Genomic DNA, 144179 nt, shown 5'->3' with positions numbered 1-144179 from the left:
CTTTGCCGATATTTCCAGTAAGTCAACATCGGCCAACACCATATTCTGAAATGACTCTTGAAAAAACAAAAAGGGGGAAAATCCAGCACAATTCTGTTTGCTCTGATGAAGGTGTGATATGCAGAAGGCTCAACATAACGTGAAAGACAGCATATTTAAGTGTGTGGAGCTGTGGAGCTGTATGATGAATAAAATAAATCCTGTTTGCCCAGATGTTGGCTACACTGTAATCTAATTTCAAGCTTCAGCATCGGACACTTGTGTGCTTTTGGGAAAATATTTCAAGCTGGTGCAGGAGATGAAAGAAGGTATTCCATGTGAAGTTCTATAGGGAAGAGAGGACGCGGAGTATGCACGTGAAACTTGTGCTGTCAAGAAAGGAGAACAATTGGAAAGGACAGAAAAGGGAGCACAAGATAAGAAGCACAGAAAAAAAAACACTCCTCTGTTTGTCAGGATGCGTCACTGCAACACTCCGGTGAACTTTATCAGTTTGTCTCATGTTTCATTTCAGTGAAAAGGCGGAGGTGTTGGGGACGGGGATGGGGACATAAGGGCAAGAAAGAGCACAAAAACATCATCCTTTTTCTGTGTTGACACCGAGACGTGTCTTTTCTTACTCTTTTCATTTTGTGCAACAACCAATCCTACGACCCAAACTACTGTACAATAAACAGGATTGCCTGCTTTATTTGAGTTATAACCAAAACATTGATTTGTATTCCAACGGAGTGTGCGTGCGTGCGTGCGTGCGTGTGTGCGTGTGTGTGTGTGTGTACTGTATGTGAGTATGTGCACATAGATGCATTTTATTTTTGTCAATAAGCACTACTACTAAAAATGACTACAAATAAACCTAAACAGTTATATGAGCCTCTTGTTCTAACAATAAGCGACGATTACAATAAACATCTGAAGTATGCCTGTGCTAAAGTGTAGTGTACATGTTTTCATGCCCACTTCAGGGCCTATAACCCAACACAAGCCATGTCCACCAACAACCATCGTTAAAACCTCCAACCAAGCCCACAGGAGACCACTTGATTGAATCGAAGCAGTGATGTCAGTTTTGGTTTCAAGGGAGGATGTCTTGATTTTGTGTGGGCCAAATTGATCGTGCAGAATGGGGGGGTCAGGGTGTAGGGCAGATGGGGTCTCATGATGCATGCTAAAGTGCCAGTGAGTGGACTGGCATCTATTATTTATCTCTCCTACCCGCCATTAAGCCTGTAATGAGCTGGTTTAATTCACTGGGCAAACAGGCTTACAGCAGTCATGTATCAATAAATGTTAATTATCCCAGGCTCTCGGTCGCGTCTTAGGAGCGCCGGGCGCTGCAGTCCTAGCCTGATTGCTCCGCCATGGAATCCAATATGCTGGATGTCAATGTGGAATCAAATGAGGAATGTGGCGTGTGGTGTTTAGACAATTAGGAGGACCTGACCTGCCCTCACAGGTCTTGGGTGTATATCCCAGCAAAGGAGAACTGTACTGCTTGGGGCAAATGCTGGCTCAAATGCTGGCTCATCTGAAAAAAGGGCCAAGGCTATTGATCAGGGGACAGATCAGTGTCAAATCGCTTGTTGTGTTGGATCGCAGGTGGAGGCATCCCATACCAATAGCCAACCAGAGAAGGTTGTATTACTGAAAATGGGTTGAATATTACTCATGTTACCCAAACAATAACGCTGAGACCCGAGTTTCCCTTCACTTATTCTCAAGTAAAACCACATAGCTCAGTTTTACAAGTATAGCATATTCCGTTGTTTCCTCTCCAAAAATACTGCAATGAAACTACAAAAACAAAAGGCTGAAACATTTTGTTGTAAGGCGCGACAGGAGACACAACGTCTTGACAAGACGTGACAATACATCTTGACTGGGACCCATAAAGTCACATTACAGTAGTTGAGGCGCCCACGGAGTCTGCTGCTTCAAAACCACTCGGGTATATATAATTTGACTTTAAAAAACAACAGTCTTCTGGCATTGTGTGCTCTTTCCCAGTGAAAAAACAAAACAGCAAAACAGCCACTTTTGGAGCAGCACCAGATATACAGTATGCAAGCCTACTTTACCTCTGTCACATAGTCACCATGGGTAATGGAGAGAAGTACACAAGGAATAAAAAAGCCAAATCTTAACATCATCACAGTGTGGCTCGCCGAAAATAACAGATTTTCAAGCTAACAACCCGACGCCTCAGTTTAGGCTTAACATTACCAAACGGCAAATATATACTCTCGGACAGTATAGTCAGCAGTGAGCCTGCAACACCCCTAACACCCCCCTCCACTTCTATCTAATTTAGCTTACTCTGACGCTCATACTCATATGATTTCCTTAAGACATGCTTTGGCTCAGCAGCTCCTGCGTGTGCGTGTGCGTGTGCATGTGCATGTGCATGTGCATGTGCATGTGCATGTGCGTGTGCGTGTGTGTGTGTGTGTGTGTGTGTGCGTTTCCAGTTCATGTACAGTTCAGTCCTCTGATCCCCACTGTGCTCCCTGGGGTTTGTCCAATGAGAAACGCATGACATGATTAATGGCTGGAAGAGGTGGCTGGTGGTGGCACAGGAGGGACAGAACCACACAATGCCATTAAAGAACCTAGGGCGGCGACACTATGAATGAGGCTGAGACATTCAGTAAATTAACTACTTAAGTCCTATTTTCAAAGAATGTAAAAAAAAAAAAAAAACTGTACTGTACTTTGTTGACTGGGGTCTTTCAGGGGTCCATACTTGGCCCCCTCCTATTTTTCCCTCCACACCAAATCTCTTTGCTGACATTAGCTGATCTACAAGCTCACAACGTGTTGCACGATCTACTATCTTCATCAAATGTTCACTGAATGTTTGCCTATTATGACATGCCCATTGCCCAGGATAAGGAGACTTGGGTTCATGTCGTTTGAGGACATCTGCAGCGTATTTAAAACAGTGGTTCTGAAAGAGGCCTCAGGGGTGGGGGGGGTCTGGTACCAGGGGGTCCCCAACTAAATGAGTTAATATAGCGTAACTTTTTTTTATCACTTTAATCATATTTTATACTTTGTCTATTCACAATTAGCTGATCTACAAGCTCACAGCACGTCACACGCTGTGAGCTTGTAGATCAGCTATTTTTGACAAATCTCAGATGGGGGTCCGCGGCCAAATACATATCATTTTGGGGGTCCTTGACATGAAAAAGTTTGAGAACCACTGCCATTACTGTATTAGCTTAGAAGTGAAATAACCATAAGCCAAATACTTACCTGTGGGGTGCAGAAAAGGCAGGCGGAAGTGTGTGTGTGTGTGTGTGTGTGTGTGTGTGTGTGTGTGTGTGTGTGTGTGTGTGTGTGTGTGTGTGTGTGTGTGTGTGTGTGTGTGTGTGTGTGTGTGTGTGTGTGTGTGTGTGTGTGTGTGTGTGTGTGTGTGTGTGTGCGCGCGCGCACGCGTTTGGGCATGTGACAGAGGGAAAGAGACAGAGAGGGGAGAGAGAATGTGCCCCTCTAGCCCTTGTAATTATCTGCCAATTTTCTCTCCGTCACTTGCCTTTATCATCCCTCTCAGATCTCACCTAGGGGTCGGAGACTGTCACTCGCTGGCACCTCCATCTTTCAGCGTGTGCCGGATGAAATGTAGAAGGCCTCCCGTTGACCTCTGCCTGCCAGCTCCTGCTTCCTTCTCCCCTTGTTTGTTTCCTGGTAACAGGAGACACTGGGAGATAAGAGTAATTATCAATCAGCACTCTCAGCAGCTATTTATATGGGCGCTAAAGGAGAGGCATTGGGGGAGCGTTACTTTCTGACACCAACTCCAGATGGAAAAGATTGGTTTATTGAATTTCTTTATTTCTATAAATTATATTTCTATATATTTCCCCCATGCTGCTGTGCATACGAACATACATAATGCTTATTATAGATTTTTTTATAAAATCACAGGTTTTATGATTGAAAAAACACACACCCAAAAAAACTATCTGGCTGTTGTCGGCAAGCTTGCCAAGGTTTGGCTGCAGCTGTCATTTTTTTTAGGTTCATTTCGAAAGGGCCAAGATAGTTGGCAATGACATTTAGTGGTCAGCCCCTTGGGTTAAAGTGATGTCAATAGCCTTACACCCGTGCAGCATACAGCTTTCCCTCTGATAGGACCAGACCAAAAAGCTAATCCCCCATCTGATGTGACATTTGGGCAGCCAAAAAGACCAAAAAACATACAAGGCAGGAATTAAGGTCATTGTGTCTGGGTTGAACCGAGCGTTTTGTGACAACATGCAGGTTCAGGTCACGAGGAAGTAATCCTCCACCGTATAGGCATTTAATTATCTGGGTTCCCACATTTCAAAATGTCAAAACTTTATTGCTCGCAAAACATTCGTCAGCCAAAGGGGACAAGACATAATTGGAAAATATGTTCAAGCACAGGAAAACATAATTGAGTCGAGATACCTCTTGTGGTTTTCAACTGGCTTGTTTATGAAGTCATGTTTCAGGAACATACTGTATACCTCAATTTTTTAAACAGTTCCTTCTTTGTGCACAATGATAGCTCATCTGATGTATTTAGCATTTTCTTCTCTCACAAATGCATAAACATTTGAACCCCTTAGACTAGCCTCTGTTAAAAGAGAAATAAAGTGTTTTTCTTGGTAACAGGCATCGACATGCCAATTAGGACAGCCTCAATGCACGGTCAGCCAAATGGACCCAACTATCTCTGTTAAAAGACAAATTGATTTCTATTTTGGCTGACTAAGGGGAGTACAGAAAATGAAAGAACAATTAAGCATTTCTCCTTTTTACGGCATGGCGCCAAAGGGACCAGCTGTCTAGAACAGGGTTTGTCTGTATCACTGTATCACTGTATGTATATCTGTGTCTCTGTGCCTACAAATCACCAATCAGTGCATCTCATCCTGTACTGCGAACGACACCTCAGCTAATAATAATAATACATTTTATTTATAACGAACTTTACATTCTTGCAAATCTCAAAGTGACGCACGCTGCTATGCCAATCATAGCTCAGCAACATTAACACTCAGCTGATGCTTCTACACCACTCACAGCTCGCTCCGCAACATCAGCCTCCATTAGTCACAAAATAAGTCTGATTGTATATTAGTCTTAGTCATTCACCGGCCTATTCGGGAATGAATCGAGACCGATGCAAATTGGAAATGCATGCCCCACTCGGTAATGCAATACCCGTTGTACCAGTACCCGTCATACCCGTCAGTCTGTCTGTGTCCCTATTATGCCTATACTACATATTATGGAGATTTCTGTATCTGTCTGTCTGCGTCCCTTTTATGCCCATTAATGGGGTTCCGTGTCAGGCATGCCAGGCCAGTCTATGATGTCAATAGCACTATGACATTATATTGATGACATCAGGGTACTCCATACTGTATATGGGGATTTACGGATTTGTCGATATTTGGGGGAAATGTGTTGTTCCAACCGACTTCTCACTTTGCGCATCACTCCTCGGCTCCTCTGCAACACTAATGGGTGTATCTGTCGGAACAACTGACTTGATGCCGGTCATGGCACTCCCTTGGGTCATTGGCGACACACACGCCTAGTTTGAAGTCTGTCAGTCAGACAGTTCTCGGGATACGTGAACTACAGACGAACACTCGGACAGAGATTCCATGCATTTATAGTAGGTTGACCCTACTTCTCACATGATTTATTACTTCAGTAAACATTTTCCTAATGATTTTGTGTTCTTAATACAGCATGCTAATTTTGTAAGATATGGTTCCATTTAAAGTAATTCTATGATAAATCAGGATATATGCTTTAAGGCAGGGGTGTCAAACTCATTTTGGTGTCCGGGCAAGATTGGTCAAATGGTGACTTGAGGTGGGCAGACTGGGCACGCAGACACGGAGACACGCATGCACGCTCATGCACATTCAGTTATACATCATTGTTTTTCAGTCTGTTGTCTCAGTCACTGCTATAACTACAGCATATCACTTTAAAAAATGTTATGAAGATTATATACAAATTAATTATGAATTAATTTGTATATAATAGTGTCCCACTGGAAGGAGACCCCGGGGCAGACCAGATGGGGGGATTACATCTCCACACTGGCCTGGGAACGCCTCGGGATCTGTTGCCCCCGCGACCCGGCTCCGGATAAGCGTTTGAAGAATCGATGCATGGATTATAAAAAAAATTATAAATATTTTCAGTAAATAGCTACAGTACACAACATTATTTTTTTGAGGCCTACTATCAGCAATGCAACTCAGACAATGAACTCAGTTCAGTCGTTTTTATTGAACAATAACGACAATTCAGAAAATGTCAATGAATCAAAATAATGACACTCAATGCTTTTTTTTCGGTTTTAGAATGATGTACCTGACATCTCTTTGCTTTAACTGACCTGTCAACATCAGGGACCAGGTTCTGAGCAGTAGTAACTTTCATAATGTAATAATTACTATAAAATCTCCATGTCTCTTCAGCTCTTTATAAACAAAAAATGCATATTTATTTTTTCTATTCTTTTGTCTTTGTTTTAGCCAAAATGTATTACTTGCACTACATTTTAAGTGACCTTTTTACTTTTGGAAAATAATATTGGAAGAAACTGTTAACTGGTTAATGTGTGTACTGTCACTTTAAAAGCGCAATTTATACTTCATCGTACAACAGTGTCACGCACCAAACATGCCGATCTCCAAGCTCACACCGCGTCTGTTCGCACCACGTTGTGAGCTTGTAGATCAGCCATTTTCGGCAACGATAGACTGAGAAGACAGCGCACATTGAATATGTCACAGTCACACTAGGCGATACTAGTCATTCATTCACGTTTTTAAGAGTTTCCTAAACAGATTATTAAAATTGTCAACGGAGACAGAGGACGAGTGAAACTTTTGAGCGTTTCACTCGTAACGGCCGTTATTCCACCGCACATGTAAACACAACGACGCAACCACCCGTACAAATGGAACCAAATGGACCCTTACGGTCCCCTTAAAGAAGCGATGTTACGATGTATAGTGAGCCAATAAAATTCCTCGTCCTTGTTTCCCTGGGCAGCGCTGGTTAGCAGGGATCTATACACTTTTAGACTGACATGTTTGTGCCAGCGTGGGTGATTAGATTTATTTCTTGATCTCCTCTTGTCTTGATTGTTTAGACATGACTTGGCCATTGTTCTCACAAAACAAGTTTGGCCACTATTAGACCTTCGCAGTCAGAGGCAAGGGGGGTTGGCTCCGCCGTTTCTTTTGTCTTTTTTTTCTCTCGTTTTTTTTCCATTAGAGCTAGTATGAAAAGGTGTTTTTTCAAATCACTTCGCGGGCCGCAATGGACCTTTCCGCGGGCCGCAAAATGCCCGCGGGCCGCGAGTTTGACAAGCCTGCTTTAAGGTATAGTAAGCTACTGTATGTTGTGATTGCCAGACACCATCTACAAGCGTAGCAATGCGTATCCCCAGCTCCACACTCTTGTCCAACTATGGTTACTTCAGGCTGCAAAACACCATGATGGCGGTGGTCAAATCCAAGATGGAAATGGTCAGTTTGCCAAAGTTAAAGCTTCAAAACAGGACTCCACAAAACAATGGATGACGTCACAGTCATACAACCAAGAAGAGGGTCTGCCTGTGAGTCTGTCTGACATGTCCGGGACAAATCTCACAAACTGCCAGATCGTTCAGTGCCTTATTTCTTGTGCACACTGTCAATAGGCCAAGGAAGTGCAATAGCTCCATGCATTATTTTATTTCACAAATAATATTTTATATTTTTGTAAATATTTAATTTTAATGTTATTTTATAATGTAAGTCATTGGGGGTCGGACCAGCCTTAAACCTTGTCCAAATAGTTTTACGTACGGAGTCATACGTCACAGGTACATCATAGGTGATAAACGTCATAGACAGGACACTCGGAGATACACTCGGAGATACAGCATGCGCTCCACTGAGTGCATGAAACGCTATAGTTTGCAGTCTAGCTTCAAGATATACATGTCACTTGCCCAATGTACTGTAAAAGGATGAAGGAAAGCAATTCTCCCACTACAGTAAGTTGTGTTTTCAATCGATATTTTAAGATGTAGGCTATTACAGTATGTAGCTGGATTCGGTTATCCAAATAACTGATCATCAATTTAGCTGTCTGAAAGCCTTTTCAATTGCACAGGGAAGCTACGCCGTTATTAGACGTTTGTTTCAGATCCCAAAGACCATTTTCTGTATCAAACATCAACTCATTGCCCTGAATGTTGTCATACATTAAATCTGAAGTATAAAAATCACACTGTCAGTTCCCAACTGGATTGAAGGAGCCTTCCTTTTTACCACACTGTCTTCACATTGCTAACATACCCACTGGGCTGTGCATGTGACTGAACATTTCTAATGCCTGAGCAGACAGATTTCATTGGAGGAGGGCTATTAAAGCCCAGTGGCCTTTCGGAAAGAAATGGCTGTCCTGACATTGATTGTGGGTTCAGTGACTCGGGCCGGCAGGGGTTTGACAAGCAGGATTACCATGCGTGGGTGTAGTCCATAGGTATGTGTGTGTGCGTGCGTGCGTGCGTGCGTGCGTGCGTGCGTGCGTGCGTGCGTGCGTGCGTGCGTGCGTGCGTGCGTGCGCGCGTGCGTGCGTGTCGGGAAGCCGACAACGACGATGTATATTTGCCTGAAGGGAAGGACTTGATGGAGCACAATATCTTTTCAACATTTAGACTCAGAAAATCCCTGTAATCATTAAGGCATTATTCACGAAGGTAAATAAACCACTTAAAACTTAAAAAACTCATCTTTAGCCATCTGGACTCATGAAAAGAGCACAAAATATCTTCTTAAAGACATGACTGGGGCATTGGAGACAGATCAAGAGACGGATGGGCTATATTCTAACTGAAGTTGAAAAACAGGGCACCACAGAGTTAATGTGTACTGTACAACTGGTGTAGTTGTCTGCCTCTAACATGATGCTGTAACCTGTTCTATGGCTATGAAGACCTCTGTTGTCTATGCTTTGGCAACACAATGTTTATCTGCACCTCAGTGTCATCACCATCTGTTTCTGCATCTGGATCCTGAGTCCCCCATAGGAAAAGTGTCGAACATTATCTCATCTATATTTAGCAAGGGTAATATCAACTGGTGTTGACACTCCCTCCTCTCATTACACTGTTATCACAACCTCGCAACCTTTGAATTAATTAGCTGCCGCAAGTCAATTAGCCTCCTCCAGCAATCGCTCCATGCCTGCCAAAACACTCCGTACATAATACCTTACTCAAGCAAATGAGAAGAAGACAGGATGGGAAAACGGTGCTCAGGGCTTCATCTAGGAAATGTGAAGTTGTTTTACATTAATAGTGTAACAGTAAAACAATGAAGGACAGCCTCATATCATGGCAAATGTATAGATATAGTTACAAAAAGTAAACTTTTTAATATGATATTGTGTCAAATGAGGGCTTTTACCAAACCATTGCAAACTCAAACTACTGTGTCTAACCTTAAACTAAGCCTTAACCCCCCACCCCCACCCTCATTGAGTCGACAATGGTCCACATTTTGATTCACACAATAGGCCTGTATCATTGAAACATGTTGTAATGATACTACGAATTGCTGCAGATAGACATACCAAAGACTATGAAAATGGTCTCCAGTGCCTCCCTGCTTGGCACTCAGTATGAAGGGTTGGTTTAGTAGCTGCAACATACTATCATCATGTCCAGGGGGTGTACTTGTACAAGCTGCCTCATGCGACGGAAAGAAGAGATAGGCTCCTGACCTATGGGCCACATAACTCAGGAACTGTTGGTCCCAAAGGCTACTTAATATTTAATTCCTACGAATTGACTAAAGGTTTTGTAACTTGTACTACGAATTTGGCTTTTTGTAGTAAATATGATATGAAACCTATAAGAACATAATCTAAAACAACTCAACAAAGAGTGTTAGCACCAAGAAGAATATAGGAGAATCAATAAAAAAGAATATAGCAGAGTCAACAACTTCTATCTGAGTTAGCGGTCTTTTTTATCCTTTGCTTGTGTTGATTTTGCATTCTGTTTGTTAGCATACAGTAGATTGCTGTTTGTTGGCATAGAAATAAAAATTCTTCAGAGTCAGACCGGTCCCAGTGAATGAGAAAACACCAAATGAAGCATGAGGATTCAATACATTATTAGCTCACCGGCATAGTGCTCTATGCTGGTAGATTGTCTCCTACTTTGGTATGCGTGCAAGGGTTTCGAGGAAACCACCGCTGTGAACTGAATATCATTGTGAAGATCCTCCTGCTGTGAACCTTCACTTGGGGAATTCCATCAGAGGTGTCCAGCTGTGTCCTTAGGCTCTCATATTAAACAGTATGCAATGCAATTACCCAAATGCTCTGCAACTGATGAAAAATTCAAGTAAAAGAAGCATCATTTCTAGACCGCCAGCCTCCCAACCCCATACTTTTTGTGTGCATTTGACTTATCTGTGTCCAGCTAATTTAAAAACCCTCTTTGAACATTTCTATGAGACATGCCATCATTTATAAATAAAACTATGTCAAGGACATGTTTGCTTTGTAGGCAACTTTTTTCTACTTTGTTTTTCATACCAAAATATGGTCGCAATAACGCACGCATGTACCCTAATTGGGTCAATTGTGATGAAAGCATGGGGATGACCCTTTAACCCCGGCACTTGTACCCAATGGACTCATTGGGCTGCCAACTAATTAGAGGAGAAACAAATGTCTGTGTATGACAATTATTCTTAGGTGAAAAAAATCTTGTCTAAACTTGTAGGTGACCGCAGGACATGCAGGCAAAACCAGTAGAACATAGAAAACACAATTATAGAGGTATAAAAACCAAATAATGAACACCGAAACTAAGCAGGCTTTGTTGCTGTTCTCTTTGGGAGGCACTGAGTGGCTGTTTTGGATTTCAGGTCATGGCCACAATGGATTTCTCTGGCTGTTATAGGTCTCTGAGAACACGCCTCAACTGCCAGGAGGTGGATGAGAGATGGAGCTGTTAGTTCTGCAACAACATAAAACAACTATTTATATCAACACCACTGGTTTCATGGCTGGATTTATGATTCTTCCCAAAAGGCAGTGTTGTCTGGAGTGAGATATTGTACACAAAGAAATATTATTAATAATAATAAATGAAAATAAACACATAAATAAATGTATTTTAAATTACCTTAACTTAGATGAGATATATTTCAGAAACAAAAAGAGATATACTGCAATAGTTTATTGTCTCCGCCAGGCCGAAAGGCATGGCGAGAGTATGTTTTACCCGCTGTCCGTCCGTCCGTCCGTCCGTCATTCTGTCTGTGTACAGCTAATCTCCGGCACCGTTGGCCCGGTCGCTGCGAAACTGTGCACACACACTCCCTGGATGCCAATTCAGAACCTCTGCCCCAAACTTTTCACATGGGCCTGTTATAGCGCCACCAGGAGGCAGATTTGTGCGAAACCAATTTTTTTCTATTACTCCTAAAGATTTTATCCAAACATCACGCAAATCGATACACAGTATCTCTATAGTCATGTGATCAAGACAGATCTGTCCGATATTTCATATTCCATCCTGATTGGCTAAAGTTGGCTTCCAAAGTTTGCAGGATTGTTCCGTTTTGAACAAAATGCCTCAAATCATGAACGCAGTGTGCGATTTCCGTGAAAATTTGCACACACATTCCCACTAGGCCAAGGAAGAAATGCCACCCTTTTCACATTGCCCTGTTATAGCGCCACCAGCAGGTCTAATTTAGCAAAACAATTTTTTGCAACAAAATGCCTCAAATCATGAATGCACGCACATTCCCACTAGGCCGAGGAAGAAATGCCACCCTTTTTACATTGGCCTATTATAGCGCCACCAGGAGGCCACAATAACCTACCTGACCTGGCAGGTACCTGTGCTCCGAGGAGCACTTTTTCTAGTTTTCTTCTTTTTACATACTATATCTTTTTGGCATGGTATAATCACTCATTAAGCTTATTGTGCTTACAATGAGTGTCAGTGATACATTGTCTGTTATATTCTCATGTTTGTGATCATTGTTTTGATTAAGACAGAATTCTACTACTAACATTTGACAAAAAGACAATGCAGTTATTAGAGGAAAGGCTGTGAATACATTGCTAAGCAACACAGATATTCCTTGTGACAGCCACACAGTTTACAGTTTATAATCTCAAATCAGGCAAAATATATCTTTAGAAATATTGGTGGGGTTGGGAGACAGGTGGAGATATACACTAACCTGTAAAAGCTACTATAAATCTTAACCCACTGTCATGCAACGCTGTTTAGCTTACTAATGCCACACTCTTCTTCTGAAATTCTGTTCTGAAAATAGTGATCAGAAACCTTGAATTCAGGAAACAAATTTACATTACAGTACATTATGGCATATACTGTACAGTGCATTTAAATGTTGTATGTGCACGTGGTTTAAAGATTTGCTTGGATACGGCTCTCTACATGAGGTAGAATCACTTGCATATACGGTATGTACAGTATATTCTGGAATACAGATTGAGATTCCATACTGTCCTGGTTTTAATCTAATGCATATGCCGGCTGTGTGAGATTTGCTTCCATTCCCTTCCCACACTCTACTGGTTGCCATCTAAATGCCACCATTGTGTAAACAATCAAATCTTTATCCTGGCATATACGTAGATCAGAGCAGAGGAGCAGAGAAAATGCAAACAGTGTGCTGATGAAAAAATGACACAGGAAAAGAGATGAATCCAATCATGGATTTGAATAAGTGTATAGGGAACCGGCACAGGTTAATAACAGGGATAAATCATGGCTCTCTCACGGCTTGAGGCTGCGGCTTGTCGATCCTTTCATGTCGTTTGTCGTGCACTCTTAAAGACCTGACGAAAATACAAACGCGTGAGCAGGAGACAGAAATCTCTGGCAGCAGTTCTGACCTTGCTGCTCAGAAAATCAAATGGGCAAAGTCACAGACTCAAAGGCACACAGAACAAAAAATATTCCAACTGTATCCTCATGCAGGTTTTATGAGGAACAAAGAACATTAAAGAACATTTTTTGATTAGTTATCTCAAAGTGTGCCCGGCTCTGAGGGAAGTAACAGAACACAAACAACCAGGGTTTGGGTGTAAACAGAAGATAGTGTATATTATATATAAAACAAGAAGGGGGGGGGGGGGGATTGGTGAAGAAGAGTCTGCTGGCTGAGGGAGAGAGACAGTGAGAGGGAGAGGACTTTAAGCACTCAGGTGCAACTCTACACGTGCCTCCTCAATTAGTGTAGGCCACATCGTACCTGCAATAACACATCATGTCTGAATGTAACACCCCCAACATTAAATTACACGCCAGTGCTCCAACTGCTAAAACCGCTTACAACAAAAAGGAAGGAAAAGAAAATGTTGCACAAGGTCATCAACGCCTTTCTTGTTTGTGCGACCAGGGCCCAGCGCATCAAATGATGATGAGTGTAGTCCTACATATGGTTCAAATACACTAAGCAGGCCCGGCGCCAGGATGAAATGACTGAGGGGGCAGTTGAAAATTGTGGGGGGGCACACCGGTCGCTGCGCGCGTGTGCATGTTGCGAGACCCGTGCGCGCGAATTATTATTTTTTTTAAGCAAGATTTATTCAAATTGGGCGTTTTTTTTAAACTTTATTTAGGGTTTAGGAAATGGTTTGGGTTGGACTTCAGTGCTAAGCCTTTTTTAGAAAGGGCATCCTTTCCGAAAAAGGCAGAGCAAGGAATTTTTGCTCTCGCCATCTTGTTTTTGAAAGAAAGTCTTTTTGGGATCCCGTTACTCTTTAATTTTAAGGTCCTTGTACTTTTACATTCTGTTTACTAAGTCTTTAATCTAAATTCTAAATCTTAGCCCTAAGTTCTTTTTGGCTGTTTCGCCTTTCCTAAGAAAGGATTCCCCATTAGGGTTAACCATTTTCCCTTTCTTCAAAGTTTAGGTTTTTAGGCATGTTTACAAACTATAAATAAAATTGCCAGTGAGCTTTGTGAGGAATGTTCACTGGGGACTGTGCATGGCAGGTACGTCCAGTCATCCTGAGTCCCACCTTAGTTGGACTGCATACCAAAATTCATCCATAGTCTCATTATAAGAATGGTACAGGATTAGGACTCAATAAAGATTTAGGAAAACAAATATAGTTATGGACCCAACCGCGATGGAGGGGCGCAGTCTCAAGCGAACTTGAGCCACGAGAGGCACCACCGAGCGCGCTAAGGCGCGCGAGTTGCCGTGCCGAACGTTGCGAAGTTCGCTTTGAGCCTACTCAGCCCCGTCCGAATTATGTACCGATAGGCACAGAATAGTAAATGATGTTTGTGGGGACTGCGTTTGCCCCAACTGAACCTCCCAGTGACTACTGGTCAATTCTAGTGCGTCTTTGCTGGGACTGACACCATTCTCCATTTCTGCTACAAGGGTTAGGGTTTAGAGTAATGAGGACCTTAAAACATTTAATTTCAAGGTCCTTATTATTTCACATTTGTTCATCTAAGTCTTCCTAGGTCCATTGTTTGATTATGTGTGTCTTAACCCACTTAGTCCTTTTGAAGGTTTGAGTGGGAATTTGGGTTGAGTACCCTCACACCTATTTGGGTTTTAAGCTATGGGTCAGGAAGAAGCCCCTTGTCTTCCCTAGGGTCGTTGATGCTTCTGTGTTTGTCCTTAATCTAGTATCCCGGTCAGGTGTTACTCCTCCTTCCTCTGAGTGGGTCCTTGTTCTTTTAGTTCTCTCTGAGTACCTGGTGGTCTCTTTGTGTTTCTGTGAGTTTGTTTGATTTAATTAAGAAGGGTTGTTTTGTGTGTTTCTAGTGTTTGTCATATTAAGTCCCTCTGGAAAAATTGTACCTAATCTGTTTATCCATTGTCTTTCGTTATATTGCCTTTGTCCTAGTGTCCAATTTGGGTTATGTTCTAGGCCAGAGACTTTTAGGGAATTTATTCCATGTGTCATAAAGTGTTGAACGATTATTAAATTGGTCTTCTTGGCATTATTTATATTATATCTATGCTGGTTTAATCTGGTGGCGATTGTGTTTTGTGTTTCACCCACATATTGAAGGTTACATTTGGTGCAGGTGATTAAGTAAATACAGTTTTTAGTGTTAGCTTGTATTTTTTGTTTAATGCCAAACACCCTTTTGTTGTGTCTGTTGGTCACCATTTGGGTGCTTTTAAAGTAATGTGGTCTCCTGTTAGTTGGTCCATTCGTTCCTTTAAGAGTGCTGTGGACTAGATAATCTTTGAGATTCTTATTTTTTCTGTAGGCTGAAATGATTTTACACCCATTTAAAAGAGTGTTTCCTCTGTTCTGGAAATTCCTTTTTATCCTGGTGTTAGCCAATTTGCTTTGTGAGGAGTATGTAGTTACCAGAGCCAGCTGTGGGCCCTGGTATTTTTCCTTTACTTCCAGAAAGGTGTCTTGGGCCTTTCGTAGGAAGGTCCTTGTGTACCCTCTTTTTCGTAGGGCGCAGAATAAGATCTTGCAGGCTGTCTTAAAATCTTGTTCTTGTGTGCAAATTCTGTGGAATCTTAGTAGCTGTGATTTAACAATCCCTGTGTAACAGTGTGGTGGGTGGAATGACGTTTTATGTAAGAGAGCGTGGGTGTCAGTTTCCTTAAAGTAGACTTTGAAATCTAATTTTCCACTGGTGTTAAACAGTGGTCCTTTGAAAATGGTTACATCCAGAAAATCAATTTTGTCTGTGTCTGTTACAAATTTTATAGTGATGGATCGGTGATGTGTGTTTAGAACTTCAATAAAATCTTCAAATTCCTCCTTGGAGTGCTCCCAGATCCCAAAAATATCATCCAAGAATCTAAAATAGTGGGTTGGTTTTAGAATACATTTTTTTAATGCTGTTTCCTCCCACATTGCCATGTAAATATTAGCATACGAAGGAGCAAACCGTTTTCCCATTGCTGTCCCCTTTGTTTGTAAATAAAACTTATTGTTAAATTCAAAATCGTTCTTGGTCAGATTAAGGCTTAACAATTCTAATAATTCAGCATCTGGCCTTCCCCTATCCGGATATTTGTTGAAAATTTCTTTCACTGCCTTCAACCCTGCCTCCGTCTCAATGTTGGTGTATAGGCTGTCAATATCAATTGAGAATAACAAGGCCGTTTGTGGCATTGTTATTTTCTTGATTTTTTCAACAAAGTCATAAGTGTCTTTCACATAGCTCGGATGTTGGGTTGAGAGAGGTTTCAGGAAATATTCAACAAATTCTGCTGTCTGATAGGTTTCGCTGCCACAGTCAGAAACTATTGGTCGGCCCGGTGGGATTTCAAAGGGTACGGTCCATGTGGCCGGGTCTTTATGTATTTTTGGCAATAGATAGAAAACTCTTGGTCGCGGTGTATCCTGACCCGAGAGGTAGGCCTCTTGTTTGCTACTTATTAATTTCTTCTCTTTCAATTGTTTTATAATCCTCTTAGCTTCAATTGCTGTGTTTTTGTAGATTGGTTCCCTCAATTCTTTGTAATGGTTTTTATTACTAAGTTGTCTCTCTGCTTCAAAAATGTATTGGTATCGGTCCATTATTACTATGCAGGATCCTTTGTCAGCAGGTTTGATTATAATGTCTTTATTCTTTGCTAGTTGTCTAAGTGCTCTTACCTGTGGAGTTGTCATGTTGTCTGTTTCTTTCAAGTGTCCTGGGATCCTGCTCAATATCTTACTGTCTTCTCTCAGTAGTAATTTAAGGCTGTCTGGGAGGGAGCCGTCTGTTGGTTCCCAGGTGGAGCTCGTCTGGAACGGTGTTATTTCTCCCCTCTGTCCCATTCCAAAATGAGTGGCTAACTTTATCCTTCTATGATAATCTGATACATCTTTTTCCAGTCGCTTGGTCTGTTGTTTGTAGATGTCCAGTGTGGGAACAAATGATAATCCTTTCTCCAGAACGTCTCTTTGAGCTTGGTCTGGTTTGAAATAGTGTGATAAGTTAATTATGTTTGATTTTTGCCCCGTCTGCATTAGCCTTGTAGGGCATTCCAGTTTAAACTAGTAATCCAATTCTCTAGCATTGCTTTGGCTGTTTCTGGTACCCAGTGTATTTTGTCCCCTTCGGTTTTGAAATCCCTGTCTGCCAATTTGGGGGTGTGTTTTATCTGTGAGATGGACCTGTTTAGGTTGTCTAGTCTCCTCTGTTCTGGTACCCTGAGTTTGTCTGAGTAGTTAATCAAAGCTATGTGTATGTTGGCACAAGGAAATTTTTTAGTTGCCCAGTGAAGGGTTTGTAGCATCTTTTTATGTCCTGTTTGGTCTGTTTTGTTTTGTTTGTGGTTGATACCTACTGAAATGAGGCAGTGCGCTACCTTGTTGTTTTCCATGGTGTGGTCTTTCAGTAGGTCCACGCAGGATTGGAAGTCCATCCCTGGGAAGCTTTCGATCTGGATGTCACTTCTGGCAAAAGGTGGGATCCTTGCCAGGTTTGAGTCACCGAAAATCAGAATCTTCTTCTCTGGGTTAAGTCTCCAATTCTTCTTGTATCTGGACCCTGGGTGCCTGTGTGGTTTTGTCAGGGGACCTTCTCTCCCGTCTGTTTCGTTGGTGTCCTCCTGTTGTGGTTCTGATCCCTCCTGGATGGCTTCTTGTGGTGTGGTGTCTGGGTTGGTTTGTGTCTCCGTGGTTTGGCTTGGTGCTGGGGAGATTTGGTTTGGGTCCTCCTGTGTTCCTTTGGGCTTCCTTCTCTTCCTCTGTTTCTTTGGTGATGTGGTCTTCCTTTGTGATGTTGCTAGGTCTGGATAGTTTTCCTGTGTCAGGTGTAGTGCTGAGGGTCCCATCTCCCGGATTACCTGTGCTTGGACTACGATGGTGTTTCTTGGTGGAGTGCTGGGTCCTGGTGTGGGTATTCTTCTGGTGTCCCTTTCCGGTGGATCTGTGGATTGGGGGGGATGGGTTGGGGGAGGGGTGGTTTGGATTGATGGGGTAGGGGTGGGGACCCGAGGGTGGGGGGAGGTTGGATGGGAGGAGATGAAGGGTGGGGGTGTGTCTGGTCTTAGCTCAGCGATCGCTGTCAGGGCCTGATCTAAGTCTGTTTGTTTTAATCTTTTGCCTAAATTTTTTCTTGCCCATTTGGTTGCTATGGAAAAAGGGTTTTTCCATTCCTCTGTTAGGCAGTCGGAGAGCTCTTGTTTAATTGTTGTCAAGTGTGTCATGTAGTGGTCTTTAAGAATCAATATTGTAGTGTGTTCCCAATTCCTTGCATTTCCCTCCAGCATGAGAGTGGTGTTTTGACTTGGCTGTGCCGGTTTAATCAAGGTCATTAATTTGTGTGTTTTTTTGGCTATGCTGGCTGGTGCCTTTTCAGAACGGGTTATGTTCTGGAGGTGGTGTGTGCAAACTATAAATTTGTTTAATAATCTAATTGTTTTAAGGAATTGGTCCCTTTCAAAGGGATCTGTGTGTGTGTGTGTGTGTGTGTTCTGCTCCTCTGTACCTGTCTGGTTTCTGGTCACTCTGGCTCCTGCTCCGTGGTTGTGACCGGAGCGAGGGTGTTCAGGTCTCTGCTCCTGGTGGACTCTACGCTGTTGATTCCAATCCCATTGGGGCCAGTGGTTCTGCTGTTTCCAGCGATCTCCTTGGTCCCAATGGTTCTGGTGGCGTCCTCCGTGGTGCCAGGTCTCCCCATCTCTCATTCCCGGTCTGTGGTTGTTTCCTTGGAGTTGATGGTTCGGTCTGTTCCAAGTTCCAGGTCTCCCCTGGTTTCTCATTCCGTGGTGTCTCTGCGCTCCTAGTTGATTCATACTTTGCAACGTTTCGGACTCTGTTTGTCCTTCGTCAGGCAATTGTGATTCTCCTTGTGAGAATGATTCAATGGTCCTCCTACTCCTGTATTTATGCATTGGGAGGTGGGCGTGGCTTTTTTCTGCTTTAGCCTATCAATTTGTTTGGAGGTGTGGCTGGATGGCCTTTGTTTCTTCCTTTGTCCAATCAGTGTATCTATGGGTGTGGCTTATTTTCCTCATTTTCACTCTGTGTCTATGGGTTTAGGGTTAGGGTTAGGGTTAGGTTAGGCTTATGTTATTTAATTCTTATTTTTGCCTGATTTTACCGATTTTTTTATCAAACAAATTAATTATATATATATATATATATATTTATTTTTTCTTAATAAACTGAGGGGGCACAATTTGAAACTGCCCCCCCGTGGCGCCGGGCCTGACACTAAGGGGTTGTGGTCGGTGTACACAACAACCGGCAGAGGTTTAGGACCGATTAAAACTTTTAAAATGCTGAGGGGCCCACTATAGCACAAGGGTCTCCTTTTCTATTGTACTATTATTTCCCTGAGCAGCAAGAAACTTTAGGAGAAAAAGCACACAGTGTGATTCCAGAACTTGCAGGAGGGTAACCGGAAGGCTCGCCCCAAAACACACTCGCCCCCCAGCGGTTCTTGTATTTACGGGGCCAGAGCTCAGCTCTGGACCTGTTTTAATATTGCCTGTATTCTTCTGTTTCTGCCACTTTTCGCAGTTCTGGCTGAACCGTGCTGTCGCTTTTTACGAAACTTTGCCATATGGTAGATGGTCATGAAAAACTATCAAGAAATAAATCTCACAATCTTTCGTCAAAAGGTGGTGCTATAGCACTCAATTGAAAATGCCAACTTTGAACAGGTACAACTCATGCCCTGTTTGACCTACAGCCATGAAACTTGGATACACATATGCGTCTCTTCATGCTGAACAACTTTCACCCTCTGACTTTTGACCTCTGACCTTTAGATCTCCCACCATTTTGAATTATATGAAAAACAGTTAAAACCTATCTCCTCCTGGGATTTTTGAGTAATCTGCACGAAACGTTTTACACATGAACTTTGGACCTATGCCGACAAACCTGTGCAAAAGATTTTCCATAAGTGAAAAAATGAAGCTTTAATGAGCCAATGAATATTGCAGTTTTATGACAATTATTCATCTGCCCCTAACACATACATGCAGACTCACATTTCTTTGCGTTAATGTTGAGGGTCATTCCAAATATTACTGAAACCAATCTTACTCCAATTGGTCAAAGGGGGGCGCTATAGCGATTTTTTGAAAGTGCAAACTTTAAACAGGCAAAAGTCATGCCTCGTTTGGCCGACAGCCATTAAACCTGCTTACACATGTGCCTTGACTCATGAGGAACACATGTATCACGTTGACCAGTAAGCTCCACCCTTAGATTGTCTGCAATTTTGAGCAGTTTGAAAAACACTTAAACCCAGGATTTTTCAGCTATTTGCGTGAAACTGTATCATCTGTGTGATCTCCTTTTTCACAGGTTCTTGTCTGTTGGTCCAATGGCTTCTCCCTTAAACGTGTGCCTCACAACCTGAAGGTTGCCAGTTCAAGCCTCACTTGATGCGGACTTCATTAAAGTTGCATTGCACACAACATGATTGTGTCAATTAATACATGTGCAATTGTTAAACATAACCTGAAATACTTATTTGAGAGGGTATGTTTTTGCAATGTATGACATACTTCATTCTGAAAATAGCCGATCTACAATCTCAAAACTTTTCAGATAGCAACGTGTTTCTGAGCTTGTAGATCGGTTGCTTTCACTGGTTCACTTTTATCTTCAACAGACAACCTCAGCCTGGACAAAGTTATAGCACAATAGGTAGTGTTGCAGCCTGTCAATCCAAAGGTTGAGGGTTCGATTCCTGTTAATGGCAATAGGTTGATACGTCCAATCAATCCATTCTGCTTCCATCTTTCTCTCTCTTCAATCTATTGTTTCCATGTCTCTCTCTCTTCAATCTATTCCGTTTCCATGTCTCTCTCTCCGCCCTTAGATTGTCCGCAATTTCGAGCAGTTTGAAAAACACTTAAACCCAGGATTTTTCAGTTATTTGCGTGAAATGGTATCATCTGTCTGACCTCCATTTTCACTGGATCAGGTCTGTTGGTCCAATGGCTTCCCGCTTAAGTGAATGTTTCATAACATCAAGGTTGCCGGTTCAAGCTTCACTTGGTGGAGACTTCATTTAAAGTGCGTTGCAAACAACAAGACTGTATTAATGAATACATATGCAATTGATAAAGATAACATTAAATGCTTATCTGAGAAGGTATGTTTTTGCAATCTATGACATACTTCATTCTGAAAATAGCCGATCTACAATCTCAAAACTTTTCAGATAGCAACGTGTTTCTGAGCTTGTAGATCGGCTGCTTTCACTGGTTCAGTTTTATCTTCAACAGACAACCTCAGCCTGGTCAAAGCTATAGCACTATAGGTAGTGTTGCAGCCTGTCAATCCGAAAGTTGAGGGTTCGATTCCTGTTAATGGCAATAGGTTGAGATGTCCAATCAATCCATTCTGCTTCCATCTCTCTCTCTCTTCAATCTATTATGTTTCCATGTCTCTCTCTCTCAATTAATGCATGTGCAACTGTTAAAGGTAACATTAAATGCTTCTTGGAGAGAGTATGTTTTTGCAATGTATGACAAACTTCATTGTGAAAATAGCCGATCTACAATCTCACAACTTTTCAGATAGCAACGTTTTGTGAGCTTGTAGATCGGCTACTTTCACTAGTTTTCATTCCGAGGAGACACAAAAATGCCTTTATTGGTTTGTGAACCAGTGATCTAGAGTAGTTCGGGACACAGAGGCTTGGTTCATAATGGACGGAAATACTTATAAATATCAACAGACACTACCAGTAATTGTGTCAATTAATACATATGCAATTGATAAAGATAACCTGAAATGCTTATTTGAGAGGGTATGAAGTATGTATGACATACTTCATTCTGAAAATAGCCGATCTACAATCTCAAAACCTTTCAGATAGCAACGTTCTTTCTGAGCTTGTAGATCGGCTGCTTTCACTGGTTCACTTTTATCTTCAACAGACAACCTCAATCTGTACAAAGCTATAGCACTATAGGTAGTGTTGCAGCCTGTCAATCCGAAGGTTGAGGGTTCGATTCCTGTTAATGGCAATAGGTTGAGATTTCCATTTAATCCGTTCTGCTTCCATCTCTCTCTCTCTTCAGTCTATTATGTTTCCATGTCTCTCTCTCTCTCTTCAATCTATTCCGTTTCCATGTCTCTCTCGCTCTCTCTCTCTTCAATCTATTCCGTTTCCATGTCTCTCTCTCTCTCTTCAATCTATTCCGTTTCCATGTCTCTCTCGCTCTCTCTCTCTTCAATCTATTCCGTTTCCAAGTCTCTCTCTCTCTTTCTCTTCAATCTATTCAGTTTCTCTCTCTCTCTCTTTCTCTTCAATCTATTCCGTTTCTCTCTCTCTCTCTCTCTCTTTCTCTTCAATCTATTCCGTTTATCTCTCTCTCTCTTCAATCTATTCCGTCTCTCTCTCTCTCTCTTCAATCTATTCCGTCTCTCTCTCTCTCTCTCTCTCTCTCTCTCTCTCTCTCTCTCTCTCTCTCTCTCTCTCTCTCTCTCTCTCTCTCTCTTTCTCATAATTATGTTCTTTTAGAAAGTGAGCAACAGCAACAGTCCACCTGGCCTATTCCCATGGATTGGATCTACCCACCTCACCTGCTGTCATTCCCTCTCAATCCATAATCACACCTGCCCTCACTCACTCCTCATTAGTCTCTCTCTCTCTCTCTCTCTCTCTCTCTCTCTCTCTCTCTCTCTCTCTCTCTCTCTCTCTCTCTCTCTCTCTCTATTCCCTGGCCCCGCTTATCGCTGCTTGCAGCTATATTCTTGTATTTGTTTTACTGAGGTTAGGAATAAGGTTAGGGTTAGGCATAATTTTACTGAAGTTACGTTTTCGGAACTACCGTACCACTGACATGAGTGTTAATGTACTTCTGACCATGATATCATGTACATAAAGCATAACCACCTCCACCTAGAATATTGTCTCGACTCATATGTGCCTTAATGATTGCTGATTGATCAGAATTCCACGACAAACGCCAGTGGAACAACTCGGCATCACAGACACATAATGATATGTTTCAGGCGGATGACAATAATATTTTACAGACTCATAGGCTGTGTCTAAAATCATATATTACTGTATACAAAACTATAAAATCAGCCTAGTGTTTCTTGCCCCTTTTGTAAGAGGTTTCGTCGTTGTATGCCATCTGTTCTCTTGTTGCTGCTGTCACTAATGCATTGCATTGTGGGATATTCATGCCCGAGTAGAGTCCAGTGCTTGCATACTGTAATGTTTCCCAGAAAAATCTAAAATAAAAATGATAGTTTCAGTTATGACCATTGTAGCCGTTTTGTATAAGAATGTATCTAGTCCATCAGAACTGGCAGACTTTTTTTGGGGGTCAAATCCTTATAAGGCACCCAACACATCTAAAACTTAAAAAGCATCAAGTTGAAAGCTTGAAAATGGAGAGAGGGGCCTATGTAGCAAATCACCTCTCCCTTGAGTTATTAGGTGGAAGGTCTGCATTGCTCCTCCGAAGTATGCTCTGCATGGTCTCTAAAAGTGGTGGTTTAAAAACATGTCGGTTTTGTCAATAATGGGAATATTTATCGTTTGTAATGATAATACAGTTTTCAAAAATGTTGTGCCAGGTAATAATTGCATTTGGATGTTCTGATTGTGGATGTACACGCCTGTTCCTCTGCTTTCTAGAAAGATGCCAGTCTACTTCACTTCTAGACTTACTGGTCAGAGCGCCCATGCACTGTTTATATCTTGCATGAATAAGTTCAGCTAGAACTTTATTAAACCAGAAATTGTATTTATTTATTTTATTCATTATGAGGTTCATACATTTCAAATCGCTCCTGACTCATACTTTCAAAATTTGTCTCGATCTCTGCTGTTACTTGCCATTTACAAGTTTGGCTATGGGTTGCACCTGCAGACTACCTGCACCGATCTGCACGTGAGCAGCATAGGGATCACCACTTTAATTATATATATATATATTTTTTAATAATTACTTTCCCCTCTCACTACAGGGCCATGCAAAAGGCCCTAAGGATGGCCCTGAACAGAAATCTTAGATCTCTGTGTCAAGCTTACATGCTCAAAGTGGTGTTCAGTGATAGCGGCTCATGTTGAGACAAATAAATACATTTAGATGAAGATAAACCTCAACCTAAACCTAAACTTTGGGAGGGTGCCAAGGGTGCCAATTGGAAGGGAGAGGGAATGTGTGTCTGTGTGCGTGTGCGTGTGCATGTGCATGTGCGCGCACGTGTGTGTGTGTGTGTGTGTGTGTGTGTGTGTGTGTGTGTGTGTGTGTGTGTGTGTGTGTGTGTGTGTGTGTGTGTGTGTGTGTGTGTGCGCGCACACACACGCGCGCGACATTTCAATTGCAGTAATCATTTCAATTGCAGTAATTAACTAGGAAGTAGTAAGTAGGTCGAAGAGGCTAACTGTGACCAGCTTGTCCACAAGCTGAACAAAGAAACGACACAACATAGGACAGCTCCATGAGCAATTAGCTTTAAAGTCCAGCTGCAATGGCATTTTTTGGCGACGTTTATTGTGAAATGTCCTAGTAAAATGGAAGGCTGGTTGTGTCTCTGCCAATCACAGTCTCTCAGCCGGTCGTCCTGTCCCGTTCCCTCGGCCTATGGGATCTAAAGGCAACTCTGCCTTGGGTCGGCACTTGCACTCTTCAGTGGTGGAAGAAGTACTCACATTTGTTACTTAAGTAAAAGTATCAATGCTATAATGTAGAAATACTCTGTTACAAGTTAAAGTATAAAAGTATTGGCATCAAAACATATGTAAAGTAAGGGCGCCAACTGGCCTATCTCAAAATTGTACTAAAGTACAGTACTTGAGTAAATGTACTTAGTTACTTTACACCACTTGCGCTCCTTGAGACAGAGAGAAAGAGGCAGTGCCAAAGCACATTTATGTTACTGCATTCAAGGTTGAAGGCTCAAGGTTGAAGGCTGTATTTATTATTATCTTGTTCACTACAGGTGCATAAAAGTAAAACCTATTTTTGTTTGGCTTCCTTCAGACAATGTAGCAGCATAGGTCCTAATAATAGTATAATAAAAAAGACAGAAAGTGAGAAAAACAAGAGCAAAAAAGTCAGTAGTTTTATACTAACGGGATAATAAAAATAGATCAGCGTATGTACAATATGTGAATAAGCTTGGCATATTATATATACCATCAGCATTTATCAGTAGCTGCTACGGTACCATAAACAACTTCACAGTACCATCTCTATACAACTATTTAGGTAGGAACAGGCAAGCATATTGTGGTGCAAAAAAGATGGGAGAGGTAGGAGGTGTGTGGGGGGGGGGGGTGTAGTGTTTTCTTCTGGACAGATTTATTTTTATAATTTAATATTTAATATTTAAATTGTTCATGTGCCTGATTGTACGGGGGAAGAAGCTTTTTAGACGCCTGCTGCCAGTGGCCCAGAGACTGCATAGCCATTTTCCATGCAGAATCTTTGTGAAACAGTCCATATGGTTGGGGTGGCTTGGGTCCTTGATGATTCCACAAGCTTTGCTGACGCAGCGTTCGTTTTATAGAGCTTTAGATGGGGGGAGGTCACATCCACCGATGCGCTCGTCTGTACCTCTGTAGAAAGCTCTTAGGACTTTGGGGTCCATGCTAGCCTTCTTTAGTTGTCTGAGAAAGTAGAGGCGTTGCTGTGCCTTCTTCACTACCCGCTCTGTCTGCACGTCCCAGGTACTGTAGGTGAGGTCCTCTGTGATGTGCGCCCCCAGGAATTTGAACTCTCTGACCCTCTCTACTGCAGCTAGCACCGCCCATTTCATTGCCTATTTCCCACCTCAAATGAAATTACTGATGTAATCACACATTACTTTTGTTTGACAGGAAGTAGTTAAGATTGGACTTTTTATTTTTATTTTGTCATCTATTGTTAGTCATATCTCAATTATGACCACAGATATGCTCTAAGTGTGAAAAACATATTTCATTTCTGCTTATCTTTGTTGCTAGAAATCCATGGCAAACAGCCAGAAAACAAACAGTCACTGAGTGACTTTAACTGATTCACTGCCAATCACGTAGATCTACGCGAACCTATTTAAAGCCGCCACGTGCGCGTAGATCTACGTGAACTAAAAAAAAAAAAGACCAAATACCCAAAGACCAAGGATATATGATTTTTCGAAGATCTAGACTCCCATCCACTTCCTTGTTAACTTAAAACTTAAAAATCCTGTATCTCGGCTCCTGAGTACTTTTTCTTTTTCAATGAAAAATCTCTGGCACTGGCTAAAAAAAATATGAAAATACCTCTGGCAGTTACAGGATTTCAAACACATGAAAATAAACAATCAACACTGTGTGACCCTAACAAAGTTTTAAACGCGTGAAAGTAGGCTCAAAGCCAGAGCGTGGTCTTGTGTGTGGATCTGGCGCTGGACCAAGCCTCACTACATCAGAGAGCACACGGATTAGGTCCTAGCACCTGACGTAATTACCCAATGCGCTGCTGGTGCCCCTGTGAGTTGGCAGAGCCAGTCCTGTCCCCCCTACCTAGATCACACCCCCCTGCCACTCTAATGTGCCTGTGCTTGCTGCTCACTTCTGTTTCTCCTCTCGTGCTCTGATTTGCTCACACTAAACAGTCAAACAGTGCCCTCTCCTCACCTAACCTCGTGTCACCAGGCTTTCTGCAGTACCCGTGGAAAGCCTGGTTTCCGTTCCATTCCATAGAGCATCCATCCAGTCTACAGCCCACCTACTCCACACACACACACATACCGTACAGTGCGTATACGACATGCATACAGTACACACAGACAGACCGTTTCTGTATTAATTATATGCAAACTGGTAAAGCGAAGTGATCCCAGTCTACTCCTCACCGCCACTGATTCAACATGCTTAATCAATCAGATGTAAACTAGCTTAAAATAATGGAAAAGATTGTAGAGTGGAGACAACACGCGTGTGTGTGTGTGTGTGTGTGTGTGTGTGTGTGTGTGTGTGCGTGTGCGTGTGCGTGTGTGTGTGCGTGTGTGTGTGTGTGTGTGTGCGTGAGTGTGAGTTGGCAATAGAAACAAGCAACAAGCTGGTAATAGCCAGAGCTAATTAACCAAAGGTCACCCCACTGTATTAAATTGTGGTGCAGCTAAGTATGAAATATCAGGTATCAGTATTGTTGCTCAAGTGTGTGTGTAACTAAAAATAAGTGTATATACAACTTAATTTCGCCTGCAGAGCAAATTATACACCGGATTTAGAATCAATCTGCGCTGTAACTGTGCTTGGTTGTTTACCACTTAACAATACGCATGCAATGTACCGGCATGACCCAGAGGAGATAAGATAGATATGCACATTTCTACTAGCCTATTAAAAATGGCAAAAAAATAAATGTCAGGCATGTTGATTGGAAGTGAGAAAAAAGAACAGAGATCAGACAGTGAAGAAGCCAGAAACTTTTAACAAGCAAGAAGGGTGATAAGATGCCGTTCTGGAATGCTGTTTGGGCCATTGTGCCTGCAAGACAGTCCTTCAGTCACACACTGATATTCACAGTTTCCATGGCAACGGGTCTTTGATTTTCATGGTCAAATCTTACTTTTTTGTAAGATGTAAAAGAAGGAAGAAAAAAAGACTACTAATCCTCCATTCATTCTAAAATGATAAAAAGGGGTAAGTTGACCGTGCAACCTACGCTTACCTTTTTTAGATGTCAGAAAAGTATGCGATAAATCGCTGAAAAGATGGCATGCCATGAAGTTCAAGTTCCTCACTTATGACTTTGGCGGGTGTCTTTTTGCTCTTTATTTCTCCCAGATTCAGTTTCTCCTTCTGTTAGAAACATTCTGTAGGGTTCCTCTTGCACTGCAGTACACACGCACACACACACACACACACACACACACACACACACACACACACACACACACACACACACACACACACACACACACACACACACACACACACACACACACACACACACACATATGAGAGAGAGAGAAATATACATATACTGTATAGATAGATCTGCTGCATCACATTCAAAGATCCTCACCCAGTTATAAAGTTAGAGTTTGTGTCGACACTCGTGTGCACACATTCATTAGGCCCTGCAGGTTGCCTTGTTACTGTCTTGTCAGGCGTTCCTCCTTCCTGCCAATCAACTAATATCTCTCCGACTCCAAACCACACAAACTACACAAACTAGACATGCAACACATTTATAAGCACAGAGTGGCTTCACAAATCAAATCCAAGGCACAGTTCTGAATGGGGGAAAAAGGTTAATTTCCATAGAGTATTTTTTCACAATGAGCTTTTCTCTATCGTCACATGGTAGGCAGACCAGCCTCTCATTTTAAAGGTAGTGAACGTAATATTTTTTGGGTTAAAAAGTTAAAAAGTTAGTTAAAAGAATTGGCGCTCGGGTGGCGCAGTGGTAAAGTCACTGCCCACCACAACGGAGGTTGTGGGTTCAAATCCACCGTGGTGCATCCGGCTCTGTCGAGCATCTACACGAACACATTTGGCACGTGTTCGGGGGAGGGAAGCCGGACGGGGAGGGTGATGTCGGTCATTGCACGTGCTCCTACGGGCTGGGATGGCACCTGTCAGCAGGGAGTGTTGGGCGGGAGGAGTTGGACGGAGGCTCTACGTACTCCTGGTGGGGGCTCCTCACTGGCAGGTGAGTCAGTAGAATACGACAGCAGTGACAACACAGAAATGTGTGTGGGTAGGAATCAATTGGCATAACGACTAAATAGAGAAAAAGGGGTAAAACAAATCATTGGCTACTCTAAATAACTTTTTATTTTATTTTTAAGAATATAGTTTATTTATAAAGAAATTACTTTATTTATATTGTATACTTACCCCATGACGTCCTCAATACAAGGACAATTTGTATATTCCTTTACGGTGAAAGAATATTCCACCAAAAGAAGAAAATACTTGATGAATTAAAGTAAAACGGAGGCCAAGATGAATGCTCAATTCACACATGAAAGCGTGGCGCAAAAGCATGTGCACATTTTAAAATGTAAAATAGCAGCTGTAGAGCTACATTACCTATTTATCGCTTAAATTAATACATGTATTATCTTAATGGTAAGCTTAAACCAACTGCTTCTAAAGAACAATGTTGGTGTAGAGATTCGATAGGGAATCTATATTTTATATCACAGATTAATAAGTAAAAAGAAAAGTGGGGAGGGGAGCACACATGGATTCCTGTCCAGCCACTGACTCACCTGGTTCCTGTACACCTGCCTTCAATCAGCTCAACACCTCCCACGTGATCAACTCCACCTTCTTAAACCTCACCTTATCCCCTGTGTCTGTATGTGTTTTGCGTTTGGGTTCACTCTGAACTGAATAACACAAGACTGAATACAAATCCACAAACAGAAAGCTAGTTCTTTTCCAAAGCTGCTATTTTCACCTCATGAATGTCAATGAGGAAGTGGTAGGGGGTTATTTATAGTTGAAGGCTGGATGCAGGGTCTATCCCTGAGTCTGATAATGCCCCCCCTGTTTGTCTTCATGTGGAGATGGAGAGATGTTTACGCTCACAGCTACCTAGCATCACACCCAGCGCCCTACACACAAACAGGGGAGAATGACGAAAGAGCAAGGCTGAAAGAGAGAGATGGAGAAAGAGTAGGACACATATCTTGGGGTATATTTTCCAGAGAGCACCTTTAGCAGGGACATAGACACACAGACACATGCACATACTGTGTGTAGTATGCAGTCTTTCACACACACATGCACACGCGCACATACACACAAAAGCATCACAGTTTATGTGATGGCCGTAGTGTGTGGGCCATGCCAATGTTGTGATGCTGCTTGCTCTGTGGACACAGCATGCAGGCGTCATCGCTGGCTGCCACAGGTAATCATCATAATGAATGTAAGGGCCCAGACAAGCAGACAGTCTGCTGCAAAAAAACAGCTCCCAAGCATAGGACAACACAAAAACATTGCCTTAATCTGTCCTCTTAAAATAAACATTTGACGAGCTGCGTATTTAAGAAGGCATTTAAAAATTTGCTCCAAAAGTCTCACTAATACTGCTGCTTTATCGGTCATAAAAGTTCATTGTTGGGCTATAGACATTTTGTCTATTATTCATGGTTAATGGCTCAGGCTAATGGCACTGGAAATGTCGTGGAGTATAAAATATACGGCATGTTCAAAATTTTACAAAAGTTTGGTCCCCTTCCAAATGCTGAGCCATTACCTTTGGGCCCTGTAGGACATGGCTTGTGATTGCCCTGCCACTGCTTCTCAAGTATAAATAACCTTGGACCTTCACACATCTTACAGCGCTGTTGAATAATGCATGGCTAAAATTGCAGTCGCTCTGATAGTTGCCGCTGTTGTATCAGAGTGTCCTCCTACAATTGATCACAGCCCATAATTCCCTCAGCCTAAAATGTGGCATGGCACAGGCAACTATCCAATAAGAGATCCTGCGTTGTCACCTTTAAATGCTTGGGGAAAACAAGGCATTCCTGCTCCTGTTGTGAGGGAAAATGGCCCACTATACCCATGCAATTCTATGAGGCTGTCAACTGACAGCTTTAGGAAAACATTGACATAACCACATGTCTCAGGATATATAAGTGCACACCCTAAAGCCATCTGGTCTTAACTGCAGGGTATTTCTGCTCTATTTAACCAACCACATTTTCCTTGTTTACTCATATATCAACCAGAGAATTCACAGAAAATGTATGCAGAAACAAAAGAAAAGGCTTGCATGACAGAAACAGCAGAATTCATGATCTCAGATCCACCCTCCTCCTCCTTTTATTAAAAAGGAGCATGTAGCAAATTGTGCTTATTTTACAGATTCAAAGGCAACATTTATCCAGTAAAATTAGCTTTCTAGACATCACTGCATGAATAATTCCATTCCCCAGCACTATCCTTTGCAAACTACAGTTATGCTCATAATATAATTATAATGAATTCCTTTCCAAACACACCAGTCTTGGAAAGGTTTCTCTAGTCGAGATTGTCAAACAAGCCAAGATCATAGTTCAAGACAGCCGACATTCTGTTATAACAAGAATATGACAATCAGCTCTTTACAGTATGTGGAGTACTGCGTGTAGTGCTGTGGCTAGCATTGTATCCCCGGTATGAAATAAGCCTTCTTGTCAAAAGTAATAATGGAATACTTCACAAAGCACATCACCTTCATTGCTCATCAACTCACACTTGTACATTCCCTCAGACACATGTCTTATACCGTTTGCGAGCAGCCTCCCTGTTTGCCCAAGGGTGGCCATTATAAATACAACTGCTACCTGCTGCCACAGGTACGGTATAAAGTCATGGGCCTTGGGCTTCCTTCTGCTACTCTATGGCACTGTTTTTGTATTAGTTCCATGCATTCGTATTTGTCACATTAATTGCAGGATTTCTGGCAAATTCATATTTTGCACAGTTGGCCTCTGCAACCATGCCACCCAACCTGCCCCTAGCCAGCTGTTCAAACTCCACAGTAGTCTCTACAAGCATGTACACTATATATGGCACCCCAGTGGCATGACTAGTGATTAAGAACCGTAATTGTTTTGAGTGCACTGGAAACTTTTCCTCTACTCTGCAGAACAGAAGACTATACAAAACAAATGCCCCCTGTGACAGCGGTGTGGTTTTATGACCTGCTGTGTTGTTTTCTGATTACACTCTACTCAGTGGCATGGACACCATCCAAAAACGGTATATACCACTGGGCTACCTACTGTCTGGGGAGAGGGAAACACATGGTCCTTCAATAAAAGATAATAGAAATGACAATAAGATTTACCATCTTCATTCATCTTCTTCATTACCATCTCGTAAGACACTGGGAGCTATGCCAGCACCCTATACAAGCCTACCAGGTCCAGCTAAAAAGTCTGGTTATGCAAGGAAGCCGGTAATTCATTATATTTAATAGTGAGGCATGGCACTGTGTACACTGGTTCTATTCAAGGTACTTGGTGCTTATTCAGTCCTTGATAGGAGTTATAAAATCAACACCTTATGAGTAACTTTGTACGAAATTCAGAGAAAAACAGAAGATTTCTGAGGAGCTATATTTACAAACTGGCACTTCTATTAGGAGTATATACTGTACTATACTTTTTTAAATAAATCTAAATAAAATGTATCCGTACACATAGCTAATTGAGCTGCTCTTCTATTCGTGGGAATGTCACCACATTGACCACAAATAGATGTTGCTTTTTTTTCTACGACACTCAACTGCAGACAGAGAGAGAGAGAAAATATAGGACAAACTGTCATAACTGTCAAACTGTATGTAACAGCCAGTGTAGAGTTGATAACTACATTCACTTACTGAATGCATGACCCTGTATAGATGGTAGTACAAACTGCTGCGAGTGCACTCTCGAACAGCTTTAACTCATGTCTTTCCACCATTCCAAAACCTGGACATGCTCCAACCATCCAGGAATCTCCATAAATTAATTATTATACCGAGTGGATGTAAAAATTAAAGCTCGGCTACGGTGACCAGAGGGGCTGACAAACAATTCCCTAACATGTGCCCTGCTTTTTCGTTCATTTGGACACCATGCTGTCTTGCATTAGGTATGTTGACTAAACAGAGTGCTTTATATACTTTATACGTTTAGTCCATTGGGGATACTGAGTATGTTCTATAACAGCACTATCCTCATTAAATGTTTATACACATGCATAATTCTGATTCAAGACTCTCCCCCTGTACAACAACTGTCCAGTCCTCTTCGCCGTGGATTAAAGCGGCAAATAAAAAGGCCTGACTGAAAATTACCATCTCCAAATAACTTGGTTGTTGGCCAAATCCTAACATATACAGAGTGGCATATAGAGAAGGGTGAATTTCACACTCTGCCTTCTATGTAGCAGAATGAGCCTCCATCACAGCTGAGTAAGTATAATGGGAAAGGACAGTGAGAAGCTTTCTAGTAATCACGCATGTCGGAGGAGATTTCTCACAGCACAGGGGAAAAAATGGAGGAAAGAAGGATGCTGGTGCGCGGTAAAACGAGGCAGGCACGGTGTGATGAATCCTGGTGCAGGATGATTGACCATTAATTGAGGAAGTGGCACCCCTGTTGTGTCTCGCTGCTCGTCCCAGCCGAGACAATGGGGACAAAATGAGGCTCCATGTAGTCATGCGAGAGATATAAGAAGTGATGGAGTATAATAGAAGAAAATGAAATGAGGTGATTTAGATGGAGAGATTCACCGGAGGACATGACTCCGTAGGGGCAAATTAGGCCTACAACCATTGGAGTTGTAACTTAGAAGAAACTTAAATTTTGAGCCTGTACAAGTCAAACTCAGTCAAAGTCTTCAGATTTTGTGCATAGGTGATGTTGATTCCCATATTGCTGGACCAGTACTATACAGTTTGACATAGAACCCAGTTCCACTCACTTCACACTTACCCACCCATAAGCACATCCACATGTGTACGTTTATGTGTGTGTACTGCAGTGGTTCTCAAACTTTTTGGGCTCAAGACACCCCTACACATAATCTATTCATACACGACATGTTGTGTAATTTTTCGCTCTACCACTGTATATGTATGGTCTGTAATACTTGACATTTAGCATAACTGTAACAATCTCACAACGCAAGGCATTGTGAGCTTGTGAGATTTGCTATAAAAATGTTATATAAAATGTTATGCTATAAAATGTTTGTGCTTAAGTGGTTAAGTGGTTAATGGACTGTTTATCAATACCGCATAAAAATGCAGTATAAGAATATCACAAACATGACATCCTGGTGTGAGGTGATGAGGCAATGTTTGCACGTTGTAGCCGAGGACTAAACAATTATGGTATTCAATTTGTGGCAAGTGAACTCGAAAAGGCCAAATTAGATGTCCTTTTGTATCGTGCCGGGATTGGTTAGACTGTTGTGTCATCGTAAGGAAATGATCTATGGACAGATGATGTATTTTGCACCTGTCGTTTTGATCTGTTAGGTCATCTTGGCTTTCCACAGCAATTACTGTAAATGGAGGTATCAAAAATGAAAACATTATGGGCAGGTGGGGGATGAAATGTGAGTCACAAAGCACATCAGGGATTAGCTGGGATTGTAAAGATGCTTATGCAGGGAAGAGCCAGAGATGCACAGTATGAGGAAGAATAATGGGTATCATGGGCAAACTAGCAAATAGTGAGCCCTGCATCGTAAGAGTTTTAGAATTACACAGCATTAGTCTCACTGGAACAATGTACTACATGGTCGCCAAACCTCCTAGATTAACCTCATCTTCCCATCTGAGGCAAATACACTTACTTTGTGTGTGTGTGTGTGTGTGTGTGTGTGTGTGTGTGTGTGTGTGTGTGTGTGTGTGTGTGTGTGTGTGTGTGTGTGTGTGTGTGTGTGTGTGTGTGTGTGTGTGGGGGGGGGGGGGGCATGCATCTGTCACATCTGGCTGTGTCACCTCACCTTATACAGTGTCTCCGTATGAGCATGCATGTATGTATGTATGTCTGACTGAACTGGTATGAGAGAGTAAATCTAGAGGGGTGGATATTTTGGAAATGCAACTAAAATGCTGTACATTGTATAATGTCAAATGTTGGGATTGTTGATAAGAAAGCAATACCAAACAGTGCTGATATGCTGAGTGTCCAAATTCACAACCTGTATAACTTTTCTAGCATACGGCATTCATTTCTTCAAGTGGGTTATTGCACCAAAGGAGTCCATTCTGACCTACTTTCATTTCCTCATGAGTTTTCATTCCAATTTTTGAAAATTGTATGGTCTGTTATCTGTTTTATTTTAATCTTTTCATGTCCTGCGCTCTGTGCCTTCTTTGCCTGTCCAGCTCTGTGTTAAATTATTTGACATCTAAAACAGGATCAAAAGCCCTATGTCCTATACTGCTCTTTGCGCTATGCAAATGGAGGTGTTTTTAATGAAGGCATAACATGAATAATTCATGGGTGGTGGTGTACCATGGGTTGCACTGCAGGAACAAATTCATGGAAAAAGAATGATTTTGAAAATTGACATTGGGGATATCTTTCCTTTCTGTTTGATATCCTGTGCTTTTTATCAGTTCCTCATTAACATAACGTCATTTGATTACTTACTGTGAAATATTGTTACATGACCCTAATGCCCACCTGCAGACTGAATTCTCTTTCTTGCAGATGCAAGTTGCAACATGAACAAAGACTCTCATTAGGGCATGTGCCTCAGTTTGCCACATGCATTGCAATGGTGGAAGTACTCAAAATTGTTTTTGTAAAAGTACCAAAATCACAATATAAAAATACTCTGTTTCAAGTAAAAGTAACTAGTAACTAAAGCTGTCAAATAATTATAGTAGAGTAAAAGTACAATATGTAGTGGAGATGTAGTGGAGTAGAAGTAAAGTATCAATCAAGTAAAGTAAAAGTACCTCAAATGTGTACTTGAGTAAACATAATTAGTCACTTTTCACCACTGCTGGGTAGCAAACTATTACACACTTGTCTGTGCTTTGTATTGCTGCTTTTTGCACATACTGTACAGCAGATCAGACTGATGTAATCATCATCGCAAACAAACATTTTGATGTGCTACAAAGAGCATCACGGCAGGTGATCAAACTTCAGCAAACACAGCAAAAAGATAATTAGAGACACGATTTTTCTGTGTGAGAAATTGTGTACAATACATCTTTCTTCCAGTGACCTCTTCTGCAGGGACTGCAAAGTGTTACTGTCACAAGTTTTGTGTACGGATTGTGTCAGCTCTTTGCTTTCTCAGCCCCAAGGCTCAGGCAGGAAGGTGAGAATTATTCACCACCCACACAGCACTTACACGTCTCTTATCTAGTCCTCTAGCAGCAGTCTAAATGTACTCATTTGGTGGAGCTCGGACCACTTTGACCCGACTGTGCCAAAACAGCATTCCTCAACAAGAGCCATGTCTAAATTGTTAGGTTAGATTAGATTAGATCAGATCAGATCAGATTAGATGTCCTTTATTGTGCACAAAGGAAATTCATTTTGCTGTGGTCGGTAAAGACAAGACGATAAATACATACATTAAATAGGTAAACACCTCAGTTAAAAGACAGTAAAGACACCAGAGTAAACAGTCTCACCCCCTTAGCGCTCCTCTGGTGTTTTTGTTATTTAGATTTATTTTAGTTTTTTTCTTGACCACAATGTTAAGAATGTAATTTAGATACAGAACATGTTTGGACAGATACATGCAATGTTCTGAGTGTACTCTACTTATGTGACTATTTACCCTGATGTTTTTAATAGGGTGCATGCTTACACATAATGTCACATTCATTATCACTCCCTGATACGTTTTTTTGTTTGGTTTATTTTTGTCTATTCCCTGTTTGCTTGTTTGCAATATGGATTTGACACCCTGTAAAGTCAGACATGTCCACTATGTTGGCTGATTATTATCAGTAATCTTGTCATGGATAATCGGGTATAACCAGGTATTTCAATTATGTTGTAGATTTTTTTTTTTATACTGCAATCATGTTATACATATAGAGGCCTCATATAAGCCCTTTGGGCTTCTTGCCTCCTCCTGGCACTTTTCTTTTTATATTTTGTGTACAGTGTGTCTCCACCAGGCCGAAGGCGTGGCAGAGATGTTTTGCACCCTGTCCGTCCGTCCTTGAGTGCGTGTCCAAAACTGTGTCTGTCTGTGAGCAGCTAATCTCCGGCACCGTGGGGCCGATCGCAGCGAAACTGTGCACACACACTCCCTGGATGCCAGAGCAGAACCTCTGAACCGAAATTTTTCAGATCGGCCTGTTATAGCGCCACCAGGAGGTACATTTTTGCAAAACTTTTTTTTTTGTATTACTCCTCTAGATTTTGTCCAAACATCACGCAAATTGGTACACAGTATTCCATCCTGATTGGCTAAGATTGACATCTAAAGCTTTTCAGGAGTGGCCCGTTTTGAACAAAATGCCTCAAATCATGAACGCAGCGTCCGATTGTGGTGAAACTTAGCAGGCACATTCGCACTACATTGAGGAACAAATCTTTTTTCACCTTTTCACCCTTTTGCCCTATTATAGCGCCACCAAGAGGCCGATTTTTGCACAATTTTTTTTTTTATTACTCCTGCAGATTTTGTCCAAACATCACGCAAATTGGTACACATCCGAGGAGCACTTTTTCTCTTTTTTTTGTATTGCTTTTACATTTTGTGCTAAATAAATCAAATCAAATCAAATTCTCCTAATCGCTCTGGATAAATGCCTAATTTGTACATTTTGACAATAAAAGTTAACTTTTATAATTCGTCATACAGTGAGCTCTATTTTGTGGGTTTCTTTTCTCTGTCTTTTCTTGTTGGTGAAAGTACAACTTCCCTAGTCTGTGCATTGTCATCATCTTACAAAAACTCACACTTAACATACAGTTTTAAATTGAATGCTGATGGATGAAATACAGTAGGAAATACCAGTCTGTACCTTGGCTTGTGCAGATGTCTCTACCAACGTCTCCCTGTCTGTTGACATGGCCAGGATGACTTTGTAATCATATTACCAATGCATGTCTCATTAGTTTCTGCCATGGCTGAGTGTCTCTGCTGCCTCCTGTTCCACACATACACACGCGTGTGCACGCCACACACGCACGCGCGTGCACACACACACATGCATGCACAGACGTTCAATTGCTGGCTGGCATTTGAGAGTGTCTGGGCTTGCATCTAAAGCAGTTTACCAGGGAAATAATAGCTCCTCTAAAAGGCTTCTCTGTATGCAGAATCATCCCGTTCCATTTGCATTCTACTGAGACAAATTAAATTTCAGCAGGAGGTGAGAGCAGCGCCATGTTGAGATGACAAAGGAACGAGTGGAAACAGGGAAGTAAGCACACCTGGGATGCTGGTGCTAGGTGGGGCGGGGAGTGGGTATCTTTATTTTATTTTTATTTTTATTATTACAAAAAATATATATATTTTTTATTGTGACAGGTTTCTATACAAATCTACTGGTCTGAAGCATTTATATTCATGGGGGTTTAAAAAAAAATCAATGATGCCATAAAGTCAGAAAATCCTGCTGCCTGGTGCAAAATCTCACGTCGGAGACAGACCAGAACATATTTCAAGCTTTTTCAGCAAGGATACCTCTATAATAGCTCTATAATAGTTCGGCATGGGGGCCCAAGATCCTACGGGCTGACACAGAGGCACCACTGTGAGCATCCAGACCAGATGGGAACTGCACTGCCCTCACCCACTAAGCACCACACAGGGTCGTGCAGACAGACAGGCCCAGCACATCAGTGGATGTGAGCTTCCTTCCATCCAGGATATCGTCGGGTAGAAACCTTGTATGTCCGTATTTCAAACTTTTAATGTTTTTTTTCTTCGTAATAAGGCCCTACTTTGTTGTACAATAGTGTCACGCAAGAGAAGTAAAAATAGCAGATCTACAAGCTCACAACGTGTCACATTGTGACGCGGCGTGAGCTTGTAGATCTGCTATTTTGGCTATTTTTGAAAATGTTTGAAAGTGAACAAAGTGAAAGTGTTTCAGTGTGTCGTGTTTTATAAATATGTTGAACCAATGAAAAGTATTAACAAGAACTTGTGTCTAAATAATAACTACATTGGATCCATTGAAACAGGTTGTTTTTTCCATTTCCTGAAAAGTTTATGTTTTTGGACATACAAGGTTTCCACCTAACAGCGAGGATACATACACCAACTGATGTGTCAGTTGCTACCATCTGTGGTACCACAGCCTACAGGCCTGGGCCAGAAGACTCCACCACAGCTATTTTATTAACTCTAGACACTAGATGCTTGGTGCTGTCTGTCTGCCTACTAGTACTAGTACTACTACTACTACTACTACTACTACTACTACTACCACTAGTACTACTGTTACTACTACTATTACTACTACTACTACTACTACTACCATTACTACCATTACTACTATTACTACTAGTACTAGTACTACTACCACTACTACTACTACCACTACTACTACTAGTAGTAGTAGTAGTAGTAGTAGTACAGCAATACCAAACAGTGAAAACACAGTTACACCTAGGACTTTGATTGATTTAATATTTTATTGACACATTCTAAAAAGCACCGGAGTACAAGTCAAAAAGATGCCAAATAATGAGACACAAAAAAAGCCAAAGGCTTGTTTCCATCGTGGTCCATTAAACATTCAACACTCAAACAACTGGACAAAACAGTGCGGCAGACAACTATAAAAAATACACAATATACAGTTTTAAACAATTCATAGGAGAGTGCCACTCACAGGAGACATAGTAAACACGCTGTAGTAGCCACATTGTATATGTTTAGACTAAATGTCTAAACAACACACACACCTGTTATATTTATTAAGGCAGGATCTACATTACACACACACAGCACACCACACACACATGCACCTACGTTATATTATAAAATATAAGACCTTTATTGATCCCGCAAGGGAAATTCAGATTGGGGTGGGAGGGAGAGAGAGAGAGGTAAAAGAGAGGTTATTTCACCAATAACGTGACCAATCCAGGGTACCGAAACCTGAACATGTTGATCGACACGACATTCCCGACGTGTTGTCAGCACAATAACCCCAGCAATTCCGGCAAGCTGATAACACCGAGTGAAGCGCAGGTACTGCTGCTTGTATAAAGTTCAAGTTGTCTGTGGCTGGCAGGCAGGTGGGCGGAATGTGCTCAAATATGAACATATACCCAAGCACTATGTCGGTGCAAATCGGCATTGTTAGACAACGGGAGGGAGAGGTAGAGCAGGAGGGAGGTTGTGTGTGACGTAAGACCAGAGCTTGATCAGTGAGAGAGAGAATAAGAGCGAGGAAGAGGGAGAGAGAGAGAGAGGGAGATGGGAGAGGGAGAGAGAGAGAGAGTGAGATGGTAGAGGGAGAGTGAGATGGGAGAGAGGGAGAGGGAGACAGTGACGTGGGAGAGAGGGAGAGAGTGAGACATGGAGAGAGAGAGAGCCTATTTCAACCACGCAGCACATGCTGATTGCTGAATATGCATGCAAGCAGATTTTTCGCTGTATTTGCTGCTTGTGTGTGTGTGTGTGTGTGTGTGTGTGTGTGTGTGTGTGTGTGTGTGTGTGTGTGTGTGTGTGTGTGTGTGTGTGTGTGTGTGTGTGTGTGTGTGTGTGTGTGTGGGGGGGGGGGGGGGGGGGGGTGTGTGTGTGTGCGCGTGCACGTGCACATGTATGTATGTGTATATATTTTTTTATCATAAGTAGGACCCATCCATATACCATGCACCTCAGAGTGTGCTGGGATTATTGTTAGCCATTTTTATCTTGTTACTTTGTTTTGCTATTTTTATTTTTATTGTTGCTACAATGTCAAGGAGCCGAAACTAAAAAAGAATATTCTTGTGTCTCAGTATGTGACAAATAAAAATCGACAAAATCTTGAATAAGACCTGAGGACAATGGTTGCTGGATTGCTTTAATTTTCTCCACTTAGGGCACAGATGGCCGAGTTAAGGTGCGTACCATATAGGCTCTATGCAGCCTGTTCCCGAGCCTGGCAGACCTTTCCTGCGTGTCACTACCCGACTATTTCCCCGCTTCCTATCAATCTCCGCTGTACTATCACATAAAGGCAGAAAAGCCAATACTTCAACAGAAACAATTATTCTTTACTTGTTACGTTGCCATGTACAGTATTTTACATTTTGCCGTTTGAGGCACTCTCACTGCCTGGGAAATATTGAGGAAAAGAATGAATGGGTTATGGGTGTGGGCCATGAGAGGAGCATTGGAAACTAAACCACATCTATTACGTATTGAGGTCATGGTCCACGCCTTTCTTAGCTCCTTTTCTTTATCTAGAATGTTGCTGAAGCAGCTTTCAATAAAACATGCAGTGGGATAACCTTCAACCCTGCTCCCCCCTTAACCCCATTCTCCACAAAAGTGCTCACGACTTGTCCTTGAAAGCGTTTGTGTGCATCCCGATAAAAACAGTGTAGGCCCCGACGCGTCTGACTTTTCTTAAAAGGCCGACCTGTTGTTGCTGTAGGTTTGACTCTGCCAGTGTGGAGGCTTCTGTCGGTGTTGCTGCAGCTGAAGATGGTTCTCCTTAAGTGCATCCCCTGAAACACCTGTCATATTTCCCCTCTCAGTGAACCCAACACAGGTTATTCATTATTGATGAAGTGTTCACAGCCAGCTTTGGGGTATCAGGAGAACTGGGCCTGGGTGTCGGTGGGAGAAAAACAAGGCAGGCGCACTGGAAGAAGCGGGCTTGAACCATAGAGGCTTGAACCCTGTGAGGTGCACCTGAGCAAGGTGACGGTTGAGCGAGGGCCCACACTTAGTGGTGTGAGTTGCATACTGATAGGGTGGAAATCAGTTATAATCTACCGTATTCTTAAATTGCACATAGTGCACAATGCTTAAGACAAAGATACATACAGGTTTATAAATAGTTCACACATATGGCCCAATTCTCTCACATTCCGGCATGCCACCTACTGCCCGAACTAAACAATAGCACCATGACAGGAAATATGCCTCAAATTGTCCTTGCAGCCTACTACAGTTTTGTACAATGTCCTGTCCTCGAAATACCTCGGGCGCTTTAAGAAATGATGCAACGATTAGCGGTTTAGCCCACAGGCATTGGGCAGGCCCCTCGGCATGTGTGAGCATGCTATCGATTTCCTTCCACAAGGCAATTTCCAGGGTACTTAGCCTAAATATCAGTTCTCATCAAATCGACTGAAAGCAAGTGATCCCCTTTGAGCTTATCACTGCATGTGCGTGTGTATGTGCACGCTATATCAAGGGCAAAGCTCCTTATGATGACCTGTGTCTCACTTTATATTGTAGCGTATGGATCCAGGTCATACTGGCATGAGTTGGAATGCTAATGTTCAAACCTGTACTCCTTACAAAATAGGGCTATTATGGCTTTTGAAAGGGTCACTAGTACATGTCAAAATGGATTTAGTGGCGCAAAGAAAAGCCTCCTGTGTGACACTGTAGCCTAGGCTGTTGCAAGGCGCTTTGACTGGAATAATCTTTTGTTGTTGTTTAGTGGTTTCAGCGTTCCAGCAAGAAAGCAATTCTAAAAGGGATAAGGGCGTAATCCCCTACAATGTGCGGATTATCTCTTTAAATGACCTTTATCTAGCCACAAGGCATTGGAGTGCTTTCTGACTGCACTATCCCATGTCTTGTTTTATTATGGCTACAATGCATGTTTAAAATCGCCAGGCCATGGGTAGTAGGCAATGCAACTAGAATAGAATTGGATGCTGTGTATTCAGAACCAGAGATAAGAAGCCACATGGTGCAGCAGAGATATACCAGAAAGCCAGTGCAGTAGATGGCAGGATGTAAACAAGGCGGCAAGGATGTTTTTTTTTTGTTTGTTTTTTTAGTTCTTCTTAGTGACTGTGAAAACAGTGTAACCACATACTAGGTGGCTATCCTTTCTCATTTTAATTGAAGATGTTTTCCTTTGAGTCTAAATTTAAAGCTGCAGTAGCCTACGTTATTTGGGAAGAGGTGTTAAGTGTATGTCAGCATTTAACAGCTAAGTGCATCTGTGAATTAATATATTAAAAGGAACTTGTCAAAAGCCTGACTGGTGAAGCTTTCACCTCAGGGCCTGCTTGGCTTTTAAGTGGGAGTTTGGAAACTAAAGCAATTTGTCATAGTCCTATTTATAAGCTGTTTGACTTGTTTTTTATTTAGTTTTTTACCGTACTTGCCATTTGCCCAGCTCCCTGCTGAGTATCTTGGGAGTGAATCACTCAACGTCCCTGTGAGATTTCTGGAAGGATTCGGTCATTTGTTGTCTTGACATTGTTAATGCTTGTTGATTCATTTTCAGTGTAATTATATTATAATTTTATTAGATTTTTTTTTACAATATAATAAAGCAAAACTAAACCATTATCGCACACACATACAGAGTAAAATCCTGAGTGTTCATGTAACTATGAGCGCGAACAAATGGAACCAAATGAACTCTTACAGGTCAATTTGGTTGCATTTGTACAATGAGCACTCGGGAGTTTACAGTGTAGTCAAATGGCAAGCTCAGTTCAGCGCAAGCAAAGTCAAGGTATCCTTCAACTCAAAGGATCTGCAGCTAGGAATGCCCTGTAAGCAGAATTCCTATGCAGCTCTTAACTGCAGTTTCCACAGCAAATTCTGCTGGTGAATTATGTACAAAGCTATATGCTCAGATGCTGTAAACATGGCAGAATTAAGCCCAATATTCACAAAGGTCAAATACATTGTGATGCCTCCAAATATTTTGCTGTTATCTCTGCTGCACATGCAGCAAAGTCATGCATGCATAATGCATAGCGCTAAAATATTCATCTGGGATAAAAACGCAAATAAAGTTAAGATTTGACCTATTCAACAATTCTACTTAAACCGAGGTAATAAAACTGCATATTAGATGGGTTTCTAGTGGGAAGTACATTTTTCATTGGTCATGGATTTATTTTTTTAAATGTTAAAGGCTGCTCTGTGTACCAATGTCCACATTAAAAAGGAGAGTAACCTTGAGAACCAATTTATATCGAGTACAACAAATTGCAGTTTTCTGAAGAAATTAGAGGACGTGTGGTCTACAAAAATACTGTACAAGGTCCCTCCCAGAATACAGAAACTAACGTAAGACAAAAACTTGCCACACATAGTAAACAATAAGAAAAGAAGAAAAAAGAAGAAAGAAAATAAAAACTGACCAAAAAATGTAATAAATAGTTCCACTTCAACACAAAAAGAACAGAAATGGTCATATGGTAGAAAGTTTAGTAATGGAATATAGTCAACATTTCGCTCAACCTCTTTCTCTTTACTGTACTAGTCCCCTGGCTCCAATTATCCCAACCAAAGCAGTCCTCCCTCTCCCCTACACTTACAGAAGGGAAAATAGCACCTTTGATGAGGCAGAAATCCCAGCAAACAAAGATGGGAGATAATCGACATGTTCTCCGTTTGGTTAAAGACTATTCGCGTTCCACTAAAGCAGCCTCATACCCTACTCAATTATTTTGTGTTTTTGCGAGATGACTGGGAATTCCAAGGGAAATATTTTCCCCCGTAGTAATAGAAAATATAACTTTTTGCTTCAACAATCCCATGATAACATAACTGCCAGAGAGTTTGTGAAACAATTTCAATATATCCATTTGCGTTTAATATCTTGGACATCATGATACAAAATCACATTTAGACATTAGCAGTCATCATAAAACAGGACAACGTTCACACTGGTCCATCAAACATCAAAACAATTCTCTACAGTACATACAGTATATACAGAAATTATACAAAAGTAGGCACACACGTATGATGATTATGCCTAAAAATGTATTCCTTTTTATGAGATTGATATACAACTTTAATATACATGTGCTAATGAAATGCAGCTTTATTGCATTGATTTATAACCTTTATATATCAGAAAGGGTGCAAAGATAGTGTAATGCTGTGCATGCATACCTAGTGTATTTGTTTTTCATCCACTGTAAAAAGTATACCGGTAACTACATACTGGAACGGTGGCAAGTTTTTTTTTTGTCGTAGTAGTGGTGGTAAAGATCATTCTTAAATCCATCACATTGTGTCGAGGTACAAAAATCAATATGCATTGTGGGGACTTGTGACTGATCGGTAGAAAACACTACTTATTAGAATCATGCATCTCTCAAATGATACCATTCATTCTCTCACACACACTGCCTCCCACTGCTCCCTCAGTGAAGTCCATTGTGGATGTATTAGTCCATGTATGGTAAGCCCTTGGGCAGAATGGAACCTGAAATCAAATTTAATTATTTGCTTTGCGTGCCTCTTGACACACCGGTAGGGCAGGCTTCTGCATATTTGAGACAATTTCATTCATCCAACTCCAATATCGGGTAATTAATAATGTCTGTTAACCACATTTTACCCGACCTGAGTCTATAGCTGCTTTTTTATGCAGTCACTGTGCCGGGTCCATTGGGCTCACCCAAAGAGCCTCGGTGCTTGCGTCCGGAATATTCTCCGATGAATGAGCCGTCCTCATTGAATTCTCCTCCCCCGTCGGCGTAATCCACCAGGCTGTCTCTGCTGATGCTGTCCCCTCCCACGTTTGTGCCGTTCAGGGAACACAAACTGCCCCCCTTCAGTGGCTTCTCGTCACTGTCACTGCCATCCAACAACAAGAGAGGGATTGGGGATGGATGAGTGCTGAGTGGTACAGAGGCAAACACAAACATATTGTACAGCGCAGCAGGCAGATGTCCATAAGCACATACCAGCAGGCAAACTACACATACTGTACCCGCTGCGGTGAGGGGGGCCACACACACACACACACACACACACACACACACACACACACACACACACACACACACACACACACACACACACACACACACACACACACACACACACACACGCACGCACACAAATCGTCAAACATGTCAATACACACACAGAAATGCACACAAAAATACACTTGCACACAAACACTTAAATACATGTACTCCCAGACACATACTGTACTATTAAATGCTCGGCTGCACCTACAGATACCCGTACACACGCAAAAATGAGCTTGCGTGGCTCCAATACATCACTATGAGCGGTAGCTGGAAATGGATGCAGTGGCCTCACAGCAGGGGACAGGAGCAAAAGGGGGGCGGGGGGTGGCCTGCTACAATCACTTCACTAATTGCTAATTGCCAAGGCTTCAGGACTGAAGGCAATTTCAAATCTCTTTAGAGCCTGCGATGGAAATTGCCTGAGTGCAGCTCATTCCGAACCGTGAGAGAAGAGGGGGTGTTGGAGGTGGGGGCGCCGAGAGCCTGGGAGAGAGAGAGAGAGAGAGATCGAGGAAGAGGAATGGAGGAAGAGAGAGAGAGAGAAGGGAGAGCGAGGGGAGCCGTATGCAATCCCAGACAAACAGCCTGTCGTTACCAGTATTCCCAAGAGGCCCCACACACGGGGCCAGGGAGATTATGCCAATTTAAGACTGGGCACCCGGCCAACGCACAGGTGTCGTCTCGGTACAAGATGCAGGGTCACCTCAAAAACACCATGGACCCCTCCCCCTGAATTCGTCCTCCTGTTCTAATAGCCAACCTTGACTATGTTTGATAATACGCTTCTTTCCCCACTTAAGTTTAATATTCAAAACATGCAGAGTCTGTGTGTGTGTGTGTGTGTGTGTGTGTGTGTGTGTGTGTGTGTGTGTGTGTGTGTGTGTGTGTGTGTGTGTGTGTGTGTGTGTGTGTGTGTGTGTGTGTGTGTGTGTGTGTGTGTGTGCGCACGCACGTGTGTGCACGTGTGTGCATGCATGTGACAGAGCGTTTCACAGCATAGGTAGCATAGGTGATCAATGTGTTACATATGAGCGCCACATTTTTAAGTAGGCTTTCCAGCACAGCGATACGGTTAGAACTCATAGATCACGGCATCTGGCTCTTTGTGGATTTCCTTTTAATAACCGATATTATCGTTCCCCATTTCATAGACCCTCTTTGCCATGCAAGCCACATAAGGTCCCCATTTCAAGCGTTATCAAACTCTTTCTCTCTCTGACGAGTGACGACCCTAGAGCGGCAGAGAGATAAGTGGCCCTTATCTTAGTGCCGCTGAATGGCACAATGCCTGCCCCCCCCACCGCCCCCGCTGCCCCCTCCCAAGACCCCTCTACTGTGTGTGACTTGGAACGCGGTGATAAAATGGAGGCTGAGTGCTTTAGAGACCCGGCGCATTTGAGGCCTTGATCAGAACCCAGTGTGTCTCAGCCCTTCAGCCACAACTGCTCTGGCTCTGAGCTGGTGCAGAGGGCTGGGCTCTCCCTCAGTTGAGCGAAGGATGCGAGTGAGGGAGACGCATCACTGGGCAGGAGGTAATTACATTTGTCTTGGCTTTGACCCGTGCTGGCTCCATTTTGGGACTGCTGCACGGAAAATGGCCAGCTAAAGAGGCAAAGAGTTATTTTTTGCTTTTTTACTACCGGCACCACCTGGAGTTTTATTTTATTATTTTTAAGTGTCCCTGAGAAAATTCAGCTTGTGTCCCATCTACCCTGCCACCTCTCTAAATCCCGCTAAAATAAATTAAAAAGTTAGGAGGAAATAAAAATGAAAGTAAAGCAGGGAAATTAATTGAGAATATTCCTCAGTGTCGTGGTCCTCGCCTTAGAGGGCAGTTTGAGACAATGCCCTCTGGGCATCATTTTACAGTGCCTGAACTCAACAGTAAAAAAGCCAAGGGCCCATTTATCCGCACTGCTGTTAGATTGCTTAACTTGCACAAGGAATGATGTAGTAGCTCATGCGTGTATGAGAACTTTGTATATTGCACTGATGAGAAACTTTCTTCAACTACCTTGCATTCCTTTTCATCTGTTTGTTTACCTGCATGGTATAAAGTGTGGTGATTTGTTATGTTTCTATCATAGACACTGTCTGCACACCACATTCTCTATGGGGCAATAACGATATGAAGTTACCGAATTGCACAAAGTTGCACCACTTGCCAAGAGCCAAGTTGGGATATTTGCCATTCTCTTCAGAGTAGACCGTAGGAGCAGGGTAGCAGAAAGTAATCCCCAAACTATCTATCTAATTTCAATTCATAACATTATTTTTGCAAGTTTAAAGGTTCTATGACATTCATTTTCACTTTTTTAATTTTTTATGTTTTTTGGGGGTTTTATGACCTCAATTACACCCAAAAAAAATCTGAACTTTGAACATTCAGTGGATTTTCTGTGGTCTGGGGTTTTCTGAATAATTAGGCTGAAAAGTAATCTGAGCTTGGCCCTTCGGCAGTGAGGTCACAGCCGATTAATCCCGCCCACTCTCCTCCTCGCCCCTCCCCTCGCCTATCCTTTCCTTTGGAGGAGGCGGAGCAGAGGCGATGATTGACAGGCAAAATCCCTCACCAGCGACACCCGCAGGCAAAGATTTCTTTTTTCATTACAGTTGAAAAGGCTTTAGAAATGTGAGAGAAAAACACCTGCCATGGATCAATGGAGTAGAATTTTTTGTTAAAACTTTCCAAACCAGTTTGAAGGACCATGACAAAGACTTTTAATGTGTGGTAAAACTGAACGTCATGAAACCTTTAACGACTTTTAATCCGGCATCCCTATTTTGGACAGTTTCAAAAGTTCTATTTTTTTTTCTTTTTTCAGGAAATGGCAAAAATAGCTAATTTACATACTCGATGTGATGTGTTGAGACCCTGTAGATCAGCTTTTTTCCACGGCTATTTGGGGACCCTTGGCATGGAAAAGTTTGGGAACCCCTGCCCTAAAACCCACACTAAAGCCAGGGGAAATCACCCTGGGGGAACAATACAGTCAACACAGCCTCATGTAACTGACCATCCTATACAGACAGAGGCAGACAAAAATCTGCAACGGTAGCACAGATTTGTACTGACAGCTACTGTAGTACTGTGGGCACAACTTAAATGCATTCTCGCTAGACTGCTATTGCACTTTTAGTCCCCAAGATGAGCTCTTCTCTTCACGTTTCAGCCACTGCAACAGTGTGCAAATTCACGGTTTAAACGTATAATTCTTTATTTGATTTACAGTACACTAAAACATCCAAGAATAAACTGAATTACTAATGTAGGACGGAGACAGAGCTGAGATTTAAAGTGTAATAATTTGTACTGTGTGCGGCGCTAGTGCAAGATACTGTAGTTGCCGGATTAATATTCATGTAATTGCAGGATAAATGTATGAAAGGGCACCTTTACACTGCAATGACTAGCAGTGTAGTGCCACAATTTGATCTGCGTGAAGACTGTGCTCTGAGAATGAACATTCTACATCTACTGTATGTTAAGCCCCACAGAGACACAGAGTCTAATGCTGCGTTCACACAGGCGGATGAGCCAGTGACATGAAGATACAAAGCAACATCCGATGTTTGTAGCTGCTACAAAAGATACAAAGATACAAATTCAAGTTGAGCTGGGTTCAACTTCCAGATACAAAGATAGATACAAAACTACAACTATAGCTCCGATGACACAGTGCTTTGATGACGTCAACGACCGCGTTGAGCAACACAGATACAAAGCGACAGAGTGACAAATATGCTGTGTATATCTTTGTATCTGCCCGTGTGAACGCTTAAGCTCGCATTCTTCTTCGTTGAACCGAGGTTCCCCAGGGCTCTATATTGGTCCCCTCCTTTTTTTCCTTCTGCACCTAATCTCTTCACCGAAAATGGTCGATCTACAAGCTCACAACGCGACACGTTGTGAGCTTGTAGATGTGCCTTTTTCACCTACTGCAAGTGGTTACGTTATTTTTAGGGGGCATTTAAGACTTTATTTGACAGAGACAGTAAACACGGGGCAGAGAGTACGGCAGAAACCTATTTCCATATTTTTGTTTTTTTCGGAAATGAATGCCCTACTTCATCATGCAAGAGTGTAGCACAACAGTGCATCACGACCCGTTGAGCTTGTAGATCTGCTATTTTCACTATTTAAAAATAGTTTTTTAATATAATAATAATAATAATAATAATAATAATAATAATAATAATAATAAAGGAACAGTTTTGGACATTATAGGTTTCCACCCGACAGCATCAAAATGGTCCTGCCAGCCAGGAATCGAACCAGATCCCCTAAAGCTCACATTTATATGTAAATACTGTTCACACAAAAGCCTGCATGCATTCATGCAGAAGCTGACACACACATGCACACACCCAATCTATTTGGGTCTATCAATCTATTTACAGTTGGTTAGTCCTACTTGTGGAGCCCTTTCTAGCATAATCTTTTCGCTATAATGTATATTAAGTTTATTATTATTGCTAGTGTTAGTAGTATTACTATAGCCACTTTTGGTTACAAGGGCTGGTGGATGTTCCAACCACAACACATTTTACTGTTCAAACAGAATTATAGCCTCGGTAACAACCCAAGAAATTGGATTAATATTAATGCTCCAAATAAAAGGATGATGGGAGAGCAGACAGAATGGGCTATTTTAGGGTGATTTTCGCTGCATGTCTGGACAAACAAACGCTTCATTGTTAGGCAGCTGTGGAAGTGTAATGTTAAAGAGGATTCAGTCAATTTCTCTAAACTGTCAACAGAGCTGCGCAACAATGCCAACAATGGAAGTCTGTTATTTCTAGATGAGATCGATCTACTTTTGGCTTAGGAGTACAGTTTTTTACACCTCATTTTGATCATTATTAGTATGAAACCTTGTATCTCCATAATTTAAAAAAATGTATCCCCTACTTCATCATACAAGAGTGTTGCACAAAAGTAGTGAAAATAGCAAATCTAAAAGCTCACAATGCATTACATCTGAAAGGAACGGTTTTGGACATGCAAGGTTTTCACCCGACAGCGACGATATTTTAAAAACTACTGGCTGGATTGCCATGGGATTTGATGATTTTGGTGACCCTATTCCTTTTCCTCTATGGTCACCCTTAGGTTAAAATCTACAATTGCACACAAGCTATCTCAAAATCTAATGGGAAGCTTGCCATGCAACTTATTATTGTCGTATTATTGTTCTTTATTTGGATACTCATTAGCTGCCACTAAACCAGCAGCTACTCTTCTTGTACTCCACACACAGCAAAAACATAACATTATAACAAGACATAAACAAGCCTCAATAAAAACAACATAATAAAATCTAGTAAAAGAAATGTATTAACATAGGGTTATTTTAATACATTTTTGGGTAGTTTCTTTTAATTAGTTAGCGACTTGTTCCACATTGTGATGGCCCTATTACATTACAGATCTGCACACTGCATTTCTTCTGGGTTTTGTTTTAACCACATTAACCCTAGCGCGCCTGTTCTGTGATGCTGGGTACTGGGTCATAACAGGTGAACATTTTGTTGAACGTTTGGCTAAAATATGCAAATGCATTGCGATCTTGTAGCTGTGTTGTTTTCCCTTTTGACAACAAAGTCTATACTGTAGGTTTTAAGTGGTTAATTACTGTATATAACCCCTAGTAGCCTTCCTGGTAGTGTGATTATTTTGATCTCTCACATAATTAATACAGTACAGATACATTTTGGTTGTTTACTATAACAGATATTCCTAAGAAAACCCATTGAATTGTATGCCAACTTCTCCTCTATTGTGAGCAATGAGAGACTGGCATGCATTCTGTCTGTTCTCCACCTCACACCTAACGGACACAACTAACAGAAAGGGCAGTGTGAGCCTTGCAGCTTTATTGTGAGCTATTTGGAGCTTGGACAGATCTTTTTTGTCTGCACCCGACCAGACTGCTGAACAGTAATCAAGGTGAGATCAAACTATTGTCTGTGCCACTAGCACTCTAGAGGCAGGGATAAAAAAAGAGGAACATCTTCTGATGCATGATATTCCACTACCAGGTAGAGGAATATCATGCATCAGAAGATGTACAGGTAGAGTGTTAACTATACAAAAAAAAAACATTTTGAAAATAGGCGGTAATGCCTCAACTCAACAGTGCTTGTCAGGGTGGGGGGTCCCCAGTTCAATATGATTATTTTGGGTGGTCCCGGCCTGAAAAAAGTTGAGAACCACTGCAATATCCTAACCATTGAGTTATAGGCACAGGCTGAACATCACGCCTTTGGTCTATTCTCGCTTATCCAGTTAATAGTTGCACTTCAGATTGAAGTATGTTCCTTAACTCAGTTATGTTATTTGATGCAAAATATATAGTTGTATCATCTGCAAATAGAGTAGCACTGAACTTATCCAAAACATGCAAGGCATCTCTTAAGAGTTGCAGCCCAAGGCAGCTCCTCTGGGGAACAACACACTGTAGGCATTTAGGGGAGGAAAGATTACCATCAAAAACATCACTATTCATCCTTGAACTAAACCCATAAGCAGGTAGATTCATTAATAATAACCTAGCTACAGTCCACTCTGCACAATATCAAATACTGCACCTTAAGTTAAGTAGTACAGACCAGTTCCAACCATCTTTTTACTGTCAGTATAAGATAACCATTTGTCAATCATCTCTGTCGGTGCTGTGCATGTAGAGTGATCTGCCTTATAGGCATGCTGTTTAATTCATGAAGTGAAAAATAGTTTAGTATCTGTTCAAGAACAACTTTTTCCATTAGCTTGCTCAACACTGGAAGAATACTAATGGATCTGTTATTGGCAGCCGAGAAAATCTCTCATTTGTTTTCGGGAATTATTACAACCTTGACAGATTTCCAAACCTGGGGGAATAACTCCTCCTTCAGACTCATTTAAAATATAATAAAATGAAATTATATTCGAAACAACTTTAATTAACGTCCATCCAGATTATCCATACCGGTTGATGTATTATTCTTTAGCCCAGCAAGTAGTTTCTCCACAGTTCCAGGTTGAAACTCAAAAACACAATTGTCCTCATTCACAAAGCTCTAAATAAGGTCTACTATATTTTAGGTTTGATCCTAAGTAAAGACAAACATTGAACATTTTATGAAAGGGTGTACTGTAGGTTTGATTTTTGCATATCTCAGGTTTATCCGATGATGAATTCCACCTGTCATTAAATCAAATGTGCATTCATGTCTGCATCATTTGCATTGTTCCACACCCCATTTAACACCATAAAAGGCAACCGGGTGAATATCCAACGTGAAACCAACTTCACCGCAGTGAAAGCACTCCATAGTCCAACTGCGCCGCTTGTCAAAATCAACAGATCTACACACTTACAATGCTTCGCATTGCAATGCCATCACAGCTTGTAGATATTTGGCAACCGAGTCCCTCGTGCATTTGACATCAGCATTTTGGTCCTGCTAACCTCTCATTCAGACAGAACCCTAGCCATTTAAGTGACCCCAGGACCGTTTCAAATCTGTCTCAGAACCTGTGATGCATTTCTTACTTCATGTGTGCCCATATTGGTTTCTTGACTGTCCTACATAAATAAAGCATAGGCTACGTAAGCACGGCAACAACAAAACAAAACAATCAATATCCCCCGACCCCCAAGCTCAAAAAATATTTGGGCAATGTTTCAGCTTGAGCAGAACCCCATTGATTTCCAATATAAAACAAAAGTTAAATATTTCAAAAAAGTTTCAAAAGGTGAGTGGAGGTATAGTAGCCTACTTGCACAAGAAATGTGGTGCTGATCGGTCCAGCGATTTGCGATATTAGCTCTGGAAACACAGACACACAAACAGACCAACCCTGTACGGCTAGCCTCTTGCAGAGTCAAGCTGTACAAAATATTTAGAATAATTAGACTCAATTGGTATTTTTGTATTATCATAATTAATGTACTCTCACAAATGTGTTATTTTAATATTGATATTTTTATTTTTTTTAATTAATAGTTGGCTCTTTATTTGTAACAAGCTAATGGCATTTGGTTATTGGACCAATTCATTAGTTATGGTGACCATATTATGAGAATTATGTTCCATCCACGTTACCCCGGGATGTACGTTACATCAAGACAAGCTAAAAAGTCCACACGCAAGGGTGACTGTAGCAGTTGCGACTGTGTCTGTGTCTTTTAGGGAGTCTTTTGGCCTACATCTGTCCACTAAAATCACATCACATACACAAGACAAGCTGCAAAAACAAAAGTCAAGGCTCTTTCTTTAGACATAGACATGGCTATGTTTAAAGGCTCCTGGGCATGCGTGCGCCCACACACACACACACACACACACACACACACACACACACACACACACACACACACACACACACACACACACACACACACACACACACACACACACACACACACACACACACACACATACACACACACACACACACACACATGCTTGCAGGCAGGAGCTGACAGACTCATTTGAATACACACTTGCACGCAGCCATAATCCTTAATTGAATCAAACACAACTAAGGAGGAACAAAGCGGAACAGCATCTAAGGACAAAAAAAAATACACGGTATCACAGCTAAGGAGGAACAAAGCACAGCACCACATTGACTACACTGTTACGGCGATTGTATATGTTTACCTAGACCATTAAGAGTTCAGAACACTGGCTTCTGGGCTCATCCCGGCCAAGTGCATGCATACAAGGCTTGCTTTTGGAACAAAAACAAATACGTGAATGAACAGCATTTACTATGACAAATGACTCTATACACCGTGAAACATTTAACATATGGTTGTTAGAACTTAATTTAGTTATGTCAAAAAAATTGCTTTAAGCTACAATTGCCGGAAAACCAACCATCAACCAAAACCCTACGGTGTGGATTTTCATCACACTTTGGCACGCCAGCCTGTCCTTGAGGAGCCAGTGAACAGTATGTCTCACCTGTATTCACAGAAGGTGTCATCATTCATACCCTGAGACTCCTCGTCAGGGTGCAGATCCTCCTTCTCCTTCACTGCAGAGGAGGTAGAGCGTAAACAGGTATTAAAGCGCCAGTGCTTCAATGCACTATTTGTTATATTACTTGTCGTGCCACATGGACACCAACTAATAACAGTTCCAATCAGTGTTCCTTTTGTTGACTAAGACTGAGACTAAAATACTAAGATTTTGATATTAGTCGACTAAGACTAGACTAAGCCTAAAGAAATTAAGATGACTAAAATGGGACTAAAACTAAATGGTGTGTTATTCAAAAGAGACTAAATCAGAATTTGCTGTGAAAATTAACACTGGTTCCAATTCAAATGATCATTAAAATGAACACCCACCTAGTCTTTGTAACATAATTCAAAGTAGAAGTTTTTGATGTATACAAGTAATTTGACTACTAGTGTACATTTGGAAATCTTTTCTAAAATCCTGCTTCTTGAAATAGCCATTATAAGAAAGTTCTTAAAGGTTAGTTCACCCAACAAATGACTTATTTTCTATCAATTACACATCGCCTGAAGCCTTGAGTTAATGGGGGAATTTTTTTTCTCACATTCCTGAGCCAATATTTTGATGACCGGCGGAAAGATGCTAATGTCTCCGGTCATCAAATTATCTATCTGTGGCACCACAAAATGGCCACCACTGCTATGCCCTATACAGTGTGTAAGCAGAAAATAGCTCTTTAGTAAGCAGAAAATACATTTCAGGTTGGGATACCAATGTTATCCTATCAGAAGAGAGAACTCATTCAAGATACAGGATAAAAAAGTGAAATTGGAAGTGATGACAAAAATGAATAAATAAATTGTGACAAAATTGGAACTGAATTGAAGCCGATGAATGATCTTTGGTTCTCTGTGGGGAAAAAAATGGTATCCCGATCAGAAAATACATTTTCTGTTTACTTAAGAGCTGGAGAGATTGGGGAGGCCCTGTTAATGGAGAAACACTCTATATAGCAATGATTACTATCAGGATAGAGCTTTAACTTTTTTAACAAAAAGAATCACTTTCACCCCCTTTAACAGAGTCATACAGCCCTTATTCCTTAGGACCTGTATTGCTGTCGCTGGTAGAAATATTACAGCATCTCCCACTCCCTCTAAGGAGCTAAATCAAAATGTTTTGTTCTACTTCCGCACAGTAACAGGTGTTTCCTTTGGAGAATATCAGAACAAAAGCGAGGCTTATTCTGAGTGGGTGTGTGGTACACATTAGATTAAAACTTTTACAACACCTCTGTGTTTGTGTGTGTCACAGTTGAAAGCAAAAGTTGCAGCCATATAATAGCATCTGAACTCTTAACAAACATCTTGGCTTGTCCATAGTGTAGGCCTCCCTTTTGTTTGTCTGCACAAAGTGCTACCCAACAGCTCCTTGTGTAAATATGCTTTAAATAAAATAACAGTTGGCTTGCGTGGGAGACAAAAGAGGGGTTTCATGAAAAGCGTCGGATGGGCAGGGAGGGGGTAGGGGGGTGGGGTTCTCAGAAGGGGCTGATGAAATATTCAGTGCTTCATGTCAAAAGCTACTGCAGGCGAAGAAGTGAAGCGGCGGGGATGAGAAGAAAGGAGCAGCGCAAGAGAAAAAGAAAAGCAAGTGAGGAGACACGAGGAAGCCTAGGCACCTTTGTGCGCCCTGAGACAGGCTGTGATACGAGGTAGCGAGCACAAAGGCACCGGGGCCCCGCGCACATGAGGGCGGTGGAGGGGGGGGGAACCGGGGACCCTGTGCACACTGCACATGAGGGACAGAGAGGTGTGGAACAAAGCCATCTTGATTCCCGCTCGTCTGGCTTGACAAGCCATGTAATCAGAGGAACAGAGCGGAACACAAGAAGGGCCACAGAGCAATGAGAGTCACGAGGATGGAAAACTAGGCCAAAATGTATAGGTCGTGACAGTTCATTTTGGGCAAATTAATTTGGGTGTGACGGGTTGGCCATGCAGGCGCATTCCCACATAATACATGCACAGTGCATTTCCAAGCGGGGTGCTGCTTGTGCTGGGTTGGGGGTCCATCCCCAGTTTCACTTTTCTGGAAGTGAACCAAAGTGTCATGAATATGCCATACAGTCAATTGATCTTACGTTAATCAATGCACTATGCATATTGCCCCTCAGCATGGTCAAATTTGACCGTGATATTCTACATCTAAAATCCATATGAACCTACATCTACAATTCATGAACTGAACAGTTGGTTCACTTTCTGTTGGTGAAACGGTACATAGAGGCGTCCCAACCCTGGTCAAAAGCCGACTGACCTTGATCGATGGAAGACATGTCTGGTCGCTGGGTTGGCGGCGGCGTACCTGCGTATTTACCACCTTTGTTTCTCCGCACGAAGCAGGCGATGAGCGCGACGAGGGTGAGGAGCGCCACGGTGCACATGGTTCCGATGAACCAGCCCTGAGTCGATAAACTGCTCTGCAAACCGGCCACACCTATGAATCACATATAACCCAGACTCAGTTTGAGATTCTACCCCCAAGCACTCCTCACATACAGTGAATTCATATTTGACAGCAGTGGTGGGAAAAGTACCCAAATGTTTTACTTAAGTAGAAGTATCAAATACTGCAATGTAGAAATACTCTGTTACAAGTAAAAGTCCGGAATTCAAAATTTACTCGAGTTAAAGTGCAAAAGTATTGGTATCAAAATGTACTTAAAGTACCAAAGGTAGAAAGTACTCACTATGCAGAATGTCCCATTTCACAAGTTTTCAAATGTATAAAAATCCTTTGAAAATAGCAGATCTACGCATTGTGAGTTTGTAGATCGGCTATTTTTAAATGGCTGAAGTGGTCAATGTATGTTTTGTAATAATAATCAAAATCTACAAAGTAACTAGTAACTAAAGTTTTCAATAAATAATAAGTACAGAAAATTGGAAATACTCCAGTAAAGTAAAAAATACCTCAAAATTGTGCTTAAGTACAGTACTTGAGTAAATGTACAGAGTTACTTTACACCAATGTTTGACAGATCATCACAAGAATCGACATTGAAATGTTATTCCTATGTTATTCTGTTTTTCTTCAAATCCTGTCTTCATAATTATTAGATGGTAAAGAAGCAAACATAGACGATGGAGGAAACACACAAACAAACAAAAGCACAGATGGTATGGTACCACAGACATTGACAGTTCATCAATAGCACTGTACTAGTGCTGCGGTGGGAGGCAGACGTTGATGGATTACTAGCACACTAATGACCACAGCGGCGCACTCTCCTCTCACCTTTGACTCTGGTCTGGATAACATCTTCAAAAATGCTAGTGTTACTGAGCAACCCCTTGGCCATGAGGCGCACTGTGTACACCGATCCAGGTTCAAGCCCGTCAATGATGTGGAAACTTTGTGAAGTGTTTACAGCCTCTGAAATCCTCCAGTTACCCTCGCCTATACAGCACAGCACAAGAGGTGCACCTTGAAGGTTAAAATCCATACTAACAGAGAAGCTTCAAGGAGTATAGTTCAACCCCAAAAAATACTTGTTTTCAATCAATTTCACACCTCATGAAGTTTTTGAATTCATGGATTTTTTTGTTTGTTTTTGGCACATTCCTAAGCCAATAAGACGGAGACTGGTCATCAAATGATTGGCTCAGGAATGCGACAAAAAGAAAAACATCTCCATGAAAATATGGCATTATTGGGGTGAACTACTCATCTAAAACGTTGGCCTACTTTGTAAATTGTGACATTCCCTGTTTGTTGTCACGCATGTTGTTGACATTTCTATGGCAACCGTAACTATGATATGAAATATCCATACAGACTTTAATGTCTATGTGGGTTTATCATGAATTTCAACATTATCATAAAACCTTCCCACTGGCACTTAAGCATGATGCCACCACTTTTTGAAATTCTTATCAATGCTAAGCAAGGCAGGGGAAGGGTGAAGTAGCTTACGGTTATTCATATAAGCCACATAAAGCTGCGAATCTTGTTGCTCCTCTCTGGCAGCCCAGCTGATTTTGGCAAAGGTGTCACTCACATAAGAGCTTATGTTCAACAGGGCTGGAACTGATAAAGAAAGAAGAAAGGGGAGGGAGGGAGGACAGGAAAAGACAGACAGGCAGAGAGGGGTAAAGGGAGTGGGAAATGGCGAGAAAAGAGGATTAGCACAGGCAAATAGGATCCCCCCGCAGCCCAAGAGAAGAGCGCAGCTTGCAGACACCCTTCAAGAAGACAGTTCAAAAGCCAGCGCCAGGGCCGAGCCTTAATTGAGTGAAGTTGGATTTGGATTATAGAGAGGATAGTGGATAGATAAAAAAGATGGTGGGTGGGAGTCGCATCCAAGCTTCCCCTTCTTCTAAAATAAATCTGGCATTTTATGACACCCACCACGCGTGGAAATCAGAAATAAATTGAACCACGCGTCTAGAATCCAATTGTTCTCTGAGACTTCGGATGCATGGAGATAAGATGGCATGGCTCTCATCTACGACGGTATATGCATGTGTGTGTGTGAGTGTGTGCTGGACCTAAATGAGCCTACGGTGTTACTATATTGTCTACGCTAGTACTCTAGTGTTTGCAGAATTTCAGTACTACAGACCATCTGCTTTGCTTTGACCTTGTTAGCACTGAAAGTGATGCTGTTGTTGGACCAAAAACAACTCTAACTGTGCAGCTGGTGTGTTCAGTTGTAACCAAAACATCCTCTAATGCTGAGCTGGGGTCAATATGAATGAATCCAGGAATGTCCAGGATTAATTATGAATTAAAAAAAAGATTTCCCTAAGTCAGCATATAGGACCTACTACAATGGCACAGCTACGTACAACTTGCTACAACAATTATAGACCAGACCTCCTATAGTTCTAGTATCACTATACCTCTCTAGTTGTGTGCATTCAGGTTCTAAAGGCTGCATTAACTGTGGTGATACTGTACTGTACATACTGCTGGAGTTGGGGACAGATCTTGCAAGGGGGAAAAAAGGAATTGAAATGAAGCAGAAGATTACAGATATAAGAAAAGCCTACCTCAAGGCGCGCGCGCACACACACACACACACACACACACACACACACACACACACACACACACACACACACACACACACACACACACACACACACACACACACACACACACACACACACACACACACACACACATCTGACATCATCAGCCATGCTGCCAAATATAGGGATGCATGCATGCGTAAACAATTATTCATATGATTAATTGTTTATTAATGCCGTTGGCTTAATTTGTCCTTTTTCATACAGTTTAAGCCATTAAGAAATAAGTTGGGAGTAAGAACTTGGGTGTTCACAGCGTTGAACAAGAGAGTCAATAATTTAATCTCTGGAGGAGGCGGTTATTTTTCTGTGTGACTTTTTGGCGGGATATGTTCCTTTATGCTTTTTTGTCTAGTTTGCAGCGCGCTTTATCTCCGCTGCTTTGTTATCTCCTGAGACCTGCTGGAGAAAAATAGATGGTTTTTCGGTGCCTGGCACATTGTTCTGCCATGGCTGTTGCTAGTTTTTCCCCTTCTCTCTCTCTCTCTCTAACTGATGTTCCCTTTCTCTCTCCCTCTCTTTCTGTCTCTGTCTCCCCACTCCACACCCGCTGCCTTTGCTTTACTATCTATCCAAGCAATGCACGTGCACACTGGCACGCACACAGTTTACTGTCTGCTGACAAACCTATGGCAGGCATCTGTCATTGCCTTTCAGTCAGTGGAATTTGTCAAAGTCAATTTCCAATAGAGCCAATAGAACATTATTTATCTATCTAACTGAGAAGTTAGGCTGATGAAGCATAAAAAATCCCAAAAACCTGAGCTTTGAAAGGCTTTGAAATGAATAACAACAACAACCACATACACTTAGCCCTTTCAATTAGCCACTTACTGTAGTGTAAGTCATACACTAATAGCAAACATTGCCAATTTAAGCTCTTAACGGGCCACACTGCGGCGTGCTGTAGCTTGTAGATCTTCTATATTCACAAAAAAAAGTTTTGACATTTTCGGAACATTTCCCCCGGAATGACATGCCAAAAATAGGGATGCTCGGTTGAAAGTGGTTAACATCTAAAAGTAGCAGCTCTTTTTACATCGCCATCTCTATCTCCCGGCTGATCTGAACCTGTGACCTGCATATGCATTTAGCTTTTCTTCCTCCATTGTCACTCCATCAGTCCCCATTAATGTCTCTCCATACCCATGGCATTCCAGTTCCCTGTTATTTGGGTTCATAAATCCAATAGGCTGCATTGTGACTAACATGCCTCGCAGGCAAAGCTTCATAATAGGTCCATTTCATCTCTACACCAAGCCTTGTACTCGACCACATTCACAAACAGTACTTTTAATGGCCATACAAGAATCATCTACAAGACGTAGAGTTTCCCAGAGGAAATATAAAGGACTGAAGCCATAGATTTTATTAAGACGCACAAGAGATGGTCTTCACTTCCTCAATCGATGAGGGAATCTGCGCTGTTAAATGTTTTGTTTCGCAGTAGGGGAAAAATCTTTATAGATGTTTTCATGCCAACAGCTGCATTTATATAGTTGATCTACAACCATGAAAATCAATCACTACTTTCCATGTGTTGTATATTGTAAATCATTAACGCAAGCTCTCTACGTATGAATTATTACTACTCAAATATTAATACCTGCAATGAAGCCAGGCCACAGCTAATACAACAAATAGGCCTGTCACAATTATTACATAACTACAGTACCTATTCGCAATTATTTGAGATAATCGCAATTATCTTGCATCGTCATTAACGTTTCCATGTTGAAAAATGTTATACAGTAAAAAAAAATACAAGCTCGCAGTGGGACATGTTGTGACTATTTCCACTATTTTTACATTTTGAGTATACAAATGGAAATATGGCCTATTTTTGCCACAGTACATTCTTTATTTTTGATTATTTGTGTTCGTCTCATTTGACCTGTGCAATATTTGTCTACCCCTAAAAGGAAAACAGAAATATAATTGTATTGGTTCCAATGTTCAATGCCATTTGTAGGTGTGCAAAAGGCTTGCTTTCCAATGTTCAATGCTAAAAACACAAACAAATCGTTAATCACAATTCAAGGTTTCTAACTAAAAAAGCCAATTCCAAACTCAAATAGATACTTCCCATAAAGTATTTTACCACAAACACCATCTCTGACAAAAACCCACAACCCACCCCAAAGGTCGTGGTACCCCACATCTCTTCCACTTACGTGGGTTGACCTCTGTGCTGCCTTCTTGTACCCGTGGGGGTCCGCAGCCCGCCCTGGTGCAGGCGCTGAGGTGGAAGCGGTAGAGGCTGCCCTCCCCGAGGCCACGGAGCAGCCACTGGGTGGTGTCGGCCCCACTGATGTTCACCTCCCGGGGATAACCCACCTCCTCCTTGGAGGTCTCATTAACTATGGAGCAAGGAAGTAAAAGATGTCATGTCAGTTTAGCTCAGTTCAATGTGGTGGCATGATATGGATTATGGAGGGGAGTGGATGGCGCCACAGGTCAGTGGCGGGGGGGGGGGGCGTGAGGAGGAAGAGAGAGGAGGAGGACGAGGAGGTGCAGGTGGACGCGTACATCTTTTTGCCTCATGTTACTTAGACTAAAGCAGTGATTCTCAACTCTTTTCATTTCAAGTGCCCCCAGTTTGATCATGCATGAGCCCACGGTCTGCCATTTGAATTTTGTATTATTATTATTATTATTATTATAAACTTATGTTGCTATATCAGTGGTTCTCAAAAGCTTTTCATGTCAAGGACCCCCAAAATGATATGTATTTGGCCGCGGACCCCCATCTCATAATACATAGTTCCAGGGACCCCCCCTCCCCCCACCCCCAGAAGGAAAGATTTAAGTTACAAATGTCTGCTTTCAAAAATATAAGACTTTTCACGATTTTTCAAAAAATAGCTGATCTGCTATTTTTGAATAGCCAAACAAATCAAAAAATGACACTTAATGGGTTAAATTAACTCAAGAGTGTACAAATGGGACCAGATGGACCCATAAAGGTCCATTTGGTTCCTAACTATCATTTAGCTGGGGACCCCTTGGAACACCCTCCAGGACCCCTGGGGGTCCCTGAACCCCACATTGAGAACCATGGTGACTCAAGAGTACCAGCACAGTAACAGCAAGAAAATGTCCTGAAGGCTGAGGAGAGTGGAGGAAGATGGAGAGGGGTCATGTCACGCAGACGATCAATATGGTGGACACATGTCAGGACAGGTGATAGAGGGAGGGTTTCATTCCGGGGAAAGAAAACATCACAAAGCAGTGCTAGGCAAGGCCACTCTACGGCCTCAGAGTGATGTACAGTACGCCAAGTCTCCGGCATGCTCATTAAAGGAACGCCTTTCAACCTTATCTATCGCTATAATTGGTCTTCACTAATGCTGATGATTATAAGGCACAATTTTCAGCCACTCGCTCAGAGGTGGGCTGTGGACGGTTCAGAAACGTGCCAACCAACGGCATCATCGGCTAATTAGAAACCTTTCTCTTCCTGGAAAGTATAAGCATGCTGAAATAGAAGCTATCTAAATAAATAAAAAATAAAAATGTTTGAAATCTTGTTTGAAATGACCATGATATTGGAGGACACGTTTTCAAATCATCCACAGTGCACCTCTAACCATTTCAATGGATTTAGTACAAAGGACCCCAATGGAAACAAGCCATAGTGCTTTCTTGGGTTTGAACAATGACCTGCAACAAAGCACTTCCCTGTGCTTGTCTTTGCAAACTGTTAATAAAGTATTCAATCCATCAAACGGAGCGTGTAGACAGAATTGGCACTGTCCCACAGTGAGCATTAGTGAGGACTCATATGGAGATAAAGGCAAATTGTTCCTATAAGTGTGAGTGCAAAAAAGTTTTTCCTCACGCTTTTATAGTAACAGAAAGTGTAGTCTGTAGTGTAGTATGTAGTTAGTCATATGCTACTGTACAGAAGGTCGACATGGCCAATACAATACTGCTTGTGATAATATGGACCGGAGGTGGAGGGTGAGAATGTCTCTCTTTCCGTCGGTGGCATGTTAATGGCAAGTGAACATGCAGACAAGACTGTGGAGGAATGGAGAGGTACGTGTAGGTGTTGAGATGTCATGCTGCTCCGCGCAGCGCACGAATGCCATGGACACCTAATCGTGACAGGTAAGTGGAGGAGGACGCCATTATAAGCAAGCAGAATGACCGCCAGAGTGCTAGAGGAAGAGGAAGGGCAAAAGAGCAAAGAGCAGGAGGGGAGTGAGGAGCAGCAAGAGAAGGAGAGGAAGAAGTAGGGGGCAAAGAAGAAGTAGAAGAGAGATGAGGAGGAGGAATTAAAAGGAAGGGAAAGGGGAGAGAAGAGTGAGGTGAAGCAAGAAGGAATATAGGCATGGAGGAAATATGAGAAACAACATGCAGCGTAATGCAACACACCACACTGTACCTATCCCAGCATGAGAGCAGTCTGTTCAAAGCAACACTTTCTTTCGTTCTTTCTTTCTTTCTTTCTTGTTTTTAACCCATTCAATCCGGGAACGCATCTCTGTCATTTTAGATTTCTTTGGCTATTCAAAAATAGCAGACATACAAGCTCATAGCACGGCACCAAGTGCCGCGCTATGAGCTTGTAGATCTGCTACTTTTGAAAAAATCGTGAAAATGTGTGAAATCTATTAACATAATTTTTTTTGTATTTGTAAAATATTTTGTCCCAGGGATCCCCAGAAGCAAAGATTTGAGTTACAAATGTTCGCTTAAAAAATATATATGTATTCAAAGATTTGCACACATTTTCAAGATAAAAAAAAAATAGCAGATCTACAACCGTATATATGCAATTTTTTAATAGCCAAAGAAATCTAAAATGACAGAGATGCGTTCCTGGATTGAATGGGTTAAGCATTCCATCCCTGGAGGTGTCATTGCCATGCCCGTGGTTAGTACCAGGTGGCAGAATAAGGCTAATACCTATTGCACCAAATCACAGGACTGGTTATGATAAGGTGTTATTTGTTTCATGGCATATAGCACATTGGTGTTCCATGCAGGTGAGAAAGATCTGAGCACTCTCAACAACTAATCCTACAGTAAATCCACAACAAAGGCAGCTTTTTTTCTTATATATATATTTTTTACAACCACATGGTGTGGTGTGGACTTTGCCACATTCATAGGAATGATCTTATTAATATTTCTCTATAGCAGGTCACATTAAACCGACGAGACGCCGTTATAATCCTCTTGCAGCTCCACCCACAGCTGAATAGTGTAGTAATATCAATGAATAGGGCTTACATGTGAGGTATGAAAAAGCAAGAGAGAGGAAAAATAGGCTTTATAGAGCTGGGCAGACTCAGCTCAGTGCGTGCTTGTGAAGACGACGGGGAGTGTCTTTTCCCTTCACATTTCACATTTCACACAAAAGACTTCAGAAATGTCAGCCATAAAGAGCAGGGGCTATGAAAATTGTAGTAAACGTAATGAAAGCCTCCTCTCTCTCACACTCACTCACTCTTTCACCCTAACTGTTCTCCGCATAAAAGAGGTTTCCAGCACTGAGAAGAATGGAAATGCTTGCCTGCCAAAATATATTTTGTTGTCAAGTATGGGTACAAACAGAACAGCATGCGTTATCTTTTTGTTTGCAAGAGAACTTATCCAAGAGGCCAGAAGATAAGACTCACTAATGCTAGTTGGCGTCAAACTGCTGGTCTACAGTGCAACACATAGACTAACAGTGGATCATGCTGAGGCTTTCAGAATTGCACAGTGCCACCTAGTGCCTGCAAGCAAAATGTGTGAGACATCAGACATAATGATGTCGTTGCTCTACAATTCCGAAATAAGCAATGTAAAGCAGTGGTTTTCAACCTTTTTCATATCAAGGTCCATTATCTATTCTGCATTTGAGCCGCGGACCACCATTTGATGATATTTAGGCACTCAGACCCAAGACTTAAAATATTTTGTTGTCGTTGGATAATATTTTGTCCACAATTCCATGCTTTATTGATGTTGGTACCATAGGAGTGATAACAGGCAAACGTTGATCAAAAATAACAATTCTTTAATTAAAGGTAGGGTAAGTGATAGTTTTTTTTTTTTTTTTTTTTTTTTGTTAAAAAGGTTAAACTACTATATTCTGATAGTAATCATTGCTACAGAGAGTTTGTTCGGTCACAGGGGTCTCTCCAGTAGGTGACAACATTTAAGCCAATCAGGAGAGAGCACTGAAAATGCATTTTCTGTTTATTAAAGAGCTGGAGACACATGGGAGACTCCTTTTACTGAACAAACACTCTATAGCAATGAGTACTATCAGAATATAGAGCTATTGAACACTTATGTTAACCAAAGTAAATCACTTACCCTACCTTTAAGTAATGCAGATGTTTAACAATAATTTAACTCTCGAGAGCGTAAAATTAAACCAAATGGAACCTTACGGGTGCATTTAGTTTCATTTTACACTCTCAAGAGTTAAAGATCTATAAGGGTCCATTTGGTTTCATTTTACACTCTCAAGAGTTAAAGATCTATAAGGGTCCATTTGGTTACCAACTCTCCATCATTTAGCTGGGGACCACCTGGAACCCCCTAAAGGACCACTGATGGTCCCCGGACCAGTGGTTGAGATCCACTGATGTAAAGTATTGGCTCATTGGCATGTTGAACAAGTAATGGGTATGTGCAAAAATAGTTCTGGTTATACAGTAGTACATGCACAATGGCATGTGTACAATGCTATGTGTACACATTTGAATGTGTGTCTCTTTATAGTAACTGTAACTGTAGATACAGTGGGTAGATACTGACAGACATAGGAACCTGACATAACTGTTGCATGTGATGATAGAGCAGGAGTCTTCAACGTTTTTCAGCCCATGGACCCCTTAGCTGAGAGAGAGATGAAGCAGGGATCCCCACTACGTATTGTATAAAATTGTGTTGCAGATTCAACTTTTTCATAGATCTCATAGATAGCTTCATAGACTTGTTTGACAGCACTATCATCAGTGTTGTGTGAATTGATGTTTGTTTGTTTGTTTGTTTGTTTGTTTGCTTGCTTAAACATTATCTTGGTATCTTGGATTCATGTTAATGTGTATTTTCAGACATTTAACCACTTAACCCTCTAAATACTGTACTTGCTCTGCTCTTTCTTCCCTCTAGTCTACACCTAACCTTTTTGCTGAAAATAGCAGATCTATAAGCTTGTAGATCTGCTATTGTTGGCTAAAGTTCTCCCCAGAATAGGGATGCTGGTTAATGCAAAAAAACAAAAAAAGTCCTGTCACACAAAGATTTGGTGGCCCCCTGTAGTAACCCTGAGGACCCCCTAGGGATCCCGGACCCCCTGTTGAAGACCCCTGTGATAGATACTCTATGAGCTTGGCCTTTGTCTGTTGAAGGGGTGTAGGTCAGAGAGGGTCACTCCAATTATCCAGTCAGCAGCTCTCATCCAAGGTTAATAGGTCAACTAATACTTGGGTGTGAAAGAACCTTTTAGATATAATAAAAACTAGACTTTAGGGGGAATGAACTGAAACTATATTGTGTACTTACAGTACAAAACGAACAATAAAATGAAAATATGCAGAATATCGTTGAATCTTCAACACAACATGGATGAGGAGGCATTGGTGCATATGCTTATTGTGACTGGGATGTCTACATGACCGTGAGTGAATTGCCTGCCTTCGCAAAGTGTTGTTTGTGTTGTAATACCTATTCTGAACTTCTTAAATCTTAACCAAATTGAACAGAAGTTAAAGGTAGGGTAAGTGATATATATATATATATATTTTTTTGTTAAAGACGGGGTGCCGTGATTTTCAGTGATTTCCCCCCCCCCTAAAACATAATCATCAGGTATTATGGTTATACTAGGAGGAAGATTCTTTTCAAAAAAGTGTACAGAAATTGTTAAAATTATGTTTTTATGTGGACACGCCTCCAGTTCATTAAGTATACCTGGTTCTCACCTTAGCACCTCCTCCACCACCTTAGCACCACCCACCTGTCCTAGACCCTCCTCCTCCTCATGCCCACACCTGTTGTGTTATGATAATGAGGGGGAGGGTATGTTTTTACTATGTCACTAAAGTGCTGTTTCTCTATTGGCACGTTTGACCCTCAAGGTTTCAGCCTCCAGGTAGAAACTCAAAATAGTCAGAGAAGACATAAAACACCATAAAAACACCACCAGGGGGCTTAATGAAGTTCTATCAACCTCATAGACACATGAAAAACAGAAAAAGTGCAAAACCATGGCACCACCTCTTTAAAAAGGTTCAAGTACTATATTCTGATAGTAATCATTGCTACAGAGCGTTTGTTTGGTCACAGGGGTCTCTCCAGCTCTTCAGTAAACAGAATATAGTACATTTTCAGGTAGGTGACACATTATAATCCAATCAGGAGAGAGCACTGAAAATGCATTTTCTGTTTAATAAAGAGCTGGAGAGACATTGGAGACTCCTTATATGGACAGGACACTCTATGGTAACGAGCACTATCAGAACATAGACCCATTTTGCAATTATTTGAATAATTGCAAATCACTTACCCTACCTTTAAGCATGAAGGAAATATACAAAACTATAATAACTCAACTCTCGTCACAGATGTGATGTGACTCAAATCACCTCCCAAGGTGTTGACAGTAAGTCCTGGTGTCCCAGAACCATCCTCCTCCTCCACAGCCTCTGTCAGCGTTTGACAGGCTTGCGCAGGTGACAGACTCACCTGCACTACACCTACACTACACTGACATGCTTTACTCTGAACCCACAACATCTCACTCACATGACAACCGAGCGAGACTCTAACCCCAGGGCTACATTGAAATGCATGAATTTTTACAAAATAATTTACTACATGCACGAAACACATCTGGAAAGATCCAGCTGTGGTCACTGGTGCCTGTACTGTACATGCTACACCAATCATGTGCATATGTGTGCAGACGTGAGAGCCTTGCGTGCGTATATTGTGAAATAGGATCGTATTTGTACATGCTTACACACCCAAACATGGCCTTTGGAATAGTTATTTCCATTTCTTGGTGGGCTACACAAACATGAATGACGGTATATTTTATGAATGCAAAAGCACTTCTTCAGGGTTGTGCAGTTTGGTATAACATAAGCTGCACAGTATAAATCCTCAGAGTTAGTTTATCCATTTGTAACTCAGAGAGTGTACTAATGGAACTGGTTTGTACAATTTCAGAATGTATTTATCACTCAGGATGTCATAGTGAGGAGGTGATGATCAGGTGATGTTAAGGCATAACATAAGTAACAAATTACAAAATGTTACTTTCACAAGTTTTGTTTTAAGCTTCTAATGACATTGACTTTTGCACTTCATTTGAATGATTATACAATAATATAACATAACACATTACTTGGCACAGAAAGTAATGTGTTCTGTAATATATTCAAGGCTTGACTCACACTCCAGTATCTGTACAATATCTTATAACTATACTTAATCACTCTTAATGTTGCGTAGGCATAGAGATCGCCATGTTCCCTACTTTGCATAAGGCCTGTTAATGCTAGAGTACAACTCATCTGCTTGTTAGACTTAGAACATAATGTTTATTCATATCCCTCTGCTTACCTCCATCAGTCATGACTCATATCTTATGACCTCTGCGAATTATTCTATTTCCGTGTTTAATAAACTTCAGAACACGGCGTTTGACAATACGTGTTGTCATCTTATTGTTCTCTGCGCTCATGCTTGCTTACAGAAGTGCACTTCAACTGAATGACCGGTGGAATTGAACTGGGAAAGAATTTAACTTACTCTTTTACATCAGTGTGACAATATACTTGAAGGTGAAGCCCCACCGGGAGGGCCTTTTGGATCACCACAGAGGTCTACCTAACCACATCAACCCTGGCATTTTGGGCATGGCATTATAGGCGGACATTTTAAAAACAAATTTCAAACACATAAAAGAAACGTTGTAATTCGGATTCTCTTTTTTGGTGAAGTATAAAATAGTGCTTAAGTGGTTAATTCACGACAATATTGTAAGTTATTACTTTTAATTAAAAGTCATGACTGCACACTGATGACATGTAACTTTACCAAGCAGTGTCATTCACACTGGGACGCACCAATATGCTTGCTGTCACAATTACAATGAGAATGAATGAATGAGCGAATGAATACTTCAGTTATTAATTTTAAAGTTAAGTTGAGTAAATCCATAATCAGCCGTTAGACCCTAGTGTCATTGTGTGTGTGTGTGTGTGTGTGTGTGTGTGTGTGTGTGTGTGTGTGTGTGTGTGTGTGTGTGTGTGTGTGTGTGTGTGTGTGTGTGTGTGTGTGTGTGTGTGTGTGTGTGTGTGTGTGTGTGTGTGTGTGTGTGTACGTGCGTACTTATTTGATATTGAAGAAGATATCCAGTGTGAATGCCGTTTGCTTCCAGGGGAGGGCCCCATACAAGTGAAATGGAGTCTTTCTGTGCATTGGATGCAGTCAGGATGGGGACTTGTTCAGGAACTGTGAAAACAACATCATCGTTAGTACAATTCTGGATACAGTGTTGTCTTTCAGCGTGTACTTTATCCAAGGGGAAATAGAGAGTTTACACAGCCACATTGATTCTGTGAGAATAAATAGAAAAGCCATAGCCTGAGGAGTGCTAGTAATTGAAGGCGTAGACAAAGTCAGTTATTCAGCCAGTCAGTCAGACAGACAGACAGACAGTTGATTGGTTATGTTCTTGCAGCAACAACTCAAGGCCTCATGTCCTTTCTGATCCCTGGTCTCAATTGTGGGAGAATAGAGTACACTTGTGGGAGTGTATTATGGCGAGGAAACCAAGTAAGATGAGAGAAAGAGAGAGAGTGCGTGTGGCGATCGTGCGCGCATGTGTATAGTGCGTGCATGCATGTGTATAGCGCGTGCATGTGTATAGTGCGTGCGTGCGTGTGTGAGTGACTGAGCGAGAAAGAGAAAGTACTAACTTTGGTCTTGCCGAAAGAAAGATTATTTTGACACATACATACTGTACATACTCTCAAGATACGTACTGTACATACATACTGTACATATTGCAGGTTACTCTAGGTATTCTCTCTGTCATGTACTGTAGGTGTTATTACTGTATAAACGTTGCAGGTTATGTATCATGCAGTTCTGTATGTTGTACTGTATGTGCAGAGCTGTGCTGTGTTGGAGGTTTTGTTTTAAGTTTCTGTCATCTGCTAGAACTGTTGAGCAGTGGGAGAGGTGAAGAATTTCAACATTTAGGAATGAATCAATCAAGTTGTGAAGTTCATTGTATCTCCATATTTAATGTTTTTATGTTTTTCATAAATTAATGCCCTGTTTTATACTTCATTGTATAACAGTGTCACGCAAAAGTAGTAAGAATAGCTGAGCTGCAAACTCACAAGGCATCGCAATGTGACACGTTGACATGCCTAAAATATGATTAAGTCTGTTGTTTTTAACCAATGAAACATATTAGCAAGAGTTTGTGATTTAATACGTTATTTTTTCCGTATTTTTTTCCATTTCCTAAAAAGTAATGGTTTGACACATACAAGGTGTCTGCCCGACAGCAAAGATATACACCTTTGTTTTATTGTTAGGGTTAGTGCTGTATATACCTAGATAGGGCACTTGGTAAAATAAGATTATTCATGAATTAATGCATAAATATGGCATGAAGTGCTGTGTCGTTAGGCGTCTTAACCCTTTAAGACCTGAGGCGATTCTTTAAAAAAAATCTAAATCCTAACAGTTTTTTGAAAAAAAATCAACAAAAAAAAAATCACGATTTTTCAAAAATAGCAGATATACAAGCTCATAGCGCGGCACTCGGTGCCGCGCTATGAGCTTGTATATCTGCTATTTTTGAATAGCCAAAGACATCTAAAGTGACACAGATGCGTTCCAGGTATCAATGGGTTAAGTCATCAGATGAGTAATTAAACAGCAGCTTTGATTCAGAATAAACCAAACAAACAGTAACCCTAACCCTTCAAACAAGTGATAATTATAATCTAAATGTTTCTAAACGCAGGGGTTGATATATGAACAATATTGTTCATCTTTAAACTGTCTGCCTGTGAACTACTGTAAATTACTCAAGAACAGGAAGGTGGATTTTCACAAAACTTGGTGGGAATGATCAGTAGGCTACCCTGACAAGAAAATTCATTTTCAGATCGAAAAGGTCAGGGTCACAATCAAGGTCACGCTCAGCATTACATAATGTAATCCTGTAATCCTGTGCCATCCATCATGTCACAGTGTGCCGTCAAATGAGGTCAAAAAGTAAAAGTTTTCAATATAAATGTCAAGCTGCCATTCTAAAGGCCATAACTCAAATATAACATCAAAATGACATAATCGATCATGTCTCAGGAACAAAAAAAAAGATCAGTCAACAATCAACCACGGTGTTGAATAGCAAGAGATGTTGCCATGGGCAGGGTTTAAAGGTGTTGTGTTTTTGTGAGCTCTATATTCTGATAGTAGTCATTGCTATAGAGTGTTTGTTCAATAACAGGGGTCTCCCCTCTCCAGCTCTTGAAAACCTGACCTGAAAATACATTTTCAGATCAGGATATCAATTTGATCCAATCAGGAGAGAGAACTCACACAAGATAAACAAGTGAAATTGGTGACGCACCTGAAAATGTATTTTCTGTTTATTAAAAAAGCTGGAGCAACGTGGAGAACCCGGTTACTGAACAAACACTCTATAGCAATGATTACTACCAGAATACAGAGCTTTAGCTTAACAAAATACATTTCGTTGTAACCAAATATAACAATTTTGTATTTTAAAACAAAATGCCAGACGCCAGAGTTGTGTTAATTTAGTGTTCATTATCCATTTCTAACTCTGAGAATGTGTGGTATCTGTGCATACATTTGCACACCCTCTGAGTTGAATTAACAGTTAGGATTTTACAGTGTATGTATTGATTTAGGGGTTAACCAAGGTCTGCGGGGCCTTAAACCCCATTACATTCTCCCCTCACCTCCCTCGGGTGTTTCAAAGGTGACAGGGTCACTGTTGGGTCCATTGCCCTTCCTGTTGTAGACGTTGACATAGAGTGTGTACTCTGTGTATGGTTTGAGGCCTGGCATCATGGCGGAGCTTCCGTTGCCAGGGAATGACATGGACTGGCGTATATCCTTGACCTTGTTATGAGTTAATAAACTGCGAGTCCGCAACCAGTGCACCTGTTGTGAGACAAGGGTTGGGGTGGAACAGTTAATTGAAATAATCAATTTAATAGACTTGATTGATTTCCCCATAAATCTTCCAAAATAGCTAAAATACCAGATCTACGAACTTGCAACGTATTGCAATGCAAAACGTTGTTAGCTAGTATAGTGGCTATTTCATGCTATTTTTGTACGACACCATTGTAAAGCGAAGTATAAAATAGGGCTTAAGTGGTTAATCAAAATAATCAATGTAGTCAATTATTTAAAAAATCGAATTGTTTTGCGTCGATTCATTGATATATTGAAAAAAAAGTGCTTCAAGATTATTCTATCAAAAAGTAATCAACAGAATAATCAAAAGGAAAATAATCAATAGTTGCAGCCCTAGTTGAAATTGAACACAAAAAAGAGATGTGCAAGGGAACAGTTTGAAAGGACCACAAATAGTGTGCGTGCATGCTTGCGTACGTGTGTGTGCGCGTGCGAGTGTGTGTGCATCTGGCAACTGCTCCAGCATCCCAAAGTCTGTTTGCCGGGCGCCAGTATACAAATTAAGTATAAAGTCTGATTTATGTGCTGACGTACGGCCACATTGCTTAGAAATAACATTTTTTCAAGCTTTTCACTTGATAATCGGTTATTTTTGTTGAGTGCCATGGTCATACAACAAGAACAAAGAATACATTTGAATTAAGACTGATCAAGAGCTATGTCAGCTTACTTTGTAGCCTCCCAAATGGCCTTGTACAGTGGCTGGGGGGACCAGAGTCCAGCTGACCCTCAGAAGGGTGGTGTTCATCACCTCCACTGCTACATCACTTGGTGCTGCAGTAGGAACTGGAGATCAGGTGGTGGGGTGGGAGGTTAGTAAAAAATCTGACACACATATTCACTTGCATGCACACACGCAAACTCGCGCGCACACACACTCACACACGCACGCATGCACGCACACACAAACACACACGGGTGACAAATTAAAGGCAAAACCAACATAAACTATTAGGCCTACCACGAGCCGTCAGAACAGCTACGCCTTGGCAAAGATTCAAGTCTCTGGGAATCTACTGTAGGGATGGAACAACATTTCCCTCATTTGGTGTTTAAATGGTTGGGGTGGGGATCGAGCGCTGTCTAACACGCTGGTCCAAATCTCCTATACTGTAGGTTTTCATCTGGGTTGAGATCTGGTAATTGTGAAGGTCATAGCATATGATTCATAACGTTTTCATTCTCATCAAATCATTCAGTGAACTCTGTGGATGGTAGAAATGTCATCCTGGAAGAGATGACTGCCATCATCAGGATAGAAATGTTTCTTGAGGATAATGGTGATCATTCACGATTAAGAATTGATTTGCAGTGATGCTTCCCTCTAAGGGAACTATTAGCACTATTAGTAATGTACTTAGATGTTATACATGCCACAAAGCGTAGTAGGATGCTAATTGCCCCATTACTGTATATCATGCAGTACACCTGTAAGGAAGCATCTGCAGTTGTTATGTTTCTCCATTTGTTTAGGCAGGTCTTTCCTTCAATTTATCACCCGTCAGTATGTTACATTCTGAAAAGCTTGCCAATGAAGGTATAGGAAAAAGACAACAACACCCTCACTTTCACTCCTTTGCACATGACTTTCTAGTGGTATACTACTGGTTGGAGAGGCAGAAGCGAGGCACAGCCAACACTACAGTGAAACAGAAACAATATGTCTCAGAAGGCCTACAGCGCAGAGTGTGTCACAATCTGTCAAACTTCCCACTGGTTCTGAGACGGAAGTGGAAAGTTGTTCTCCCTCCTCACTACAAAGGTTATCTGCCACCTGCTCCCCTCAGAGGAGGTCTAACAACGTCACTACTGCACACACACATTAGTACACCTACACAGGGGTTAACTCCATGTAGCACACCTACACAGGGGTTAACTCCTTGAAGTACACCTACACAGGGGCTAACTCCCTGTAGCACACCTACAGTACTGTACACAGGGTATAACTCCATATTGTACACCTACACATAGGTAACTCAATGGGAGAAAAGGAAGAAAACAAAAGCAAGGACAAACCTAACCTGACACATTTTCCCACAGACAATGCCAAATGATAACTGTAGGAAGGCAAAGATATAAAATAAAGAATCGCAGTGAGTTACAGTGGAAACGGAGCCTACAATACTGTACAACAGTACATGTTTTAATTCAGGTTAAATGTATGTTACCAGAAATGGCACAACTTCATGCATGGTTGTGCATAAAAATAAATTAACAGGCGTTCTTAAGAGGAAATACTGAATGTTAAAGTGCATTTCAGTTCATTGTTGGTGAAGATGTTTATCAGATGTTATTAAAGCATTAGAATCACACATTGCAGTTTAACCACTTAAACCCCAGCATCGGTATTGTGGGGAAAGCTTTCGCTCACAATGCAACGCGTTGCGTCGCATTGAGAGCTTGTCGATCGCTATTTTCAGCGAAAGCTTTCCCCACAATAACAGAAAACAGAAAATACACTAGTATTGAGCCCTGAGGGACTCCGGTTACCCATACGGGATTTAAGTGGTTAAGGTCCAGGACTCACCATCTTCCCCGGAGTAGCCTGTGACAACTTTGGGCTCTGGTCCCCAACCATGGCTGTTCCTACTCTGAATCTTCATCTCATAGGGGACAAACGTAGGCGTGTTCTTCACCACAAAGGAGTGTCTTTTGACCAGGTGCTCTTTCCATTCGTCTTCAACGCCCAGTCTCCTATAGCTCAACTTGTACTCCAAGCCGGGGCCATTGTGCTCAATTGGCAACAGAGGCTAAAACAGGAGGTGCAGACATTAAACATGAATTTATACTGTATGATTGATTTCTTTAATTGGGTTGAAACATATTTTTTCCACCTCACCTCCCAGCTAATGTCCATTTGATGAGGAAGATGGCCCTGGATTTTGATGTTGTCTGGGTTCCTATCGGGAGCTTTGGAGAAATTTGTTATAAATATTGAATGATTTTCCTCGCAATCATAACTCTAGCATGGCATTAAAACATTCTGTGAATAGTCTTATTTCTCAGATAAAATAAGCTATAAACTGGGTAGGGCCCATAGCTCATGGGCTTTGATGCCTCACACTGAGTCCCCTGTTCGACTTCTGGGCTACTCTCAATAAAGGCAGAAAAAGACTGGAAAAAATAGCAAAAAATAAATAGACTGTAAACAATTATGAACAACTCATGCAACTAATAAGTACAGTACTATTACTAACAGTGGCATTAATCTAATCCCTACCCTGGTGCAAATCTTCAACCAGGACCCCAATGGAGGGGACTTTTTTGGTGTTATCCTTTTATCCTTCGTGCATTTTTGTCTAATAAAATATTAAATGTATAACTGTATAACTTATCAATTGTGCAAGTCATAACAAAAAGTAACGTGAACATTTTACATACGCTCACAATAGCTGACCACAATGGACAAAAAAGGGGAATGATAACAGGGAATGAGTCCCACCAGCAGGGATGGTTTTATATCTCTCTGTAGGCTCGCTGGGGGGCCCTGTTCCAACGCCGTTGACAGCATACACTCTGAACTGGTAGTTGAGATGTCCGTGCAGCAGCAGCTCTGCTGTTGCCTGGTTACCGGGCACTTTCTTCAGCTCCCTCCATCTGCCGGGCTCCCACTGGTCCTCTTCATACTCCACTACGAAGTCTACACAGTCAAATAATGAAGGTGAGCCAATGTAACTCTGAGCGTGTACAAACGTAACCAAATGGACCCTTCCGGGTCCATTTGGTTACATTTGTACACGCTCAGAGTTGCAAATGGCGTGCATCTGTGCTCATCAAAATAGTGCACATCATTTTCACTGAGCCAAGAGGGGATATTTCAGAGAGGCAATCAGGTTATGGCAGCTTGAGAATAAATTAATATGAAGAGATACTTCAGAGAATCATAATGATATTTGAAAATAGTTATGTACCATTATGTTATGTTGTGGAATAGAAAAAAAACATTAAATTAGACCACTAACCAACACTTGCACAATACTCACAGGAGCTTGGAAATATATTTCATATTCTCACAAAAATAAATTGTGCCTTTGCGTGAATATGAGCATCTCATAATTTTTATCTAATCACCAATATTAAAAACCACTGAATTATTGATAAACATGATAATAAGCTGATATAGTATTATTTATCAGTGTAACTTTTCCCATATTAGTGGCATTGAAATTCAAAGTTATTATAAACTGAATAGCAAGGAAGTAAATGTGACAGATTTGAATGATTTGACAAATACGTTCCGCTATATCTAAAACAACTTAGGTTTAAAATATGCCTGTGATATCTAGTACAGTTTCTGCTCAGCCACCCTTCCATAATAAATAATCGAAAATAACACAAGATTATAATTATAGCAATTACTATTGCCAGCACACCATTAATAGGCATTCAGAAAATATTACTCAAACTGTCTCTCCAAATGGGCCCCAAAAAAACTGTTTAATGTTTTTGAAAAAAAGAATCAAAGTATAAAAAAAATGTTTTACTGCAACTGTCAGAAGCATTATCTTAAAAAACAATGATAACGTTCTTGAGGAAGCCATAACGTTTCTCTCTGTGATTCCACTTAATAAACTCTCGTCCAAAATATTGTGCATAATTAAGCAACATTTTGACTGTAAGCAAAACCACATTTGCTTATTTAGAAAGTTCAACTTGAACGTGAATATAGAAACAGGTTTTAAATTAAATGTTGACACTATCCAAATGGGCTTCAACGTAGGTATGTACATTAACCCATTCAAACCGGGAAAGTATCTGTGTCATTTTAGATTTTAGATATATATAGCGTATAAATACGTTTTTCATAAAAACTCTTAGGATTTAGAACAGTGGTTCTCAAAAATAGCAGATATACAAGCTCACAGCCGAGCTTTGTACATCTGCTATTTTTTTTTTAGCTGCTGCCAGGGTTTTTTCGATGTAAATTTTCTCTTCTAGGGCTCTCCCTGGTACAAAACATCTTCAGATGGGGGCCCACGGACAAATATATATCAATTTGGGGCTCCATTGGCACGAAAAGGCTTGAGAACTACTGATTTAGAACGCACTTGTAGAATCGGCCTCAGGTCTTGATGGGTTAAACAACAAAAGGGAAAGCTACATCAGATTAGGTGTGTTGTTGTATCATTTTGTTTTGAGCATATCCAATTCAACAATTTCAATCACTTCTCTGAGAGGTGCAACTGATACTTGTAGCTCTTTACCTGCTACAGAACTGTTGTGGTCTCTGCCAGGTACCCAGGACAAATGAACGCTCCGCAACTTCTGTTCAGACAACTTCAACTTCCTTGGTGCATCGGGCACATCTGAGGCACACAATACACAGCAAAATTTGAATATCGTTAGTTGCTACCAGTCAATTACATGTAACATCTGGGGAGAATCTAAACATGGCGTTGAACAACAATTCTACACAGATATAAGCAAGAGAGTGGCTTTTGAATTATCAATGTTATTGTCTACATTGGACTCCATTCCAAGGATGTGTTAACAATATGCCATGAATATCATGCATTATGTAGTGGCCTCTCTTACCGAGCACTGTGAGGACTGCTGAGGCAGCGTCTTCATCTAGGTTAGTCCTGGCAAAACATGTGTATGTTCCCTGGTCGCTTTGGCTGACATTCATGATCTGCAGCATGTCGTCATTCGCAAAGTGTCTACATATGAAAACGGATGAAAGCACATTCAGTCAAGTTATTATACAACTTATTGACATACCGTTATGAACTATTCAGCCAGCCAACCAACCAACAATATCCTATATTAAAGTTGGCTTCAGGGAGGACCGGCCGGCTGGCCGGCCAGCAGACGGGGACTCAGCCATAACCATAACCATAATATGGTTGGTTTATGCTGCTATAAAGCACCAGCACATTATGAAAACCTAAATTTAATTTGTAAATCCAAAAGTTTGCCCCATGTGAGGCTCGAACTCACAACCTTCAGCTTATTAGACTGACGCGCAAACCAATTGCGCCAACGGGGCTCTGACCACAAAAATGGTTATGGCTCCTTATATTATAAGGAGTTCCCAATGCAGACGCCCAAATATGGAGTGTGTTGTCTAACCTCAATGTGTCTTCGTGGCATCAGGAGCAAACAAATCATTCAACAAAAAGGGGGCATACCCATATATGGGCATATACTGATGACATCAGGGATATATATATATATATATACAGTATATGTATGGGCATAAAAGGGACATGGACTGACAGATACAGAGATCTCAATGTGCAATGTAGGTGTGAGGGCTGCTTAGCGGCCCGAACTCTAGTACAGTATATAGTATATAGTATATACATATGTGTGTGTATATCTATCTTCTATCTAATTTATATATATATAATTTGTATTTTACATCAAATCTATAAAGCTGACAGGAAATGTGAGGCAGACTGCACCTGGAATGTTCTGGGGAGCCTAGAGGGATGTCCTCCCCGTCCTTAGTCCATAAAACCTGAAAGCTGGTCCCCAGGGTCTTGTCATAATCAGCACTGCATTTCAGCTGGGCTGTGGTTCCACTGACAATACGCAAGTCCTGGGGTGGATCCACAATTCTAGTGGAATCTGTAAACAAAACAACCAACAGGCAAGAAATAGAAAGACAGAAAGAAGCAGATAAATACAACATTTTCTTTGACTGGAGCATATGAGGAGCATCACAGAGTTTGTATATGCTTTTTCTCATTTGTTTATGTCTATATCAGTTTTTGGTGAAGTATCTACTTTCCATGTGATGTGAATATAACTTAGAAAGTCCTTCCTAGTTTGCAAAATAATTAAAAAGAGATTCCTTGATGAATGCAATTTTACGGATAATTTGCACTTATTATGCAATATTCTAAAGTATATTATAATTGCTTTCCATAAGATTATATTTGAAAAGACTAGATTCAAAATGTAGAGTTTAGATGCAAAACAAGCTACTGGCTATTGCCTATTTAGGGGTTCAATCCCAAAGGTCTGAGACCCCCGTTTTTATTCACATTTTCTTCTCCTGCTGCAGTTTTGCAATTCCTGTGAGAAGGTAAATGCTAGAGACATAAACTTTTCACCAATGATTGTAAGTTGTGTGCATTACATGCACATCACAAATTACCTCAATCAGCCTGAAGGGGGTGTAATAATTAAAGTTTAAAGCTGCACTATGTAACATATCATGTTCAACCCTGTATTTGAATCTGGGTCTCCTTCAGGTCAAAATTCGGGTCAAACCAGAAACAGGATCTTGTCAAAGGTCATGTCCAACCTACACACAGGATCTAAATGTCTCAATAGAAGAGCAGGGAGACCAAATACAACCACCCCAATTGTATAAATGCTATTGTATTAACATACTCTACTATTCAGATTGGACAAAATAACATTTTATTCACTAAAAAAGTGATGTAGGAAAAACTTCCTACATACGCATATGTATACTCAAATTGGCCAAAGAAAATCTACTACTCTGGATGACTAGATTCAACTTGTTAATATCACATTTAGTTTTGAAGACATTGACTATAGAACTTCAAAAGTGCATGGCTCAGCAGATAAATAGCCCAAAGTTAACAACTGTTGGGCCAATCATCACAAAACGTGCAGGATACTGTATGTCTACATAAGTACCTAAAAGATACAATCATTACGAAACTCACAGGGATATGTTTCATAACACTGCAGAAGTTGTGTGTCCAAATAACACCAAACTAGGTGGATCTGTTGAAACATGTCCCTAAAATGTTTTTGAATTGAACAGTAGAGGATGACAGCATTGCAAAAAACGAGGATGTGGCCTGGCACAGATATGGCCATAAATAAATGAATGTCTGTTTGACTGCCATAAAACCTGTTAGTTATCTTTAATACAGGTGTAGGAAACTGTCAAAGGTCTAGACCAGGGGTGTCGAACTCATTTTGGTGTCCGGGCAAGATTGGTCAAATGGTGACTTGAGGTGGGCAGGAACCAGTTGCGGACGCACATGCGCGCTCACACGCATTCAGTTATACAGCATTGTTTTTCAATCTGTTGTCTTGTCTCAGAAAACAAACAATGCAATTTGTAACAATAATAATAATAATAATAATAATAATAATAATAATATTAATAATATTAATTATTATTATTATTATTATTACCCTTATTATTATAAACCATTTTAAGTAGAATAATTTGAAGTTAAACAATACCTGGTAATGTGTGTGGGTGGTTAAATAATTACATTTATAGAACAGTGGTGTAAAGTAACTAATTACATTTACTCAAGTACTGTACCTAAGTAAAGATTTGACGTAGTTTTACTTTACTAGAGTATTTCCAATTTCCAGAACTTTCTACTCCACTACATCTCAGTCACTGCTATAACTACAGTATATCACTTTAAAAAATGTTTTATGAAGATTAGCTACTTTAATTATTTACATTTACAAAAATAGCAGATCTACAAGCTCATAGTGTGGCACTCAGTGCCGCACTATGAGCTTGTATATCTGCTAGATGCTTTCCCAGATTGAATGTTAAATACGCTCTGAGTTCAATTAATACTGAGGATTTCACTGGGCAAGCTCCTGAGAAATAAAAGAAGCAGCTTTGATACATTTATACGTTTTTAACACATATATGATTAATGCTTCTAACTACCTATTACCATTATTATATTTTCAAAAATGGCAAATTTACATGGTGTAGCCAGCATGAAATTTCATCTAAATCACTTGCTGCTCCCAGACACCTGACATCTCTTTGCTTTAACAAACTTAATGTCAGGGAGCAGTTATTTTCATAACACTGCACTACGTGTGTGTGTGTGTGTGTGTGTGTGTGTGTGTGTGTGTGTGTGTGTGTGTGTGTGTGTGTGTGTGTGTGTGTGTGTGTGTGTGTGTGTGAGACAGACAGACAGACAGACAGACAGACAGACAGACAGACAGACAGACAGACAGAGAGAGAGAGAGAGAGAGAGAGAGAGAGAGAGAGAGAGAGAGAGAGAGAGAGAGAGAGAGAGAGAGAGAGAGAGAGAGAGAGAGAGAGAGAGAGAGAGAGAGAGAGAGAGAGAGAGTACATGTCCGTGCTGGGCTGACTCCTGTGTGACGATCAAAGAGACTAGTTGAATAGACTGTTAACGAGCCAATCAGCCAGAACATTCCGCAGCTGGTTAGACAATGCCTGGGCGATCAGAGGTACTCAGTCAAGTAGCAGCGAGTGGGGGAGGGGCGAGGGGCGAGCTGCTTGGCAGCACAGCAATGCAAACTGCGACTTTATGTCTGTTAGATGTAGTGTCAATTTACTATTTTTCAAAGTATTTCGCGGGCCGCTATGGACCTTTCCGCGGGCCGCAAAACGCCCGCGGGCCGCGAGTTTGACAGGCCTGGTCTAGACCCTTCTTTGCAGCTTTCAACTTTCACAGTCCGTGTTGGCTTGAAACCCTGAATCACTACTTCGTGACTATATTTCTTATTTCTTATTCTTATCGACTTTTAAAGCCATTAACAGATTTTAAAACCAGGGCCACCTCAATTATCTATGAATAAATTAAAACGCTATTATCTCTATACATGGTTAAAGGTAGTGTAAGTGCTATTTTTTCGTTAAAACAAAAGTTTTCAAAACTTTATATTCTGATAGTAATCATTGATAGTGTTTGCTCCGTAAAAGGAGTCTCCCCGTTTCTCCAGTTCTTTAATAAACAGAAAATATATTTTCATTATGATAAAGCAAAGTGTAAATAAAAAATACTTTTAACAGTCAGTGATGCTCCAGCACCTCATTCCCTTTATCTACATGTTCAGGTGGGTTGCCAATTTCAGCCAATCAGGAGAGAGTACCCATTTATCAGCTTCAATTTTATAGTGTTCCAGTTCCAGTTCCAATTTTGTCTGCTCATTTCTTTGTGTCATCACTTCCAATTTCGCTGGTTTATCCTGTACTGTATGAGTTCTCTCTGTTCTCGACCTGTAAATGCATTTTCTGTTTGCTAAAGAGATGGAGAGACGGGTAGACTCCTGTTCATGAACAAACACCCTATAGTAGTGTTGAAATACCTTTCACGTCTAGCAAAGCGGTGACTTTTGACTCCCCCTCTGAGTTCTTGGCTAAACAGACGTACTCTCCACTGTCCTCTCTTGCTGCTCCAGATATTTGTAAAGACCCATTTGGGTAATGGGTGAATCTTTCCCCCTCAACAGTTTTTTGGGACCTAGGGAGAAAAAGAACATACATGCAGTTAATCCATTAAGTCCGGGAACACATCTGTGTCATTTTAAGATTTCTTTGGCTATTCAAAAATAGCAGATATACAAGCTCATAGCGTGGCACTGAGTGCCGCGCTATGAGCTTGTAGATCTGCTATTTTTGAAAAACTGTGAAAAAGTTTGAGAACCACTGATATTATAGCAACATAAGTAATAAAAAAACTACTTTTTCATGTCAAGGACCCCCAAAATGATATGTATTTGGCCGCGGACCCCCATCTGAAAATATTTTTGTTCCAGTGACCCCCCAGAAGCAAAGATTTGAGTTACAAATGTTCGCTTTAAAAATATATATAATCAAAGATTTGCACAAATCTTCCACGATTTTTCAAAAAATTGCAGATCTACAAGTTCATAGCGCGGCACTCGGCAGAGGAAACAATGCAAGGCACCAACCTGCTCATCGGGAGCAGTTAGAAGTTCAGTCTCTTGCTCAAGGACACCGGGCGGGGATCGAACCGCTGTTCCTCCTGAGCCATAATAAAGTAGATAGTGGGTCTACTCAAAACACACACATCCTGGTGCTATCATATATCACCTATATCAGTAGTTCTCAGACGTGCCAAGGACCCCCAAATTGATATATATTTGACCGTGGACCCCCATCTGAAAATGTTTTATTCCAGGGACCCCGAGAAGAGAAGATTTATGTTTGTTTCTTTAAGTCAATATTTTTCAATAATTCTAAAAAATAACAGATGTAAAGCAAGTGAGCTTGTAGATCTGCTATTTTTGAATAGCCAACATATAAATGGATAAAGTGGTTAAAGTTATTGTGATGCTGTTTTAACAAATTTTACTGGGGACCCCCTGGAACCTCCCCAAGGACCCCTGGGGGTCCCCGGACCCCACTTTTGAGAACCAATGACCTATAAGTCGGGATGTTTAGAATTTCTCACAAGCAGTGTTTGAACGTTTGTGTCAAGTCAGGCTTAGGCCTAATTTACACTTCACTGTACGACTGTGTGGCTCGCTGAAAATAACCTCAATTAGTCACGATTTAAACTTGAAAATCAGTATAAGCTAGGCTTTAGGCCATGTTTATGCTTATAGTTATTTCATTTCCAGTTCAATCAATTTGGAGTGGATTTTGCTGCAATATTTGAAAAATAAAATGCATTGCTAACATAACGTGGTTTTCCTATCTGATTTATGAGTTAATTGCTCTGATAAAATGATGAATCCATGATAAGAACGTTGCTTTACTTAAACAATGTAGATATTGGAACTTAATGGAACTTTAATTAAAGAGATTTTATCCCAGCCCTTAAGAAAAGGGAGATGAGATAAGGTAAGTGGTAAGTACATTGGTTCAAAACATATCTGACTAAGCCAACGCTATCATGATAATAATAGAATTGAACAAGATCTAGCAGATAGAGAGCTGGTATCCCTACATGTCTGGGGCAAAATCTGAGAAACGTTGAATAGCAAATGTCTGAATAGCAAATCTCATCTCTCCTTTTTGGAGCTGTTGCCGGGATTAAATAAGGGCAGTTCTGCTCCAAAAGAAGATGATTATCTCTTCAAAGACCAGTGTCAACATAACACCACGGCACGCAAACATGATGAATAGGTTTGAAATTAATAGAATGACTAGATGAGAGTCTGATTGTGTGGGCTGAAAGCAATTCTGTGCACTACTGCACATTTTACTTTACAGAACGACAGACAACAGGGTGGTGAAAAACAGGACAGAACTAGATGATGTGAAACGAGTGCAAATTCAGATGTGGTCATAATAAACTACAGGGCTATATGTATGAAGGGTGTGTACTGTGTATTCGTGAAATTGATGCTGACCACAAATCTATGCAAAGATTGGAATTCATGAAAAGCAAACGTGAGAAGGTGCGTACCACTCCACATACTCTGCAGGTCCTGTACGCAGATATGTGTTTTGGCACCGATGAGAGATTATGCAGTAACGATGTGTTTTGCTGTTCTTAAACTCGGTGTAATAGTCTGTATTATGAGTCCAATAATATTTCATAGCAACATTAACATTTGTGCGCTCATGGTGTATTCATCTCAAGAACTGATAAGAATGATTTCCCATTATATTTAGATGAAATTTTAATGTCTCTGGTTCAGTGCACTTTTACCCAGCTGGGATAAATCATTAATCATTGGGCAATAAAATTCTCAACAACAAAACAAAGTCTGGCCATCGCTGTGTGGACATGGGTGACGATGCCACTGACAGTTATCTGGTCGAGGACACCAGCCATGCCAGTTTGCTTTTAGTCTTTTCTTTGAAGTCCCACCACTTGTTATTTCTCCCACAATGCACTGCTCTGAACCAATGCAGTAAGCATAAATATATTTATTGCAGAAGCCAATTTCTCCCACTCTCTTTTAATTTGTGTTCTACTAGGCCTACTAGGAACGTTCATATGGCCTCAGGTGTAAACTATGAGAAGGAAGGTGCAAGATGCAGGAAAACACATCAGATAATATGAGGATAAAAGCTCCCGTTGTTTTGCTCTCCCTGTGTGCTGTGTGTATGGTGCAAGAGGTTATTTTCTGTGCACTAAACTCAGCAACACATACAATATACCTGTGCGCAGTGTACATTTTAACCACTACTGTATATCCATAGTTGACGCAACACAATGCGTTGTGGGCTTGTAGATATTTTGCTGAATGTTTGCCCCAGAAGAGGGGAGCTAGGTTTCCAAGTAGTTAAAGTGCTCTAAGACCTCACCATTTGAAGTGTGGTGGTGGAGAGCTGAAGGCACTACAGTTCATCATCACAGCTTGTCCCTGCACCACAGAATACATGTAGTTGTCCCTGGTCAGCATTAGAGGAGCCATATCTATTGGCAGAGAGAAGAAGAATCAGCAACCTACACTCTAACTAAAAAGGATTCAGTATGTAACTGTAACAAGGTTTTATAGCTGGCTTGATCTTAGGACACTAAATCCTAATATGGTTCTGTAAAAAATAACCCTATGTGGCACTCTTTTACAGAACTGAACGGTCCAATAAAGAATCTAAAACGGTTCTATATGGCCCCTGACATGGAGCCACATAAACCATATTAAGTGGTTCAATCTAGAACCATTATAGGGGCCATATTGTATACAAGGCAGGCAAACTATCTACCCTTTTTAGTTCCAAACATAGAACTACACTCTGTACTCTTATCTGCAATAAGAATTAGTACGTCACTATGGGTGTATTTTGGATTTTGGCAAATTGGGGTGCAGCAATCTGGTCAACAGTACAATATGTGAATGCTGTATCTAACAAGGAATTCACAGGGTTGTTTTTTTAGCTGGTAAAGCACACAGAACACTCTGTGCTGTGAGAAAAAGACATGAACTGCCATCATAAAACAGGTGGTGTTTTGTAAACTTTCATGAGTTACAGTATGTCATGCACAGAGTAGTGTTTGCTTGAAGTTAGTCCAAGAACATCTGCCGGACATGGAATATGTACCAACTGTCAGTGAGGAGAATGGCAGTGAAAAGTGCAAAGGAAATGCTTGAGGCTCTGCAATGCTGTGAACCGTCTTACTACATGAAAGACCCTAGTCTTCTAGCTCAAAGAGTCTGTGTGTATGTGTGTGTGTGTGGGGGGTGTGTGATACCACAGCTATGAAGATAGACAGTATTTTTTTTGCATTGTCTGTCACACATCAAACAACAATCACCCACTTCCTACTTCCTACTTTTATTTTCTCAAGACTTGATAGTCTATAAAAGGAGTATGTAATGTAGAAGCTATAGTACTGACTCATGATCATGATCATAACATTGGCCAGGAGGCTGCCATGTCTGTTGGAAGCTTCACATTGATAGACAGCGCTGTCCTCTGGCCTGGCATTGTGCAGCACCAGGGTGTCGTCCAACACACGCAGGTCACTTGAAGTGTCATCTGAAAAGAAAAGAAAAAAACACTTGGAAATTATGCAGAGTACACTGAACCATGGGGGATCATGTTGTGGTCAGATACGGCTGAGAATGCACACATGCTGATTCTAAAGTGTGTTTCATGTTGTTGATGGGTTTAATTTGTGTTTTTTTAAATACAGTTTTGCTATATCCAACTAACAAACTCAACCGAACAGAAGGTTCTTTTTCTTTTCTTCTTTTAAAATTAATACGATTTAAGAATTTTGCAGTTCACAACTCACTTTCTATTTCTCAACTGCTGTCTACAGTTATTACAGTAAAGTTAGTGAAGTTTCACTCTTTTATACGGAGCCCGAATTACTTTCACATTTAATGTGATGCATTCCTTTTCATCAAATATTTCCTATGGAGAAGTCAAGCCTTTCTCCCTGAGCTACATGTATAAAGGCAGCCACCAGAGGGCCACATGATGCTTCCACCAGCCCCCTATTGTTCTTTCAAATTTGTTCTTTATTAATCCCCACAGGGATTTTTTTTTTCTCCACTCAGTTTTACACACAAATAAGCCTGAAATACAGACATACACACACAGGGCCTATAGTCATGCATGTGGATAAATGGCAGAGTGATGGGCTGCCACATAGTGGCACTGAGGAGCAGTGCCTAGGAGGTGAACTGACACCTCTCCAGCTACCAGTCCACACTCCATGCTGTACTCCAGTTCCAAAGTCAGTTACTGCCATCCACCTTTATTCAAATCTTAGGATAACATTGAGGGAGAGCCCCTCATTTTCAGAGCCACAGAGTGCTTTTCTAGTTTAATCAAATAGTAAGCAAGAGAGACTGATGGGTATAATGGGTGATATATAGGTCTTACACGCAACATAGATTCAAACCTGTGACTATGAAAGGACATGGTATTCACTTTAGCCTGCTGAGCAACCCAGAAGCCCCGTCCAAATGATGACTGCCGCATTGAACCAGTCGGCCTAATGTGGTTTTATGGGGTCATAAATGAAGCTGGCTAAACCTTTTCAGTTCCATTTAGAAACCTTTTAGTGAATAGTGTACTACAGTATATCATCTGTGGTATCTGGGAACAGATCCACCCCATCCTATTGGCAATGGACATCAACATGGGAATATTTTGCAGGCAAGCAGACTTTGTGGCAAATTGTCTGATAACAGTGTACAATAACTGCACCCAAAAAAACAAAAAAGGAAAGGGTTTTCTAAGTAAATTAAGCACAGAAAAAAAATCTAATTAGGGGAAAAGACAGAATGAGTGGGGTGAGGGGCCATTACCGTTTAAAATCTGTCCATTCCTCCTCCATGTGATCTCCACCCGTGGTTTCCCGACAACTGCACACTTGATGTGAACATCTGTCTTGATCAGAGCCAGCTGGTCCTGAGGAGGCTCTGTCAACCATTTTGGGGGCTCTAGAACATGTTGATGAAAAAAGGTGTTTATGTGATGTTAGGCAGCTGTGAATGCCGCACTTAATTTCAATGAACTCCTGTTTGAAAAGATAAGTCAAAATGCAGGGACCAAACATATCACCTTAAATAATTTCTTAAAACCGTCTTCTATACACTTACTGTGTCTATATATGTATATATGTATCAATTAATTGTATTTTCATCATAATACAATCTATTAATTGATATATAATATCTGTTGTACCCCTACCATTTGTGTTGACTTACCTTCCACGATTACATCAAAGTAGTGGACAACTTCCCCAACAGAGTTCTTGGCCTTACACATGTACTTTCCATGGTCCCTCTCGTTTACATTAGATATGGTCAATAGCTTCCCGAAGTTTTTTATGTTTGTGCGTCCAGGGAGTTTCTCTCCCATTTTGATCCAGTCCATCTTAGGAGTCGGGCTGCATAACACAATGGCAAAGTATTAAGCCAAGGTTGCTGGTAAATACTGACTGATGATAGATCATAGTACAATGGGAATATAATTGATCCTCAGATGATAATTAGAAACGTACAATCCCTCTGCTATGCACTCCAACTTCACTTCCTCTCCCTTCACCAGCACTACCTCTGTCTGAACACCAGAGGGCACCAAGAGGCTAGGTCTTCTCTCTGGGGTGTCACTGGCTGCAACAGAATAGCTTGGTCACTTGGATGTATTTCTTAATCAATGCACATTCCATCAACACAGGAGTTTATGGCTGTTAAACATATTTTAAGCATGCAGACTGTTATATCTTTTGAACAAACATTACATCAAAAAGCTTGGTCTGTTATCTCTGTTATGAAGGCTTGCATGAAATCTGAACATTCATATTTGACGTTATCCACTTTGCTATCAGGTTTAAGGTTCAAGTCAAATTAAGCAGGATCAATACTGATCTAACAAGGGGCTTGTGTTCATTGCCATATACTGTATGCCTAAACTACTGCCATAACAGACTGACTGCACATGAAAATAAACTTAAGCATGACAAGGCATGCCCCACTCCTTGGTATGTGGTATTTGCAAGGGACGTTTTCAGTCTATGACAAAACATAGCAATCTTCTTGATCTGCTAATTTGAGAAAAGAGTAAGTGGCTCAAACAAATCACCTGCGGTCTACTCACTTATAGCTTATCTTTTGGATAAAGCAGTATTGAGAACATACAACTACAGTAGGTGTGCTATTACACTGTTACAGGGTACGGTAGTTTTCACTGAGTCATCATGAAGAAGTGGTAATGTTGCCAATATGCAAAGAGTCACGATGAGCTCCATGTAAGCAGAAAAGTTGGGACCCAGCCCATTTACTATGAATCACTCTCGTGTTTATTAACAGTAGTTTCTGTTGAGATCTTAATTTTTTTTTGTTAAAGAATTCGAGCACATTTATTAGATAAAGCAACATGGACTATTTCTGTGAACCTACAGTTGTTGACCACCACAGCCATGGGGCTCTTCTGGACGATGGTTCGTATCTTGGCGAAATGGGCGAAGCAGCAATAGTCTCGACGACTGTCCATCTCTAAGGCATTGGAAAAGTATAGGTTGCCATCGTTGCCCATGGATACCCTCTCATCCTGCTCAATGTGCTCAAGGCCTAGTAGATAGAGGACATTAGTCACATCAGTTACAAAGAAATGTAAACAGGGGTAACTGCATGAGTAAGGAAGCTGAGGAAAATAACTCTTGTCCAGTGGTGTAAAGTAACTAAGTACATTTAATCAAGAACTGTACTTAAAGGGATATTTCACTTTCAAAAAAACTTTGGGTCATTTTATCGTCTACTCAGGCTTTTGTGAGCCCCCCAGACCGTTTTTAAGTTGCTTGATTCCTTATTTAGATATTTGATATTAATTTTATCAGACACGCCCCCTTCCTATACAAACCCAATATAACTTCAAACTCCATTTTTAACATGTTAGATTCATCAAAAACACCCGTCCTTGGTTCTGGTGACTCACCCTGCCCTCCTAAAACGTGAGGGGGCCGTGTTTTTTCGATTACCTTTTTCGTTTATTTAATTTAAATTTTTTATTTAATTTATTTTTTTAAATTAAATGAAAAAAGTTATTGAAAAAACACGGCCCCTAGCGTATTAGGAGGGCAGGGTGAGTCACCAGAACCAAGGACGGGTGTTTTTGATTAATCTAACATGCTAAAAATGGAGTTTGAAGTTATAATGGGTTTGTATAGGAAGGGGGCGTGTCTGATAAAATGAATATCAAATATCTAAATAATGAATCAAGCAACTTAAAAACGTTCTGGGGGGCTCACAAAAGCCTGAGTAGACGATAAAATGACCCAAAGTTTTTTTGAAAGTGAAATATCCCTTTAGGGCGCGCTCCCACCAAGAGTTGGCTGGCCGCTGTTAAACGCAGGTTGTGCGCAGCCACAGTTTTTTGCAGCCAGCGGATTCAAGAAAACGCTGTGACGCACCTGTCACTCACGCGATATATGTAAGTGCACAGTGTTAGACCATCCCCGTAGCCCGCACGGCCTGCTGCCTAGAGCACCATGGTGCTTCCTGAATCTTGGGACGGTCCGCCTTCAACTCACCCGATTGGACAGAGGGGGAAAATCAGCTCCTGCCTCCAGCAGTTTTCTGCTTCCAATGGACAAGTCGTGTAGAGCAGATAAACGCAAGGTCTGCGCGACAGGCGGAAAAATCTGCTCTCGCGTGAATCCACGCATTTACATTGACAATGCATTGGCAGATTCTGCCCCAGAGGTAAAATAAAAGTGCGGTGGGAGCGCGCCCTTAAGTACAATTTTGAGTTATTTTTACTTTACTGGAGTATTTCCAATCTTCAGTACTTTTACTTCTACTCCACTACATCTCAGAGGCAAATATTGTGCTTTTACTCGCGACGCATTGTGAGCTTGTAGATCTGCTATTTTCAAATTATTTTTTTACATTTTAAACATTTGAAAACTTTTGAAATGGGAAATTCTGCAAAAGTTTTGTACTTTAAGTACATTTTGATACCAATACTTTTGTACTTTTACTCAAGTAAATTTTGAATTCCGGACTTTTACTTGTAACAGAGTATCTTTACATTGCATGTATTAATACTTTTACTTAAGTAAAAAAATGTAGTACTTTTTCCACCACTGCTCTTGTCCCTCAAGTATAGTTGTACAGAAGCAACAGAGAAATAATGACAACATACTGTTTGATTTCTCATTAGGGTACAATGTTTGATGGTATGGAATCTAATCCCTAGTTGTGACCTCTGGACCTTTAAAATACACTCAAAGGAGTCATGGACGCTCTTCAAGGGTAAAATCAATAGCTTCTCTGTGATGAATTGATTGTATATGACACCAAATGAAAGCCCACCTGATACGCCAACATGACAAGACACATTAATTGTATTTCAATGACAGTTGACAGTCAGGAGGTGGGTGGCACTCAGGTCAATTTACATGACATCAGTATTCCAATTCAGCTTAGTTTCATATAGAGAGGACACAAATGGATGTGCCCTTGAGAGGTTTCCTTTATAGATCCAATGGCAGTGTATTCAGCTGTATAGAGCCATATTCAGTTGGATAGAGCCATTATGCAAGTCTCGGGTCACTGACTGTGCCATCCATTCATCGGATAAACCATCGCCAGTATTTAACATCCTGTTTTGAGAAAATGGTATTTTACTCATTGGTTGTTTCCCTTGCATTCAAGGAAGAATCCTGAATTGTGTTAAATATCATCACTGTCAGGCGGAAACCTTGTACTGTATGTCTAAAGGGTTACTTTTCAGGAAATGGACCTACCCTGGGGAAACAGATAGTTATTTTGACAAGTAATATTTGTTTCTAAGTAAGTAGTTGTGTTTCTAAAATGTGCATGAGGATGCACAAATCCATCACAAGCTCAGAGCAGAGGTGGCCTGAATGAGCATGTTAGCATGTTGCTGCATGCCGTTGCACTTTCATTGACTGTCTGGAATCGAACAAGCTAATTACAAGTCATTCAAACAAGGGGGATATTTCAACTATGCCAAGCCAGGAAATGGATGCCAATAACATAACTGCAAAAACAACTCTTAAAATGGAATTTGTAAAGGTCTTGTGAGGTAGAAATTTATTTTGGGTAAAATTAGAATGAAAACAAATCAAGCTGTACCTAGGGATGGGTCCTTCATACATCTTTAATGATGTTGTAGTGATTCCCATTTTACTGGGAAATTGTCTTTTAAATATTACATCTGAGTGACATCTTCAAAATCCCCCTAGGAATCTAGATGTGTTATGCATCTGAAAATGTTCTCTAAAGTAGAAAAAGAAAATCTACTTGAAATAAAAAATCGTGGGTGACGATGGCTGAGTGGTTAAGGAGCACACCACATAGGCTCTGACACCTGACGGCAAGTCTGAAGGTTCCCGGCAGACCCTTAGCATGTCACTCCCTGACTCTCTCTCCCTGTTTCCTGTCTCTCTTCACTGTGGACTATCAATAAAGGCAAAAAAAAGGCCCAAAATAGTCTTGGGCACAAGAGATATTCCACTCAATGCTTGTTCTGTAGGAATAACTCCAGAACTGCTATACACACTGGCTTATGCTTGAAAGAAGCCAGTGTCCTTGAGGTATCACCAGTGCGTTTAGGCTGGCAGCAAAACTCCCGAGGGCCTAGCGAGAGGTCTCAATTCCTATTGAAACGCCTCTTCAGACAGAGTTAAGATGGCCATTAACACGAAAAAAACATTTCCTCTGTTGGTGGAAGGAAACACAGAGAGTATAATGTGGAGATAATACTCCCACTTGACACACTTGGCCAAACCATCAAGTGTGTGTATTTGTATATCTAATCTAAAAGAACGCCAAGCTAAAAAAAAGCCCCCAACATTGATGCTACAAACTTGATTATGATTCTCAGTAGAGTCTCAGTTGACTTACCGATATTCATCCAGTAGATCAGGCGTGGGGGCACGCCCTCTGGTGGATTACACCGTAGTATGATTGGTTGGCCCTCGTCAACAACAATAGGCTTAGACTTCTCCTTTGGAAACTTGGGGACCCCTGTGAAAAAAGGACATAGTATATAGTCTAATAGACTTTTTTCTTTCCTATTAACTCATCCAGTGCCATTGCCGTCGCCGACCTCCAAATTTTCATAAGCCCAGAGCGCCATTGATGTTGTTGACGTTTTTGAAAAGAAAATTGAACAACCGGAATACGAACAAACAACGTATGGAAAGCCAATAAGAAAGAGGTTCCCCCACCCGCCTCGCTGCCTGTCATGTCGTGTCCAACTACATACACAAACACACACACACACACACACACACACACGCACACATGCACTTTTGTCTCACTGTAGAAACAGCAGTCTTTCATGTATTCCGTGACAGTACAATCTTTGTCTAAGTAGATTAGTAGCCTACATGAATGACACCAATCACATCGTCATGAATGGAATACGTTTGAATATTCATTTAATCTATTATCGACGTTCACAGTGCGCTTTCGAGTTACACTAAAATAAAGCAATCGTGTATTCCCCGTGAGTCACGTTAATGAGAGGTAGCCTGGCAAGGCAGTCATAATCTGAACGTTTATGAAGTGATTGATGAACGAATGCATAAACATTAATGGATGAAGGGTGGTGTGTGCTGGATGGTTATATCTCCGATCTCCCGGTGGCCCAAATGTTTTAAGGTTTGAAGCGTCGTGTTTCTAACCCTAACCCAGGTTGCACCTAGCTCCATAGGACACGCTACTGTATATAAGTTTGGAAACCTCACTATCCATGAAAAGATTACAGTGGCGCCGGTCCTGACTACCAAAAATGCTCTCGCATAAGCGCTTGTATATTTTGAAAATGGCAGATCTACTGTACAAGCTCATAATGCGACGCGTTATGCTATTTTCAAATAGCCAATGCAGCCAGATCTGCAATCTTATCTGAATGACAGTTAAAGCAGTTTGTTTAAATGAGTGAATGATTAAGCACCTAATTTGTAACATTGCAAATAGGCTAACATAGGATGTTAGATTTTAATTGCTTGTCATTGTCACTTGGAAATAGTTGTGTGTCCATGTATGCCTTCATAAAATGTTATATTTTCACAGGGATTATTTATTAGTGTGTTAGATATACATTTTGGAGTGGATACATGTGTCCAGATGCCTGTCAGATGGTCAGACAATGCTGCTCCGCATGTCTACGATGGAACAAACTGGTGTAGCCAAAGTCTACACGGCCTCAGACTAGACGTGAGATCTGAGCGGGCCGTACGTTGAAGTCAAAGTCACGATAGATTGATAAATGCAGACAATTGAGGTGATCTCGCCCTACGCCCATTTTTTGGTCTACACCACTTTGATAAATGAGGATCATTATGTCCAGAAATGTCTATAGGCTTTTTTCTATCTTGGGTTCGAGCCCAATTGCGGCCGTTCTGAGTTGAGTTTGCATGTAGTCCCTGTGTTCACAGTTGCACCAGTTTCTTCCCACCAAAAGACATTAATGTTAGGAACATTCTCCTGCCAAGCACTGGCCTTAGAACTAAGGCTGTTACCCGGGCGCTGCTCAGTAGCCTAATAGTTGGGGCAAAAGAGGACGTATTTCCCCACACAGAATATTAAAGATCACAAATCAAGCTTAAAATCTAACTTCAACTTAAAACACATTGAACTCAATAAACTGTTACTCACTGGGAACAATAACTGCAATCTCCTGTGTCATTGCTGTTCCGAGTTTGTTTGAGGCGTAGCATCGATATTTCCCCTGGAACTCAGAGAGGCGGCTGTTGTTCAGCCTAAAACTGCCCTTGTTGTGCTCGGCCTCCATCGCCGAGTTGTGGGGAATGATAAAGTCTTTGCCATCCCTTGTCCACCTATATCTGTTGGAAGCAATTATTCATCAAAAATATTTGAATAAATGTCAGTTTATAACAAGCCATGATGATGTTATAGATGCTACATAGCTTTGAGCAATATTTGAAGGCTGCCATATGGGAACAAGTCACTGAGATTCTTTGGTATATTATTTCAAATTTGTACATCAATGTTGGCCAGGATTTCTCCGAAAACCAGTGAGGAGAGTAAACGGAGACAGAGCACAGTAGATGGATTTCACTTACTCTGGAGGAGGGTTGCCTTGGGCTTTACACTGCATAGTAATGCTGTCATCAAGGGGGAGGGCGATAACAGGACTGGATGTGTGAGACAGTATGGTGGGAGGCTGCTCCACTGTACGATGAACACCCACAAGCACATGCAAATGTTACAACAACAAACAACAACAAAAAACGTTGTCACATGCATAACGACCTATACAGCACGTTGTCTTCAAACTACTAAAACCATTACCACAGCATCTAAAGCATCACACTTCAAACGACTTGACAGCGTTCAGCCGTGGTAAGCGAAACGGGAGAAAACACAACCGCCATGAGTTTCTCTCCTCTAATGTCTTGGATGACGGCCATGTCAGCAACATGGCAGAATTGCAGACAGCAATGTCATAACAAATGACAAGCTTTAGAGTAGACGTGATAGTAAAATACAATAACAAGACATACTGTACTAGGATTTTGTTTCATAGACCACAAACCCTGAGCAAAGCAACCACGGTACGCTACCGTTTCTTTGGCTATTCAAAAATAGCAGATATACGCTATGAGCTTGTAGATCTGCTATTAAAAAAAATATTGATTTTTCTTGCAGATATTTCAATACATATTCTTTTAAAGCAAACATTTTAACCAAAATCTTTGCTTCTGGGGGGGAGGGTCCCTGGAACAAAATATTTTGAGATGGGGGTCCGCGGCCAAATACAAATACAAATAAATTCATTGTTGTTGTTTGGTTGCTATATATCAGTGGCCCTCCAATGGGTGGGGGGTCAAATATGATTATTTTGGGGGGTCGATCATGGCCTGAAAGGTTTGGGAACCAGTGGACTAGAAAATGCAGCATTTTTGTTGATGAGCAAGAGCATAATATACGTGTCGTATAGCATACAAAAATGTATGGATTATCTTCATCGCCACCATCATCGCCGTAAAACTTTATCCTCACAGTAGCACATAGCTGCAAAGTGGATAAATGGAAGTGGACTTCACACGACTCATTCTAGAATTAAGATATCAAGGCTAGGACAGTGATGTCACAATCAGTCGGAACCTGTACTTTCACAGGGCCCTGTTCGGGTCATACGGCCAAAGTATAAATTTGTCTTAATCACTTCAGTCCTATACACTTTTGTTGTACCATGAATAGCAAAAAAGGCGATCTACAAGCTCACAATGTGTTGCGAGCTTGCCTTGTAGATCTGCTATTTGGGAAATTTGGGAAATATATTCAATTTGAGAAAGGTTTTTGAAAAGGTTGTCCTTTAATGACATGCCCAAAAATAAGGACACCAGAATTCATGTGTTTATTTGAAAACAAAGCAGGTCAGTTCAAGGGCCCCATTATAATTTTTGTATTGATGTTTATTTGATTTTCACTCACAGTTGCTGTTTTTTCCTTATGGCTGTATTGTGTTTTGCTATTGTAAAGCACTTCGCAACTCTGTTTTGAAAAGCACTTTATAAAATACAGTATAGTATCATTATTAGTCTTTCTCAACCTTTTTAATTTGAAGGACCCCCAGTTTGATATGCATTGGGCCACAGACCCCCTTATCTCAGAGTGTACAAATGGAACCAAAGTGGAACTCCCTCAAGGACCCCTGGAGGTCCCCGGACCCTACTTTGAGAACCACTGCGCTAGATGATAGTTCCAGTAGTTATGACATCACAGACAAATCCATGGTATCTCTTCATTTTAGGATGAATAAAGCAATACCTTCCAAGGGAATGTTCAGGGTTGAGAGTCCTGAGGTCAGCATGAGGGCGAGGCCTAGTGTCCACAATGACATCATGACCCCTCCTCTGGTGAATGGAGACAGTAGAGAGAAGAATACTGTCCTGGTGGGCTTGTGGCTTTAGGTGCTTCTGATCAGCTTGTGTCACGTAGGCCTTTCAAGGCACAGAGCATCTGAGAAAGACAAACATAGAACAAAAAGAGTCTTTCATTCATCTTGAAAAAGAAAAATCAGATAGATTTTTATCACATTTTTAACTATATACTTCATTGACCGGGGTCCCCCAGGGGTCTGTACTTGGCCCCCTCCTTTCTTCCCTCTACAGTCTACACCTGAAAATAGCCGATCTACAAGCTCACAACATGTCGTGTTGTCAGCTTACAGATCTGCTATTTTCGCCGAATTCCTCTATTACAACTATCTGATCTAAAACATTTAAAATAAAAGAAGCAAAGAAAAGATAACACACTATAGACAGATTTGGTGTTTTCTCTCTTGCTTTTTTTGTTCTTTTTTACATCTGATTTTATACACCAGGACCCGAGCACCACATTTTGTCCCCGTCATGTACCTACATGTCTGAAATGACAACGATTGCCGAATCCTTGAACCCTTGAAGTCTGTCATATGTTTACGTGCGTTTAGGCTTTTGTGCTTTTTCATTAGAGCTTGGTTTTACGTTGTCAACTGTGTATGTAATAGCTTTTTGACTTTTGTTTAGTTCTTCCCCCTTTGTGTGTAGACTGTGTCCTTAGATGGTAGAAAAGCCCTCATTCAGACAAGCCAATCCATCCTCTGGCGGTGGCTGTCCACTCATTGTTCTGGTCTTGTATTACAACACAGCAGAGACCCTGTCTGGGGATTTCCTTGTGAACAGTATAGGTCGGCAGTTGCTGCCATCAAATGGCATGCTCGCAGTATAAACCCTCGTTGGCACAACAGCTAAGCTGCTGGCGGTGGTGATTTCTAGTCCTGTGATGGTTGGTCTGCGGTGGTAAGCCATGTTGGTATTCACACAGCTTAGTTCTCCCAGTTTGCCCATACTGAGGCAGTAGTGCTAGCAGTGCCAAATGGGCTTGCCCCTCCATGCTAATCCTGCTACCAAGAGAATGGGGGGTGTTAAACCAATCACATTCCACCATCACAATGACATGATACTATACAGGGTTCCTCTGAGGCACTGTGTTGTCCCACCGTAGTAATAGAGGTTAATATGCTAATTGTCTTACACTAGATTTGGGATTAAGCTACTCGAAATCAGAGTAAATGAAAACATTTTTTTTTCTCTCTCTCAATGAGGATTTATGTGATTATCTTTCGGTGGTCTGAATCTCCAGCCAAGCTGGTTAGATAGTGGACTGAGTCCAAACTGAAGTATGTTTATAGATTACACATTTGTATTTATGAATTACAGAGCTGCTTTACCTCTAATCACTGCTGTGATGGTCTATATATTTTAAGTCATAGCACGATCTCTGACACACACACACACACACACACACACACACACACACACACACACACACACACACACACACACACACACACACACACACACACACACACACACACACACACACACACACATGCACACACATGCACACACAACCAAACAATTACAAAGTGGCCAACACACTGTGTAATCAACTGCTTCAAACTCAAAATATGTTTGGTGACACACGTGTGCACGCACGCACGCATGCACGCACGCACGCATACACACACACACACACACACACACACACACACACACACACACACACACACACACACACACACACACACACACACACACACACACACACACACACACACACACACACACACACACACACACACACACACAGAAGAGACACTAGAGAGCACTTTGGACAATCATTCTACCATTGTAACAAAAGGGGGCTAATGATAGAAGAGTGCTGTGATTTAAATCAACATTCTCTGAATGCAGAAAACCACTTTAACCCAGGAAAGCCAACAGAGTCAAGCACGAGGGAGTGTACTCTACTGCTGACAGAAGCGGGGCCTTTTATCCAGATCTGAGTTTATCCTTACAAGTGGGAGACAACATATGGCCGGATTGAACCCTACAAAAGTCTTATCGGTGCACAGCCCCGCAGAACCTTGTGGATTAGGCAACTTATTGCCTTACACGTGTGTTGACATGCAACCTCTGTGGCTTTTATGTTACTTCAAACAATCACAGTTGACATAACATGCTGTAAATCATTCAGATTATACCTGGAAAGTAAAATCCTTTGAGTGTAAAACTGGGTGTATTGCCAGTGTAAACAGAAAACACTTGTTTGGGGAAATCAAAGGATGTATTACCTGAACACATGGTAGGGCATACCCATAAATCCCAAGGGATTGTGTCTGCTGAGCCGATAGTTGGCCAGCACATGCACTGTCTGTCTACTAACTACGCCACTAATCCTTGCCAGGATACACTGTATACATTACAGCTCCACCCCCACAGACTGAGCATGTGTGATTGCACGGGTGCAGCTGAATGCACTGAAATATACCCAAATGTCCCACACGTGCGACATCTACGTGTGCTTGGCACGCAAGTCATGCTGACACATGCACACACAGTCACTCGCATAATACACACACGTGCACAGACACACAGCTCCCCTGGGGCTAACAAGAACACTTATTTATGAAATATACAATACTTACTGGCATCTGAGTCATTCTAAATCTTTAGTCCACCTCTAGCACAAGCAAGCACACTGCAAATCCATTAAAAAAACATACAGGACAGAAGTGGCTGGGCAACATTCCAACAAACTCTTTCTGACGGACATCCCTGACTTCTTGGGACTGTCTTTCAACCCCCAGAGAGCTCACATTGCGCCTCTCCTCTGGTACAGGGAAACGCCTCTCCGACCGCCCCTCCACTCAAGTGACTAACGGAGCGATGGGAGATTCACTGAAGTGACATATGTCGCCATAGATTCTCGCTTGGCAGAGGAGGGTCCTCTAAGCTTGTGACAATGTCCAGGGACAAAGCCTTAACCACGCCGCGGGGCTATTCAGGGAACATTAGAGAAACGGAGGAAGTACAGGCCTGCCTTTCTCCCTCATACTCTTTTTTTCACTCCGTCACCCACTTTTCCACCATCCCTCCATCCTTCCCCTCCTCCACTAAATATGCACACCCATTTACGCGCTGTTACATCTGAATGACTTCAATGCAATGTCTGTTGGCCCCATTGAAAACGGAAGGGAGTCATCACTCTTTCACAAGACCATGGTGGTACAATGTCATTGCCCACCCTCACCCCCACCATAATGTACGGTGCTTGAGGGTACTGATACATGTTCAGAGTTAAGTTAACACCCTGGATTTCACTGTGCAGTGTAAGAATGGAGAAGCAGATGCCGAAAATAGACATGATCTCTCTAAGTGAATAATACTTAGGCCACATATTATTTATTTTCCTGCTTTTTGTGCCAAACACTGAGATGTGTTTGTGAACATTTCAGTGCCTGCCTTTAGGCCTAAACAGCACTGTCTACCTAGAAGACTAAACTTAATTAGGGCGTCTATTTAAGAGAGGACATCTGTCACCACTCCAAATGGATCGTGTCCATGGCTAAGGAAGAGTCACATTTAAAAACCCATGGAAAAAGGCTCAAAGGTGAAGACTACGCACACATACCTAAGCAAATGAGCACTTATATATTCACACAAAGGTTGACAGGCTGTGTAGACCATATGTACACAAAACTAAAACTAAACACAAAAGGATGACAGCTGTAAGGCACATTTCAACAACAAGATCAATCATAGTGCATTACACAAAAACATTTAACAGCATTAAAGTGCAATAGAAACACATCATAAAAACCTTTAAATACAATGAAAATAAAATAAAAGCTAAAATAGAGTATGAATATGAGAATAAAAGCCTCAGATATGATTTAATAAAGACAACGGAAAACAGAAAATCTGTCAGCCTTGATTTAAAAGGGTTGTAGACCTGCAATTTGATGGGATTTTGACCCAGATATGTGGTGCATATAACTGAAGGCTGCTTCTCCATGTTTAGTTTTGAGTCTGAGGACAGAAAGCAGACCGTCCCAAATGAACTGTGATGTCTGGATGGTTCATAGCAGAAGTTCAGAAATGTTTTTTGGTATTACACTATTCAGTGCTTTATAAGCTAACCGTAGTATTTTTTAAATCAAATCTTTGACAGACAGGAAGCCAATGTAAAGATCTGAGAACTGGAGTGATTTTTTTTTAAATTAATGAGCTGAGAGATTTTGGGGGAAAACAACAGTGTTCTGAATTCGTATTACCGGTAATACGAATTCAGAACACTGTTGTTTTCCCCAAAAATGTATTTACCCTAGACTAGACAATGTATGTTATACAATATTGTATAACATACATTACAATACAATATTGTATAACATACATTGTCTAGTCTAGGGTAAATACATATATGATGTCACCTGCATTTATTGTTGTGGGTGTTGGGATGTGTGATGTTTCTATAAAATCACAGTTTCACTATTAATCTTTAGAAAGCATAGGCAAGAAAGACTACTTTGTTTTGTTACCAATAGTAACCATTGCTAGGTTACAATTACAAACTAGAAAAAGTGCTCCTCGGAGCACAGGTCTCCGCCAGGTCAGGTAGGTTATTGTGGCCTCCTGGTGGCGCTATAATAGGCCAATGTGAAAAGGGTGCCATTTGTTCTTAGGCCTTGCACGGCAATCGGACACTGCATTCATGATTTGAGGCATTTTGTTCCAAAAATGTGTTTTGCTAAATAAGACCTGCTGGTGGCGCTATAATAGGCCAATGTTAAAAAGGTGGCATTTGCTCCTCAACATAGTGTGAATGTGCGTGGAAAGTTTGACCGCAATCGGATGCTGCGTTCATGATTTGCAGCATTTTGTTCAAAACAAGCCACTACTGCAAACTTCAGATGTCAATCTTAGCCAATCAGGATGGAATATGAAAAAGCAAACACATCCGTCTTGATGACATGACTATAGAGATCATGTGTACCGATTTGCGTGAAATTTGGATAAAATCGGAAGGAGTAATATAAAAACAATTGTTTTACATAAGTCGGCCTCCTGGTGGCGCTATAAAAGGCAGATGTGAAAAATGCAGGGCAAGGGTTTTTCTTTGACCTCTAGGGAGTGCGCTTACACATTTTTACACCGATCAGTGCAGTTATAGGTAAAAACGCGAATCGGCCTGTTATAGCGCCACCATGAGGCTGATTTGAAAATTTTCAAGTGGCATTTCTTCCTCGGCATAGTGGAAATACGCGTGCAAAATTTCAAGGGAATTGTATGCTGTGTTCATAAATTGAGGCATTTTGTTCAAAACGGAGCACTCCTGCAAACTTTGGAAGCCATTTTTAGCCAATCAGGATGGAATATGAAAAATCTGAAAGACTAGTTTCGTTTAATGACTATAGAGATACTGTGTACCGATTCGTGGGATTTTCGGACAAAATCAAATCGGCCTCCTGGTGGCGCTATAAAAGGCCCATGTGAAAAATTTGGGGCAGAGGTTCTGCTGTGGCATCCAGGGAGTGTGTGTGCACAGTTTCGCTGCGAGCAAGCCAAAGGTGCCGGAGATTAGCTGTACACAGACAGATTGACGGACACACGGACGGACACACGGACGGACGGACAGGGGGCAAAACATACTCTCTCGCTATGCCTTTCGGCCTGGCGGAGACAAAAATGGGTTTCGCACAAATCGGCCTCCTTGTGGCGCTATAACAGGCCCATGTGAAAAGTTTGGGGCAGAGGTTCTGAATTGGCATCCAGGGAGTGTGTGTGCACAGTTTCGCAGCGACCGGGCCAACGGTGCCGGAGATTAGCTGTACACAGACAGAATGACGGACGGACGTACGGACACACGGACGGACGGACAGGGGGTAAAACATACTCTCGCCATGCCTTTCGGCCTGGCGGAGACAATTAAGTAAATGAGGTGGATTAGCCAATCACAATACAGTATATAGACCCTCATATACATATAGTATGTAAAGTATATATAGACTCAGACAATGTGTGTGTTGGTTTGTTTGTTTGTTTGTTTAACTAAAATAAAGAAATGAAACAGAACAGTAATAGAACAGAATACATCATAATCTTTAAGAGTAGTTGCTGACATGCATGCTACGACACACCTGGTCTTCAACCTCCCAGAATTTTCACACTTCTTCCCTCTTTTGCGTTCCCTTCACTAACTTCCGGTTACTGTCACACCGAGTACAAAACACTGGTGATGGCCTGCAAAGCAGTCAAGGGCATGGCATCCCCTTACCTTCAGGACATGATCCAACCCCTTACCACTCACTTAGCTAATACATGGAAGTATGTTCGTCCCTTCCCTAAAACACCCTGGTCAACGCTTTGGCATTCTAGACTCTTCTTCCTCCTGGCTTCCAAGTAAGCACTGTCAATAAAGTATAGCCTTGTGAACCAACGATTCCCAAGGCCTTGTGGCCAATAGTTCAAGCCTATCTTCTGTTTCCTTAGCATGAGGCAGCTTGATGTACAAAGTACACCTGCTGGACATGACGCTAGCGTGTCGCATTGACTTACCCCCAATCCAACCCTTTATGGTGAGAGCCAAGCAGGGAGGCAATGGGAAGCATTTTTTATAGTCTCTGGTAGACAAGGCCAGGAATTGAACCTTGACCTCACAGACTCAGGGCGGACACTCTAACCACAAGGCCACTGAGCTGGTATCCCTGGCTTCCAAGCTATGGAATAACACCCCCCCCCCCCCACTCCCCCGACTCGCTCCCGATTTTCCGTCACAGTCTGAGAACTCACCTCTTCAGACTCTACTTCAACCCTTAGTATTCTCATGTCCTTGTATCTGTTCTTGTGGCATGTGTTGATATATGCTAGTTATACTATGTAGATGATTAGGTTACCTGTTCACATAATTATGTTTGTTTATCCCTGCCGGGAGGCCCGGAACGGCCGAAGGCGAGCGATTATGTTTTCGCTCCTGTGAATCTGTTTACCGGTAGTTATTTTCTTGCTTGACCACAAATGCTAAGAATCTTAAAAATAATGTTGTTCAGATAGATTTGATGTTTACCTGGTAAGCTAGTTTCTTTGAAGCGCTAAATTGTTTTCTTTGCACTCTACTTATGTGACTCTGTTTGTTGACTAGGGTTAGTCATTTACTTGGATCTCACACTTGTAAGCCACTCTGGATACTGCCTTGTAAATTGTAATTGTAATTCTATTCTATGCTTATGATAACTGTTTACCATCATTATGCCATGCAGCAAGAAACTCACTAAATGAATTCAGAGAGGTTACGCTGGCTTGTGACTGTATTTTCTGAGTCAGAGCTCATGATCCGGCCGGAACATTGGTCCTTGTTAGTTCAAGCACCTCCGGAACCAGTGCTGTTCATCAGGGTGAATTCCTGTTTGATGCCTCATCAACATCTTGACACGCTGTAATAACTAAATAACAACCCTTGTCCTTTCCCATATGCCTTTGCTATGATGCATTTCCTCCATAACCACAGTTGTTGCCTTTGGCATTTTCTGGTAATTGCTAGGCTGTTACCTTTGACTTTGAGCAAAGGTCACGCACTACACAATTACAAAATGCATGCACCCATCAGATCAAACCTGTTAACAAACAACTTGATATGCTGCAACGTAGGATCACAGAGATTAAAAAGCAGTAAATTGTAGACAATTAATATAATGAAAGAAAGGCAAGAGAGACAGCAAGGCAGGTTACATCTAGTGTAATGATGATGGCTATTGTCATCAAACTATGTGTAGAGCTATGACAGGGATGATTTACTAAATGTTTTCAGAGGGGGAAAAAAGTACATTGTCAACATAGTTAATGCAACAATGATAGGAGGAGTAGGTTTCGTAGTTCCTCAAACATGTCACTGCTGACAGAGATGAAGACAGCCAACAAACACAATCGAATCTTGAACAAACATGACTGGATCTTCTCAAACACTTTCTCCTTCCTAGGTTGCTTTATAAGAAGTACAGGAGCCATGTCGCTGTGTCAAATAAGTTCAACTACTTAATAATTCTGTAAAACTTAAAGGAAAATGTGATGAGAAGGAATATATAATTAAGCCAATTCTTGGTGTGTTCTAGAAAAGCTCTTAAGCATTAAGAGCTTGCTGAGATATGCTGGGCAGGTTTTTACAACTAGTTCCTAATCCCACCGCCATGAATTTCAAAGGGTTTTTTGTTTGGTCGACTGAGTCAGGTGAAGAAGTGCTCATCAAAACCAGTCATGGATCTCTATTGTATGTCTTGCTCTCTCGTGCATGTGTGTGTGCGTGTGTGCATAAGTGTGTCTATATTTAGTCAGTGACCCCCCATAACTGGTAAAAAATGTAGGCCATATGCATACATGGCAAGCAGTACTACTGTAATGAATAGTCGATTTCACAATGCAAAATTCTATTATTATTCTATTGATTTCTTTTTAGATAATGAAATAGTCCAGAAGAACATTTGTATTTTTACTTTTTATACAGTATATCAACGAATCAACAGGAACAAATTCAACTTTTTTATAACAGACTAAATCGATTAGTCTCATGATCAACCAAAAATAATTTAAAGAATACAGATCTACATGCTCACAATGCGTTGCAACGCAATGATCAAAATCTTTTTATTTATAGTAGATTAAATCGAGTAGTTAAATTAAGTGTTGCACCCCTATAACCCACCTCATGGTTGAGAAACTGTTCTAGAGGAAACATTAGCGTATGGGTGTTTCGCATGAATGTAGTTAGGTGTGGGTATGTATGTGTATGTGTTTGTGTGTGCATGCCTGTCTAGTTGTTGCCTGTAAATGTAGTTGAGTATCTCAAAGTAAACACAAATCAATGTTTAAGGAAAAGAACAGAATCTGTGAATCAGCAGTGATCAGTATCATGACTGATCACTGTATGCAATGTAGATATGTTAACTGATTGCCTTTTGCACTGCACATAACATCCACCCCATATTCCACCCCTTTTTTTTTAAACTACACAGTAAAATCCTCAGTGATAATTTAACTCAGAGTACAAGTGTAACCAAGTGGGTTACAAGTGTAACCAAATGGACACATAGTGGTCCATTTGGGTAGATACATTAGTACACTCTCAGAGTTACAAATGGATCAATTAACACTGATAATTTTTTAGGTGTATTTGACTGACTGATGAAGAAAAATTGTGACTGCCTTTCATATTAAACGATCTCTGCCTGTATAGTGTAGCATGCCAAATAAATGTGCAACTGCCTTTCATATTAAACGATCTCTGCCTGTATAGTGTAGCATGCCAAATAAATGTGCAACTGCCTTTCTTATTAAACGATCTCTGCCTGTAGTGTAGCATGCCAAATTCCTGTAGCCTTTATTATACTACCAAATCCCTGATTAAAATAAAAACAAAATATATATATTTTTAAATCAGGGACTCAGTACAGTGCATTTCCTGGGTGGAAACACCTCCTTCACCTTAACAAGTAGCATGCCAAGTTGTGCAGTAGTGCAATCCCTATATTTAATTTCATTTGTTATTAGAAAGTGAGGAAAGTGAGGAAATGGCAGAAGCCCAAACATCCTTAATATCCAGCAGTTGTGCTGACTTCCTACAGTTTCAGAAGCAAGACCAGGTAAGGTCGTAAAACAAGCCCTCTCCTTACCTTCAAGACCGTGTTTCATGGCTCGTCAGTCACAGCTGTAACATGTCAACTTGTTGTTGTGTATGAGGCTGCCTGAGCACCCTTCAGAACGTAGTAATCATCTGGGGCAGGGATCCACACAAACAGCCAGCCCACACATCGAATGCATCACACTTCAAACCTGTACTTCCAGTATTATGTAAAATAAAAAAAAGACATGGGTGACTTGGCTGCAAGTTCGGGGGAACGAAGCATTTTTGAAAAACCATTGAAGGGCTCCAGCAAAAGCATTGCAAAGTAGTTGCAAGGAAAGTCATGGCTAAAGATATTCAAACTATTCATTTCCCCATGCATTTGGCCAGGTTCCAGGGGTTGACTTGACCTGCGGTTGATGAAAGTATTGATTCGCTTGAAGTTGGTGCATGTGGCCATTCTTCACAGCTGATTGGTTTTGGCAACTCGATAAGAATGCACCACAGCATGAAAGATTCTGGGGTCATCAAACCCAGTGACTGTTCACCCGATTCCCTATATACTATGCTGAAAACTATGCCATAGTGGGAATTGGCTGAATTTCACAGGCCTTCACTGCTTTAATCTGACCCTCGACATAAATGTTATTGTTGTCGACTGCACGTAGGGCAGAATCTATTTTGCAGAGGAGTGTCATTCATTAGAGTGCAGGCAAGCTTGCTCAGTCAAGGGTTAAGTGGTTAGAGCTTTGGCACACACGCTGTGTGAGGACCTGTGAAGAAGCAGGCCTCTAAATAAGAGCAAGTCTGGCACGCAAAACAGTTGGCAAGCCATTACATTTTACTACCTCAAATTCCCTACCATACTAAAACACAGTCCCTGAGGATTAGGTATTTCCTGGGCAAAGGAAATATCCGCCACCAACCGCTCATTAACCTCTCAATTTCCTGTTCATAGAAACATGGCACTAATTGCAGTATGCCCTACTGAACTGCAGCCACACCAAAGATTCTCATAATGTCAATACATCAAAAATCAAACCCTGTCGCCTGCAACAACTTAACAGACTGGCTCACAGCTACAGAAACAACATGCCTGTTCCTCGGTGGGTCTGTATAAAAGCACATGCTTTGGCACCACTTAAGAGGGACAATGAGTGGCATTCAGGAGCTAAATCAGTGTGCCACAGCTTAGCAAAGGGACATCATGGAGGGAAACAGACAACTCCCCGCTTCCTCTCTTGGAAGCGTTGAGGCCACCAGCAGGCCTAGTCTTCACGCCTTAGTTGACCCTGACACATACTTCATCGTTGGTGTTGCAGAAAGAGACAGATACGGTTGTCACTGTGACTTCAGCAGCAATACTGCAGCTTATAGTCCATAAGCTGGTAATTAATTATATTATGGGATGAGCTTGAAGATCTAAAGTGGTATTAGCTCTGAGATATCTTTTATAAAACCTCCATCAAATGTTTATTCAACCAAAGTGATTGTCAGACAAATCTTTAATTATGGTTTCATGTGATATTGTGATATATATTCATTTAGATATTTTTTTTTTTTTAAATCTTTCATTGATTAAGCTAATTGGCCTAAATGAGCTCTTATTTTGAGCTCTTATCCTTGTTCACATATTTTTGTTATTTAGATTCGTTTTGCTTTGATAATTTTTAAATAGCATGTTTAGTTTAGACAGATGCTAGGTTTGATTGTTATCTGGTAGGCCTAATCGTTTCTTTGAAGCACTACATTGCACATTGCACAGTTATGTGTCTATTTACCCTGTTGTTTGTTAACTAGGGCACATGCCATTCATACCACGTTCACACTAGTGACGACCAAAGCTGTAAAACAACCAAGCGTGGCCAGCTACAGTACACTGCTGCTGAGTGGCCATTGAAGTCTTGCTCAAGCCACACTAAATGAAATGGTATAGGGTTACATAGCACAGAATGAGTTTTTTCTCATTCCTGCTCCAGAACGGAGCAGGAATTTGTGGAAAAAGAGAAGGGAGTGGAAATGGTGAAACACAAACATCTGATTGATTGACGCTTCACTGCGTCATTGGAGCATTATGTATTTTCGTAGCACGTAACAACCGTGACGCAGCAACAAGTGTCAGGCGTCATGCTGCATTCACACTACCAAGTTTGACCAGCTACATTGATGCAGAGTCGCTGTTGAGATGTTGCTCAAGCCACACTGCGTAATTGAAAAGGGTAGGGTTAAATAGCACAGGGAACTGGTTAACGGCAAGAATGAGTTCTTCTTCCATTTACAGAATGGAGCATGAATTGTGGGGAGAGGCAAGGTGAGTGGAAATGGTGAATCAAAAACATGATTTCTTTATGCTTCACTGCGTCATTGGAGCGCTAAAAAAAGGTTGAAGCCAGCTCAACTCACACAGCGACAAGTGACAGGCATCAGCTTTCCATTGAAAATGACTGGCCTGTTGCTTTGTCACACTAGTGTGAAGACAGCATTAGTGCATGATTACACATGTGCTTTTCTGAAACAGATGCGTTGGAGAGCTTTTGACCGTATCAACCAATAGGAAACAAGCGTGTGGTTGACCCTACTTGTCAGGCTTTTGGCTTGTAGTTTTCTTTCTGTGAGCCCACCACTCCAATGTAAGTCAAACAAACTACACACCAACAAATTGATTTCCATGCACTTCATCTCCGGCACTGCAAGACAACATGGGTAATTGACACATTCGATGCCTTGGCATGCGTTGGCCACTCCCATTGCATTATGATGAGTATGTGTGACCGCACCTTTACTCTGATTTAGCGCTTGTAAGTCGCTCTGTGGATAAAAGAGCATCTGCTAAATGACTAAATGTCAGGTTAAATCATACATTGTGCTGCTGGATGAACTATAAACATGAAGCGTGAAAAGTGTGAATACAATAACAAAGAATGTGTTAGTTTGCTTATAAAAAGTATAGCAATATCTAAAATGTCAAATGTACAGATGTTGTTTGTTTTCTCTGTTCAACAGAGAAACGTTGGAAGGGGGAGGGGGGGGGGCGGTGAGTGCCGCTTGCCATGAATACACCTGTTGACACACTGACAGCACCTGCTTTCGTCTGCTCTCATCTACTGTAGCTCTTGTGGGTGGGAAAGAAAGAGATGATAGATATCCACTGCAATGTTTCAGAGAAGTCCAGGCATTTTTTTGTGACAAGTTGTGGCAGACTGCATTTGAGGTGTAGAATCAGTATCTGCTCTACCTACCCTTATCGCGTGGATTCAAATTCACCACTAAAGGCCTTAAGCCCGATTTATACTCATGGAAGCGACCTGATGTTAGCTTGTAGATCTGCTATTTTCGGTGCGTGACACAGTTGTACAACAGAGCATAAATTAGGCAATTTGAAAAGACAAGCCTGTCTATGGAGTGAGACTTGTCTAGTCTTGTGGCATATGCAAACACTGTGCTTTCACTCTAACCCCTCCACGTGTTCGCTCCACCCCCCTGTTTACACGGCAGAGTCTTGCTCTGGAGTTGACATTCATCAAAATTAAGGCGGACTAAAAGGAAAAAGGGAAAAGAATGGAGCGATCTTCCTGTCATCCTGAAAAGACACGCTGGTTTCTCTCTTCAAAAGGGACACACCTGGAGCCTTGCTTTCTTCTCAAACATGACATAAATTATACTTTGCAAAGAGTATTCTTGCAACTTTAACAATTGTTCGCCTTCATGAAAATAGCCTAAGCCATAAGCCACAATCCCATAAATGTTTTTGACATAAAGCACTATCATGCATAATTTGTGCAGATAAAAAAAAAGGAGCACAACGTTTTGTAATCACAATAACCACTTTCCTCTACAAGCTCACAACACATCATGATTACTACATGAGCATGTAGATGGGCTATTTTCCCTATTTGTCATTCGACTAAGTATATCTTAAGTGGTTAAATGGTTGACATATGGGACAGCGGTGAAAGATCCTGAGCATTACATATGCAGTGCTTTATAATACTGTACATCAGTGTTTTATACACAATAAAAATAAATGGTGAACATTACATTATACACTCCTCCCAATGCTCCTCCAACATTAATAGAGATTTTAGGTGGAAAGAAAGTGAGGGAAAACAATTTACCTGGCAGCCAGCGCACCCTTGTAAAATTGTTACAAATTGCCCACCGGTCCTATAACTCATTTGGAATTCATCAGAAATGGATGACACCTTCCCCTCCCCATAAGTCGCTGAGAGGCACTGAGTTTCAAACCATCTGCTGTAACAACTTGAGAGAATAAGGCTTATGAGTCATCCCCACTTTAAAGTGTACCTCACACACATTCCTCAAATATCATTAAATCTTATGCAAGCTGTGACAAGGGCTGTCTGAAAAACTCGCACTAAAACAAATAAGGCCTCTACAAGGCCTCTACTGGCCTTCGTGACTGTGATATGCAACACAATCAAGCAACTATTGACACACAAGGCGTTGGTAGTAATAATGTAAGTCACTTTGGTGAGTCAATTTATCAGCCTACCATTAAAAAAGTCAAACACCACCTTCCTCCTGAAACAAGGTGACTGATGGTGTATAAAATATGATGTGACATTGCTAAAGGTAGCTTGGCACTTTATCGAGTCAGTATTTTCCTCCAGTCTTATAAATTCACTATATTTTCCTTTCACTATCGGGTCACTTTAACCCGGTACGCCCTTATCACATACTGTATTAACATTAATGCGATGGAGCAGGTCGGTGCCAATAACGATTGAGGAGACTGCACCTAAGGGCATGGAAGGCTTCTGGGTCTTGGGACAATTATTTGTGTGTCCTTTGCAAACGATGGCCTCCCTGGTGTCTTACACCCATGACAGGAGTACCCCTTTAAAAAGTGTCAGAGGCTTGCTGCATTTGCATTTTGGAACACCATGAATGAACGTGTTTGTTCTGCGTGCCCAGTTCAAAGAGTCCATTAAGGAGTGTTTTACGGGTTCTATAGTGTGGAGTCGGAAGTTTGGGGGAGTTGATGGGTGAGGCAGTGACACTGCAAAGAAAGTGGTTGTAAAGAACTCCACCGTCCCATATCATCACGCTGATATACAGCCGTCACCCTACTCGGCGGTTTTCAACCTGCGAGCAGGTGCATCAAATTAAAAGTGACAAGATAAAACAGGGGTTAATGAATGTTATAACAGAGACATGAAACACTGTGGCAGGTTGTATTTAAACTGCCATAGGCTGGTTCCGTATTCAGAGCCAAGTATTAACTCCCAGCCTGTTTACCCTCAGTGAGATTACTACATCCCCTATGGCAACTTACTTTGCTGACTGCCAATTATCACTCAAACACCCTGTCTACTCTTTTCTGAAGACCACCAGTTGTGAAGATTGTTTTTGCACAATTATTACATTTAAAATGTAACAATGGCCTTAAAAATGGCCTTTCAAGTGGTTCTCAACCTTTTCAGGCTGCGACCCACCAAAATAATCATATTTGAACTGGGGACCCCCCACCCTGACAAGCACTTGGAACTGTAGGAGTTGAGGCAATACATTTTGTTTCACTCGGTTCCACAGATGCAAATTGTGAAAATAGCAGATTCTGGGCCAATGTTTGACCGGTTTGACGCAGTAATGGTTATATTTTTTATTTTTGTCTTAAAGGTCCTTAAATCGTAACTTTAGAAATGTGCAGATACACTTATACTGTATGTTGGTTTATTTACTGTTTAAGTGAGAAAACAATGTTGCACATTAAGCAAATCATCTGGGGACCCACCCAAAATAATTTGGGGACCCCGGCCCACAGGTTGAGAACCACTGCCCTAAAGGACATATGGGGTGGGTACTTATGACAATGACATAGTAATTATGGGATACATAGGAATTGTTACAAGCTTATCTGTTCAAGTGACAACATGTTGTGGAAAAAATGAAATTGCTGTCATTACTAAGAACTGGTCTTCCTAAGAACAGTGAAATCCTTAAGTCTGGCACGTCCATTTGGGTAATATTTTACACTCTTAAGAGTTATATTATTAACACTTAGCATTTTATTGTGCATAGAGACATAGAGATTTTTTGCAATAAAAAGAAGGCTGCCCACAGAAGGCTATGAGGTGTTCTCAAAGAGAATTCAGTAAATCAACAGACACGCCTATTCAAGTTGCTACTGCGCTAAATTGCGGGTTGCGGTTTCAACTGCTGTGACATCCAAGAAGGTTTATTTGTACCTCACTCATACAAGTATGTGCAGTGAAATGCTTGTGTGCCATGCTTCACAGACTGTGCTAACAATATATAATGAAAAGAGTGTGGTTGCGCCGACGCCGGTCGCGGGCAGCCGCCGGGACGCAAGGATTACGCCGGGAGGATTACCGCCGGAGGCCGCGCGACGTGCGATTCGAATTCGGTGCCGATCGGATCCCGCGTGCCGTTTTGATTTGAGGAAATAGGCCCCTCCCACTAAAGAAACAGGCCCCTCCCACAAATGTAGCTGGCCAATGACATCTTCATGTCACTCCTGAGATCACTTGCTTTTCTTTTTGAGAGAACTGATCCCCCCAAAAATCATGTTTTTGTGTCAAATGGTTACATTTTGCGCATTTGTGGCGCCCCCTCAAAGTGGAAATGTTTTTGGGGATTTGTTGAGTAAACCATCCTCAACATGTGATTTAAATTTGGGATTGACTGGACGTTTCGTTCGCGTTTTTAGGCATTTTTTGTAAAACGGGCCCTTCCCGCTAACTTTGGAATCCAATTACGGCCGAACGGTATAGACTATCAAAATTCCGCTTGGATATGTTTATCGCATGGGTCCATAGATCATGTGTACTGATTTTTGTGAGATTTGGACAAAATCTGTAGGAGGAGGAGATAAAAGTGTGTTTTGAAGAAAATTCAAAATGGCGTAAAATCTATCCAGACGGAAATGGGCGTGGCCTATATGGGGAGTTGCGTCATGACCCAAGGAATCCAGGGGATTCTACGACCTACGGTTCAAGAGTTATAGGCCAAAAGGTAAAGTGGGCTGTTATAGCGCCACCATGTGGCCGACTGGTGTGATTCTTTTTTTAATAATTTTGCAATAAACTATTAACCTCCCCTCCAAGTCTTGTAACTGTAGCCCTTACGGTTTCGAGAAAAAATACTTCAATGGGAGTTTTTTCATTTTCCCATTAAAGTGGATGGGGACATTTAATGCACTAATAAATCAATATCAATTAAACTATACAACCTATCTCTTAGCAAAGTACAAGCCCTGGATTCCCGATGAAGCCGGTGATTTTGATATATAGCACGAAATTGGGAAAAAAAAACTGTGGGAGAAATAGCGCAATGAAATAAAGTTTATCTAGAAATAAAGTTTTATAGAGTACTATACAGTAGTCTGGTTGTAGGGCAACCACACTAACTAGAAAAAGTGCTCCTCGGAGCACAGGTCTCCGCCAGGCCAGGTAGGTTATTGTGGGCCAGCAATGTTCGGAATTCAGTCATTATAGAGGTGAGTGGAATCGCTGCCTTCATGATTTGAGGAATTTTGTTTAACTAGAGGACCGGTTCCCTACTTCGCAGCGCCAATCCGACTGATATGCCCATATCTATGCCCATGGAGATCTTTGTATCAGTCAGTCCGTGTCTCCTTTAGGAGACACTCCTTTGGTTGTGTCAGCTGCCATTATTCTGCCATTATCCCATTTTATGATGACCTTCTAGCCTATTTTATGTGGTGATAGCAGGGTTGTGTTTAACCACTTTCAACCTGGTGTCCCTATTTTGGGATTTTTTCAAATTTTCACGTGAAAATGTTGGATAGACCTCCTAACTGGAAAAGCTCACAGTCTCGGCTCACAAAGCTGCACATTACGTGTGAAGGGACCATCGAGGACGATGGCTACGGAATGCTCCAGGTGGATTTCGCCAACCAGTTTGTGGGAGGGGGTGTGACGGCTTCCGGGCTGGTCCAGGAGGAGATCCGTTTCCTGATCAACCCGGAGCTCATCGCGTCCCGCCTCTTCACCGAAGCCCTGGGCCACAACGAGTGCCTCATCATCACAGGCACTCAGCAGTACAGTAAATACACAGGCTACGCACAAAGCTACAAATGGGCCGGCAGGCATGACGACGCAACGCCAAGGGACGACTGGCAGAGAAAATACACTGAAATTGTGGCAATCGATGCACTGCCGTTCCACAGCTTTCTGGAACAATTTCACCCTGCCAGGATCAACAGAGAAATGAATAAGGCCTACTGTGGCTTTGCTCGCCCCGGGGAAAGAGGAGAGAATCTCTCTGCGGTGGCCACAGGGAACTGGGGCTGCGGTGCAATCGGGGGAGACACTGGACTCAAAGCTCTGCTCCAGATGCTAGCAGCTGCTGAGGCAGGACGAGATGTGGCCTATTTCACTTTCACTTTGGTGACAGCAAACTCATGACAGAAGTTGCACTCGTTCCTCACCCAGAGGTGCATCAGCGTCGGGGATGTTTATGATCTCCTGGGGCGGTACTACAGCTCCGTGTGTAAGAGCTGCCTCGGCCGGCGCCCATCTACCAGGAGGTCAGCTCCTCCTCCCCGGCGTCCCGCGGCTCAGACGGGGGCTCAGCCAAACTGTAATGTCCCCGCTGACCGCCATTAAGGTCAGGTTGCCTGTAGCCTCGATGAGTCACTGTGCCTGACCTTCCCGAAGACATACAGCACTGTAACAGATAAATGCACATTTAAGTGCGTATAACTCAGGCTTAATGTGGCAAAAGCATTCTCTTTCTGCCTTCCAATAAAATCAAGATAAAGGAAAAAACCAAACCAATAGAATCTCCATATAGGGAGTTCCGGGAGGGATTCTCTGATGTCAGAACTAGGTATGCCCGGGTATCTCCATATATAGCCGTCTAGGATATTCAATGATGTCAGACTTGGGGAGGTTGGTTGTCTCCATCTATGGGGATCTCCATATATGGGAAGGTGGGGATCGACTGGGTCACTAAAGGTCGGGACTGAATGAGTCATTCATCCCCTTATATAGGTTTCTGGGCGTCCTGCCATGATTCCCTTACGGTGTTATCCATCTATGGCTAATGCTGGGAAATATGCCCGGAATGTTCTTTACAGCTGCCCCACGGATTTCCGGTGGAAATACGTAAATAAAATTAGGTTTCTTTACAGAGGTTGAATTATATATTCTTGATAGTGCTTTCCATATTCTAAATGACGCTTTGCACGGGGTCGGCCGTCGCCCCATGAAGCTCTGACGTTCTCATATCCACGTGTCTAACTGTGGGCTTTTGTACCAGAAGGAGGAGCAGCAGTGGGCTCAGTAGGTGGAGCAGCAGGTGGCCTCAGTAGGTGGAGCACCGCACTTCTTGAAAGCCACTTTCAAGAAGTGCTTCCAGAATTGGTTAGCAAGGACTTAGCTATGTCTCCCTCTTCGTCTGGCCAGCATTTCTGACTCGTCATACAGTACTACCGGTAGTGATGCATCCCGCCGCCCCATGAGGAGGATGTTTGGTGTCAAGGGTCTCCACCTTCGGTCGTTTCCCAAACCGCGAGTGATCATTTCCTCCGTGGTTCTGTCCCTGTTTAATTTTTTTCCCAAGGTTGCATGCCACGAAGCACGTCCAGATGCACACAGCCACAGTGTGCACATTTCTTCCGCAGATCGCAGTCCCTGGCCTTATGAGATCGCCCACACTTCAAGCACATACCTTCCGTCATGATCCAGCGTTCTCTCTGAACCATGGTTAGCTGTTTGAAGCTATCGCAGTAGTCCAGTGTATGCTTAGTGTTGTTACAGTATGGGCAATACCTTCTGACGTCTTCCCCTCCCTTCTGTCCCTTGGACTGCACAGGATTCAGATTCGTAGTGTTTAGCATTACGTTCACCGGTCTCCTATTTCGATGGGCAGCTCTCCGTGGACTATGGACCCCGGGCGGCTGAGCAGCCCTGCGTGGGTTGGGGAGACGCATTGTCCGGTGCAGAGCCCGCATTGGGCTCCGTCCCCGAGAGCTCCTCCGTGCCTCGGTCGGCCGCAGTTCCATCTCAAATCCTAGCTATTTTACCAAATCTGGAAGAGATGGGATCAGGATGTGTTCAGTGTGGGCAAACCTGCGGAACATCACCCCTACGTCAGATGAAAGTCTGTCCAGGAGCTGAGTAACGTAGTTTCCGCAGGCCAGCTCCACTCTTCCTGCCCTCCCTGCCTTGGAGAGCAAGCCCAACGATGCCGAACCTTCAGAGCGAATGTTCGGAATGCCTCGTATCTTCCTTGCTGATGCGCGGACCCCGTATAAGGTCAGAGATGCCCTGCAGGGCCACATGATGAGGCTGACCAAACTGCTTTGCCAGGGCCGTCATAGTTCTCCAGTAGGGACGAGATGATATAGAACTTCTCAGGGGTGTTGGGAGGGAAGGCATCCTCCAAAGCTCCACTTAATTGCTTGAATACCCTAGGGTCTGGGGAGTCGAGAACCCGTATGCTGGGTACCAGATATGTCATCTCCCCTAGATGGCTATGTCGCCGGTCGACTGGTGCCTCGTTGCTGTCCGATGGGACTGTTGAGATCGCTGTCGGTGCCTCCAGGCCGTCTGGCGGGACCGCTGCCTGGGCCTAGAGTATCCTCTCCTGCCGGATGGATCCCGGTCTGATGAAGAAGAACTATGTCTGGAACGGTCACGTCGCCGGCCAGCGTTCCGTTCTGGAGAGTAACTCAGACCTCTGAGGGGCTCGTGAGCCCGTCTTCGGCCCATCGGGGATCTCTCAGAGGAGCTACTGGTCTCGGTAGAGGGAGGACTGTATCTGACATGCCTGGAACGATGACATCGACCAGAGCGTTGTGATTCCCATGCGTGTCCCTGTTGCAACAAGCAACTACTTGCAACCATTATCCCAAATAACAGTTGCAAGGAGTTGCATTGGTGTGGACTGGCCTTAAAACTGTTGGTAGCACTTTACAATAATGACCCGTTATAAAGCATTTATAAACGTTTATAAGCAGTTTGTAGACTAATAACAAATCATTAACAACCTGTTTGTTGACATTTGTAAATGATTACTAAAACCTTTATAACTACAGTTACAAATCATTTATAAGGTATTAGTAAGTAGTGAACTATTCATGAATAAGCCATTTATATACATCTGTAAATGATTATTAAATCATTTGTAACTGATGTTATAATATATACAAGCTATTTGCAGATAAAAAACTAATCATAGACAAACTATTTATATACATTGGTTAATGATTATGAAATCATTTATAATAACATTGTAGAACATTTAAGAATTATTTAAACATTATTTAAAACACATTAAAACATTATTTTTATATTTTGCTCATCATTAAATAATGTAATTTAAATTGTAGGAAATCATTTGGAAATGATTCATATAGTGGTATAAATTGAGTTTTTTAGGGAGTTTTTTTTTCATGTTTAGCAAATGATGCGTAAGACATTCGTAAAGAGTATGTAAACCATTTGCAGACGTTATCATGGGCCTGAGCCTAGTTGCTTCTTTTGGGCTTGTTTTCATAGACCTGGCCGCTTGTTTCTTTTGCAAAATCTGGCAACACATTGATTACCTGCATTACACCTGCAGTAGCCTACTAGGGAGGAAGTGAACAGTGATGCAGTTGCAGACTGGACAGAAATATGTCTAATTCATGTTTTATGTGTTTTGACTGTCTTGTTGCAGGTGATCGAGGTAACATAAAATGGCTAATTGTACACACATGAAGTAGCATTATGACCATGGGGTATTTTGATGGTGGCCGTTTGTATCCACAATGTTTGTTTTGATGTGTAGGCTAGTAATGTCCTCCATGCTTAGCAGTTTAGCTTAGCAGCTAAAGCTAACTTGCACTGGGAGGTGGTGACTGCAGAGGCTCCTGCTACTCTGTGATTCTGTTGTGATGAATTTCTTTGTTTAAATGTCAGTGTGTGTGCTGTGGCCAAGAGTTGCTACATTTTATATCTTAATAAATTGTTTTATACTTTTATACTCTATAACGTTACTTCTGCCACTTTTTGATCTCACATGTTTTACTGATCATTGTTAAACATGAAATAATAATGCATAGTCTTCACTTTACAACAAGGCCCATGATAACGTTTGCAAATGGTCTACATACTCTTTACGAGTGTCTTACGAATCATTTATTAAACATGAAAGATAATTCTAGTAATTGTTTGGTTTCATTCATGAAAGCCAGGAAGTTTGCAACAGGTAAGGAGAAAGTCACATTAATAGACAGTTGTAAATGATGAACTGTCTTCACTTTACTATAGGGCACATAATAACATGTAATAAGGATTTATAGATATTTTAGGAATGTTTTACAAAGCATATGTTAGACATGAACAAACACATTAACAGACAGTTGTAAATGATGAACTGTCTTCACTTTACTATAGGGCACATAATAACATGTACTAAGGATTTATAGATTTTTGTCTCCACCAGGCCGAAGGCATGGCGAGAGAGTATGTTTTACCCCCTGTCCGTCCGTCCGTCCGTCCGTCCGTCCGTCCGTCCGTCCGTGTGTCCGTCCGTCCTTCTGTCTGTGACCAGCTAATCTCCGCCACCGTTGGCCCGGTCGCTGTGAAACTGCACACACACTCCCTGGATGCCACAGCAGAACCTCTGCCCCACATTTTTCAGATCAGCCTGTCATAGCGCCACCATGAGGCAGACTTTTGCAAAACACATTTTTGGATATTACTCCTACAGATTTTATCCAAAAAACACGCAAATCGGTACACAGTATCTCTATAGTAATGTGATCAACACGGATCTGTCCGATTTTCCAGATTCCATCCTGATTGGCTAAGATTGGCTCCCAAAGTTTGCAGGATTGCTCCGTTTTGAACACAATGCCTCAAATCATGAACGCAGCTTGCGATTTCCGTGAATTTCTCACGCACATTCCCACTAGGCCGAGGAAGAAATGCCACTTGAATCAGCCTCATGGTGGCGCTAAAACAGGCGTTTTTAACTATAACTGCACCGATCTGCCAGAAACTTTGCACGCACACTCCCTAGAGGCCAAGGAAAAACATATGCCCTGCATTTTTCACATTTGCCTTTTATAGCGCCACCAGGGGGCTGACTTATGTAAAAAATATATACATATATTTGTTTCTTTCTGTGCAGCACTTTGGGCAATCTTTGGTTTTATGTAAATGTAATCTATACATAAAGTTTGATTTGATTTGAACTGCTTCCTCCTCCGCACTCCTCTGTGGGCAGCACTCAGCTGGGTGAAGCGGAAAACAAGTTCCCCGGCGGGATGAAAAAGGTCACCAAAAAACAAACAAAAAAACATTGAAGACACTTGCTCTACGGCACTGTTTCTCAACCAGTGGGTCGGTACCCAAAAGCAGGCAAGGGACCGTAATATATTGGGCACAGACTTCTTGGTCAAAATGAAATACTCCAGTAAAGTAAAAATACCTGAAAAGTGTACTTAACTGTACAATTAGACCATTGTCTATCCAAAACTAGATATTCAACTTGATGTTCACAGATGGAACAAGATACAAAGAGAGAGAGGGGAAACCTTTGGAAAATGTATTTGTTTCCTTGTCACGCAACCTCACACGCTTCACACTTGCAACATGGACATTCTGTACAGCATGATTTACACAGAGTTCTCTCTCTTGACAAACTGGCTATTTGACTTGAGTTCATTCAACCTCCACCATCAGTTTGATTCTCTTCCTCATAAGTTCTCTTCCTCATAAGTCTTCCTCACGATTTCTTCACCTCAAACTGTGATGTATTTATCAGTGCCTGTTTACTTCTCTTTTCCACCAGCTATTTAACACCAGTTTATTTTATTACATTTCATTTCATTTGATGGAGGTACAGGACAACAGTTGTAGAAAAACAGCATGTACAGTACTCGTTCATAAATAAATAAGTATACATCTATACCATGTTCCCTGGTATTATATATATATATATATATATATATATATATATATATATATATATATATATATATATATATATATATATATATATATATATATATATATATATATATATATATGTCACTGTATGCAACTATACAGTGACATATACCACAAGGGAGTTTGGACCATATTATTATTATTTTCTTTTGCTTTAGAATATGTTCTGCTTCAACTACCTACCTGTTTTATTCTTATTCTTATTTTTGTCTTTATTCCATTTTTGCAGTGGTGGAAAAAGTATTTTGAAATGTATATAGAGCTGAAGTTGTTAATGCATGTTTTGTAATAATAATCTAAATCTAAGTAACAAGTAACTAAAGTTTTCAAATAATTGTAGTGGAGTAAAAGTACAATATTTGCCTCTGAGATGTAGTGTAGTAGAAGTAAAAGAACTGAACACTGGAAATACCTAAAAAGTGTACTTAAGTACAGTATGCCTACTTAAGTAAATGTTCTTAGTCACTTTACACCTCTGCATTTTTGTACTTATATTGTTATTAAGTTATTTAGCTGTTCCTGTCGTGTTTTTCACACTTACTGCGGGCTGTGATGACACACAGGGATCAACAAAGAGTATCTATAATTTATGCACAATAAATGACAATGCGGAAATTTGAGGAAAGTATTGCAACAGCATGACTTTATCAACCTACAATGAGAGCATTATAGGTTGACTAGATACCCAAACTAGATATTAAACTTCATTTTCACAGATGGAACAAGACGGAGGTGGGTTCCAATTTCCTTTAGGCAAAACGCCAACAGACTTATTTACTGTTGCCAGTTTCCTTCTCTTATCCACCTGTGTGTGTGTGTGTGTGTGTGTGTGTGTACATTTTTGGATATTACTCCTACAGATTTTATCCAAAAAACACGCAAATCGGTACACAGTATCTCTATAGTAATGTGATCAACACGGATCTGTCCGATTTTCCAGATTCCATCCTGATTGGCTAAGATTGGCTCCCAAAGTTTGCAGGAATGCTCCGTTTTGAACACAATGCCTCAAATCAAAAATTGGTTTAATTGGTACATTTAGAAAATATGTAATAATTGCTTAGAAATGGTTTGTTGTTCATGCCTTGGGCTAGAACAAAGATTTAACACATGATTTATGAAGTCTTAATACATGTTTAAAGAGATGTCCTATAACCACGAAAAAACTCAATTTATACCACTTTATAAATCATTTACAAATGATTTCCTACAATTTAAATTACATTATTTAATGATGAACAAACTCGAGTCTAAATAATGTTTTAATGTGTTTTAAATAATGATTAAATGATTCTTAAATATTCTACAATGTTATTATAAATTGTTTAATAATCATTAACCAATGTATATAAATAGTTTGTCTATGGTTAGTTCTTTATCTACAAATAGCTTGTATATATTATATAACATCAGTTACAAATGATTTAATAATCATTTACAGATGTATATAAATGGCTTATTAATGAATAGTTTACTACTTACTAATACCTTATAAATGATTTGTAACCATAGTTATAAAGGTTTTAGTAATCATTTACGAAGGTCAACAAACAGGTTGTTAATGATTTGTTAATAGTCTACAAACTGCTTATAAATGTTTATAAATGCTTTATAACGGGTCATTATTGTAAAGTGCTACCAAACTGTTTTGTTGCAAGGAGTCGCAACTAGTTGCATTGGTGCGGTCTGGCCTTTATGCCCATATATGGAGATCTCTGTATGGCCCTCACACCTATTTTGCACCGCCAATCCGACTGATATGCCAATATATGGAGACCTGTCAGTCCTTGTCCCCTTTTATGCCCATATATGGAGATCCCTAATGTCATCAGTATATGACCATGTATGGCATGCCCCCTTTTTTGCCCATATATGGAGCTGAGTGATTTGTTTGCTCCTGATGCCATGATGACACATTGAGGTTAGACAACACACTCCATATTTAGATGCATTGGGAACTCCTTATATGGTTCTGGCTGAGTCATGGTGACATGAGCGTGACATCAGAGGTCCGCCCGCCAGCCGGTCCTCTCTTAAGCCAATTTTAATATAAGGAAGCGAACCCACTCCTGCAAACTTTAGATGCCAATCTTAGCCAATCAGGATGGAATATGGAAAAAAATACTCTATAGTCATGGTCACATGACTATAGAGATAATGTGTACAGATTTGCGTGATGTTTGGACAAAATCTGTAGGAGTACTATAAAAATATTTTTTTGCAAAAATCGGCCTCCTGGTGGCACTATTACATGCCGATGTGAAAGTTTTGGGCATAGGTTCTGTGTGTGCACAGTTTCACGTCGGTAGTAGTTAAAATGTGCGGTTTGGTTTTGTAAGTTGCGAGCTTCTCTGATTGGACTTCTGATGCATCAAGACCATGTACCTCCCATCACATTAATATTAATATTGAATCACATCCCTCAGAATAACATGTGTCGTGCGTGCCTAATGAATGCACCTCAGCCAGGAAATGTATACAGGGAAGAGAATGCGGGACCTCTTGATAATCCACACATGCTATTGCTGCAGCTAATGTCACACCAGCATTGTTGTTGTGAAGCCATCTTTTATTTTATTTCTTCTTGGGCTTTTCTGGCTTTTCTGGCTTTATTGGATAGTACAGTGAAGAGTGACAAGAAACAGGGAGAGACGCGCAGCAAAGGCCATCGGGCTCGGGAATCAAACCTGCGATTCACTGCATTATTGCCTATGTGGTATGTGCCTTAACCACTAGGCCATCGGCACCCTGTTATGTTGTGATTCCATCTTTATGAAAATAAGTATTTGAAAAGTTCACTCTTGTGCAATCCTATAATCGGCAGTGCATGTACACGCGCACGTACAGTATTATGTAGATACCTTGCTTGTTTTTTATTCTTTCTTTTCCCCCTTGCTCCCCCTGTCCCTCCCCCTCTTCTTATCTTTTTTTCTTCTATCTGGAAACAGCAAAAAACGATGGACCTTGCACAAAAACAAGTTTCACCCACTGTTTTACACGTGCAAACCTGTGATGTGATAATAAAGATGATTCTGATTCTGATTCTGACGTACAATTGTATGGTCAGCATCAGATTTGGAACGGTGATAAACGGTTTTGATGCACTGTAGGGACAAATGTGTTCCCGATGTCCCCATCCTCATATAGACAGAATGGGCCTTGGTGAGTTTACAGACTCAGTGTAAAAGAGTGGGTGAAATTATTTTTTGAATACAAGTTTTAAAGTTGTCTTCATTATCCCTGTAGAGCAGTAACCATAAAACCATCAGACAGAAAATGAAAAAGAATACAATAAAATCACATTGAATTATTATTATTATTTAAATCTGTGGGAGCAGGAACTGTTTAATCGTTGCCCGCTTCTCCTACAGTTACGGTGGGTTAAATGCAGAGGACAAATTCCAGGTACCGGTATGTGTAAATGCACTTGACAAATACCCTAACAGTATCAAACCAACAACAACAAATTAGATTTAGAGTCTATTGGTGCTGCATCTTAGCAGATTGTACTGCCAAGTCTGAACAGGCACAGAGTTTGTTTGTTTTGTGAAAAGTATTGAGGTGAACTACCATGACAGAATGACAGTTAAAACCCTGGCAACACATGAGGAACATTTAGCTGAGGGCATTTTCTATCTGCCTGAAGTTATCATGCAGAGTCATTCCTCAGAGTCATTATATCATATTGTACTTGCATCCTCATTGGTTTTATTACTTGTTAAAGTCAAGAAGACCTTTAATATAAAGAAAAGGTTCTCCCAAAGGTACTTCGTCAGATTTCATCCATGCAAAAGGTACCACCATCCATAGCCACAAACACAGCCTCAAAGACTGCTGTGAACCTTGTGAAAGATTCCCCTGAGCTCTGTGTGTGTGTGTGTGTGTGTGTGTGTGTGTGTGTGTGTGTGTGTGTGTGTGTGTGTGTGTGTGTGTGTGTGTGTGTGTGTGTGTGTGTGTGTGTGTGTGTGTGTGTGTGTGTGTGTGTGTGTGTGCACGCACGTGTGTTTAATGAGTCTATTTTTTACATACGTATGTATGCATACAGTACATACGTACATAAATATGCATGTCTGTTTTAGACAGAGTGTTTAGCTACTTGTGTATGTATGCACGTGCTGCATGCATGTGTGTTGAAAGTGCATGTGCTTGATGTGTTATAGTGTTTGCACGCTACGTATGTGCATTAGTTTATGTGAGGCCGATGCAACGTTAGGGGGAAGGATGAGTTATTGGGGGGGGGGGGGGGGGGGGGGTGATATCTACAGCACAGGAGAGAGAACCATGGGAATGGAGCTCATTAACATTTGAATCAGATTCCAGCAGCAGGAAAAAGACAGACATTCACTGCAGGGCCTGTTGTTACGAATTGCCAGTGGTAGATGAGCAAAATCATTGAGCTGTGTGCAGGGGTCAAAGTTAATCCTCCCATGGTGCGCTCCAAAAGTGGAGCCAAGGATTTCACAGGCCCATGGAGGGAAATGTGGATCAAACAATAGCAGAGTGCATCACTTCAAAATAACCGGTACAATGGGCTCACGTCGTCCGATGACTGTTACGAAGCAATGACTATGTAAATGACGTTGACTGGTGGCTGTTCTGGCAATGACTGTGTAAAAATAAATACACTTTACCTGCCAATACTTTAATACCACACTGTGACCTCAAATCTTTTTAATCCTCCGCTACTCAAGCATAAAAGTTCACAAACTAAAGTGCTACATAATGTCTCATGTTGAGCATGAAGAGATACTCAGAAAAGGAAAGAAAAAAAACAGATCGACAGCATGAGAATGACATGCCACAACAAGTGACATTTCTGAGCGGTGGTGAGGACCGGTTATAATTCAAGTCCACCACCCAACCACAAAAGAAAGGAGTGTGGCATCATCCACAGTCTGATATTTGTTTGATGTCTTGTTGTTAAATTGTGCTTTGGATTGTGTAATATGCTGCGATTTCTAACAAGGGCTGGGCAATATATAGATATCGTGATTTGATACTAGATCTCGTCTGAATCGATTTTTTTATATCATAATATTGTGATATGTCTTTTCCTGGTTTAGTAAGCTGCATTACAGTAAAGTAATGTAATTGTCTACACTTACCTTACTGTTACTGTTTAATCATTATTTATGGAAAATCTCATTGTGTAAATATTTTGTGAAAGCCCCAATAGTCATCCCCACACAATCGTCACAATATTGAGGTATTTCGTCCAAAATATTGTGATATCTGATTTTGTCCATATCGCTCAGCTTTATTTCTAGCCAGTCAGTCTGGGTTTGTAACCATCAATTCAGGCTATCTGGGACCAAACTATGAGAGAGTTTCCAATGATGACTCATTAATAAATCTGCTGGAGTGGGACCATAAGTAGAGGAGATGTTTACTTCATAGACTGGCGACTATGACACATTGCCCCTTGTTGTCAACAGGGTTGTGTATGCCACAGAGTATTTCTGTATTTCTGTCTCAAAATTGGAGTTGTCTCCAAAAGAGTGGCTCCTAACAGAGAGGGCACTGTTCAACAGCAAAGAGTTCAGTCTGAAAGGAGTGAAGAGGATTTCAAGTGCCAGCAAACCATGCTCCTCGTGCGCATATAGGAATGCAGCCTTTTGTCCATCAAGCTTGTGTTAACACCCCTGGACGTGCAGCATGGGGCTTTCAAGGAAAGGGGCAGTAAGGAGGTTGAGGACAGTATGTGTGTGTGTGTGTGTGTGTGTGTGTGTGTGTGTGTGTGTGTGTGTGTGTGTGTGTGTGTGTGTGTGTGTGTGTGTGTGTGTGTGTGTGTGTGTGTGTGTGTGTGTGTGTGTGTGTGTCCTTACTCGCAGATTACCATAGTTCCTGCTTCACTCTAGGTGGTCATGGGAGAGAAGATGGTTGGCCCTATTCAGATGGGTTGCAAAGTTATTTGTGCCCCCCCTGTGTGAAGGGGTGATTTCAACAAACAGTTGTCGGCTGGAGCAGTCACGACCTTTGCTCTTTGTTTTCTAGGAGCTGGCAGGGTTCAGAGGCGGAGAGTCCGAAACCGTGGCAACTGGAATACTGGTGTCTGTGCAAGAGGTTTGACCAAGGATGCTTATGGAGACGTTTTTAGCTTTATTGAAGCCTTCTCCTTTCTGATGTAATGGCAGGTGAAAGTTTGGTGGAAACTACACGATCGTGTACTCGACTATCTACATGCCGTTTTGTTATTCATGATACTACACATCAGCAAACATGCCACACAGTCAGAGTAGATAGTGGAATTCTAACAATGAGCCTTCTATTTCGGATTATAAGATAGTAAGAATTTAAGCATTTTACAAGAGGAAAAACGGCCTTCCAAGAAAAGCCCTGCAACCGTCCACAACTAGCTACCCCCCCCATGCTCGCACGCATGCATGTGCACACTCTCTCACTCACTCTCACACACACACACACACACACACACACACACACACACACACACACACACACACACACACACACACACACACACACACACACACACACACACACACACACACACACACACACACACACACACAAATACATAGAGATTTAACCAGTTCAGATTCACTCTTCCATGCATTTTCCAAACAGGAAAAACCCAAAAGCATCGCTTGAACTTGAACTACAGTGAATAGGAGTCCAGCCACTCTTAATGTTGTATAGAAGCAGGGAGTATGTGACTGCACAAAATGACACACACACACACACACACACACACACACACACACACACACACACACACACACACACACACACACACACACACACACACACACACACACACACACACACACACACACACACAGCAGGAAAGTGTTTTGAAACAGCTTAGCAGAACAATCAGCCATGCTATCAATTAATGAACTGTAAAATTGGTCTCCTTGATGTGTGTTGTTTGTTTATCCTGGGCAAGGGTGCAATGAATGGAACGTATTGTGCCACACCGGAGTGATGTCAATATGGAAAGTGAAGCTCTTAGGCCAGTGTAAGTTTGCATTAGAACTTCAGAACACATTGAAGTTTAATATTGACAACTCTAGACTGCCACCGAACATTATTTCTCATTTTGTCTAGCTAACATGGGCCTTCAAGAGCAAATTCATCAATGCTCACCATGGAGATTGCCTAATTTATGCATTTATGCATTATCTGTAGATTATCTGCTTAAATAGTACTTCTGAATAGCTGATATGCTTCAATGCTTTCTCTAAGACTATTACATCTATTGATATGTAAAAATCTGTGATTGTTGGACTACTCTGGGAGAGCAAATACATTTTGGGTGAGCTATTGAATTTTTTACAAATATAAATGAATTACTTAACAAGAGGAATTCTCAGAAATGGAGCTTTATCAAATGCTTTCTCAAATACACCCGATGCATTCAAACCGGATATCAAATTGGATATTTGATGCCAGATGCAGCTGAAAATAAACAAGGCTGATAACTTGAGGTGAGCACTTATAAACTCACCGACACCGAAGCTGTTTCTGGGGGGGGTTGTTGTTGTTATCGGCTTTCCTGATTGGCCAACCGGACCTACCTAAATATGGTAGTAGTGGGTACCGAACTGAGTACTCTGACAATGGTTAGTGTACAACAAGTTTATGACAAGGTTTATACATTTCCCATTGATTGTAATATCTAACGATATTAGTACTGTGGTAATGGGTACTGCACTGGGTATAACAACGGGTACAGTGAATACTCTGACAACAAGTACTACAGGTATTGTATAAGCAAGTGAGTGCATTCCCGACTGACAATATTCCTGATTTTTACTTTGGTCCCCAAGTAATTTACTTGGTGTTTACTTGGTGGTACCTCGTGCTTCAATGCTTCAATTCCAAAAGTATTTCAAGCTCAACTACCACAGAAAATGATCAGCTCATTAAGATCCACAGACTCTGTGAAGATGGGCTCACGTATGAATGACATTCCCTTGTGAAGTTCTGGATGAGTTGTCAGGCAGAATCCCCAGAGCTTACAGTAAAAGCAATGAAGTGTTTTGTACATTTTGCAAGTGCGTATCTCTGTGAAAGTGATTTTTCCACACTGGCATACCTGACGAATACAGACCCAGAACATGACATGAGACTCTGTGCCTGTCCACCACTAGCCCGGAATAGACAAGATCTGTGCACCTGAATAAACAAAAAGAACCTTAGCTCATAACCCCACCCATCACACAACAGTGGTCATAGTCACCCCCCCCCCCCCCCCAAACAACAGTAAGCCTGTTAGGTACTGTACTGGCTGTTCCTGGTGGGTAACAGTGGAACGGTTCAGGTGCTGACAGCAGCAAAATGCATTCACTAACTTCTGTGTCGCTACACGTTTGGCACAATTTCAAATTCTCTCAATGAGTGATTAGTTATGTATTGCCTGGACATTATTTATGGCCTTGAATTTCAAGTTGTTGAATACATTTAATCAGTGTGTACTTACAGATCTTAAGATGTCTAACTGAATGCCAGGCCTACAAAGGTCCAGATCAGTGAAATATAGGCTAATAGCCTGTGTAAGTCTACTATGCTAAAGACCTCTACACACTGTACGATATTTGACCCGATTTCACTATCGGGATATTTTTTGGTGTTCGCCGACAAAACCACCGATCTCAGTTAAGATTGGGCATCCCTCGGCGAGGTGTTGATCGCGCAGTGTGTAAGGTACTCCGAGAAGAAACACCCCGATAAAGTACGGTCGGCGAGGGGTTCCCGATAACTTTTAGATTTCAAACTTGTTGGATAATTGGGGCTATCGGCCCCGATCTAGTGCACGCTACAGCCAATGAGAGCACATTACAGCCACGCACCGTGGCTAGTCCTCCCGCATAGAACCGCAATATTACCGTCCAGACAGTCCAGTCCTGTATTAGTTAAACATGATAAAACAGATTGATAGAGTGAGCGAGCCTACTCGACGATGGGGCTGTTTATTATTAGAGAGGAATAGGGCTTGCAGACAGAGAGAGAGGTGTGTGTGTGTGTGTGTGTGTGTGTGTGTGTGTGTGTGTGTGTGTGTGTGTGTGTGTGTGTGTGTGCGTGTGCGTGTGCGTGTGCGTGTGTGTGTGTGTGTGTGTGTGACGCACGTATGTATCTCTGAACAGTATTGCAAGGTTTTGCGCGAGAAATAAGCAACCAGGTCTATGAAAACAAGCCCAACAAAAGCGACTATAGGCCGCTGCATGAGCACTTTAAACCTATATACAAATAAAATAGCCGATCTACAAGCTCACAACGTGTCACAGCTATTTTCAAAGAAAAAAAACATTAAGAAATAAAGCCAAATAAGCAACTACACTTTGGAAATAAGCTAAAAAGAAACGCAATCACCAATATTGTTTACAAGCAACTCGCTTATAATAAGCGGACACGGCAACACTGCTTCTGATCTGAATTGCACCCTGGTTGACTTTTGAAACGTTTGTTTCAGAGAGGGAGAGAGAGAGAGAGAAATACAGAGAAATTGAGAATTATTTAATATCAATCATTAGCGTCCTGTCTCGGTCTTGCGCATATATCACGGGAGCCTTTCACGTTTTCGTGAGACGTTTGTAATAAAAACAAATGTATGTATTTATTGGGTCGGGATCACATCGTGGTGAAATATCTTGCAATCAGTGAACCCCTGTCGCCGACCAATCAATCGTGCGAGAATCACAACGATATATTTAGCCCGATTTCAAGAGAGAAACTCGTGCAATGTGAAATGCTTAACGATCTGTTCACTCACCGACCATTTCAAATATTGTACAGTGTGTAGAGGTCTTAAGGTAGTTTCTGTCAGACAGATAAAGAGAGGGCCTTTTGTGGGGCTGCTAAGCCTAGTGTATGTGTTATGTGCCTAATTCAATTAAACATATGAGGGGTTAACTTGATGGCACCAATGATACACAGTTTCATCTAGCTTTGCATCATCCAGCATTCAAGTTCAAGTGTCTATCAAACGCACAACAATACGGAGAGTAGAAGTCATTGCTGGTAATGGTTGCACTTTGAGCTTCCCTCAACAGTGAAAGAAAAAGATAACTACAATATGTCAAAGTCATAGTTAGACATGTACAGGGCATCCAGGTGGTATATATATATATTACCAGCAGGGGATTGTATCCTTGTCGCTGTACCAGTAACTCCTGGTTGATCAGATCGTCTGTTCAGCAGGGAGGGGAACTGGGGAATATAGCATGAACCTCCAACCTCCTGGTGCAACATCTCACTGTCATCGGAGAAGAAGCGGTTGGCGAGTCCATACATTCTAGAGGAGGCATTTTTTACTATTTGTGAATAGTATTTTTATTCACTTTTGTTTTTATTTTAACACCCAACATATTAGAAACCAAATTTCTAGACTCTGGGGGATTCAGCATTGAGCAGCACTTTAACTTCAGGTTGTGATTCAAATAATGTAATATATTTTTCAAATCGGTACACATCTCTATTTTTCATATTCCATCCTGATTGGCTAAGATTAGCATCTAAAGTTTGCAGGAGTGGCTCATTTTGAACAAAATGCCTCAAATCATAAATGCAGCGTCCGATTGCCATGAAACTTTGCACGCACATTCGCACTAGGCTGAGTAAGAAATTACACCCTTTCACATTGTCCTGTTATAGCGCCACCAGGAGGCCGATTTTTCTTTTTTCTTTTTCTTTTATTTTACTCCCACATATTTTGTCCAAACATCATGCAAATCGGTACACATTATCTCTATAGTCATGTGACACGGATCTGTCTGATATTTCATATCCCATCCTGATAGGTGAATTCCGTACAAATGGAACCAAATGGACCCATTTGGTTCCATGTGTACACTCTCAGAGTTACATACCTGTAAGGGTCCATTTGGAACCCCCTCAAGGAACCCTGACAGTCCATGGACCCCACTTTGAGAACCACTGTCCTAGATCTTTATTTGTATTTGTTATTCGAACGGTACTCTGTATCGACCGATACACAAGTTATGGGTATTGGAATCGGTGTCGGGAAGGATAAAATGGTAACGGTACATCTCTATGAATTACATTATGATAAAGTGAGTTTTGTATCTTTGATCTTTTGACAACTGAGTGGGTTATACTAACCTGGAATCCTGATTCTCTACGTTTTCTTTTTTCTCACTTCGCTACTCAGTCTGTATTTCCATTATGTAGGCAAGTCAGGAAGTGACAAATCAGAAGCCGCGGGCTTCTCTCGTGTGGGCACGGAGATAGGAGGCTTTCCAGACTGTGAAGAGAAGTGAGAAACCCACCCCCCCCCCAGAATGTAGCGAGCAGGCTGGATCCCAGGCTAGGGTTATACAGCATGCTCTTCTTATTTTGAAAAACACCCTTTATGTCACTTGGTGAAGGAAAATGCTTCTGTGCCGGAGCTCTTGTGACTGCAGTCTGCTACCTCGTTACACAATTGTGTTTTGTGAAATAAACGCATAGCAATGTATAACATCTACCGACAACAGCTGTAATCTTAAACAGCATAGTGTAATACTCTGATGCTGTTCCGAGGCCTCGGATTCCTAAACGCTGGCATGCTTAGGGGCATTACGCCAGCTTTGTTTGATTCTGAATCTGTGTAAAAAAGTAAAGCCATAAAAGTATAAAACCAGATATTCTTTATAGCAATATTGTGGGATCTCTGTATTACTGTAACAGTGCATCAAAGTTAGGTTGTTATTGAGGCTACCATCTACTGGTAATCTTCAGTATGGCTTTAATTTTCTACTAATAAAGTTTTGGCCTGTCAATGGTGTACTACTAGTCTGAATTTCTCCTATCTCTGTCCTATGTTTTTGATGTATTCTATGTATATTCTAATTATGTGTCAGGAAATAGATGCGATTATATAAAAGTCAGAGGAATTGTCTTCACTAATTGACTTATTGTGTGTATATATAATAGGTCACTGCTGCCCATGCATTAAAGGCAACTGTTATTGATATTATCTGTGAGTCCTGGTATCACCTTAGTACAGTCATTTGAAAAGTTTTAGTTGCGATCATATCGACCATAATTTCAATTGTGTTGAAACGTGCTCATTGGAGTACGTTTACATTTTTTGCAGGCCTGTAGCCTCATTCTGCTATTTTAATGACTTTGCAAGTGGTGTGGATTATAATTCCAATAAGCACTGAAAAGGGGTCTTAAATGTAAGTTGCTGAAATGCACATACACCTGATTATGGCTTTGCCAAGCATTTAAGGGTGAGCGCAGCAAAACCCTTACACCAAGCTCTAATTAGACAATTACAGGGGTAACTCTCTGGGAGAGTGATGGGTGGAGACAGAATACTTGGCATGTGGTAACAAAAAATCGGGTAATACCTGCCCTATGGACGATGGCATGTTTATTACACTACTTTGACAAAAGAGGTGGGGATTGCGGAATATTTTCTCTTACGGTTGTATGTATAATATAGTCTCTCATCCGATAGGGAGTCATTTTCCTTGAAAAGTGCATCTCACGCCGCCGGTGTCAAAGCAATGGCATTATGACATTTCAACGGTGAATCCCACTAATGGGTTGCATTCAGGCTCTTTTCATAAGAGCTGTACTCAGACAAACCACTCACCATCTGGCATTCAGTGTTTATCTGTAATAAACCTGTAATAAACTAAAATGCCAGTGAGCAGTGGGTGTGAAAAGTTAAATTCATATGTGAAGAGAGTGCTCTCATCTAAATGAGCAGCACAATATTTTAAAGTGAGGGGGGAAAAAGAGAAATATGTTGTGTGTTACAGTTAATGTTTGTGCGTATGGTGTGAGTTACAGTTAATGTGTTGCTGTGGTAGTATTTTGGGGGTGGAGTCGTGTGTGCTCATGGCACAGATGCACCAATCATCGGTGAGATTAAATGGGTAAATGGTGCAATGGTGTAAAAGCACAAGTTAATGTGTTCATTCATCCACAGTCAAATCTGGAGTGCTTTATAAGTGACATTCCATTTTTAGCTGTGACCACAGAGCTAGTAAAAGCCACTCAGTCGGTCAATCGGTCAGTCTGCTGGTCCAACATTTTCAAGACTAAATCAAGAGCTGATCCCAGCTTATCACGATTTATGTGATTGTTGCACGCTCACATTCACACTCTAGAGTCTCTACATTTTGCTGTGTAATATTTCCAAACTAATTATGAATGGGAGATAACTTTGAGGAAGCACACCAAAATGTACACACAAATGGACGTATTTCAAAATTTGGGAGCAAAGACAAACCTTTTCTATTCCACGTAGGAAGTTGTGGTGCTGTCAATGAATGCTTAATGAGTATTGGGCTGAAACATCACAACGGGGAGTGAATATCCCTGGATTCACCAGTTACTACATCTCAGTCAAGCTGAGTTATACAATGAAAGAGGTTCGACCCCTTTCCCTGTTATAGCACTGCAGAGGCTAGAATAAAGAACCAACCGTAGCCAATGGCTCTGGGCTACTCAACCAGCAACACCCCATTCACTCCCACTCTGAGTGGCCAGAGAGAGAGAGAGAGAGAGAGAGAGAGAGAGAGAGAGAGAGAGAGAGAGAGAGAGAGAGAGAGAGAGAGTGAGAGTGTGCATGCAAGATAAATCACACTTTATACTTTTTGGCTGGACCAGCAGGCCTGCCCTATAGAGCATGTTTTTGACTGACCCAACAACATTACGCTTCTTGTACTTGTAAACATTAGTGACAAATAAAACCTTCCTGATTCTTGACTGACAGACTTGACTGCCTGACAGAAACCCCTTTCCCACGCGCACGTAAAGACAGTAATTTACTAGTATTTACCATTTTGACATCCTGTGAAAATAGGTGCTGATTTAAAATGCAGGTATATTTTGTACCATCAATCTCACATCTCCTTATCATGCCAAATTACCTGTGATGTCCTCCCGCCTCATGAGTGTGAATGACAAGTGTCGGAGCAGAGTTAAATTAGCTGGTCTGCCAGATGTCTACAGACCCAGGGACGCGGGAAGTGGGGTGCTGAGGGTGCTGCAGCACCCCTGGTGGTGGGGAAGAGAAAAAAAAAAAAAAAAAATGATTTTTTTTTTTTTTTGTAAATTAAACAAATATGTATCATTTTAAAGTCTATATACACACTTATATATTAAAACAATGATGTATTTAACTTTGGGGAATAAAATATTTGTTGAAAAAGGTGAAAAAACGTGAAAAATGTGGAAAATATCGCGGGACACATGTGAAAAAAAAACCCGCACGCGCGCCCCGCCAAGCACAGCCCCCCTTGGCATAAATGACTTCCAGCGTCCCTGTACAGACCACCACTCCACTGCCTATGCTGGCAATGTATGTACATTTCTTATCCAGCAAGGTAGGCCTACTAGTCTCCAAGAAAAAAGCATTTGAGTCAGTCACTCACTCTCTCATGATGAAGTTACATCGCTGGTTGGCCAGTTAGCCTAACAAGGTAACTATTCAAACACAGTTTCTAGTGTGTAGATTTCATATCCAGGAATTCCCATTATAACCACAAACAATAACAACAATGCCTCAAGCAAATTGCCAACAATTTTGCACAATGCAGATTCATTGTCCAGACATATCTAGGTTTCACCTAGCCTTGTTCACTTTCATAGTAGACCTTTGAAAGGCTCAACAATTTTGCATTTTAATTTCAAGTAGATTGATTTAACATACAGTAGCATTGATATTGCTCTACTGTAATGGCATTTAGATGTGGGCGAGAATAAGGAATTTGTTTTAATTACATGGCACAATTTAAAAGATCAAAGCCAGAATAATTGGATTGATAAATGGCTGCATGGGCCGCATAGGGAATTAAGGCCTATACTATATGATACACTGAAATACACCTAATAAAAATCTAATTAACTATTAACTTTTAATAGGCCTATTAAATAATTATGAAAATGAAATCACTGAGTTGCATCCAAATTTTATTGGCGTGATGTACACGTAAATATACCATTAGGCTACTGGGTGCCAAAAGAGTGGGTGTGTTGCAAACGACAACCTAGGAGTCAGCAGAGTCAGATGATCTCTACAAATTAAGTCGAATACCAAAACGCTCGCCCCAAAACACAGTCGCCCCAGTGCAAATCCGGCGACCTCGGAACGGTCGCCACTAGCCATGGTTCACATGATTCTCGTCTGACAGTCATGTTTCAGGGCTAGGTCGCCACCTGGTATTCATAAAAGTAACCTCAGTAAACTATGCTTAAACCTAACCTTATTCCCAAATTTAACCTCAGTAAAACTGTGCCTAACCATAAACTTATTTCTAACCTTATCCACGGAAAAAGTTTGGGCGAGTGTGTTTTGGGGCGAGTCTTCCGGTTACCATTAATCAACATTATAACCTCAAATCTCTAGTGGAAAATTAGATAAACTGGAAGCATGCTTGCATCAAGAGTTAACGCTGCAGCTAGCTTCAGTAGCAGCAATCGCATGCAATCCACTGACTTTTAGCAAATTGCCCCAATCTACATTTGGATTAAAAACACCTCACATACATAGGCAACTAAGTACCTTTACTCAAGTACTGTACTTGAGTACAATTTTGAGGTATTTTCACTTTACTGGAATATTTCCAAATGTAGGTAGCCTACTTTTACATTACTATTTATTTTTTCATTGCAGTATTGATACTTTTACTTAAGTAAAAAAAAATGAGTATTTTTTCCACCACTGATGAAGAAAAACACCTCACATAGGCTATAATAGCCTACAGTGTTTGCTTCCGACTGCGCTGGATTTATCTAAGTTTCTATGAGGTCCCAAAACATCTCGCGCAGCCTGGAAATTATAAGGTATCGTTTTTTCTGTATTTGTCTGCTTCAAAAACACATTAAATTGCTCATGATAAAATAAAATAAAAAGTAGAATATCTTACCCATCAGATGTTAGAGCCGTTGGCATAAAAAGTCTCATCAAAAAGCAAGTTGTCTTTTCTCATGATGATGTTCGCCGTGTGGAACAGGAACTTGAATTGAAGTTATTGCACAGATCCTACAGACAATATAGTATGGCAAGCCGTTTTAACATTTAATCGCTAGACTGGATGTGTATAGTAGATATCTATAATTCAGTTCTTCCTAGTCAAAACTAACGTTTCGGATATCCATAATGACATTCCTCCTAGGAGGAACTGTCATTTGAGATATCCGAAACGTCATTCTTCCTAGGAGGAATGACGTCACTTTTCCCATTCATGTGTATTGGGCTTTTAGTTTCGGATATCCGTAACTGCATTCTGGATATCTAAAACTAACATTCTGGATATCTGCAATAGAATTCTTACTAGGAGGATCTACTCTTTCAGATATCTACAATCTGCAGTTCTTACTAGGACAAACTACCATTTTAGATATCCGAAATTAAAAAATAATTCCAGACCTCCGTAATTACATTTAGTATATCCATTAATTCATTGTTACTAGGACAAATGGAATTATGGATATCCACAATTCATATTATTACTAGTACAAATGTAATTTCAGATATCTGCAATTAGTATTATGACTAGGAACAATACAATTACAGATATACATAAATATGTTATGGATATCTGGTGACAGGTAGATAAAACGCCATTTTAACATAAAAGGGTTGATTGACTATCTACAATTATATTTTAGATATCTCAAATAGCATTTCTCCTAGTAAAAACTGTATTCTTACTAGTCATAATGGTAATTAAAGATATCCATAATGACATTCTTACTAGTATAAATTGTATTTCAAGATATCTATAATTTAATTTCTCCTAGTCAAAATTCTATTTCAGATATCTTAAAATCCGTAAAAAAATACATGTAGCCGTTTTAACATTTAATAGCTAGACTGGATATGTATACTAGATATCTATAATTCAGTTCTTCCTAGTCAAAACTAACGTTTCGGATATCCATAATGACATTCCTCCTAGGAGGAACTGTCATTTGAGATATCCGAAACGTCATTCTTCCTAGGAGGAATGACGTCACTTTTCCCATTCATGTGTATTGGGCTTTTAGTTTCGGATATCCGTAACTGCATTCTGGATATCTAAAACCAACATTCTGGATATCTGCAATATAATTCTTACTAGGAGGATCTACTCTTTCAGATATCTACAATGCAGTTCTTACTAGGACAAACTACCATTTTAGATATCCGAAATAAAAAAATCATTCCAGACCTCCGTAATTACATTTAGTATATCCAATAATTCATTGTTACTAGGACACATGGAATTATGGATATCCACAATTCATATTATTACTAGTACAAATGTAATTTCAGATATCTGCAATTAGTATTATGACTAGGAACAATACAGTTACAGATATCTGGTGACAGGTAGATATTACGCCATTTTAATATAAAAAGTGTCCATTGACTATCTAGAATTATATTTGTGATATCGCAAATAGCATTTCTCCTAGTTAAAACTGTATTCTTACTAGTCATAAAGTAATCGCAGATATCTGTAATTACATTTAGACTAGTCAAAACTGCATTTTGACTAGTAAAAACTGCATTTTGACTAGTCAAAATCCTTATTACAGATATCTATAACTACATTCTTACTAGTAGAAATAGTATGGCAAGCCGTTTTAACATTTAATAGCTAGACTGGATATCTATAACTCAGTTCTTCCTAGTCAAAACTAACGTTTCAGATATCCATAATGACATTCCTCCTAGGAGGAACTAGCTAGACTGGATATCTATAATTCAGTTCTTCCTAGTCAAAACTAACGTTTCAGATATCCATAATGACATTCCTCCTAGGAGGAACTGTCATTTGAGATATCAGAAACGTCATTCTTCCTAGGAGGAATGACGTCACTTTTCCCATTCATGTGTATTGGGCTTTTAGTTTCGGATATCCGTAACTGCATTCTGGATATCTAAAACCAACATTCTGGATATATGCAATATAATTCTTACTAGGAGGATCTACTCTTTCAGATATCTACAATGCAGTTCTTACTAGGACAAACTACCATTTTAGATATTCAAAATTACGTCATCTTGGGCGAGCCTTATTGTACAGTTTTCTCTCTTTTCATTTTTTTTTTTTTTACCTACATGTAATATTTTCAAGCAAAGGACCTACTGTACACATGTCTGCTATCATAAACAAAGTTTTTCAATTGATTTAACAGGGTGTGAGTTATTAAACCGAATATGTTAAAATTTAAGCCCATATGAGTCTTGAGATAAAAAACGGCACTAAACAAATCGTTTTCAATTATACTTCATTCACGCACCATTGTTTTCATGCCAAGGATGAAGACTATATGTAGGCTAAGTGATAACTTACCATATGTACCAGAAAATGTTAAAACATTAAATTGGAAAACGTTTTTAAGTAAAATAAGGTATACATGATTAGAACAAAATTAAGCTCTAATATTTATAACATTTCTACAAAACCAGTACCGATATTATGGACATAAACAAGAATTTGAAGGAAGGACGTTTGAGATAACGTGCATATCTACATTACTTAGGACCATTTTTTCATATTTTTTTTTTTTAGAATTTTGGACAAAATAGCCAATTTTACATCAGGGTGCCCAGATGTCCCTAGTGCCCACCTATCCTGTATTCTCTGTAAATTGCAGGTGGCCTGGGCTCACAGATCAACAAATTGTCAAGAGACAACACTTTTATCCTGTCACCACTCACCAGTATGGCTAATATAGTGCAAATGATATGCTCGTTAACCCCTGCATTGCAGAGCAGAGAACAAAGAGAGAGAGTTCCATCCATGTTGGTCACTTTATTAACGCCTTGTTATAAGTAGGCTACCTGGCTGGCAGGCTTTCGTTTCATACACCCTCTATGTAGTACAATGCCTAATGCCAAATTCGTATGAGAACTCAACAAATAGCTAGATGAATCAACCCGAAAATGTTGTTTTAAAAAAGAACAGGGCTGGCTAATCGTATATAGGCCTATTCAAGAATCAATGTGTATAATAGCTCCAATCGGAACCTCTCCCTCCGCTATATAGCTCATCTTGGAGCTATACAGCGGAGGGAGAGGTTCCGTAGGGCAGGGGCCTTCAACGTTTTCAGGCCAAGGACCCCCTAGCTGAGAGAGAAATTAAGCAGGGACCCCCTCTTCTATATTGTATACAATTGTGTTACAGATTAAACTTTTTTTGTTCACTTGGTCTGCTCTTTTTTCCCTCTACGCCTCTTTGCCAAAAATAGCAGATCTACAAGCTCACAACGCCTCGCACTGCGAGGCGTTGTGAGCGTTGTTCTCCTCAGAAATAGCAGATCTACAAGCTCACAACGCCTCGCACTGCGAGGCGTTGTGAGCGTTGTTCTCCTCAGAAAAGGGATATTAGGGTTCAAATGGTTAAGGTAAAAACAAATAATCATAACACAAAGATTTAGCAGACCCCCTGTAGTAACTCTGAGGACCCCCTAGGGGTCTCGGACCCCCTGTTGAAGACCCCTGTTCATCCATTCATCCATTTGGTTCCTAACTGACCGCCTGGAACCCCCTTAAGGAAGGACTGGGGGTCCCTGGACCCCGCTTTGAGAAACACTGCACTAGGTGAACATTCACCAAAAATAAAGTGATTAAGAAAGAATTTCATTGTCAGATTTTTCTCTTATTTTTTAAATTGCTTAGATGATGTTCTGCATAGTAGTGTATATCTGTCTGTCATTTAATGTCACTATGAATTGAGTACAAAGGACCCCAATGGAAACAAGGCAATGGCTTTCTTGTGTTTTTTAATTCTTGTCCATGACCAGTATCTCTATAGCCTAAGCCTATTGCTTGTAGAGCAAACTATGATCAGAACAGCCATTCTCCTAATCTAGGCTAAATTGTCTAATTGTGTTAATTTAGGATATTCTGGCATGTTTAATTATCAATTTGCTGGGGAGCCCCTTAATGGCCCTTGTTGGTCCCCGGACCTCATGTTGAGAACCACTGACCTAGGCTACAACTGACATTGATATAATTAACCAACATGGCTCCAGTGTGATCTGGATATGGAGAGGACATGTGTACCCTAAACAAAGGTGAGGATTGGACTAATTTCAGACAATGGCGACATTAACATAATAAATGTATTTGACAATCAGCGTGGTCATTTGCTCGTATATGATTATACTGAAGCATCAATGGGAACCCATAAAAAAAAGGAAAACAGCGCCCCCTGCTGTTTTTTTTCCCTTTGAATTTGTTAGCGCAGCTCGTAATCTGTTGAGACTGAGAGATTAATGAGCGTTAGATGACTGAAATCTAACTTAATTGCTTGTTTTTAGGGTAGTTCCGTTCGCCTATAATGAAATGCCACTTAGAAAGCAGGGAACTTAAAGCTATGTAAATGTGAACGACACAAACGGCGCCCATGACACATTTAACGGACCAATCAGAGTCCACGAGCCACTGACGTAGGTGGAAGGAAAGCGATCATATTGCAGTTATAGATATCTAAAACTGCATTATGGATAGGAAGAATTACAATTACGGATATCCATAATATAAATTAGGATATATTGAACTATATTTTTCCTAGCACAATTGCAGTTGTGGATATCCATAATTCGATTAGTACTAGTCATAATATGAATTGTGGTTATACTTAATTACATTTTGGATATACAAAATGTAATTATGGAGGTCTGGAACGATTTTTTAATTTCGGATATCTAAAATGGTAGTTTGTCCTAGTAAAAACTGCATTGTAGATATCTGAAAGAGTAGATCCTCCTAGTAAGAATTCAAATGTAGATATCCAGAATGTTGATTTTAGATATCCAGAATGCAATTACGGATATCCAAAACTCAAAGCCCAATACAAATGAATGGGAAAAGTGACGTCATTCCTCCTAGGAAGAATGACGTTTCGGATATCTCAAATGACAGTTCCTCCTAGGAGGAATGTCATTATGGATATCCGAAACGTTAGTTTTGACTAGGAAGAACTGAATTATAGATATCTAGTATACATATCCAGTCTAGCTATTAAATGTTAAAACGGCTACATGTATTTTTTTACGGATTTTAAGATATCTGAAATAGAATTTTGACTAGGAGAAATTAAATTATAGATATCTTGAAATACAATTTATACTAGTAAGAATGTCATTATGGATATCTTTAATTACCATTATGACTAGTAAGAATACAGTTTTTACTAGGAGAAATGCTATTTGAGATATCTAAAATATAATTGTAGATAGTCAATCAACCCTTTTATGTTAAAATGGCGTCTTATCTACCTGTCACCAGATATCCATAACATATTTATGTATATCTGTAACTGTATTGTTCCTAGTCATAATACTAATTGCAGATATCTGAAATTACATTTGTACTAGTAATAATATGAATTGTGGATATCCATAATTCCATTTGTCCTAGTAACAATGAATTAATGGATATACTAAATGTAATTACGGAGGTCTGGAATTATTTTTTAATTTCGGATATCTAAAATGGTAGTTTGTCCTAGTAAGAACTGCATTGTAGATATCTGAAAGAGTAGATCCTCCTAGTAAGAATTCTATTGCAGATATCCAGAATGTTAGTTTTAGATATCCAGAATGCAGTTACGGATATCCGAAACTAAAAGCCCAATACACATGAATGGGAAAAGTGACGTCATTCCTCCTAGGAAGAATGACGTTTCGGATATCTCAAATGACAGTTCCTCCTAGGAGGAATGTCATTATGGATATCCGAAACGTTAGTTTTGACTAGGAAGAACTGAATTATAGATATCTAGTATACATATCCAGTCTAGCTATTAAATGTTAAAACGGCTACATGTATTTTTTTACGGATTTTAAGATATCTGAAATAGAATTTTGACTAGGAGAAATTTAATTATAGATATCTTGAAATACAATTTATACTAGTAAGAATGTCATTATGGATATCTTTAATTACAATTATGACTAGTGAGAATACTGTTTTGACTAGGAGAAACGTGTTTTTGGATATCTAAAACATATGTTACAGATAGGAGCATGTTTCGATTAAATGTTAAAACGGCTTGCCATAATATAGCACAAAGCAAACTATTGATTTGTAATGCGTCATAAATTGAGCATAGGCCCTATATAATTATATGTCACATTGATAAAGTTGTACAGTGACTAAACAGGTATAGTCTCTGGCATGTGTCTCGGCGCCTCTGCAGAAATGCCTGAAACTATTTTGACTGACAGCAAATAGTGCGTGTCAACAACTGTGGCAAGTCAAGTCTCGAGAGGGTGGGTTCGTCGTGTCGTTCGTCCCTGTATTTAGAAGCTGTCAACAGAGGTCAAACCAAGTGCAACTTAACGTAGGTGTAAAGTAACTAAGTACATTTACTCAAGTACTGTACCTAAGTACAACTTTGAGTTTTTACTTTATTGGAGTATTTCCAATTTGTAATACTTCTACTTTTGTACTTTCACTCCACTACAAGTATTTGAAAACCTTAGTTATCTTTACTTTGCAGCTATATTATAAAACACACATTAACCACTTTACGGGCTAAGCTTGTAGATCGGCTATTTTCCAATAGCCATGTGTGAAATAGGGCTAATTACCCTATTTTTCACATGGCTATTGGAAAATAGCAGATCTACAAGCTCACAACGCGTTGCATTGCGATGCATTGTGAGCTTGCAGATCTGTTATTTTTAACATTTTAGTAGCCTACTTTTACTTATGGTACTTTAAGTAGCCTTAGCCTATATTTTGATGCCAATGCTTTTGTACTTTTACTCAAGTAAGATTTTTGAACACATGCAGGCCTTTTACTTGTAACAGAGTATTTTTACATTGTGGTAGCCTACTGCTACTTTTAGGCTAAGTAAAATATCTGAGTACTTCTTCCACCACTGAGTGCAACGACTTTGAACTTGAAGAGGATTCTAATCGTTCAGTGGGACCGTGTTCATTCAGCTATGACATAGATTCATCATTTAAAGGATAATATGTAAATTAGTCAACATTGATTGATTTCGGTCCACTACAGCCAATACAATGGGTTTTCAACTGGTGGTCCGTGGACCACTGGTGGTCCGTGAAGGTATTGCATGTGGTCCCTGACCATGCAATTTAGTAATGTAGGAAAGTGAAGAATAATTTGTATTATATTTTATTTTATCGACCACTAGTTGAGAAACAGTATGATGTAAGTATGATAACGCATAAATGTTGTCAGTTACTTGGAAGTCGGATGTCAAGAACTTCCACAGAAATGGGAGTTAGAATTTCAAGGGAAAATGTAGGGTTTACCTGGTTGAGTCATCATTAGTAGGAAATGTGCCCATATCAGTTGCATGCAGTGGCGTACCCACCATATGCAGGGCAGGCGCCTTTTTAGAATAAAAATACATACATTGATTATACTTATTATTGTGGGCTCGCTGCAGATATTCTCACTATTTCTTTATTATTCTCCACAAAACTTTGGCACCTAACTACTCCTACATACTTTCACTTAGAAACTCCATTCAAACTGTAAAAAATCCAGCTTACTGTGGACATGGGTGCTGGTACTTTTCTTTTTGAAATAATTTGTAGTTTTTGAAATATTTAACTTTAAACACCCCAAAAAGTCTATGGGAAAGTCAATGTGTTATTTCTAGTGGGGAGAGAGAAGGACAGAGGAGAAATGCCCTGTGTTTTCGT

At 41.0% G+C, this 144179-nt stretch overlaps 1 protein-coding gene and 1 pseudogene across 7 annotated transcripts; one reads left to right on the top strand and one right to left on the bottom strand.

Annotated features, from left to right (window-relative positions):
• Window positions 1-44104: 44104 nt before the first annotated feature.
• LOC308096262 (neural cell adhesion molecule L1-like protein) lies at window positions 44105-136553 on the bottom strand. 6 transcript variants are annotated; one of them, XM_080443638.1, is made up of 26 exons: window positions 136423-136553; window positions 96957-97148; window positions 95246-95354; window positions 94818-95005; window positions 93057-93179; window positions 89586-89756; window positions 88688-88799; window positions 88392-88573; window positions 87990-88124; window positions 86566-86706; window positions 85531-85642; window positions 82614-82768; window positions 78995-79160; window positions 78123-78247; window positions 77792-77893; window positions 76030-76227; window positions 75427-75497; window positions 75115-75337; window positions 73258-73373; window positions 72344-72548; window positions 69723-69845; window positions 61550-61735; window positions 56596-56775; window positions 54277-54349; window positions 53971-54040; window positions 45021-45136 (listed from the first exon to the last, which is right to left on the bottom strand). In XM_080443638.1, exons 2-25 carry the CDS (start codon window positions 97030-97032, stop codon window positions 53971-53973), a joined length of 3342 nt encoding a protein of 1113 aa, XP_080299764.1. In that variant the 5' UTR covers window positions 97033-97148; window positions 136423-136553; the 3' UTR covers window positions 45021-45136. The 6 variants fall into 6 exon arrangements, with proteins under 6 accessions (XP_080299759.1, XP_080299763.1, XP_080299760.1 ...); XM_080443633.1 differs by lacking the exon at window positions 53971-54040 and having other exon boundaries at window positions 44105-45136; XM_080443637.1 differs by lacking the exon at window positions 53971-54040 and having other exon boundaries at window positions 44105-45136; window positions 56644-56775.
• On the top strand, window positions 114407-115237 carry LOC308096402 (poly(ADP-ribose) glycohydrolase-like; annotated as a pseudogene). Its single transcript has one exon. The product of its transcript is annotated as a poly(ADP-ribose) glycohydrolase-like (transcript).
• Window positions 136554-144179: the final 7626 nt, after the last annotated feature.

The sequence above is a fragment of the Gymnoscopelus braueri genome (assembly GCF_963280865.1).
Source record: "Gymnoscopelus braueri genome assembly, chromosome: 12".
NCBI classification, from domain to species: Eukaryota; Metazoa; Chordata; class Actinopteri; order Myctophiformes; family Myctophidae; genus Gymnoscopelus; species Gymnoscopelus braueri.
The sequence above is the reverse complement of the archived record's forward strand: the minus strand, read 5'-3'. Positions and strand labels throughout refer to the sequence as shown.

Bases quoted from the DNA above. Each gene is read 5' to 3' on its own strand.
- LOC308096262 (XM_080443633.1), bottom strand. From the start codon at position 97,032: ATGATGTCATTGTGGACACTAGGCCTCGCCCTCATGCTGACCTCAGGA. The intron at 86,707-87,989 runs GTAATGGCCCCT...TTTTCTTTTCAG, and splicing joins GAATGGACAGATTTTAAACG to ATGACACTTCAAGTGACCTG. The intron at 61,736-69,722 runs GTACGCACGTAC...CTTGCTCCATAG, and splicing joins TCTTCTTCAATATCAAATAA to TTAATGAGACCTCCAAGGAG.